The sequence below is a fragment of the Aethalodelphis obliquidens genome, unplaced genomic scaffold (genome assembly GCF_003676395.1).
Source record: "Aethalodelphis obliquidens isolate GAN/ISIS:26980383/991018 unplaced genomic scaffold, ASM367639v1 scaffold3, whole genome shotgun sequence".
Classification (NCBI taxonomy): domain Eukaryota; kingdom Metazoa; phylum Chordata; class Mammalia; order Artiodactyla; family Delphinidae; genus Aethalodelphis; species Aethalodelphis obliquidens.
The window spans coordinates 28506858-28651036 of NW_020837947.1; the positions used below are offsets into that span (position 1 = coordinate 28506858).

The following is a 144179-nucleotide window of genomic DNA, read 5'->3' on the forward strand; positions in this document are numbered from 1 at the left end:
AGTGGGAGAAACCTCAGAAATATCAATTCATTGACCAACATGATTGTACCACCGGCTCCTTCCATGTTTACACTCATAACTTCTCTGTAGTTATGAGGAACTTCCCATAGCAACAAACAAATAATTGCACAGAGCTGCTCGTGAGTCAGGAAATATTTCAAAATTCATGTATTAACTCATTTCAATCTTCATAAAAACTCTGTGAAATACGTGTATTTTTACCTCTATTTTTAGCTGAGGAAACTAAGGGACGGAAATTAAGTAACTTTCTCAAGGTCACATTGCCAGAACACAGTGCAGAGTGAAGAACTATACCCAAGTAGTCTGACGTCAGAGTCTTTGTTTTTAGCCACCATAATATGCTTCCATGCCCTACATCCACTCAGTTAAAAATTCTATTCTTGAGACTTCCCTGGTGGTGCAGTGGTTAAGAATCCGCCTGCCAATTCAGGGGACACGGGTTGGAGCCCTGGTCCGGGAAGATCCCACACGCTGCGGAGCAACTAAGCCTGTGTGCCACAACTACTGAGCCTGTGCTCTAGAGCCCATGAGACACAACTACTGAAGCCCGCGTGCTGTAACTACTGAAGCCCACACGCCTAGAGCCTGTGCTCCGCAACACTGCAACTAGAGAAAGCCCGTGCACAGCAACAAAGACCCAATGCAGCCAAAAATAATAAATAAATTAAATAAATAATTTTTTTAAAAAAAAGCACTCACAACCTAGTACCTGCTATTGTAAATACTACTGGAATATTTCACTTAACACCCTTTTTATAAAGTGGATAACCTGGTCCAACTTAAACTCCTGCCTCCAGCCCACATGTGACTTCTTTCTGCTCTGCCCCTTGTGCTTCTCCATCTGACATAAAGGACAGAGTGCCAGAAGCCACAGAAAAAGTAGGCCTCAGCCCCCAGGAACAGAAATTGTACTTGAGGACTTGCAGTGCAAGGCGAAGAAGGCATATTATTCTTATATTAACACTTAGGAGCATATATTATGGAATTATAATACAAAATTGGTGTGAATTTTTCAAAAGCTAAAACATAAGACTTAAAGAAAATCTTTACTTGCAGGTGATTGCTTTGGGTTAATATCCTCAGACCACCTCTAATAACTAGGTCCACTGTCCTATGAAAGTATTGTCCAGCACCCAAAAGAACACTCAAAACGCTTCCTGCCTGCTGTGCTCTGAATGCTCTTTTGTAGCTGCTGGTTTCAATGAGATCTGCCTCTGAATGTTTTCAGGTAGCAATAGCAACAGTAGCCAACCCTTACTGATCTCCTACAGTACACCGAGTACCCTGTTAAACAACTCACGTATATCTTTCAAGTATTCTAAGAACTCAAAGAGATAGGTACTACTATTATCTCATCTTTAAAGATCAGAAACGAGCTTGGAAGGCTTAAATCATGTGTCTCAAATCACATAGGAGGGAAATGATGAAGACATACATTCAAACCCAGGCATTCTTATGCTTAGCCATTAGACCCCACTGCCTCTAGTACAATAACCCATTGTTTCATTATTCCTCTGTTGTTAATTTAAATATGCATATTGAATCCTTGAGATAAAGAGGTGAAACTCATTGTCCTTTATTTAGACTGTATCTCCTTCCTCACCCAAACAGTGGTGATATGTATCTAGTAGACTAAATAAATACAGCTTAGCATATAGACCCTTAAAAATAGAGAGGTCTTATTTTCCTTAAGATTTCATGTTTGTGCACTATCTAGAATGCCTGGCAATAAAACATAAATTTATATTACATTTTTAAAGCTTTTCAGCGGTCTATTTTATTATAAAAATAGCACACACTGGGTAAAAATAAGAGTATTCCACTGAAAGTACACTTTCAGCCCTTCCAGAAAAGTTAAATATTGGAATTTGGCTCAGCCAAAGCTGACAAGGGAATCAAGGCAGAACTCTCTAGTAAAACCCTATATTAAAAATTAAAAATAGGGCTTCCCTGGTGGCGCAGTGGTTGCGAGTCCGCCTGCCGATGCAGGGGACACGGGTTCGTGCCCCGGTTCGGGAAGATCCCACATGCCGCGGAGCGGCTGGGTCCGTGAGCCATGGCCGCTGAGCCTGCGCGTCCAGAGCCTGTGCTCCGCAGCGGGAGAGGCCACAACAGTGAGAGGCTCGCGTACCGCAAAAAAAAAAAAAAAAAAAAATTAAAAATAGAAATATAAAACGATAGGCTATATAAGGAATAAGTATTTTAAAAATATAAATAAATAAACGTGAGAATTTTAGAAGAACATACTGGTCTTTCCCCACTTCGTTCAACAGCTTCTGTCCAAATGTCAAGTCTGTACTTCAGTGACAAGATAGTGTAGAAGGAAAGGCCAAATCAAATGAGAAACACGGTCGCTAAAATGTGTTTACCCATTTACAATAGATGACCTTTCACAGTCCAAGTGATTTCTGATTGCACATAACTTCCCAAAATAGCCAGTTTCTCTTCAGAATGTGTTATTATATTTTGAACTAAACATTATTTTTCCCATCCCATCTGAAAAAGTCTAAACCTCCTATTCAACTTCTTATAGATCTCTTGACTTTAGGAACTTGGGGAAAGTTTCATGAAAATGTTATGATGCAAATTCAATTAAATTCTCAATCATTTACCAGAATCCTGTTTGTCTGAGTTTATCTCTTTTGATTAAGAAGGTTACTTATAGGGAGCGGTTGTTTGACTGAGTTTGTAATCAGTAAAGAAAAAGAAAGAAAGAAAGAAAAAGCAAAGTCACTAAAAGGAGGAGCTACAAGTCCTCACGCAAATTTTATTAAAGAGGCCTTTATAAAATTAAGCATTGGTAGCCAAAGGCTGGGTCTAGAAAAAAATGAGTCAGAGCCTAAAGAAATGTGACACTTAGTCCTGAACCCTGTGCTTAAGGAATGATTGAATTGTCAACAAACACTTGCTGTCCTATTGCTTGATGGATACATTTTACTATATTTTCTATTCTCTTTTGTATAGGTTTCATATATTCTTGTGATTGGCTAGATTCAAAATGGAAAGTCATTAACTAGGATGTAACTTTGGGCAAGTCAGTCGCTCTCTGGGCCTCAATATCATCATCTATTGAATGAAGGGTTTGACTGAAAGATCACTAGGGTCCTTTGCAGCTCTATGTTACATTCTACAATTCTAGGTACTGGCTGTGATCAAATACTATTCTATGTAAATGTCGTAGCACACAGCATCGCACCTAAAATCTATGATGTATATAGTCAGGGATGAATGCCATTTTGGTATGCTCACAAATTCTACCTCTGCTCCACAAAGCCTGGGACCTCAGCTGAAAAATCTCAAACAGCTGAGATGACTCAAATACTTCAGGGCTGGAATTATCTGAAGAATTTCCACTCACATGTCTGGTTCCTGGGCTGGGATGACTTGAAGGGTGGGCTCAGTTGAGACCGTCAACCAGAGAGCCTACTGCTGTCCTATTCATGCAGTTTGGGCTTCTTCACACCACTATGGTCTTTGGGCCACAAACTTCTCACATGGTGGCTCAGGGCTCCAAGTGAGGTAGTTACAGTGAACAAAGTAAAGCAACTTGGCCTTTTATGATCTAACCTCAGAAGTCACAGAACAGCATTTCCACTGTATTATATTGGTTGAAGCAGACACAAGCCCACCCGGATTCCAAGTAAGGGGTCACCAACCCCTCACTTGTCAATGAGAGAGCAGAACTGAAGAATTAGCAAACCATGTTTTAAAATTGTCATATATATATAAAAAATATATATATAAATAGGTATATATATATGTACACGTGTGTATATTAAATCTTCTTTAATTTTCACAATCAATCACTTGGATAGGTAGTATTCTATTTTTAGCTTGCCTGGGGTCACATTAACTAGTAAGTTTCAGAGGGAGAATTCCAATCCATCTACACAAAGCCATGCTTATTCTACTAAACCATATTGACTGGAGGGGAGACCCCATTCGTTTCAATGCTTATTATTGCCACTCCAATAATTTTGAGTTGACACTGTATTCATGGTGGCCGATTTCCCTTGAAAACCAAATAAGCCAGATGAGATGAAATTGTGTTCAATTTAAATAAGCATAATTTACAAAACAAATAAACCCCAGGTAAACTCTGAGAGAGTTTCAAATTGAAGCCAATCACATTCAGGGATCAATTCACCCTAAGGCACAGGAATTTCTAGAATGCTAGGATATGAGGTTTCTGGTTCTCTGTCTCTGCTGGGGCCACTCCTGCTGCTGGACTTATATCCACCCAGCTCACTCTCCCTTCTGATTTGAATTATCAGAGAAATTGACTCAGCTTTTCATTTCATGGGGCTCGTAGAGATAAAGCCAAGGATCCTGCCTATAAAATAGAGAAAACAGGACTCTGGTACAGGCTACTAATTTCCCTCTAGAGTCTTCTCAATCAATACCAGTCCCAATAGCCTACTGCATCACGTACAGAGCATGATGGGATGGCTGACAGGAGTAACCCTCCACCCCATGGTTCATTTGTGCTCCACACAGAGAAGTAGCTAATGAACATCTTTTCGACAAATCAAATCAATAACATGACTTCTGACCTCATTTTTAAGAATTTTATTGAACCTGATCTCAAAGGTTGAATGTTGAAAGAAAAACAAAGAAGTCGCTAAAAATATCCCCCACGCCCAAAATTGCATCTTATAAAAAGCGTACGAAATCCATTACCATCTAGAGTTTCTATTTCATTTCTCAAAGTCATTCAGAAGGCAATCTAATTCATAGATGATAATGACCTTTGCAGGATGCTCTGCTGAACTGCTCTATTCGTTGCCACTGAGTATGCACATGTGTGTGCAAGCGGGAGTGTGTATTTGTATGTTTTCCAGGTCTCCATCAATGAGATTTACACAAAGTCTTGCTTGCTACGTGTTGAAACTATCCTGACTCAGGAGAAAAGAGATCACTGTAATAAAGATGGTCAAGTCTAAAGGGAGTTCAAAGGAATATATTTTCTTTAAAATAAACAATCTTTGCGGGTCCTAAATCTTTTGTATGATTTAAATGAGGGAATAGAAATAAACATGAAATCTGGCTGAGCTGTAAATTTCACTGTTTATGTTGAATGAATTATCACTAATATTCAAATGAGCAATTACTAACAAGTTGACTTGTCCCCTTGGGCTACATGTTGTCACCTCGTCTCAAGAAAGAGCCGATTTCTTTATGCCTTCGTGTCAGAAAAGGCTGTCACAAATATGTTTGATACTATTTTATTATATCGAAATAATGAGAGAAAACACAAAGAAAGAGAGGTCTATGTGTGTGTGTGCCTGCGTGGGTGAGCAGGCCCAGGTAAAAAGCAAGTAACAGAGAAATATAGGGAGGTGGCTTGAATTTTTAATCAGCTGTTACCGCTTCTCTTGAACTAAGGAACTAAATGTTGTAATTCTATGTAAAAATGTTTCAGGTAATAGAGATAAATAAAAAGTTTATTTGGTGATCTGGCTAAAACCATATCCCTGGAAAAACGTCAAATGCCTTAAATGTGAATTAAATATTATCTTCAGATAGGATTTACCAAGACAAATACAGTTCTTCTTTTTATTGGTTTGTTCTTTTTCTCATAAGTATAATGACTTGACATTCAATAAGTAGTGCCAAATCAATTAACATTGAAAATATTTTTTGACTTTTTTGCCTATTAGAAGAACATAGTTGATAAATACTGTCTCTATAAGGAAGCTGTATATCTATAAATTGCATGACTGTTTTTTGGATGTAGTGAGAATGGAAACCAACTGTAAGGATGCAGTACTTTATCCTTACTTAGTCTCTTATTTACAAAAGGGACAGCAATCCATAGCTACCGGCATCTTTTCTGCAAAATTCCATGAATCCATTCTGGTATTGATTCTTTGTGTGTACATAATCCTTTCTCTCAAAGAAAAATATCATGAACTGATATACAGGGTTTGGCTCTTCTTTTGTAATTTTTCCTTTGATATATGCACGAATTAAATAAAAATAAATCTAATTTGGTGAAACCAAAGAATTCTAATTAAAAGAAAAATTCTTTCATCTGTACAAAAACAACCCATAATTCTCAGTGGGCTTTCCTAATTCCTAATTTCATACATACATCACTACCATTGTGGCTGGAGTTTTAAGCAAATGATCAAGTCATCTGGGCCAAAGAGGAATGTAAAACATTTCTCATCATGTGGTCTATTTGTATCCTTTTCTCCTTAGGGACATTTGTCACTAGATAGATCTTCTGTTGTTTATCAACTTTTGGTTTTCCAGGTTGTTAAAGAAAAAAAAAAAAAGAATCTGTGTTCCATTTAACAACTAAGTGTATGATACAAAAACACTTTAATCTATGGAAAGATAAACTTTCTAAAAAGTATTACAGCAGTATATGTCTCTTGTTTTAGTAAGACCAAAACAGTAGAGTTATATACTCTTATACAAGGCGCTTTTATATATAATTTGATACTTTTGCAGCAATATGGATGGACCTAGAGATTATCATACTAAGTGAAATAAGAAGGAGAAAGACAAATATCATATGATATCACTTATATGTGAAATCTAAAAAAAATTGATACAAATGTATTTATTTACAAAACAGAAACAGACTCACAGACATAGAAAATGAACTTATGGTTACCAAAGGAGAAAAGGGGGGAGGGATAAATTGGGAGTTTGGGATTAACATATACACACTATTATATATGAAATGGATAACCAACAAGGACCTACTGTATAGCACAGGGAATTATACTCAGTATCTTGTAATAACCTATAATGGAAAAGAATCTGAAAAAGGATATGTATATATATATATGTATGTGTAGCTAAATCGCTTTGCTGTAACCTGAAACTAACACAACATTGTAGATCAACTATACGTCAATAAAATTTAAAAAAAAAATGATACTGACAATTGCCTTATGAGGTAGATGGGATGCATTTTGTTATTATTATTTTACAGATGAGGAAACTGAGGCTCAGTGAGTTGAAGGGACTTGTTCAAGGTCACACAGTTAGAGAAGGGAGGTTAGTAACCAGATCTTCCAAATCGGCATAACCTCTTTCCATATCATTTATATATTGGTAGTCGGTCCTACCTATTTACTTTATTTTATTATTTGCCTCACGGTTTAAACATTTTTCTTGGGAGGAAAAGTATATATACTACAAAAATGCAAATAGAGGATCAAAGGATTCTTTTTAACATGAGAGTTTTTTTAATAAAAAAGCTGTGTTGGGGACTTCCCTGGTGGGGCAGTGGTTAAGAATCCACCTGCCAATGCCGGGGACACGGGTTCGAGCCCTGATCTGGGAAGATCCCACATACCCCAGAGCAACTAAGCCCATGCACCACAGCTACTGAGGCCGTGTGCCACAGCTACTGAAGCCCGTGCATCTAGAGCCCATGCTCCACAACAAGAGAGGCCACTGCAATGAGAAGTCCGTGCACCACAACAAAGAGTAGCCCCTGCTTACTGCAACTAGAGAAAGCCTGCGCACAGCAGCAAAGATCCAAGGCAGCCAAGACCCAATGCAGCCAAAAAGAAAGAAAGAAAGAAAGAAAATTTTAAAAAGAAAATCCAATAATATTTTTAAAATAATTTCTCTTTGGGGGGGCTTCCCTGGTGGCACAGTGGTTAAGAGTCTGCCTGCCAATGCAAGGGACACGGATTCGAGCCCTGGTCCGGGAAGATCCCACATGCTGCGGAGCAACTAAGCCCGTACGCCACAACTACTGAGCCTGCGCTCTACAGCACGCAAGCCGCAACTACTGAGCCCACGTGCCACGACTACTGAAGGCTGCATGCCTAGAGCCCGTGCTCCGCAACAAGAGAAGCCATGACAATGAGAAGCCCGCACACCGCAACGAAGAGTAGCCCCCACTTACCACAACTAGAGAAAGCCTGCACACAGCAACGAAGACTCAATACAGCCAAAAAAAAAAAAAAAAAATTTCTCTTTGGGGAGTTCCCTGGTGGCCTAGTGGTTAGGATTCTGGGCTTTCACTGCTGTGGCCCTGGTTCAACCCCTGGTCGGGGAACTGAGATCCTGCAAGCCGCCCGGAACAACCAAAACAAAAGAAAAGAAATTCTCTTCGAACTACCAGAATTTTAATGAACTCTTCAGAAGAACCACAAAAAGCTATCGATGTTGGAGATTAAATAATATAACCCCTGGCATCTCGGACAGCTTAACGTATCTCTCTAAAATGAATAGTTTATTTTTCCTCAATCATCATGCCGTCATTTGGTTGTGCTGCATTTTCTTTTGGAAATCTCAAAGCATTTAGCTAACAAGAGTTCATGGTTATTCCCAAGAAAATCTGATCCAGCTATAAAGGTTTATATTCCAATTCAATGAAATCAGTGCATCTCTTCCCCAGTTAACCTGTATGTTTCTCCTCTTGCCATAGACTGTCATATAAATCTGTTAACAGTGTTAGGTACATTGTTTTCAATGACCTGGCCATTTGTTTTATCAAGTAGACTTTGTGCCTTTCCTTTATTTATTCATTGTATTCCTTTGTGGTGACATTGAAAAGGCCCTACCTCCTGGGGACACTTGCTGCTTTGGGATCTGATTTAATGGATACGTAGAATGACACGGCAAACCAGTGAATGACTAAATAAGTGAAGGAGTGAGTGAATGAATGAGTGATTGCCTCCCTTTCATGGATGAGACACGGTCTGAGGGGCATGTGAGGTCATGTGATGGGCAGAAAGCCACACACTGATGTCGTAGTAGTGCCCAGTTGACAGATGCCAAGATTATTTTCTTTGCTCTATTTCGCTATCAACTGTTTAAAATCCTCATAAAATATCAACATGAAAAAGTAAACATGGAAAAATAAGCCACACACAAATTACATGGCTTTTTAAAATGAATGTAATGTGCAAAGAATAACGAGTAAAAAGTATAGTGGGGGGGATAGTTTTTCCCTTGATGGGGTATAGGTTATTCACTGTGAGTCCTTCCTCTCCGTCAAATGGATTCAGTAATACTTTGGGGTAATGCTCTTTGTAGTTTTTGCATAAAACACTTTGGATATATGCCCATTGTGTTCTTTTTAAGCAGACGCCTTTAGTGGAAAACACACACACACACAATTACGTTCACGGTTGCCCACTGTATCATGACAAGTAGGAAGAGGACACTAGAAAGGTCCTACATAATGAGAGATCAGCAATTGTTATATGTACACTTGCACTTTATTTCATTTTTCTCCACATTTGGACAGATCAGGAATAAATTTGATTACGTTTCCACTGAGAGCCTTTTTTTCCCAGGAATACATATCAACAGAATTTCAATGAGCATAAAATAAAAACGTTCTGCATTTTGTATGAAAGTTTGATTTAAATGGTCTTAACAACAAAAAGAAAAGAAAAAAGCTGTTCAAGTAACCCTCCCAAGGGGAGTCAACTGCTTTTCAGCGCTTCCTGCGCTGGTGCCTTCTCTCCATCCGCTGCTCAGATATTCGTGAATTGCTTCCAGCACTGCTTTCTCTCTCCCTCTGCTTTTGTGGCGCGGCTCTCCCTCCCTCCCTCTGGCTTCTGGTCTTTCTTACTCCTTCTCTCAGCTACTTAACTACAGCTCCCACTGGAACTTGCACAATCAAAACGAGCTCTCCTCTCCAGCAGCCTCCAGAACTCATCACCTGGAGCAGAGCGACTCGCCCAGTGCACCCGCCGCAGAGCGGCCAGGTAGCTGGGGCCGCGCAGCGGGTGCCCTTCTCCGGCTCCGCGGCAGCAGGAGCCTCTCCCCGGAATCCGCTGCATCCCGGGGTCCTGTGGCGGTGATGCCTGCGTTTCGGAGCAATGATGGAAAGAGAAGAGCCACTGCCGGTGACAACTGAGAGTGCGGAGAGGTTGCTGCAGTAGCCAGTGCTGCAGAATGTGTGAGTGAAAACCTGAGCCCTGCTAGATTCTCCATCACGCTCGGTCTTCGTTAACTATCTCCAGGAGGCACACCGAGAACCAGATGCATTGACCAGGCAGGTGCCACCCTGGATCTATAACTGTGAACTCCCCACTGTGGAAGATGGTAAACAAAGACATGAATGGATTCCCAGTCAAGAAATGCTCAGCCTTCCAATTTTTTAAGAAGCGGGTAAGGACAGGTTTTGTCTGTTTCTTTTGTTTTCTGCTCTTGTCTGAAATGCCTTTGATTGCTTGCCTGAGGTAAGCCTAAGGTTCAGTTGCAGAGCCCTGAATGGAAGCCGCGTGTCTGGTAGCAGTGGTCCAGCTAGGAAATATACCTGCCTTGATACAAATTTGCGGGTGGGGGCCCCGAAGAGTTGATTTGGGAGAAGGGGGTTGGGCTGAGATGTCTTAAGGAAGGTTTAGAGCTGGGAATGGGAATTTCTCAATCAAAGCCACAAGATTACAAGCAGTTTCAAAGAGAATTGGCCTGGGTAGAGTTACGGCTAGCAATTTAGTCAGGGACTAATTCAGTAGCGCACTCTTGCTCTCTGTTATCTTTGAAGGCTTCAACTTTTCCCACACCTTTCATTCACTCAGTGTCAAGTGCTGCATTATCATCTTCCTGCCTCAGAAGCAGCAGCTTCTAGCTTTCCAAATCCGTCCAGCCAATAACTTGCTGAGTCTCTATCTATGGTAAAAATAGCAAAGGACTAGAATGACCTTTTACAGAAATGATAGAATCCAGCATTTTAAATCCTCTATTTCAAGAATGTCTCAATTTTACTTGGTACAACTGCCTTTCTTTTTTGTGGGCAGTCTGAATTCAAGTGATAATATGGGGTTACGCTGCTGTATACTTTTATTTCTTGAATTCCTTGTTCTATTCAGAGTTAACATTACATTGCTTGTAAGTGAGCAAAAAAAATAATAAAATAAAATAGAGGGGGGGTTCTTTTTTGTGTGTTTCACAATAAACTCAGTTCATTGTAATGGTCCCACTGGTGGTCTGCGTAAATCTGCAAATTTATACACAAGTGGGAGGTAAGAAATGAATGATTGCTAAGCAACTGATGACTGACACTCTTATGGAGAGTTTCTTTAGCAACAGAAGCTTCCTCCAGTCCCCAGCTGCCCAGCTTATTTAATACCCTGGGGCAATTCCATCAAAATGGCTCTCTTCATTCATTCTGTCCCTTCATTCAGGTCTTTTCTGTGCTGCTCCTGAAACATTAGCCCTTCACTTAAACCAGCAGCAGCACACAGTGAATTATACACTGGGCTGGACTACCTCCTACACCAAGTGGGCAAGCTGGGAAGGCAGGGCTGGGAACAGCGTGTCAGGCCAGGCCAGAGGGCTAACACAGGTTCCCACACGCCTGTGACTGAATTCTCATCAGTAAGGCAAAATCTTCCCTAAAGTCCACGGACCAAAATGTATGCATTAAAACCAAAGCAAAACCCACGCTGCCCTGGCCGCTGCTCCTGGAGCCCCAGCAGCAGGCAAGGTCTCCCACTAGAGGAGACTCAAGTTGATTTTTTTAGGTTTTCTCTTATTTTCTTTGCTATCGAAATGTACTAATAACAATATTAATTTACTGTCTAGTTTTTTTTGCTTAAGAGCATGATTTACCAATAGCCTTCAGTTGGTGCCTCTGTAGACCTTGGATTTGACAAAGAACTAACCAGGGTACTGATGTCTAATCTGAGTACTTGTAGAGAGAAAGAACTTTACACCAAGATATCCGGCTGGCAGCTTCATCTGCCTTTGAACCTGGGTCTATCACTTGCTGGAGATAGGATCAGAAATGCCCCCTCCTGCTGTCCGTACTCTTCAAGGATGGAACTAAGCAGAATATGACTTTGTGTCAAGTCATGGATGGCCCTAAGAATAAAGTCCTTGATTCTTGTCCATACGTTCTCTTTTCTGAAAGTTCTTTTCAGTTTGTACGATGACTTTGCTTTAGGTTTTGCTTTTCATTTGTTTGCTTGTTTGTTTGGGATCTTTATTTACACAGCTCATATGTAAATAAATGTGTAAAACACTAAGATAATATCCAGGTAAATCCCTCCTCCTCCCTTCTCCAGAGGTAACTGTTGTTACTGTGTTGGTGTCTATCCTTTCCAGATCTTTTCTATACATATACATTTATATACTAGAATGCCTTTGTTTTCAGCTAATAATCCATTTTTCTTATATTTTATTGTTGACGTTCCACACATTTCTGCACATTTTATTTTTACCCTACTTAGACAGTCTTACAAAGTGAACCTTTGTGCCCACGTTAAACTATGAATAGATCTTGGAAAAAAAGCCATAGGTTTTTTAGGGCTTACTAAACACATGGAGGTTTGGACCCAAATTCTGATGGCAGAAAGCTTCAACAGTGTTTTCTATGCCTCTGAGACATTTCAAAAGGAGCGTAAGAAGGTAGCAAAAAGGGAAGGCAGAACGATCCACCCTATCGTTCATTTAGGATAGTAAGTGTAGCACCATTTATTGAGTGCTTACTTTGTTCTCCAAGTTATGGGTCAAGTGCTTTATATGTGTTAGCTCTTTAAATCCTCATAGCCACCCTATGAAGTAAGAAAGCTTATTAAATGTGCAAAGGATGGCTTAAAAGAGATTAAACAACTAGCCCAAGATCACTTAGCTAAAAAGTAGCAGAGCCAAAATTCAAACTTTCTTTGACCCAAAGCACATAGTCTTAATCCAGACTTTCTAATTCAAATCATGCTCCTAGGGACTTCCCTCCCTGGTGCTCCAGTGGTTAAGACTCTGCCCTCTTATTGTAGGCGGCCCCGAGTTCAATCCCTGGTCAGGGAACTAGATCCCACATGCTGCAACTAAAAAAAAGAAAAGATCCCACATGCCTCAACAAAGATCTCGCAGGTGGCAATGAAGGTCCCTCGTGCCACACATAAGCTATGGCACAACCAAAGTAAATAAATAAATATTTAAAAACAAACAAACAAAATTATGCTCCCACCTTTTTTTTTTTTCCATAACAGAATCTTTTCTTTCCCCAAATGAAATCTTTATGCCATTACACAATTTATAAAACCTATGAAGGCAGCCAGTCCTCAGTTGATGTCTCTCGAAGCTCCTTTCCAACCCTCAGTCGTGACCGAGGCAGCTCTGGGGAACCCAGCTTCAAGGAACACAATCTGAAGAAAGACATTCCCGGTGCTAGTTTCCCCAAATCCTTTGGATTGATGCTTTCCACGCTCATGTCTTAAAAGCTCAACTAAATCAGCTTTAGTTGAGAATCGCTAAGCTAACCTCAGTGAGAGTTCTGCTTGCATTCTCTACGTGTTAATGATAAGTTAACATTAGATGCCAATGGATTATGTTGTATTCTTAGAATTTCTGAAAAATTTGTTTAAGATGAATGCAAAAATGTCCTTATCATCTTTATTGTTACAATCCAAGAGCTTTAAAAGTTAACATGTTTGCTAAAGATAAGCCATTTTCATGGATTTAAAGATTTGCTCATGGTTCAGTTTCTTGCATTATGACTCAGAAAACACCAACAAATGACGTTATCTTCAACTTGATAATCCATTTTGGAAATATGCTAGGTATGTAAAAAGACTTCTATACATCTTTTGTAACATTTCAAAGGATAACTAGCCCGTATGGAATTTTGGGTTTGGAATGCACCTTAGAAATTCTTTCACTGACCTCCCTATTTTAAAGATGTAGAAACTGAGTGCTTGGCAGGTGAATCACTTACTCAAATTAAAATGAGCCCAACCACCCCTCACAGGTAGGGTTTTCACTTCCAAATCAAGTGTGCTTTCCTCTTTATTATGCTCTCAAAGTAGTTCAGTGCTTTATGCCTTACTCATTCATATTTCTTATAGCAAACAGAGTAGGGACAAAATCCAGCTCTTGTCTTCCTAGAGCTAACTGCCTCATGACCACCAACTTTGACAGGACGCAATTCTTGTCAAACTTGTCTCGACTCACTAAGTGATACTTTTATGCTTTTGAGCAATCCCTTGCATTGTTCTTTACTAATGACACATTTTATAATAACTATCACTTATACAGCACTAATATCACTGACCACTGTTCTAAGAGGTTTTCATATACTACATATTTAATTTCTCAAACATGAAAAGTCTAAGGGAGATATTATTGTCATCCCAATATCACAGATGAAGAAGGTGAGGTGGGCCGAGGAGGAGGAAGTAGTCTTACATCATACAGGTAGCTCATGGCAGAGTTAGGGTTTGGGTCAAAACATCTGGCTGCAGAGTCTGTATCCTTCACTGCTGTACTTCCTGTCTGTGACATCAAACAATCCAGTGTGGTCAGAAGAGACATGAAGAGGTCTGATGGCCCTAGCTTCCTCCCTTCTCTAAAAATGATGGGGAGCAAAGCAAAGGGTTTCAGCCTGGTTATGACGTTTCCTCTAGCAGAGCTGAGAGATGAAATTAACATCCCTGACGTGGTTATTCTCCACCACTGTTTCATACACCGCATCCCTTTACATCTTATTTCCCTTTACTGTTCTATTATGTCTGCTTAAAGCAACTGAATTGGAATGATAACAAAGGTCCTTTTCTTATGTGAAACCCTTTATGTCTTCTCAGGAGGCTAGAGTTTACTGAGTGTTTACTAAGGGCCAGGCCTTACTAGTGCAGCACTTTACTCATGTAATCGGCACAGTCACTCCATTATGCCCATTTCACAGCCAAGGACACTGAGTCAGAGAAGTTAAGTAACTGGTCCAAGGTCATGGTGCTAGGAAGAGGTGTAGCCAGAATACAAACTCAGGCAGTCAGCTTTAGCACCACCAGTATTTCCATTTGACCCACTGGAGTGAATGGCTATGAGGCTAACACCGCTTCAGGGTTAGCTCTTCCCACTGGATCATCTGTGAAGATGATCCAGAGACGATTAATTGGTGGGGAGCGGGGGGTGGGGGGGCAGAGGTGGCGGTGGTGGTCGTAGCTGTGGAGAATTACATTTCCCACACGACTCCTCAGGGCTGTAGGAATCAGAAGTCTGCGTCAGATTTCTCCAAGATATATTTGATCATACTTCCTGGAACCATGGTGGAGATTCCAATGGCTTCTACTGTGCTGTCTTCAGAGATAGCTAAAATCTGAGCCCTTTGAGTCCCTCCTGTGTGCACTCGACAGCACAGCACACAGCCCCAGTCACAGTGTACTGTAATCTTAGGGCCCACCTGGATCTCCCACAGGGCAGAAAGGTCCTTAAGGACAGAGAACCCATAACCTTGTTCACTATATCCCCTACCAGTCAAACCATATTTGTTAAATGAATGTATGAATAAAATGAATAAATGAATCCTTACATTAACTGGTCCCTAATTCGTCGCCTTGTCCTCCTCCTCCACTTTCTTCTGTCTTGAGATAGTTGAACGGCTTAGGGATCTAATGTATTTTAGTTCTCTCTGTGTTTGAATATGAATTATATATAAATGAAGACTTTGAAAAATAACTTAAATCTGATTCAAAGACATGTTGTCACTACCCTTAGCAGCTGGCAGGGAAACTCGAACTCAGATCATTTAATGAGCAATGACCACACCTTTTCTGTAATGCTTTTCCTGTCAGGACAAACAAGACAGACATAGTCATGACTTACTAATCTCTTTTGATTTTATATTAATATAAATCACTGACTTCAACACTATACATTATGCATTATGTATTCTCCCACCTAGAATCCTTAAAATATTTTCCCAGTTATTGTTTTTCCTCATTTTTCAATGTGATCTTAGGAGCTACTGAGTGTGAAGAAAAGCTTGAACTCAAGAGGGCTTTTCTGCTTTGACCAGTGAGTCTTAGAGGGTTTGGACTGAAGCAGGGACTGGCTAGGCTTGGCTGTGCTGGGGGATTACTCTTCAGTACCATAGGACGCAGGTAAGGAGTATCAGGTATTTGTCACCCCAGCAGCTCTCAAGAAAGCCCACGAAGGACTTCCCTGGTGGCGCAGTGGTTAAGAACCCGCCTGCCAATGCAGGGGACACGGGTTCAAGCCCTGGTCTGGGAAGGTCGCACATGCCGCGGAGCAACTAAGCCCGTAAGCCACAACTACTGAACCTGAGCCCTCAAGCCACAACTACTGAGCCCGTGTGTTACAACTACTGAAGCTTGTGCACCACAACGAAAGGTAGACTCCACTTGCCGCAACTAGAGAAAGCCCGCGCGCAGCAACGAAGACCCAATGCAACTAAAAATCAAAATAATAAATAAATAAATTATTTTTTTAAAAAAAGAAAGAAGGTCAGTTGCAACCACCTCCCCAGGTCCTTGGTCTAAGGGCAGGCGGACCAAGCAATTGGCCAGGTTCCTCTGGCAGCCTGCACAGTGAGCTGGCAAATTTTAAAAGCTCTGTGTGGGAGGAAAAGGAGAAGGAGGCAGGAGGAGGACAATGGGGAGAGCAGACAGCCAAGCGAGCTGGGTGCTGCCTCAGCTTCCTTCTGCAGCGGCTCTGGCGTTTGCAGAAAGGATTACTATTAGAGTTTGTTTTCTCTCACACCTATTTCTTCGCAGCATTCTAAAATGATTTCATAAGTATTTACAACAAAGGGAAATGAAAATCAGGGCTGTAACTAGGACGGTAGGAGACTCTTCCCCTTGGTGGTTCAAGATGCCAAAATATTACTCTAATTGCCTTCCAGAGCCTGCTGTGACATTTTTCTGGGAAGAGTACGCTGAGCTATTTTTATAACTTTGGGGTCACCTTGGTCTCTTTTTTCCTCCTAGGTCAGGGCATTCACCCAAAATGCCATTTGTTTGGGGAATGACTGGTCCTAAGGTTCTTTTCTTTCACTCTTCTCTCTTCCTCTTCTTCCTCCTTTTCTTTTTCTTCTTCTTTTCTCTTTTTTTTTTTCTCCCTCCACCCCTCTCCCTCTCTTTCTCTCCTGTCTCTGGAGGATAAGCGCACATCAAGGCCAAAGAGAGAAAAACCTGACATGAAATACCCCTAGATTCATCTTCCATGGAGAACAGAGAACCCATGTTCTTCTTACCCAATGCTTCAGGAATATCTTGCCATCTCCGAGGCTGTTAGAGTGAAATCGGCTAGTGTGGAAGATCCTGACAGCTCCAAGATTTTAGTTTCTAAAAATAGCAAGGTGAAAAGGGCCCCAAGATAGTTAAAACACTTTAAGACTCAAATCTTTGTAGGATCAATATTAAAATATACCAAGAAGGAAAAAAAATCAAAGTTAATTGATAAGTAAAAATATGTATTTTCAATGTTTTTCGTTACAAACATCATCTTTTCTATAGAATGCTCTTTCTGAAAATTGACCGAATTTCCTTTGAACCCTGAATCTGTCTAGATCTGTGATAATTTGGGTTATATTGTAGAAAAAAAAAGTGTAAGAAAGAAAACTGTGAGTATATATCTTCTAGAGTAGTTAAAAAGATTCAAGGAAAGCTAAGGAGCAAAACAGTGGAGAGGTAGAGTAAAAGCAAAGACATTAAAAAGGAACAATATATAACAATAAAATATATGTAACAATAAAAATGTTATATATATAATATATCAACAATATATGTTATGTATATATAACATATATCGATAATATATGTTTAATGGATCGATAAAAACAATTAAAAGGGCTTGGGGAGAAGGTGTAATTGTAATAACAAAACTCAGTTAAACAGAGAGGGTATTGATAAAGAGAGAGATTAAGAATTTAAGGAAACCTTGGTGTGTTTTCCACTGCTTTCAATAGTGCCATAGCAACACATAAAAGTGAAGAACTAGAACCCAAGGCCTTAATGAATTAAAATACTTTAACGCAGGTAGTGAAATGCTGTTTTTGTTTGGTCAGGCTTGGTAGAAACTAGATTTGAGCACTGAACTCTAAACTGTGTTCTATTTTGATGACTAGTTTGACATTTTTATGATGCTAGATGTAAATAATTTTTTTAATAACCTTGTAACAAGTGGGAGGGCTTGATATATGAATACCCATATCTTGTACATCAATTTTACTGTGATTAACCAGAAAAGCTGAATGAATATATTGGTAGTTTACTGAAGAATATGTTTAATGGGATTACAAAGCTTAAGGAGTTAAGAGATATCAAAGACATCCACGGCACTTAATTCATGGAGGTAGATTATAAAATTTCTAATTCATCTCTTGGTGAGAAGTAAAAAAAGCTTCCAGAAACTATCTTTGATTTTCATGGGGAAATAGAGTTTGCATTAGTTTCTTAAGGCTGCTGTAACAAAGTTCCGTGTACTGAATGGCTTAAACAGTAGAAATGTATTGCCTCACTGTTCTGGAAGCTTGAAGCTTCAGAAGAAGGGGTCAGCAGAGTTGGTTCCTCTTGAGGGCTCTTATCCAGGCCTCTCTTCTGGGCTTGTAGATGGCCATCTTCTCTATATGTCTTCTCTCCACATGTACCTGTCCAAATTTTCCTTTCTTATAAGGACACTAGTAAGTTGAACTAGGGACCACCTTATTTTAACTTGGTTACTTCTGTTAAGATTTTATCTCCAAATAAGTTCACATTCTGAGGCTCTATGGTTAGGACTTCAATATAATAATTTGAGGGGGACACAGTTCAACCCATAACAGAAGTTTTTCCTTATCATTGAAACTTCAGTTATATCTGAAATGGAGGAACATCCCAATAGGATGGGCTCTAAGGTATAAATTTTTACTTTGTTAAAATTATTTGCAAATTCTAGGAAGCAAAATATTGCAGAAAATCTATAACACTGGAGAGTATCAGGTGAGACAGAGAGGTTTGGCACACAAGAATATGTTTTTAAAAAGATGGTGAGGGGCTTCCCTGGTGGTGCAGTGGTTGAGAGTCCGCCTGCCGATGCAGGGGACACGGGTTCGTGCCCCGGTCCGGGAAGACCCCACATGCCGCGGAGCGGCTAGGCCCGTGAGCCACGGCCGCTGAGCCTGTGAGTCCAGAGCCTGTGCTCCGCAACGGGAGAGGCCACAACAGTGAGAGGCCTGTGTACCGCAAAAAAAAAAAAAGATGGTGAGGACTTCCCTGGTGGTGCAGTGGTTGAGAATCCGCTTGCCAATGCAGGGGACACGGGTTCAATCCCTGGTCTGGGAAGATCCCACATGTCACGGAGCAACTAAGCCTATGTGCCACAACTACTGAGCCCACGTGCTGCAACTACTAAAGCCCGTGCACCTAGAGCCTGTGCTCTGCAGCAAGAGAAGCCTGCGCACTGCAAAGACCCAATGCAGCCAAAAACAAAACAAAACAAAAAAAACAGTGGTGATGTGTTAGAAGTGGGAATAGTAACTGGGAAAAAAGTGCTGCTAAATGTTATGTAATAAAGCTTGAGGAGCTATATGGCTGATAAGATGTCTAATACAGCATCAGAAACTTACAACTGATGATGTATCAATATTGGTTCATTAATTGTAATGAATGTACTATATCAATGTAAGATGCTAATAATGGGGAAATTGGGTATATGTATATGGGAACTCTCCATTGCCTCAGTTTTTCTGTAAATCTAAAACTATACTAAAAAATGAAGTTCATTAAAAAATTTAAAAGGCAAAAAAAAGCTTACAACTAAAATAAAAAAAGCTCTGTAAATGAATTTCTCCAAAGAACATCAATATAATTGCTTCCTCTTCCAACCACTTAACCTCAAAGATTAAATGTTACATAGTAAGAACCAGGATCTGGCACTTACTGTATACAGGGCCTTGCTTACCAGCTTTGGCAAAGCAGTCATATCTAATTTATTTGTCTATTAGTCAGCTTCTACGTAAAAGGGCCCACACCTTCTCACCTTGCCTAATACTATGGTGAGGCCATTGCTAATAATTAGTCTTCCAGGCCAAAATGAACACATTAAATCAGGCATTTGAGAGTAACCCTTCAGACCTAATCTCAATTAGATGGAATTCTTTTATCTGGTATCTTGACAGTTATCTCTTGTATTATGTATTTTATTCTTTTCCAAAAATCGGAAAATTTCTAACAATGCCTTTTTCCTAAAGTCATTATCTTTCAAACAATAGGTTCAGAATGTGTTGAAAAGCCTCCTTTTTTTTTTTTAATAGTATCATCATCAACAGCCAACATGAATTGAGCACCTATATGTGTTAGGCATTATGGTAGGAATGCAGATATAAGAAATTATATTTTCCTTTAACAAGGACCTACTATATAGCACAGAGAACAATACTCAATATCTTGTAATAATCTATAAAGCAAAAGAATCTGAAAAATAATATGTGTGTGTGTGTGTGTGTGTGTGTGTGTGTGTGTGTATAAACTGAATCACTTTACTGTACATCTAAAGCTAACACAATATTGTAAACCAACTATACTTCAATTAAAAAAAAGAAGGGCTTTCCTGGTGGCACAGTGGTTGAGAGTCCACCTGCCGATGCAGGGGACACGGGTTCGTGTCCCGGTCCGGGAGAAGCCTGCGTACCGCAAAACAAACAAACAAACAAAAAAAAAACAATTTAAAAAATTTATATTTTCCTTTAGTCTCCCCATCTTACCCCATCCCCAAGAACTTGGATCACATCTCCCTGTTATGTATATACCCTTTATAGCACCTTGTACTTTTTTTCATGATACCTATAAATCTGTTATCACATATTGGTGTAGCTATTTAATTAATGCCCTTTACATTAATTAATATCCTCCTGGACTATGACCTCTATGAGGGCAGGGACCTTCTCTCTCTTTTGCTTCCAGTTATACCCTCATGGCTTGGTACCTGGAGGGTTATCAATACATCCTATTGAAACAAATAAAAAGATAGGATATTATGAAATTCTGATTATGGGGGAGAGGAGAGAGGAGTTAATCTTAAAACTCACATTGAAATGAAAAGTCCCTTACATTTTATTCTGCTTTGTTTTAAACGGAGGCATATATGAAGACTCCATGTCTGAGAAACATTTGTATTCTAAATGACATCTCTTTGGAAGCTGTTTTCTTTTCTATCATTTACTGTTCCCTGTGAAGAGATCCACATTAATAAATTGTCCTTATAATTTAGCAGTAGGCTAAAGATTTTTCTTCTCTGAAAGAAATCACACTTAGCATGATATAATCCCACAGGTTTGCCTCAGTTGCCAGGAAACTCAAAGCTAAATTTAAAGGTAAATTTCAGTTGAACAAATTAGACAAATCTTTAGAAATGACTTCTCAGTTGCTGAATTTGGTTTTGAGCTTGTGTTTGTATTGTAACTCTCTTGTTATACGTATCTCATTGTAATCTGCCTCAGATGGTCTTAAAAGTAAGGTAGATGGTATATAATATAAATAAAAAAGCAAAAAGGACTTATCAGGGACGAGTTCCAAATATTAAAAGTGACTAGGGCTTCCCTGGTGGCGCAGTGGTTGAGAGTCTGCCTGCCGATTCAGGGGACACGGGTTCATGCCCCAATCCGGGAAGATCCCACGTGCCGCGGAGCGGCTGGGCCCGTGAGCCATGGCCGCTGAGCCTGCGCATCCGGAGCCTGTGCTCCGCAATGGGAGAGGCCACAACAGTGAGAGGCCCGCATACCGCAAAAAAAAAAAGTGGCTAAAGATTACACAAATACATCACTATGGTGATATACAGCACGCACAGAAGAAATGTATTTCTAAGCTATAAAGTGCTTCTCTGCTAGCTTTTCCTCTTGAAAATGCTGCTTGCCTCAGACCTACTGAAATTAACCACTGGACAACAGAGCTAACGTTTAAACTGTAGGTTTATTAGCTCGGCTATCCTATGTAAGCCACTGGGACGCAAAGTAAAGCTATAGGAATGTTTACTCTCTGTCCCCCCAAAGTAGAGTATAGTTTTCCAAATCATATCAAACCGTACTAAATTTATGTTGTTTATTGTTGCATAAAAAAATACCCCCCAAAAAGTACCCCAAAATTAGTGATCAAAACAACCCCCACTTTTTTTTTTTGCTTATGATTCTATGATTAGGAATTCACATTGACTTATTAGGATGGCTCTGCTCCATGATGCTGGCTGGATCATTCCTTGGCTGCATTCAGCTGGTGTCTAGGTTGGGCCGGAAAGCCCAAGAAAGCTTCACTCTCGTGTCTAGTGCCTCATTGCTCCTCTGTTGGCCTCTTTCTCTCTCCATGTAACTTAGCCTTCCTCACAGCATCAGGGGCTTAAGACAGTCAGACTTCTTAGAGGGCCGGTGGCTTCTAAGAGGATGGGCTCCAAGAAAGAAGTGGAATCTGCCAGTCTCCTAAGGCCCAGCCTTGGAAGTCCTACTGCATCATTTCCACTGCATTTGATTCATTAAAAAAGTCACTGGGCCAGCTCAGATTGGAGAGGTAGAGACATAAACTCCACCTCTCAATGGGAAGAGTGACAATTTACTTTTACTAACCGCTGAATGTTCCTATTTGTGCCACTGTGACATGCCATAATTTTCCAAATTGTGTCCAGTTTTACTGATTTTATCTCTAAACTTTTAAAATCAAAACATTTTCAGTTGCACTAAAAAGTAGAAGAAACACCCAAACCCTTATAGGAAAAAGCTATTAAGGACTCCTAATAGGGATCAGACAAAGCCAGTAGGATTCTTACCTGCATTCTTACCAGCTTTGTAACATTGGACAAGTTATGGAAATTTCTAAGCCTATTGACTTATCCGTAAAATGGGTTTAATGACAACACTTAGCTCTTAGAACTGTTGGGAGGATTAAATGACATAACATGTATAAAGCATTTAGCCCCAGTACCTGGTATATACTTAGACCTCAAAGCATGTTAGATATTATCAAGACAGACCTCAAAATTATGACCTACCTTTCTAGCCTACTTTTCTACATTTTTCGTTATGGTGTAAGTTGCGGTTTTACTCATGGGTATACTTGTAGACATGCTGCTCTCAAACCTCTTTGCTTTTGGATTTTATTGCTTAAAGGTCATTTCTCAAAAGACATCTGCATGATCAGTAAACTCACACTTTTATTGAGTTATTTAGATGCTTCCAGAGGCTTAGGAATTAGTGAACATAATTAATTTATCTTCTATAGATACTTCTCCCTAGAGCAACTGCAGAGGTCCAGCTTCATTACCAAAACGATATTTCATTTACCCAAGATCTCATTAAATCAAATGACACCAAATTACTCTGCTTCCTTAGCTATATGTGCACAAAGTACTGAGGAAAGAACAGATACCCAAACCCACAGGTCCAACGTGTAATCAGTTATTAATGACATTCGATCTGACTTTAATGCCAGGTTTTCCTTTCTAATCTGTCTTGCATTGCCAACCAAGAATTGATATGAGCTTGAAATTCTAAATCAGAGCGCCTTGTATCTCATGAACACTCAGATGACCTTTAAAATTCTTTTTTGGCCCCCTTTCATGAAAATATTTCTTGTTAAAGGCTCAAAAGCTTGTATTGCAATGGATTTTCATCCCTCTGTTTGAACCCTAAGATCAAGCTTTTTGGTATTTCTCTTGTCATGTGGACACTTACGCATCATCTCAACTTTCCCTTTCTCCGCATGCCTCCAGGTGGACCACTCTTCCACGAAAAGCCCTGTGGCACAGCACTGGCCAGGCTCTTCTCCTACCTCTGGGCTATTTCTTAGTCTCCTTTCAGGCTCCTCCTCCTCTCCATCCTAGGAGTAGGAGTGGCTCAGTCTGAGTGGTTGGCTAACTCGCCTGTCTCCCTGTCTCACCGTCTCTTTCTCTTTTCTCTCTCCCTCTGGTTCTCTATCTTTCTCGCTTTCCCATACACCCTCCCTCCTCTCCCCTTCCTCCTCTTGCAGCACACAGATTTATTCATTCCTGTACTTTAAATACAATCCATATGTCTTTCTTAAATTTATCAGTTCTCGGGACTTCCCTGGTGGCACAGTGGTTAAGAATCATCCTGCCAGTGCAGGGGACATGGGTTCAAGCCCTGGTCCGGGAAGGTACCACATGCTGTGGAGCAACTAAGCCTGTGCGCCACAACTACTGAAGCCTGCGTGTGTAGAGCCCGTGCTCCGCAGCAAGAGAAGCCACCGCAATGAGAAGCCCACGCACCACAAAAGAAGAGTAGCCCCCGCTCGTCACAACTAGAGAAATCTCACGCATAGCAACGAAGACCCAACACAGCCAAAAATAAATTAATTAATTAAAAAAAAAAGATCAGTTCTCTAAATGTCCGATTCCTATTCCCACTTGTCTACTTAATATTCCCATTCAAATGTCTCACGGACACCATGAATTAATCATGTCCAAAAATTAAACTCTTGATTTTCCTTCCTATCTAATTTTACCCCTTCCCCAATTTTCCCCAGCTCAGGAACTGAAATTACCATCGACTAATTCATTAGAGCCAGAAACCTAAACATTATTCCTCTTTCTTTTCTTCCAACATCAATGCAATAAACTCATCAGCACATCCTACTGAGTGTACCTCTAGAACAGATTTTGTTTTTAATCCCCCTCTTTATCTCCAGGGCCTTGGTGCAAGCCACGCCCACCACCCTATCTTATGAATTCTTTAATAAATCTTTACTCTCGTCTCTAAATCTACTCTTCCCCGCCTTTCACCTCCTTGACTGTCCCCTGAAGAAATCACAGCACTTTAGTCAGACTATAGTAATGCGGTTTTCTTGAGGAAAAAAGGCAGTGAAAGAGAACAGAACTTCCCCAGAGACTTACAGAGAAGTGGCCAACTTGACATTAAAAGCTGGGCTCCTTCTTTGTGGCAATAAACTCTTTTACCCTCTCAGATATCTCCTGTTGTGGTTTAGTTTTCTCCTTTTCTTGATTTACTTTAGTTTTTTGAATTAAAGAAGCATTTTATTTGGTGAAGAACTGAGGTATTTGGACCCTCGTGAGAACAGCGGACGCTGATCTGCTTTACTTAAATTCCATTATTCATCCCCACCTACTTCAGGGCAAAAGAAAGTCATAGGGATTAGAAAAGCTACCAGAGGCTCCGAAACCCTGTCGGAAGGAACTGGCCTGAGTCTTCCTCTGAAACTAGAATCAACAGACATATCCAAACACTGAGTATTTCCAAAGTGGAAATCTTTTCTCCATATTGGAAATCTTTCTTAAGTGGTTTATGAAACAGAAGCGTAAATAATGTTAGGGACCATATTTTTTATGAGTTTTACTGTAGTGTCAACGGACCGCTTTGGATAGTTTTCAAAGTCCTCCATATTCTGGACACGTTCAGCATCCTTTATACCTTATACCCTACACTCCCTGGCGTAACTCTTCACCTTTATTATCTCAGGAACTGGGCCCCCATCGTGTCATTCTTACCCTTCTTCCACCTGAAAAGTCCTTCTTTGGCTCGCCCCTCACCCTTAGCCTACTCTTCGCTAAATTCTACACATTCTTTCCAGCGTCAGCTGTAGTTCCATTTGATCCATGACGCTTAACCAGCTGCTAGAAATTGTACGGGTTGCTTTCTTCAAATGGCTCTTCAACGCTTAGTAAACACTGACTTATAATAATTACCCTTTTCTGATTGATTTTAATATAGGAACACAAGTAGCATTTTCACAGCACTTAATTTAGAAGATGTTCAATGATTTCTTTCTCCCTGTGTCTCACAACTCAGGAATGCAGGAGTCCTTAGCCTTTTTTTTACCAACAAGGATACTGGGCATCAGAGAGGTTATGTAACTTCCCCACGGTCACACAGAAAGAAAGGCCCACATCAGTTGGTTACATTTGAGAGTCTCTTTCCATCACATCACTTCTCTAGCAACTATTGTGGTATTTCACTGGACATCTTATACTCAACATCTATTACTGCAGGAACTTCAGAAAACGGAAATAGAGTTCTTTATTTTCATGCTAGCATTGTCAGATTCTTTGGTCTAGGAGTAGGAGGGAATCCACTTTTGTCAATACTATCTTCTAAATAGCTTTCTGCTCCCACTTCCCTTACTTACTGAGAGTCCATACTGCTGTTTCCCTAGCTCAGGCCACCTCCATCCTTCCCTGGAGAACTGCCACCACTGCCAAAGTGGCCTCCTGCTGTCAGTCTTGCCCCACGGAGCCCTCCAAACTTCAGTCTAGAAGAATTTTCTAGAAGACAAGTTAAAGCTTGTTATACCTGTGCTTAAAACATTTCAATGGTTCATCATAGCTCTCAAAATAAATTCCTAATTCCTTTTTGTTGCATATAAAACTTACTAAATTGGGCCCTTGCTCAATTCTCTCACCCCTCATGTCTTTCCCTTTCTCCTTCCCCTTCTTTATCCACTGAATTCCGGTCTCCAAGCAAGTTGAGTAACTTAATTTTTTCCACCTACACCATCCTGCCATCAATCCCGGGGCTCGTCAGCTGGGGTTTACAGACCCCTTGCAGGGAGAGAGATGTCTATGGATGGAATCCAGGAACTTGGATGGAAAGACTTACAAGTTTATTTTCACCAAATTCTAACTGAACTTTAGTATTTCCTCCAGTTACGAATGAAACCAACAAATGACAGTATTATTACCAGGATCTGTAATTTTTTTTTTTTTTTTTTTTTTGCGGTACCCGGGCCTCTCACTGTTGTGGCCTCTCCCGTTGCAGAGCAACAGGCTCCAGACGCTCAGGCTCAGCGGCCATGGCTCACGGGCGCAGCCAGTCCGCGGCATGTGGGATCTTCCTGGACCGGGGCACGAACCCGCGTCCCCTGCATCGGCAGGCGGACTCCCAACCACTGCGCCACCAGGATCTGTAATTTAATCAATAATAGAAATCACAGATATTTTCATATCACATGACAATTTTTGAAGATACTAAATACATCGTGTATGATTATCATTACTGAGAAGTTTACAGTAGTTACCAGTTCTCTTCTAAACCTTGTTACCTAATACATCAAGAATCACATATAGTACTGATTATTTATATAGTACTGAAATATTTTTTAAAATTTTGCTAACTATAGTTTAATACAATTGATTGCCTTTGTAATCCTACGTATTTTACTTCATTCATTAAAAACTTATTCTAGGGGGCTTCCCTGGTGGCACAGTGGTTGAGAGTCCGCCTGCCGATGCAGGGGACATGGGTTCGTGCCCCGGTCCGGGAAGATCCCACATGCCGCGGAGCGGCTGGGCCCGTGAGCCATGGCCGCTGAGCCTGCGCGTCCGGAGCCTATGCTCCGCAACGGGAGAGGCCACAACAGTGAGAGGCCCGCGTACCACAAAAAAAAAAAAAAAAAAAAAACACCTTATTCTAGGGACTTCCCTGGTGGCACAGGGTTAAAAATCCGCCTGCCAATGCAGGGGACAAGGGTTCGAGCCCTGGTCCGGGAAGATCCCACATGCCTTGGAGCAACTAAGCCCGTGCGCCACAACTACTGAGCCTGTGCTCTAGAGCCCATGAGCCACAACTACTGAGCCCACGTGTTGCAACTAGTGAAGCCCACGTGCCTAAAGCCCGTGCTCCGCAACAAGAGAAGCCACTGCAATAAGAAGCCTGCGCACCGCAACGAAGAGTGGCCCCCGCTCGCGGCAACTAGAGAAAGCCCGCACAGCAATGAAGACCCAACGCAGCCAAAAATAAATAAATATAATAAATAAATTTATAAAAAAAACAAACAAACTTATTCTAGGAAGGGACCTCTAGGTTTCACCAGACTGTCAGAAGGGTGAAAGCCTCAAAAAAGGCAAGATCCCCTGTTGTCATGATTCCCCTTCCTTACAATGTTCTTTTGACCTTGAACTCCACACTCTTGACCTGGCCAACACTCACTCATTCCTGAGGTCGGGATTTAAAGGTAGCCCTTGAAAGTCCTTTCCCTGATGCTCCAAGATTGGGAGAACTTCCTGTCTGCTTCGTTAGCAGTGAACTTTGCTCAGTTATGGGCTGATTTCACTATGGTACGATTATCTTTCAACCAATTGACTCTAATACACACATGAACTCTTTGAGGCCAGACCAGTGGCTTTATCCCTGTTATATCCACCATGCCCCAAACGTAGAAGTGCTCAGTGGTCCTCTGTTCGACTGATTCTTGCCCCATTTTAGCGGCATGCCATCCTGAGCCATCCATTCATACAAACATTTATCCTGAATCTCCTAAGTCCCAGGGAGTTTCTAGGCACTGGAAATGAAGCGGAGAATAAGACAGAAAGAAATTCCTGAACTAGATGCTTACATGCTCATGAAGTGAGCTAGTCAATAAGCAAAATTTAGGAAGTAAAACACTCCAGTCACAAAAGAACAATACTGTATGATTCCTCTGGTGTAAGGTACCTGGAGTAGTCAAATTCATAGAGACGGAGAGTAGAATGGTGGTTGCCAGGGGCAGAGGGGCAGAGGGGGATGAAGAGTTACTATTTAACGGGTACAGCATTTCAGTTTAGGAAGACTGGTCTGGAGGTGGATGGTGCCGATGCCACAACAATGTGAATGAACTGAACTGCACACTTAGAAACGGTTAAGATAGTAAATTTTATGTTATGTTATGTTACAATTTTTCAAAAGTAAAACACACTATACTAGATGGGAAATGTGCTGGAGAAAAGTAAAGATGGGAAGAGGGGAATAGGAAGGGCTGAGAGGTAAGAGGCTGGGATAGGCCTCAGGGCACAGGATTTCTTGCTTGTTTTGCTAGAGACCTGAGTTACAGGCACAAAGACCACCTGTTTGGAAGAAGATTCAGAAAGACCTAAATCCCATATGATCATCAGTGGGCATAAAAGCAGAGCTTTTGTAATGTGTGATGCTTAATTCCCAAGAACTGGATGCCTTTCATTCCCCTAGCACCTTCTGGGAAAAGCATACCGTCAGTGAGTGAAATCCTCAGGAAGAATACTGGCATCTCAAGCACAGCACAGGGAGATCAGCTCGGTGCTTTGTGACCGCCTGGAGGGGTGGGATAGGGAGGATGGGAGGGAGGGAGACCCAAGAGGGAGGAGATATGGGAACATATGTATATGTGTAACTGATTCACTTTGTTATAAAGCAGAAACTAACACACCATTGTAAAGCAATTACACTCCAATAAAGATGTAAAAAAAAAAATTGTTATTTGGACCTACCATTTATCTTTCCCCCTCCACTTTTCAGTTTGACATAAGCACTTCTCTGCTGTGCGCCATCAAAGAACTATGAGACCATTTGAGGAGGTGAATACGATTCGTTTTTGAAAATCAGATAATTATATCCGATTTACGTCTCTCATGTCCTCATAAATCACCGTAATATCCATGTTTCCGTGAGTTTGGTTTTATACTATATACTTTTCTTACTCACAAAGCTAATCAATGGGGAGTCCAAGTCTAACTGTAACCTTTCTGTAAGCGGTCTGACTTCTGTTCTTTTTTTATTAAAATACAGGCTTTTATTTAAGTAAATATTATCAAATTTTGAGGTTTAGAGGTTTGATATTAAAGTTTGATTTACAAAATACCAAAACAACCAGTTATAAAGTGAAACTTCTATCTAATCAAGACTCTTTGGGCTTTTCAATATCAATCATACAGCCTAGTTGATTTTTTTTTTTAAGGTAATTTGACAAATAAATAAACACAGACCTTCTAATACTCTTGTTTGCCTTTAACCTAAAGGTTCTGCCATTTAGGGACACCTCGACCAGCAAAGCCTTATGAAATGTTCAGTCTATTACTCCTTTGTAATATTTTCTTAGTTAGTTGTAACTGTTTAAGATTTTTTAAATTTACGAATCTTTCTCGATGAAATAGTGATACTTTTACAGCTTATTGGAAACCGGCAAATTATGAGTCATCTTATATTGTCTACATCCTAAAGTATCGATTGTCAAAGCTTATTTCGTTAAATATTAAAAGTATTCTTTCCCTCTTTTCACTGTCTTCTGAGACACTCAGACAAAAAAAAACATGGAGTTTAGCTGAGAACACGGCCTAGAAACAAGCAAGTTATCTAATTATGAGATGACATGTGACTTAGAGAACAAGCTTCCATGACCATGGTGCTGCCATCAATTTCCCTCTTTTTTAATTCTTTCAAATGGGAACCCTTTGACATTTTGATCATTGTGAAGGTATTAGTAACGCTTCTAACATCCTTAGAAAATGGAAATATTTAAGTAATTGCTAAATCAGAGCCCTTGACTGAATATGTTATCAGCTTCAGGGTTTTAAGGTCAGTAATCTCTAGTGTCCAAACCTTTTTTTTTAGTACTTTTTAAAAATAAATTTATTTATGTATTTATTTATTTTTGGCTGCATTGGGTTTTTGTTGCTGCATGTGGGCTTTCTCTAGCTGCAGCGAGCGGGGGCTACTCTTCGTTGTGGTGCGCAGACTTCTCATTGCGGTGGCTTCTGTTGTTGCAGAGCACGGGTTCTAGGCACGCGGCCTTCGATAGTTGTGGCACGTGGGCTCAGTAGTTGTGGCTCACAGGCTCTAGAGCGCAGACCCAGTAGTCGTGGCACATGGGCTTAGTTGCTCTGTGGCATGTGGGATCTTCCCAGACTAGGGCTCCAACCCGTGTCCTCTGCGTTGGCAGGCGGATCCTTAACCACTGTGCATTCAGGGAAGTCCCTAGTGTCCAAAACTTTTAAAAATGATTTCTTTCATAATTCAGATGCATTTTGAATCCTTTTCACGCTTTTCTCCTCTATCTATAATCTGTTTAATTTAATATTTGTAAAATGATCCCTTCTCCTATAACAGGTAATCTACTCCTGGACTTTATCTTCAGAATGAAGTTCATTCGTGCAGAGTAATGAACTCCAAGATTTCATTAAAGGAAAGTAATTTAACTTATCTGAGTCTTGCTTTCCTCATCTGTAAAATGACAGAAGCTCTTTTCACCTCTAAAAATGCGATTTGTGAGAAACGATTTGCTCTCTTGGTGTAATTTGTAACTAATACACACACCCACCATTCTCCTACAGCATAGGACCCGACGAATTCTCATCTGGACTCCTTCCAAAGGCTCCTAACAGGGCTCTCCATTGCCTAGGTCTCCTCATCCCAAACTGTCCTGCACATAGCTAAGCTGCAGATAAATATTTAACATGCAAGGGACAGGTGTGGACCTGGCTTCTCCAGAATTCATTACAAACCCTTAAGCTCAAGGTCCTTGGCAACATGTCACCATCAGACCTTTCCCACTTCCCCTTCTTCTTATCCTCCTTCCCTCCTCCTCCTGCCTCTCCCTTTTTCCCTCCTGCCTCTTCTTCTTTTTCTTCTCCTTCTTCCACTTCCTCTTTCTCTTCCTCCTCCCCCTCCCCTTCCCTTCTTCTTCTTTCTTTTCTTCCCCTTCTTCTTCTTCTTCCTCTTCTCTTCCTTCATGTTCCCTGCAATTGTTCATTTGTTCATCCAAATGTCTTAACTGATGACTATCTGAGCACTCTGCTAGGTGCTAGAAGCAATGAGGAGCCAGATAGGTTCCAGGCAGGGCACTGCTTATGTAAAGACCTAGGTGGGAAGAAGTAGGGAATTTATGAGAAGAGGCATATAGCCTGTGCAGCTGGAGCAGAGAGCCTGAAAGTAGGGGATAGGTTTGGAGTGTAAAGTAAAAAACTCAATAGAACCTCATAGACCTCCTTGAGGAGTTGTGTCATTATTCTGAGCACAAGGAGAAGCTCCATTGATTGAACTGAGCTGTAATTCCCTGCAATTTTCCTCCCCCAAGTTGATGCTTCTACAATTTCTAAAGTGTGAACTACACTCTTCATCTCTCCAACTCACAAGCATTATCTAGAACACCGATTTCAAAAGCCATCTCCTCCATGGAAAAGTTCCTCCTCTCCCTAAAACAAATGAGCTTGTATTGTACTCATTTACGTCCTTATCTCTTCCAAGTACTAGACCTATAAGGCCTGATATGGTAGCTGCCAGCTACATGTGGTTTTCGAACCCCTGAAACGTGCCTAGTCTGAACTGAGATGTGTTGTAAGTTAACCTACATACCAGAGGTTAAAGGCTTTTAAGGAAAAAAAAAAAAAAAAATATATATATATATATATATATACATTGATAGTTTATAACTATATAAACTCATTGATAGTTTCATGTTGACTACATTTTGAAATGATAATATTCGGATATATTGGGTTAAATAATTATATGATTAAAATGAATTTCCTCTTTTTGCTTTATTTAATGTAGCTAGAGGAACATTTTAATTTTTAAATTAATTAATTTATTTGGCTGCATCTGGTCTTAATTGCGGCACACGGGCTTCTCTCTAGTTGTGGTCTGCAGGCTCCAGAGCACATGGGCTCAGTAGTTGTGGCACAAGAGGCCTCTAGTTGTGGCACGTGGGCTCAGTAGCTACAGCATGCGGGATTAGTTGCCCCGTGGCATGTGGGATCTTAGTTCCCTGACCAGGGATCGAACCTGTGTCCCCTGCATTAGAAGAAGGATTCTCAACCACTGGACCACCAGGGAAGTCCCGGAACATGTTTGTTTGTTTGTTTGTTTTTTTGGCTGCCTTGGGTCTTCATTGCTGTGCGCAGGCTTTCTCTAGTTGCAGTGAGCGGGAGCTACTCTTTGTTGTGGTGCATGGGCTTCTCATTGCGGTGGCTTCTCTTGTTGCGGAGCATGGGCTCTAGGCGCGTGGACTTCAGTAGTTGCGGCCTGCGGACTCAGTAGTTGTGGCATACAGGCTTAGTTGCTCTGCGGCACGTGCGATCTTCCTGGACCAGGGATCGAACCCATGTCCACTGCATTGGCAGGCGGATTCTTAACCACTGCACCACCAGGGGAGTCCCTGGAACATTTTAAATTACTTTTGTGGTTCACATTATATTTCTAGTGAGCAACACTCTTCCGGACTATAGATTTCCTGAATAGTGAGTGTTTATTCAATTATGTATATGTTTATCTCCCTAACTAAGCAACACACTAGCTTGTCCACAGTAAATATTGTTTTAAATTCATTGCCATTCTCTAAAGTATTTTTTAAAAGTACTTTGCAATTTTAGTACACTACCTACTTTCCGTTTCAGATGTGTAGCCACAACTCCACAGTGAGAATAATGGGTGGGGAAGGGGACAGGTTTGCCCCTTGGCCCTGAGAAGGTTAATGTACAGAACACATGTGGTGTGACCATGGCAAACACAGTGGGCCATGACAGCTGATTCAGAAGGTTTCTCTGTTTCCAAAACAAGAACTTTTATTGCAGTGTGTGGAAGGAGCATTAAGACAAGAGGATCCTTGTGGTTTCTCACTGTATCTGTGGAAAAAACCTGTGGCTAAGGTTTAAATTAAACTGACATTAAAAGAGCCTTTGTAGTTACTATGCGTATTTTAACATCTGTTGCTATAGCTATACTGACACTGAGTATTGTGAATGATGGTTTAGGAGTGATGGAATAAAATGTTGTTTCCTGCCTATGATTTTCTAAGGTTAACTTGGTCTTTTTTAATGATGAGACAAAGACCAAGGAAAATTATTAAGAGCATAGAAAACATAACAGAAAGAAAAAATTATTAAGATACCAAGTATTTCTGGTATAAGAAAAAAAGTAGGACTTCCCAGTACCACATCTGTAATTTTATGGATTCTTTTGTTTTGGCCAGTTTCAGGTTTAGAACAATTTTCAGGTTTAAGTTCGTGGAGGCTACCCCATGGCAACACTGCACACACATTCTCCTCTTTGTTAAGGGAGATTTGAGGATGAACCAAACACAGTTTTCATCATAAAATATTTCGGAACACCTCTCAGCCAATTTGAAAAACCGTTTGCAAGGATATTATGTTTTATGCCTGGATAAAATGTTTCATTTTAGACTAGTTTTGGTTCAATCAATTGTGGCCAGTATGACAAAGTCCCATTACTGGGTTTTCCTCAGAAGGAGCAGAGGGTGTGGCTGACACCCAGAGCTAATAAATGCTCTCTAATATACCATGTGTTATATGTATTTATGTGAATATTGTTTCTGCTTATTTCTCAATAAATCTGGGTAAGCTCAAAGAACTTTTGCTGGAAATAGTTTAATTATGCCAAGCATACTGTATATGACGAGTGCTAGGATAAAAATGTGTTTGTGTATTTGTTGTTGTGGCCCAGCACATTCTGTGGAGAAGCAGCAGGAAGTAGTAGATAAGACTCTGAAAAAAGTCAGACCTGGATTCTGCATCTTACTTGCTGTGTGACTTTAGGCAAGTCAAGTGACTTCTCTGAGCCTCAGTATTTTTTATCTATAAATTAGTGATGATGTTGGCCTTGTGGGATATTATGCATAAGAGGTGACAATTACACAGTGCCTGGGACACAATAGTCCTTCAATAAGAGAAAGCTGTTTTTAGTGGCTTGGGACATTATTGATGGAATCCTTGGTAGAAATTTGACATCACTTTTACTGTAATAGAGTTCTTATTTTACTGAATGCTGAACATTTACAAATCTAGAATGGGGAAGAAACATCAAACTCAGGTTCTGTAACCTCAGATATCACTCATAAATCATTATATTTTAAATAGTCGTTGATAAGACATGGCAGCAAAAATTCAATGAAAACAAACAAAAACAACCTCTCAGTCAATCATTTGGATTTTAGTGTATTTGATAGCTAGTGTGACAGTCTTATGGCCTTCAAAAATGTTCAAACATATAAAGGAATGAAGTTGCATTGATAATATAGCACAATGTCTCAGATGAACCCTAAACTGGAAATCAGGATTGATCTATAGAATTGGGTGCCCAATATCTCTTTATACTAAATGACATGCATGTGTGCTTTTAGTTTTTGGAAGAAGGCACCTTACAGGGACAGGAGAGTAGCTGTGGTGTACAGGCCCTTGAGAACGGAGAAGGCGAAGTTTGAAAAACTTGTATAGTATCTGTTTCCCTGCCCACATCAAGGGATGGGTTTGAGTAGTGGTGGGGAAGGGATGTCAAGACTAGATGCTGAAGGGCCGTGTTCTCCGGTGGCTTTGAAACTCTGAGCACAAATTATGCCACTTGGGCCTCTGGTGATGGTCGAATGAGACAGAACGGGGCAGAGGGGCATTTTCCACCCCGTAAACACCTGCCCCTGTCCTTGAACGCTCATGCCAGCATCACATCGACACACAGGGGCATCACAGGAATGCGAGGCGGTCACCAACAAAGGTGTCTGTGCAGAGCCAAGATAACACAAGCACAACTGGAGGCCCAGAAGAGGTTAAAGAACACACACACACACCTGGATTCACTTCTGAGGACACTCTGAGGGGAGACTAAGACACATAATCTGGCCATTGCCTTTAAACTGACCTCAGTTGCACCCAAAGACTCCTGGGGGCTAGGACACATTCAAATGAGCTAATCAGATTAGTAAACATTTAGAAAATGCTGACAACTTGGCCTTGTGGCAAAGAGATAAGATGTATTTTCATGGTGAGGAAAGAAACCTGGGCTGCAAAAACTCCTCCTTGGTTTGAAGGAGGAGGGCAAAAGCAGGGACCTTGGAAATCCTGGAGCTGTGGTTTTCAAAGTGGGATCCCGGGAACAGTAGCATCAGCTTCTCCTGGGAACTTGATAGAAATGCAAATCCTCATCCTCAATCTACTGAATCAGAAACTCTGGAGATGGGGTCCAGAGAACTGTGTTTTAATTAGCCCTCCATATGATTCTGATGCAGGCTTAAATTTGAGAACCTCTGGCCTTGTGGAAGTTGAGAAAACTGGGGCGTAGCCTATGAGGTGAGAGGAAGCCCTGGCATCTGCCCTGCCCCTAGGTGGGTCCCATTTACCTAATACCTCTGCCACAGGCCTTGTGTCATTGTCCTTCCTCCCACCCCCCAACAAAGTGTATGGAGTCCAGTCCCACACCCCCCAGAGCACCGCCCCAGGTAAGCCACACCCCTCTAGGCCACTCCCCAGAGCCCATCTGGGGCTTCCTTTACAAAAGGCCACAAGCCCTCTTTCAGTGCCCGCTCTCCTAAGGGGGACCCCATGCATGCGCTGTATAGGGGAAGGGGGGCAGTGTTGGGGGTGAAGCTTGAGCCCCAGGCAGTGGGGTGGAGTCAGAGGGCTTGGCTGGAGCCTCGGGCAGCCCCAGGCCCTGTCACCAACATCTACGTGAGTGCCTAGGACAGTCACTTGCTCACCGTTTTATCTAGGGGCAACCTAAGTGACCCCAGTTCAAATTACTGACCTGAGGAGAAGAAATAAGACCAACAATTCTTTTTCTCTCAGAAATCTAGTCTCTAAGAGGAAAACAAGAAACTCTAAAAATTAACTCTGATGTACTTTAGAAAAAAGTTGGCAGTCCAACTTTTTTCCCTGGCAGTCCAGTGGTTAGGACGCCGTGCTTCCATTGCAGGGGGCACAGGTTCCATCCCTGGTCGGGTAACTAAGATCCCGCAAGCTGCGTGGCATTACCAAAAGAAAGAAAGAAAGAGAGAGAGAGAGAGAGAGAGAGGAAGGAAGGAAGGAAGGAAGGGAGGGAGGGAGGGAGGGAGGGAGGGAGGGAGGGAGGGAGAAAAGAGCAGTTATTATTTTTCTGCTTGCTTATTTATATGCGGTAACCTAAATTAGTCATTTAATCACTATTCTGAGATGATGCTTTCTTTACCAGGCTACTACTGTATGTAGAATTCTGAAATAAGGTCTGAACACCTAGGTTAACTAGAAAATTAATATCAATTGAACATGAATTTTAGAATAACTTCAAACTCCAAATGAATGAACTTTTCTTCTAGTCAAGGTCAAATATAAAGTCAAAATATAAAAATATTTTTTTCATCACCTGCCAGATCTGGAAATTTTTAAATATGTCTGTTAAAAATGTCTTCATTTCCAGCAAAATGAGAGAGAACAAATAATTAAGAGCACCATGGAGATTTTAGGAACTGAAAAATAGTAGTGAAAAATATATTCAATTCTAAGATTTATTATTTATCTGCAGATAAATATAAAATAATACTTTTCCCTTTTTAGAAATTCATGTTAAAAATATTTCCAAGTCTACATTCTATTGAATTAATATAATTGTATATAATTTAATGAAATAAAAGAGAACAGAAACAAGATTATGTTACCCACTACCAGAACACGTACAATATCCTTCAAGATAACTGGACACAGAGACTTAAAACAGGCATCATTTCCATCTAAGAACTAATGATTATAGTTAAAAGGGGTCTCGTTTTAAATGAGGAAATCCACTATATTCATCTCCAGTGGTAAGGGATGATTATTATATTGTAATTATATTTTATATTGGCTCCATACTTCAGCTAAAGTTGCTGAAAAGTAGAAAAAATAATTATAGCAAGCAGTTCTATGAAGTGTACTTCAGGGAATGTAAAGCTCAAGGGAAAAGTCCTCCATGAGCATGGCTTGCATGATGGTGCCAGGGGTGGGTGCACAGGGCACACTTTAAATATGTGTTTTGCAGGCAGTGTTGGCTGATTTCTAAGTCACCTCCTAGCTTTGATCTTGTTCTAAGTGTTAGAACATTATAATGTCATTTGTGCATTTCAAAAATAAGCTTTATAAAAATTCAATTCTTGATTCTATGCTTATTTAGCATAGAATTTGTTTTGCTGGCTACAGTCTCACAGAAAAATTGGGGAAAATTGTATATTGCTAAAGCCATTTGGCTGAGAGATGCCAACTAGTTTGGTAAGAAAAACCCTGCTGTTAATTTTATAAGCTTGCTAACCTTCTCCAAGTCCTGATTTGTTACAGAATGGTTGGACGACTTTAGAAAAGCATCAGTTTTATATTCTGCAAAATTAGAACCATGTGAGAAGCTGTACTTAGTGGATGAATATGCAGCTAGGAGCTTTGAGCTTAATACAATGGTCCACAAATTAGAAATATTGTTTAATGAACCACAGAAAAGTCCGTCCAGGAAGAATAGTTATAAGAGCAAATAAAATTTCAAAGACTAATAAAAGAGCTGTAAGAAAGGGACTCATTTAATTCTTAGAACCAAAAAAAAGCATTATTTGGGCATTTCATTTCACAGAATAAAAGATTGGTCAGATTTCTTCTTCGATGTGCCCTCTGACGGGCAGCTGCCTTCTTTAAGAGAAAACCCCATTTAACTTCTGTTATATGGAAAGCCCACATATGCCTTGTTGTTACCTCCATCCATTTGTTCATCTTTCACACAATAGCTATTCAAATACTGGGAAACTGTAGTCATGACCTTCCTAAGTTTTTCATCTCCATCTTTCTTATTTGGTCTCTGAATCAGGGCTCTCCAGTGAAACAGACCATTAGGAGATATAGATGAAGAAAGTTATTTCAATGAATTGGCTCATGCGATTGTGGAAATAGCAAGTTTGAAATGCATAGTGAAGGCTGGAAGGTTGATGCAATCTTGAGGCAGAATTTCTTCTTTCTGAGGGAAATCTGTTTTGCTCTTAAGGCCTTTCAGCTGATTGGATGAGGCCCACCCAGATTATCAAAGATAAACTCTTTTAGTTAAAGTCAATTGATTGTACATATTGATAACATCCACAAAATCCCTTTACAGCAAACCATAGATTAGTGTTTAATTTAATAACCAGATACTATAGCCTAGCCAAGTTGATATGTATAACTAACCATCACCATCTCCTTCCCCATTTTACCTGTTCTTATTTGGATGTTCCCTAGTTTGTCAATACCCTTATTAAAATCAGAAAACCAAGTCTAGAACCGGTACTCCTGATCTGATTTAGCAGGATAGAGGTCAGTGTATCATCTCCCTTGCTCTAATCTCAATGTTTCTACTGATATAGCTTCATTCCAATAGTCCAGAAGATGGATTTGGTGATTCTTATAGGGTTTAGTGTGAACTAAAATCCCTAGGACTTTTTCTACTTGAACTGCTTTTAAGCCAGTCTCTCTTATTCCACAATTAGAAGGAAAATAGTGAATTTACCTGTCATAGCTCAAGTGTAAGAAAACTCAAGTACACAGTTAAACCTCTGCCCCTACTTGCCAAGTGCCTGCAACTTTCTCTGAAGTAACTCTAGTGACTTCCTGTCTTTTCCGAGAGCAGTTTCATCTTTGGAAAGCTAACTGTGAATATTTACAAAATTAATTATCCTTATACATGTATATTCATTTAACATACTCACAGAGGGCTCAGATGCCTTCCTGCTACTACCACCTGCTTGTCTTCTAATTCGCACCAATTTTAGATAAGTATGATCATTACCTCTTAATGGATGAGAAAATACTCAGAGTTTCAGTTACTCAAAATCACACCTCTAATAAGTTCAAGAAACAACACTTGAAATCAGACCTTCTAACAATACTAAGATAGTGAGATAGACATCAAAACAGACAAAAGCTAAAACTATGAATGGATAGGTGGATGAAAAATTTGGATCAGGACCTTAAAATTATGGTTATGGTCTAGATTCAAGGAAGCTGGAACAGAGAATAAGACCGTGAAATTTCCAAAGATTGGGTCTGCTACTCCATTCAGACCCCATGGGGTGACAGGTAGTTACTTAGCAACTAATAAAGCAAATATTTGCTGAACTTGATCCATGCAAGACACTGCCTGGGGTGACAAGTGACACAAAGATGTCTAAGGTGAAAACTTTATCCTTAAAAAATTTACCATCTTGGGGCTTCCCTGGTGGTGCAGTGGTTGAGAGTCCACCTGCCGATGCAGGGGACATGGGTTTGTGCCCCAGTCCAGGAAGATCCCACATGCCGCGGAGCGGCTGGGCCCATGAGCCATGGCTGCTGAGCCTGCGCGTCCAGAGCCTGTGCTCCACTATGGGAGAGGCCACAACAGTGAGAGGCCCGCGTACCGCAAAAGAAAAAAAATTACCATCTAGTAAGGACACAAATTAAGAAGTTAAATTGCCACTATAAGGCAACCATTTATTCCTTTACCCATCTGTTCATCTATAAATACTTAGGAATTTCTGTGTGCCCTCAAGACAGTCATGAACAAGATATAAGTAATAAAATGATAATAGGAAGTATCCTCTACAGGGTAGACGTACCCTTCTACAGAGAAAGGCCACTGGAAGATTAAATGAGACTGGGAGAAATTCTTCACCCAGGAGAGGAAAATGATGAAGAACAGAGTTGAGGATTCCTTGTAAAATGAGTCAGGCACTCCTACCCCAAACCTTCTCATGTTGGCCCTTGTATGTTTCCAAGGGAAAATGACTAGGTGGGGAATGGCTATAGCGAGACCAGTGTTTTTTCAAGAAAGTGATAAGTAAAAATATAAAGCTTGATAGAATCAGAGAAGCAAAATTAATACCCATGCATAGAAAGGTGAAAAGCACTTGGTGATGAAATTTTAAGTAAATCATTGACCACTATCCAAGTCAAATAAATGTCAAAATCAGTGGAAATCATTGGTCTAAGGACATGTTAGAAATTTTATAGTAGCCCTCAAGGTCTCATACAGCCCCTTAGGAAAAGGAATAGCAAAAGTATTGGCAAAGAAATTAGTCTTACAGACTGAACCCTCAGGGGAATTCTCAGAGTATAAATGAAGTCCTCCAATTTCATATACACATGATGAATTATTTTCTCCTAACCCTTCTAGCATGACATTATGGCAAAAAATTCTACATTTCTCATAATCCCAGGAGGGGAATATACCTCATGGTAATTATCCATGAAAATAAATACTAGTTGGAATCTTTAAAGAGTGCATCAATCACGGTGCTATACAATATGATGGATTCACATGAGAAGTCTGGAGTAAAAATGGGGGGTTCAAGGAGGAAGATACTTCATGAAGTTGTAATAAGCCTTCATGAAGATGCTTTTAGAGCCAGGTTTTCAAGTTTGATTAAGATTTGACCCAGCAAAACTGAGATGAGATGAAGAATAAAAGTCACTCCTATTGACAAGAACACATAAGAATACAGAAGCTCAATGATCAAAAAATGGAAGGATTTGTTAGGAAAAAAACAAATAATCTGTTTTGGCTGGTGTATGGCACAAAAGCAGGTGAATCATGGGGAATTGGATGGTAAATAGTGTCAGGGCCAGAGCATGGAGAGATTCCAGGTAAATGCTAAACAAACTGGCTTGGCCCTTATTCAGCAGAAAATAAAAAGTCATTGAAGGTACTAAGCAAGGAAGTAATATAATCAAAACTATGTTTTGGGAAGATGGCTCTAGTAGGGAAGTGCAGGGTGGGTTGGAAGGGGGCAAAGGAGAAAGGGAAATGAGTAGGCTGCTGTGATGGTGTTTAATCACCGCTTAACCTGTGACTCTTGGGTTCCTAAAGAATATTCCGTATGGGACTGAGGAAAGAAGATGTGCTGTTGAGCTCGTTGTCTGCTGACCACAGTTCTTTTTGCAATCAATAGTGTTTCCTTAATACTCAGTTCACTAGAGACAGGCCTGGAATTCAAATGCCTTGTTTTCATATACTCTACATTTTTGTTTTGTTTTGCTTTAGTGGATTTATTAGCCAAAGTACCCACCAAAATCCATTTTTTTCACATTTTATTTCATGTTTTTGGGAAATTCTTTCCTATTTTTTTGATTAGTTAGGATTAGTTTCCCTTATGCTCAGAATATTTGCCCTATATTTCTTTATGAAATGTAAGTACTCGTCTTATTTAACCTTGGGCATGAACAAAAGACATTTTTAATGCTTTTTACTATCTTCTGGCACTTGGTGGAGGGCTCAGGGACAGCTGGATTGTGGAAAGAAATGAAATTTTGGCCATTATCAATTTGGGATATAAAAGAAGACCATAAAACCCAAACTATAAGAACAATTTGAGTTCAAGCAATTGGACAGCTTTTATGCTACGTACAACCTTCATCACACAGTCTACTCTGTCATTTCCACAGAGAATAACCACAATTCCATTTCCTCTTTCCCCAAACAAGGGCGGATGTTCAGTTGACATGCATGGTAAGCCATACTGACTTTGAAATGTTGAAATATTTCTATAAGGGTTAGTAAATAGTCACTGTCCAGAACTTTCTGAGTGTCCCCTCCCTCCAACCAACCTAGCTGTTCCTGCTTGTCCCAAAGGACTCTTCAAGAACTCTCCACAATCTAATAAGCAGAGGCATGAAATTGGGACAGTAGGAGCCCTAAGCGATCCTGCCTGGGTCCTACAGACAATGTCTGTGCTCCGTGCCCCTGCTGTTCAACGGGTGAAATATTTTGAATTATGTCTACCTAAAAGCAACTTTCATTTCCTGAGAATTGTATTCCTTGCATCTAATTACACCAATATGGTCCACATTAAAAAATGCTTACTTTTTTTGGAATCTGGGTATGATATGCCTCTGCCTTTCAGTTCTGCCTCTCACTAGGTAGATTATTATCTCAGCCTTTTCCACATGACAAGAGAGAGGCTGCTGGTATTTCCTCGGGACACATCCCTAGGGTCTGCAATCCAGAAAGAAGAAAACTCTACCTCCCAGCTTCAGTATGAAAAGATTGCAGAGAAGGATTCTGATTAGTTCTGATTTTGGTCGCAGGCCAACTCTTGGACCGATCACCATGGCCAGAGACATAGGTCTTACAATTGCCTTTGCCTGAATGTTATGTATGAAACCCTCCCCATAAAGCTGAAAGGTTCGCTATATCCTTTTGGGGTTTAATGAGGACCATATTAAAGTATTGCATTAAATATGTATTTCTGGATTATATACTCCGTTTTCATTTACTCATATTTCCTTTAACGAGTCAGTTCATACTGCTCAGTATTGCTATCCATTGGCAGATTGCACCATTTCTGGAGGGTGTAGGGTCACCAGGGATAATGTTGCTTGCTAAGCTCTTTCTCTGATTCTAATTCTTTAGGGTTTTTTGTTTGTTTTTTGCGGTATGTGGGCCTCTCACTGTTGTGGCCTCTCCCGCTGTGGAGCACAGGCTCCGGATGTGCAGGCTCAGCGGCCATGGCTCACGGGCCCAGCCGCTCCGCGGCATGTGGGATCCTCCCGGACCGGGTCATGAACCCGTGTCCCCTGCATTGGCAGGCGGACTCTCAACCACTGTGACACCAGGGAAGCCCTAATTCTTTAGTTTTAATATTATTATTAGTGTTTTTTTTTTTCACATCCCCAAATTGCATCTGTCCTGAAAAATATCTTTTTCTCCTTCTCCACTTACACAGATTCATAGTAATGGTAATTTTCCTCTGGCTCAATTGTTCTGAGGTCATAGTGAGTTTTCCGATTTCAGCAGTTTCCATAGGATTTTCAAACATCTGCAATTCATTCTGAATTCCTTCTGCCATCTCCCACATTTTTAGGACCTCAAAATTCTTGGACATAGTAGAGACTTAATAAATATCTATTTATTAGCTTTGACTTCCTTCTTGTTTTCAGGCAACAATTGAATCTTACCATTTTCTTTATAAAACATGAAGTGAGGGGAAAAAAATAGAATACTGAAATAGCAACCATTACCAATACAGAACAAGCATCATCTGTTTTTGCATAAAATTGAAACTGACTGTACTGTGCAGCTTCTGTTATAAGAAGCCTCGAGGAAGGAGCAAAAACATCAGGAAGGGGCTTCCCTGGTGGCGCAGTGGTTGAGAGTCCGCCTGCCGATGCAGGGGACGCGGGTTCATGCCCCGGTCCGGGAAGATCCCACATGCCGTGGAGCGGCTGGGCCCGTGAGCCATGGCCGCTGAGCCTGCGCGTCCGGAGCCTGTGCTCCGCAACGGGAGAGGCCACGACAGTGAGAGGCCCGCGTACCGAAAAAAAACAAAAAACCAAAAAAAAATCAGGGAGTAGTAATAAGCCCCCATTTTGGATGCAAATCATCTTCCCTTTCATTTAGAGCTTTCAATTTAATTAAGGAATGTACACTGTTCAGATAATGAGACTTTCATCAGTCTGCGTCATTGCAATTTAAATGGATTTTCTAACAACTGCCCTTAATACCATATGATTATTTAAAGAGGCTTGTGGGTTTCTTTCCATTTATCTAATGGAGGTAATACATAGTTATGGAAGAATGTAACTGGCTTGGCAAGCAAGGAGAAGATGTAGTGGGTAAAGCAAATGTTATTTGATCATTTGTTCATTCAGCAGACCTGTGCTGAGCACAGCACACCGTAGAAGTAGGGGTTCCAAATGATCTCAGTAGAACCCAGTGAAGAAATAGCCTCGAATCTGTGACGTGGCTGCAAGGGACTGTGGGGTTTACCAGCACCGAGCCCTTCATTCCACAGATAAGGGCAGTGAAGTTCAAACAGGTTAAGTGAGTTGCTCAAGGTGGTTGCACAGCGGGAAGAAGAATCCAGTTCTCATCAGCCAGTTCATTCATGTCTGTAGAAAATCATTTTTACATTTTACATGTTTTTTAAATTGTGAGAAAACCCAAATCACTTGTAAACTGACTGTTTCACCCCAGAATAACATAAAAGCAATATTATACTTGCTGTTTAGTAACCTTTCATGTGTCACACCTGACCCTACCCTTAACCATAAGAATCTATTAAATTCATAATATACCTTGATTATTAAGGAATTTAGCAGTTGTGTGAAATAATAAACCTCTGACATTATATTAGATTCGGTCGGGGGGGAGGAGGGAGGAAGAAGGGAAGGAGATGGTCTTTGAAGGATGATAAGGTAGCGCTCCAACAGGGGCTGCAAAGTGGTGCTTAGGCTTCCACTTGCATTATACTCAGGGTAACCCCTCCCAGTGCCCGCTCCTGGGTCTGCCCATCCTACCTGACCCCCTAACCTCCAAGGCCCCACTCTTTTCATGCTTCATTCAGTCTGCCCTGACCTTCATCCAGTCACACAGAGCTTGAAAGGAAATTTTAAAAATTTTTTAAAGAATCTGGTTTACCTTCATTTTTTAAAAAGCTCCCCTAGGGGTTTCCCTGGTGGCGCAGTGGTTGGGAGTCCGCCTGCTGACTCTGGGGACACGGGTTCGTGCCCCGGTCCGGGAAGATCCCACATGCCGCAGAGCAGCTGGGCCCGTGAGCCATGGCCGCTGAGCCTGCGCGTCCAGAGCCTGTGCTCCGCAATGGGAGAGGCCACAGCCGTGAGAGGCCCGCGTACCGCAAAAAAAAAAAACAAAAAACCTCCCCTAGGTTTAGAAACACATGTAGGAGATGTGCTTTCTTGGGTTTCCCTGGTGGTGCAGTGGTTGAGAATCCGCCTGCCAATGCAGCGGACACGGGTTTGAGCCCTGGTCTGGGAAGACCCCACATGCCCTGGAGCAACTAAGCCTGTGAGCCACAACTACTGAGCCTGTGTTCCACAACTACTGAAGCCTGCGCACCTAGAGCCGGTGCTCCGCAACAAGAGAAGCCACCACAATGAGAAGCCCGTGAACTGCAGCAAAGAGTAGGTCTCGCTCCCGGCAGCTAGAGAAAGCCCTTGCACAGCAAGAAAGACCCAATGCAGCCAAAAATAAGTAAATTAAATAAATAAATTAAAAACAAGAAAAAGATGTGCTTTCTCGAGACCCCCCTCTCTACCCAGTGCTTGTTCCTCTAGTCTAGGCTGCCTTTCCCCTGGACGTGTTCTAATTCATCCAGAGTACGGCAAGTCTAATCACTGGAAATTTTAAAACCCTTAAGTTTTTCCCTCCCTGGGAGTGAAGGATAGCATTCCATCATTCAGGAGGTCAAGTCCCTTTGATAGCCGACACCCTTCCCTCTTTGGCTTTCTGTCTTGCCCTATACATGTTCACGCCCAAGGGCGGCTCCAGCCAAGCCCATCACGCTATCCTCTCTATCCAAAACCCACCCCCGTCACGGCCCTGTCCTAGCTGTTCCCAAAGATGAACTCAAACTAGCTTTAACACTGTTTTACAACTGTTGATTTCCTTGTTGATTCTTAAGGACAATTGCCTCTTATTTTTTATTCCCTGTGCCTTGAATAATATCTGGCTTTAAGCCAATCAACAAATATTTCTTTATCGCTTACTATATGCTGGGAGCTGCGCTCAGGAGGTATAATAGTGAGCCTCTTTCCTTGGAAGCTTCAGCTCAAAGTCAGGGCAGACAGGAAGTGGGGAGAGGATGGGCTAGGAAGAGGGAACACACAAAAGAAACTTTGTAAATGTCCCTTTAAGGAATAAATGAGAGAAAATAATGTCTTCCTCCTTGCGAAACTCAAATTATAATAGGGAAAATAGACAAGTAAATCAGAGTGAATGTGAGGTCCCATTTGAAGAAATAAATACCTTAATGGGTCAAGGAGTAGTGAGAAGACAGACAATGGTAGTCTGTCCCTAGTGTGTGACACTTAGTAAGAGTTCCCAGATGGACAGGTGGGTCAGAGGGAAGAGTTTGTACACAATCAAAGACTTAGGAGACCAGTCTTTAAGACAACTGAAAATTAAATGATATAGTGGAGGCTCTGGATCCACTGGGGGCACAATGGGAAAGGAGAATGCAGATCCTTGGGGAATTGGTATCCCAGGCCAAGGAGTTTAGACTTTACCATTTTACCTTTTTTTTTTTTTTTTTCCGGTCATGCCACGGAGCGTGCGGGATCTTAGTTCCCTGACCAGGGATCAAACCCAGGCCCCCTGCAGTGGAAGCACAGAGTCCTAACCACTGGACTTCCAGGGAATTCCCCTAGACTTTACCATTTAGATGAGTGTTCTTCAATTTGTGTGTCAGCTATTAGTGGGTCATGAATTCAAATTAGTGGGTTGTAATACGCATTTTAAAGGAATAGATTAGAATAGAAAATGTCAGTGCAATTTCATGAAAAAAGAGTAAAGTTGGAGGTAGACAATTTTTCCTGTTATCTCTCTCTGTATTATTACAAATGTGTATAAATGTGTATATGTGCAGGACTTTTTTTTTTCCTGGCCGCACCATGTGGCTTGCAGGACCTCAGTTCCCCAGCCAGGGATTGAACCCTGACCACGGCCATGAAAGCCTGGAATCCTAACCACTAGACCACCAGGGAACTCCCTGCACAGGACTTTCTTACAGCGCATCCATCCTTACCAAACAGATTTGAAAGCCACTGCCGCCATTGATGGGAAACCACTGAAGAGTTTAAAGCTGGGACAAGATCAGCTTTTCCATTTGGAAAGATACTGTGGTTTCAGCGAGAATGGATGAAAGGGTCAAGGCCATGTAGGGCTTGGCTTTAAGAATCCAGATAAAAGACAATAAAACAGTGATTCTCAAATGAATATAGACTTGAGAGCTGCAGGATAGATAGATTTGCTGATTCATCCCTCCTTTCCACCTCCACTGCTGCTATTCTTTTTTGGTCCTTATCATTTCTTTTATAATCAAAGACTCCTGACTCATCTAGCTACTTGTGTTCTTGATCAACTTAAATCCATCCATCATACTGCATTGAAAGACACATCTGACCATCCCACTCTCCTGCTTTAAACACTTCAGTGACCATTCATCACCCCACAACCCAACTTTTCTATCCAGCTTCAGTTCTTGCCTCTCCTCTATGGGCTTATTTTCTATACATCACATGCAGATTTTTGCCTCTGTAATTTATTTCCTGTCGTCCTCTCTGCTGGAAGTGTCTTTCCCATTTCAATTCACCTGGCTTCCTTTAACTCAACCTTTAAGCCTCAATTTAACCATCACTTCCTCCAGGAAGCCTTCCCTGATTTCTCCCAACTGGGCCAAATACCTCCCACTTTTTCTGCCATGGCACTTTGTATAAAACTCTCTCCTGCTTGGAACCATAACTATAATAGCAAATATTAACCAAGTGTTCACCCAGTGCCAAGTGCTGAGTTTACTTGCATTGTCTCATTCAGGCCTCATAAAACCCTGATGAGGTTGGTATTATCATTATCTCTATTTTACAAGTGTAGAAACTGAGATCTGGGAAGGCTCAGTCGGTTGCTGAAGCAGTGATGCTAGGTTTTGCAGCCAAGCAGTGTGGTTCTAGAGCTTATGCTTTTAACTATTTGCTACATTAACACTTACTATGATGTGATAACCCATTCTCCTCTGAAATGCAAGCAACCTCACTCAAAGGTCACTCGAGCAATTTTATTTCTTTGTGTCTTCACCACCCAGCATAATGCCAGGCAGAGACTTTTTGAACTTTCGTTGAAACCTTTAAATGCTGCAGAGTATGCAAGCCAGGTTAAGTACTGAGAGGGGTCCATTGGATTTGGAAATGAGGTTTATTGACATCTCAGTAAAAACTTGTTTCAATGGAGTGAGACTCTTTTTGTCATGTTCTTCCCTTTAGTCCCAGAAAATATTAGGTGAGCCATAATATTTGTTTAATGGATAATTGCAATGGGCTGAGGAGTAAATGTGAGGTGAAGAAATGGAGATCATGTTTTCATGAAGCTTAGCTAAGAAGGAAAAGGGCCAGGGTGGTGGTGAAAGAGGGTTTCTGCAACCAGGAAATTTGTGGGTGAAAAGGGGGTGTTATGTGTTCAGTTAGTTTGCTGGCTTTTTAGAGATAGTTCAAATATTTCAATGTGTTGAATACGCCAGGGGACAGTAGCCAAAAGAGAAGAAGTTAAAGCTCCTGGAACAGGGCATTATTGGAGGAGCCAGAAGAGGAAGCTTCCAAAGCGTGTGTGGGTGGATTAGCTGTGGACGGGCCAGACAGGCTCTTTCCCGGGGATCAGCTCAGCCTTGCAATTTTCCCTGAGCCTTATTTTTCAATTCCAAAAGCAAATAGTACATACTGCCCCCTAAGAGATATTACCTGAAAGAATTCTCTCCTACTTCCTCTTTTTTCCTTTTTTTTTTTTTTTTGACTCTCACCATTATTTTATTCATCCATTCACTCAACAAATATTTACTGATACCTACTTTGTGCCCAGCACAAAAGAAGCCTTTCATTTTTTTTTTAAAAGGGCCATTTAAACACTAAAAAAGCCAAATGTACATGATTCCAGAATGCCAGGCAATCCATTAAATCGAACATGTTTGGTTTTAAGCATAACTTTTTCTGTTGTCCTCACCGTTCCCATCCTGCCAAGGGCTGTTCCTCTTTTTTCTTTTTTTCTTTTCTTTTTTTAAATTTTCTAGATCCAGGAAAGACGAATTCAAGCTAAAAGCCTCAGTCCCAGAACTTAAAGGACTGAGAAAAACTCTACTTCCATTTCCACAGAAAGACTTATGTCAGTAAATTCTGAGCTTTTTCTGTTTAAAGCTTTGTGGGGGGAGACGGGGTAAGGTGGGCACGTAAACGAGGAGGAAGAAGAAGGGGATTTACAGGACTGACTACGAGAACCGGGTCTGGTGTTGAATCCTCACTGCCTCATGCTGGTAGAACACGGAGGGCTGGCAGCTGTAACAGGGGATGTAGCTGAGGGTGTAGGTAGCAGCGTAGAAAAGGATGAAGAGATGTGGACCCTCTCATTCCTGCCTCTTCCCCCTAGCCCTCCTCACCACCCCATCCCCCAGACGAGCCCTGGGGAAACACAGGGTTAGACCCTGAGAATCTTGAACAGGATGTAATTACCTTGGCCAATGCTGACAAGAAAGGACGGGGAAATCCCAAGGGCAGTGGCATGAAAGGTTGGGGAATTCCAAAAGTCACTCTGTCTTCTCAGGGTGTCTGCTCTGAGGAGCTATTGCTATGTGAAAGAAATTGTTATGCAGAACATATTTATTACCTTGATAGAGGATGACAGCCAAGTGTGTTAAGAACTGTAAATGAGGGCTTCCCTGGTGGCGCAGTGGGTAAGAATCCGCCTGCCAATGCAGGAGACACGGGTTTGAGCCCTGGTCTGGGAAGATCCCACATGCCGCAGAGCAACTAAGCCCGTGCGCCACAACTACTGAGCCGGTGTGCCACAACTACTGAAGCCTGCACGCCTAGAGCCCGTGCTCCACAACAAGAGAAGCCACTGCAGTGAGAAGCCCTCACACCGCAAGGAAGAGTAGCCCCCTCTCGCCGCAACTAGAGAAAGCTTGCATGCAGCAACAAAGACCAAACGCAGCCAAAAAAAAAAAGATCTATAAATGAATAAATATAGTTATTGTCAAAAATAATCAAGCAGGGCTTCCCTGGTGGCGCAGTGGTTGCGAGTCCGCCTGCTGATGCAGGGGACGCGGGTTCGTGCCCCGGTCCGGGAAGATCCCACATGCCGCAGAGCGGCTGGGCCCGTGAGCCATGGCCGCTGGGCCTGCGCGTCTGGAGCCTATGCTCCGCGAAGGGAGAGGCCACAGCAGTGAGAGGCCCGCATACCACACAAAAAAATAATAACAATAATAATAATCAAGCAATTCCTATTTTTATTGCCTACTATTTGTAAGGGCTAATGCTAGCCTCTGGGGAAATAAAAAAAAAAGCCTAAGATGCTATCCTCACCCTTATGTTCCAGTTAGAGAGATGACATAGCATAACAGCCGGTGAGCATCAAAGTCCCACGGTTTTACTTAAGCAATACACACTGCAGATGTTCAGAGAAAAGAAAGTTAGATGATGACCACGAATAGCTAAAGTGAAGAAATCAGATTAATATCACTGACCTTGTATCATAGCACTGTTATATTTTAGGAACCGTGCTATGAAGCAGCCCCGGGCACCAAGGTAAGAGGAACTTGCTTCCAGGAGCCTTCTCCTGAATTCCATTAATGTCAAAACCAGCCTGCTGGCAGGCACCCCTCTGGAAAAAGGAATAGGTGTGGAGGTCTCTCTTTATGATCAATTGAATTATTCAGATCCTCTTACTAGAAAACTTGCTTGACTATATCTGAATTGAAAGTTATGGTGGCATCATATAAACAAAGTCAGTTTTGTATAATAAAAAACGCCTCTCTGGAAATTGCCAAAGTTGTGTCCAACATCAAGTTCACTTGGATTTTAAGGAAGAGACAGCTCTTCATTCCCAGAAAACAAAAGGAGTGATGAGACCAGCAGGTGCTGCCTTGTGAATTCACAGATAAGTACTTGAACCCTCTATAATTTTTCTGTATCAGTGGACATCATTATCAGCTTAAACGTATTAAATTAGGAGTAATATATGTTTCCTATTATTTAATAGGAAAAGAAAACCACTAGTGGAAAATCCCTCGAAGCTGGCCAATCTTTTTAATCGCATCTGGTGATTTTCTAGTCTGCAGGATTATTGCTTTTGGAGATTTTTTTCAAATCTATTCAAATAGAGAAATTAAAAAAACCAGGGCAGACTGATTTAGCAAAGAGATTGGCTTAATATTTTGCATACACACTGTTCAGTAAGAGTAGCTGTGAGGTTAAAAGAAAGGCTTTACTCTTTGACCTGTGGCTGGAGAGGTAATTCCTCCTTTAAAAGTCTGATGCGGTTTGGAGAACAGGCTTCTAGAAAGCCCAAGTGAGGGAGTTTTTGATTTATTCGCGGTGAAGAGGATGTCTCACCCCAGTCCGTGTTTGTTTACAATGCTCTCCACAAACGAGAGTGTGTGGCTCTGAATAAAACCAGGCCCAGGTGGCCCAGGAGCCAGGGCAACAGCCTGTATCCGGGCATTCATTTTTCTCACACAGGCAGCTGCTACGGTTTTCCGAGAGCCATTGTGACAGGTCTCTGAGGGGCTCCCAAAGCCACTCGCTGTCAGCAACTCCCACAATAGGCCGGTTGTAGCTTGAATTCCCTCAGGGCCAAGGGAGTGGTCCTGCACTCAGCAGTTTTGGAGGGCACCTTGCCGGAGTCCAAGGCCAGAGGGAGAGCCCTTGTACTCACTCCCCGTCCAGCCACTCTCTCAAGATTAAGTACACATCGTCAACGCTGTCATGAATCAGGCCAATAAAAACCACTTGGAAGGCTCCAAAGCAGTGAAATGTGCAAAGCAGTAGGAGGGGAAGGGACAGACTGAAGCCAGTAAGAGGACTTAGCCAGAGGAGATACAGCAGTTCAAGACAACGCAGGTGATGAATGCCAGCCACAGTCCTTTCACAAAACGTATCACTATATCTATTTTTATAACACCTTTCTCCTTTCTCCCTGATGCTTCTGGAGAAATGGAATATTTCTAAATTTCCCTCACGATCTTTTCTGTGGAAAGAGAGGGAGAATCCTAGTCCCATGTCTGTAAGGATCAGAATGGGTTAATTCGTTGAAGGTTATTTGGAATCAGGGACCTTTCTAATGAAATGTCACGCCACCCACTCCCTGCCCTCCAGTGGGAGGTATGAAGACACAAAACACAAAACACTCACTCTTAGGAGACTTGAGTAAGTCATGTTATTCAGTAAGTTTACGTGAAATATAATAGATTCGAATAACCAAATCCCCAGAAATATGACACATACTTCGCAAGTAGATCTTGGCAAGTCACTGGGTTTTTTCCCCTGGAAGACTTCAGTAGAACATGGCTATTTGTTTCAAGTCTTCAACGCATATCTTCAGCTTGAATCTTTCTCCCGAAATCTCATAAAATTAAAACTGAACCCTCCACTGAGACTGATCACTCACTTCTGCTTTACCTCCCCCTTTAGTCTTTATTTAAATAAATAAATAATTTACTCCTTGAGTCATAAGTCGAGCTCCATGAGGGCAGGTTTTGGGGGATCTGACTTATGAACTGAATTCTCAATGCCTAGATTATGCCTGACACGTAGCTGGTCTTCAATAATAAGTGATGAATACGTGAATGAAAGTTAAAATGTTGAAAGCATTGGATTTTTTTTAAGTTAGAAGATAGCAAATCATTTTATTTCTACTTCATAGAATTCTACGTCATACTTATTCTACTTGCTAGAATAACTTCAAGGGTCAAGCAGTGACTCTTGAAGGTGTAGGGTATGTTTGACTAGGGTTTTATTTGGCCAGCATTGTTCGCTTGGGGGTTTTATGTTTTTGTTTGTTCATTTTTTCATTTAAATGTGAAAACACTTGGCAAGCATGCACTCCTAGTTTGCCGCAGTCTCTACCACTCCCTATTTTTATACCCTGGTCATAGGGCTTTACACATTTCCTGTTCTTGCCAGCCTCTGAAGACACTGAGTTTGCCAGCTTATACCCTAGTAGAAACTAGTTGACTGATTTGCTTAAACTAAGAGGTGTAGTTTTCCCCACATAATAATTTTCATTGTGACTTTGGGCAAATTACTAACATCTTTGGGTCTCTTTCAACTCTCAAATTCTGTGAAAGCATCTATGCATTGTTTGACAACGTATGCTCAAAGTCATCTGAACTATTTTGGGAATTCTTAGCTGATATCAAATAAAATGACAATTCCTTATGTGATTCTTTTATTTAAATTTATTTATTTATTTTCGGTTCAGTTGGGTCTTTGTTGCTGCGCGCGGGCTTTCTCTAGCTGTGGCGAGCGGGGGCTTCTCTTCATTGCGGTGCACAGGCTTCTCTTGCTGCGGAGCGCCGGCTCCAGGCACATGGGCTTCAGTAGTCGTGGCGCGCAGGCTCAGTAGTTGTGACTGGAGGGCTCTAGAGCACAGGCTCAGTAGTTGTGGCGCACGGGTTTAGTTGTTCCACGGCATGTGGGATGAGGGATTCTCCCGGACCATGGCTCGAACCCGTGTCCCCTGCATTGGCAGGCGGATTCTCAACCACTGCGCCACCAGGAAGCCCCAAACAAACACTTTGAATGCAGCTACTAACATGCTTATGGGGCCCCAACGTACAAGAAATACTGATGGAACCCTCGCAAATGTTAACATCAGAATAGTAAACGTAAAAAGATTATTTTAAATGACATTGAGAAGAGTACCTATACACAAAGCAAGTAAAAGACACGTATGTAACCAAAGAAAGAAATATGATGATTTTAATTGCTTAAGATTCTTATAAACTTTAAAAGAAATTATTCTTTAAAAAATTAAAGCACAGGACACTGTAAAAAGAGGGAGAACTAAGACATCCATGATCCTAACAAGAAATGCAAGTTTCTATTTTGCCTGTTACTTTCTTGCTTTGTCTATAGATAGTACATATATTTTTACATTTGCAATTATAGTGATTGAGCAATTCTGTATTTGGCTTTTTTTCGTATAATTACATTCTAAACATTTTCCATGTTGCCACAGAGTCTTCACAATATTTATTTTTAGTGATGGCATAATATTCCATCAAATTGCTTAAACATTCTTATGCTATTGCAATTTTAGTTTATTCTCAGTATATTTTTAAAAAATCTAATTGTCAGCATTACTAACTAAAATTCAGTACTGTGATTTTATTTTTTCATCCTTTCAATATACACTAATTTCACCAATTGGTTAACTATAAAAAGAATCCTCAGGAGTTTCAAAGAGCATGGAAAAGACATATTAAATTAGGATGAATTTCAAGCATTTGATGACAAGTCATAAATCACTCCAACACTTGCTAAAACTGCATGCTTGTAAAGGAGTAGACAGTGGATTCAAAGTGCCTGCATCCTGCCTTTGCTTGACACCAGTATTGCGCCTTGGGGAAACTTGATTCATTTCTCTCTGCCTCTGTCTTCTCATCTGCAAAATGGGATTAGTAATAGTGCCTATCATGTAAGACTGTTCTGAGGATTAAACAAAAAAAAAAACGTTGCATGTTAAACACTTAGAACAGTGCCTTTCACACTGAAAGTGCTATATAAATGTTATCCTTTTAATGTTAGAATATCTTTACATTTTTTCTCTACCTTACAAGAATTCTACATGCAAGCAAGACAAGTGGTGAGTTTTAAAACTTTAAGGAAAAAAAAAAACAAAGTGAGATAATTTCTTAGCCAGGAGCAACTTCTTTTACTCCTTTTTCTAAGGTGAATTGGTTACAATTCACCTTAGACATTTGTGAACTATCATTCTGTGAGCATAATCATAATAGTAAGAGTAAAGTAAAATAAACACCACTCAGTGGCATGAAAGGATGAGGAATTCCAAAAGCCACTCTGTCTTCTCAGGGTGTCTGCTCTGAGGAGCTATTGCTATGTGAAAGAAATCGTTATGCAGAACATATTTATTACCTTGATAGAGGATGACAGCCAAGTGTGTTAAGATCTATAAATGAGGGTATCCCTGGTGGCGCAGTGGGTAAGAATCCACCTGCCAATGCAGGGGACACGGGTTCTAGCCCTGGTCCGGGAAGATCCCACATGCCACGGAGCAACTAAGCCCGTGCGCCACAACTACTGAAGCCCTCACGCCTAGAGCCCGTGCTCCACAACAAGAGCAGCCACTGCAGTGAGAAGCCCTCACACCGCAAGGAAGAGTAGCCCCCACTCGCCGCAACTAGAGAAAGCTTGCATGCAGCAACAAAGATAAGAGTGAAGTAAAATAAGCACCATCGGGCTTGCCTGGTGGCGCAGTGGTTGAGAGTCCGCCTGCCGATGCCGGGGACGCGGGTTCGTGCCCCGGTCCGGGAAGATCCCACATGCCGCAGAGTGGCTGGGCCTGTGAGCCATGGCCGCTGAGCCTGCGCGTCCGGAGCCTGTGCTCCGCAATGGGAGAGGCCACAACAGTGAGAGGCCCGCGTACCACAGGAAAAAAAAAAAAAAAAAGCACCATCTACTCAATATTATGTGCCAGGCAAAACACTTGGACTTTCAAAAATACTTTAAAATCTGCATAACAACCTGGGCAGAAATATTCCTACCCCAGTCTTACAGATGGGGAGACAGACTCAGTGAAATGAAATGACCAGCCAAAAAACACCAGGTGCTGGAAAATGAGTGGCCAGCACTGACCAATTCAGGTTATGTTAAGATTTGATAGGTAGGGAAGTTGTGAGACTCCTTTCCTGACTGTCCATCCCACCAACTTTCCCATCAAGGCCTCATTAGACATCAAAGGAGGTAAAACGCATTTTTCCTTTTCTTTTGCACACTGCAGGTACGAAGATGGATCAAGAGTCCGGTGGTCAGTGTGGACAAGCATCAGAGTCCCAGTCTGAAGTACACGGGCCCTTCAGTGGTGTACATGCCACCAGGGGAGCCAGACTTCGAGCCTTCGTTGTGTCAGACGTGCCTGGGAGACCAAGCTTTCCAAAGAGGGGTTCTCCCTCAGGAGAAGGAGTCAAGCTCATGGGAAACTCAATCCGCGTGCGAAGTAAGTTTGCTCTGGATCCATTCTTCTGAAAGGATTCTAGGCCTTTGTTTTTCTTGTATCCATGTCATGGTACGCCCCCAAAATTTATTTTTTTAATGCACGTTTATAAAGCTTCTGAGGAGGACATAGAATTGTGGCCTTTGTTAGTCCATTGTACTAAGTATTTTTTAAATAGACTTTACTTTTTAGAGCAATTTTCAGATTACAGCAAAATTGAGAAGAAAATATAGAAATTCCTATACATTCCCTACCCCTAGATATGCATAGTCTCTCCCACTATCAATGTCCCCACCAGAGTGGAACATTCCTTACAACTGATGAGCCTACTTTGACACATCCGCGCCCAAAGTTCATAGTTTACATAAGGGTTCACTCTTGGTGTTGTATATTCTATGGGTTTGGACAAATGTATAATGACACGTATCCATTTTTATAATATCATACAGAATAGTTTCACTGTCCTAAAAACCCTCGGTGTTTCACCTATTCATCCCCCCAAACCCTGGCAACCACATATATTTTACTGTCTCCATAGTTTTGCCTTTTCCAGATGCCATGCAGTTAGAATCATACACTCTATTGTCCTAATTTTTTATGCTGTTCCAAGGCAGCAATGTTTTGGTCAACTAGAAATTCCTCCTAAGTTGTTTGATCACACAGAAATCAATTCTTGTATGATGTAAGAAAGATATCATAACAGTCATCTAAAGTTTGTAAACACCACTGAAATATTTATCTCAACTTGATTTGACCCATAAGAGAGAACTATGTCAATCTTTCACTATTTTCCCATATATACTTATATTTTTCCTGACATTTTTCTCTGTTACTCCAAGAGTTTTGGGGATTTGTGTGTTTGTTTGTTTTTTAATTTTGCTAATTCAAGGAAGCCAGATAACTGACTTATCTTGTAGGTTCTAACATTTCAAAAATTTAAGGTTGTATTTTTAACTTATAACTCAATTAGGCTTATTTAGTTTGACTTTTTAAACCGTCAGATTACATGTTTATATTATTTTTATTACCAATTTATTGACATAAAAATACAACAGTAAGAAGACAGGACATGTTATTACAAAGTACAATTAATTGCAAGTGATCTTCCAATATATAATTTCAAATCAGTGCATCATAAGATGATAAATGTTAATAACTTCTCCTTCTTTTTTTTTTAAATCAGCATTTTCCAGAGATAAAGTAATCATTTTAGCTGCTAAAAGATAAAAACACTTGAATCTGAATTCCTTTTAACCCTGAGATATGCAATGTCTCAGAAACTGTTACCTCATGAAAAAGTAATACCTGCTGCCTACTTTCTAGGGTTATTGGAAATATCAAGTGAGATATACATGAAATATTTCATAATCTATAAAGTGCCACACAAATATAAATCATCATTACTTATGTTTGCTGACGTACATATTAGCTAAGCCTGTAACTGAACTAGACTTCCATGACTAGGTCAGCAGTTTGCTGATCTAGGAACATTTGTCATAGGGCATTTGTTGTTTAGCTAGACACTGGCTCAACCCCATGTTAGTCATAAAAGGTAATAAATAGATTTTAAATGCAAGGATTGGAAAACTTTTTCTGTAAAAGGCCAAATAGCAAATATTTTAGGCTTTGCAGGCCATACGGTCTCTGTCACTCTGATTGAGCTCTGCCCTTGCAGGGAAAGCAGCCACAGATAACATACAAATGAACGGGCCTGACTGTGTTTAAATAAAACCTATATTTATAAAATCACGTGGCTGGTCCACCAGCCATAGTTTGCATACTCTTGGACTCTTAAGAGTCTAAAAGAATTTGCCAACTCCTTAGAGTCTAAAGAACTATTCATGACTCAGAGGCAGAGAGAGGGCTCTGCAAATCCTATACAGAGCACAAATGCCTAGTCCTAAATATTTACTGGAGGGCCTACTATATGCCAAGCTGTTGGGAACAGAGCTAGATTAATGAATAAATGGAATTCCACTCAAGAGGAAACAATAAACAAAGAGCTGGAAGGAATTTAAAGCAACATTGTGATTCATCCTTTTACTTTATCCAGGATTATAGGTGAATCAGTCTCCAATTTACAATGGATTACCTGGTTCTGACTTAGTTGGGTTTTTTAAGATCACCACAAACCAAAAAGACACTTATATTTTAACAATTTAAAAATGAATCTAGAAACTTCTCTGGTGGTCTAGTAGTTAAGATTCCACGCTTCCACTGCAAGGAGCATGGCTTCAATCCCTGGTTGGGGAAGTAAGATCCTGCATGCTGCACGGCACGGCCAAAAAATAAAAATGAATCTATACTTTGTATCCTTTAGAGATTAAACCATGAAATAGTTCCTTGAGAAGGCACCTCTGTCCTTTTAGGAAGTGCAGTTGTGTGCTAAGTAGATGGAGAGGCTGTTAGATGGAGACCAGGCCTCGTGGCGAAGACCTCAGGTTGGCCCCCTGACAACTCCTGATGTGGATTATTTTAAGCAAGTCATTAATTCATCCTTCCTGCTCAATGTTCCCTCCTATGAAAACTGAGATTATTCATGCCATCGAGTTTCCTCCTAGGAGTTTTTTGGTACTTTGCAGATGAGATGGGACTTTTAAAATCTTTTGTAAATGTAAATTTATGTGTAGTGTTCTGGAGTCAGGCAACCCACATTCTAGTGCCAGCTCTGTCCCAAGATCAATATACGAACTTGAGCATGTCACAAAAGCTCTTCAACATCATGTGATGGGCCTAACCTAGTTAACTCTAAAGCCCTTTTTAGTCTGAAATCCTGTGGTTGGGATTTGATGACCTATAAATGAGAAAAAACTCTCTATTTGATGTATAAAGATAAAGCATAGAAAATGAGGTGAGAATGTTTCAAATAAAATAAGAAAGGAAACAAAGCACAAGTCCTTTATGAATAATTGTGAGAGTTTTTTTTTTTTTTTTTTCCTGACTTTAAAAATAGTACAGTCTAAATGCTACTTTTGGGCTTCCCTGGTGGCGCAGTGGTTGAGAGTCTGCCTGCCGATGCAGGGGACGTGGGTTCGTGCCCCGGTCCGGGAAGATCCCACATGCCGCGGAGCGGCTGGACCCGTGAGGCATGGCCACTGAGCCTGCGCGTCCGGGGCCTGTGCTCCGCAACGGGAGAGGCCACAACAGTGAGAGGCCCGCGTACCGCAAAAAATAAATAAATAAAAATAAATAAATGCTACTTTTAATGGCCAAAAATTTGCTAAGAGTTATAGTGCAGTTAGTTTGTGCCATGCCTCGCCAATTGTCTAGTTAGTAGCTTTTAAACATGTTTCTCCTATGCAAGAAACTGGCATATACGTATTGCTAATAAATCATCCAGAAGAATAGCAATATTGTGATGTTATTAGTAGTGCTGTCTAAAAATGGACTGTTTATTAAACAGACCTTTCTGGGAATGAGATGGGAAGAGGATAACATAGAGCTGTGTAAGCTGTTACTGAATAATGCATGCCAGTGGAACTCAAGTTGAAGTCAACTTTTAGTTCCTAAAGAGGTGGAAAACCATGTTAGTTTTTCGATGGGTGCATGTTGATTAAACATATTCAAACTCTGTTTTGAAGCATATCTCTCACAGCACCTCCAATATCCAGATAGACCTCGCTGGAAGGACAGGAAAGGAATGTTTTGGAATGGCAGTGGGGAAGGAAATCTGGTGTGAGGGAAAGCATAGGATTGGATCAAGATGGCAGCCAGAACATTTAACGTCATCTCTTCTTCTTGCTTTAAATAATAGAAAACACACACGCATTTTAATTTATAGTAGTGCTAGAAAACAAGGTATGTCATTGTATGCATAAGGAATAATTAAGACTCTCTGAAAAACAGAAGGTAGGTAGGATTATGAAGTTGATGAGAAAACTACAGTCCAAAATGATCACATCAAAGACAGATCTAACAGATGGGGACACTGCAAGCTTATCTATTCAAAAGAATCCAGTAAGTTGGAAAATAAAGATGTTCCAGGCAAGGCTTAATAAAAGGAAAGCAGTGTTAAGAATATAAATGTCAGAAAAAATACAATGTAACACAAAAAATTTGAAAGGAACAAAGAGGAATATTTCACATTGATGAAAGATAGCTGCTAAGAAGGTAAAACATTCACCAACCTTTACGAGCTTAGCAACATAACACGGAAATAGTTAAAGCAACAAATAATAGAAATACAAAGAAAAATGGAAAATTCATGTCACAGAAGAACATTTTTGTCATACTTCTCCCAGGAATTGCCAGTTCAAGAAGACCGACAATGTGTGAGGATAGAGGATTTTATTTTATTTATTTTTAAAAATTAATCTATTTATTTATTTATTTACTTTTGGCTATGTTGGGTCTTTGTTGCTGCGCGTGGGCTTTCTCTAGTTGTGGTGAGCGGGCACTACTCTTCGTTGTGGCGCGCAGGCTTCTCATTGTCATGGCTCCTCTTGTTGTGGAGCACAGGCTCTAGGTGTACAGGCTTCAGTAGTTGTGGCACATGGGCTCAGTAGTTGTGGCTTGCGGGCTCTAGAGCTCAGGCTCAGTAGTTGTGCTGTACGGGCTTAGTTGCTCCACGGAATGTGGGATCTTCCCGGGCCAGGGCTCAAACCTGTGTCCCTTGAATTGGCAGGCAGATTCTTAACCACTGCACCACCAGGGAAGTCCCATTAGAAGATTTTAATAAAACAATTAACCAAATCTGATTTATGCTGAGATTTGTATATAAAGAAGAATATACTTTATTTTAAGCACACATGGAACGGTTACAAAAACTGACCAAGAATTAGATCACGAAGCATATCTCATCAAATTCCAAAAAACAGGAATCACACAGGTCGTACTAGCTAATTACAATTTGATAAAATTAGAAATTAAAAACAATATGAGAGCCAACCACCATCCTCAGCCAATCCATCCACCTGGAATTCCCATACATTCTTCCTATAACTCTGGGCTTACAGAGGAAATAAGAAAAGAAAACTAAATACTATTTTAAGTGTCTACCACACCACCAGGGAAATGCAAACTGAAACAATGAAATCTATGTGTTTTTAATCCATCAGATTGTCAATGGTTGAAAAGATTGATAATGTCATGGTAAAAGTATAGGCCAAAACACTACTGGTGGAAGGATTTTTTTGGCAATTTTCCTTTATTAAAAATTCTCATCCACCTCTACTTTAGATATGTACTTGCTTATGCTGACAATGGGGACAGGTACAGTGATATTCAGTTAGAAAAGCAAATCGAAGATGAATATAGCATCATCACATTTATTTTTTTTTTAATTCGGTATTTCTCTTTTCATGTCTGTGTGTGTATGTGCGTGTGTATCTATGAGTATATGTGTGTGTCTGTGTAAATGCAAACAAAAAGATCTGGAAGTATATACATCAAACTGAAATAGTGATTACAACTTTCGTGTGATTCAAATGGAGAGATGATGAGGTGTGAGAGAGTAATCAAGAAGGACTTTAGCTTTGTCTATATCGGTTGAACCTCTCAAGACTATATTAGTGTATTACCCGTGAGTTTGGGGAAAATATTATGCCCACCAGGAAACTCACTTGTAGAAAGGAAGTTATAACTCAACCTCATTGGTTAAAAGTCAGGCACCATCACAAAGATGGTTTTGTACCATGAGACTTTCCCAGCACTACACTACAAAGAAAGGCACCTGGAGGAAAATGGAAACACACAATGTTTGTGCTCCCAACGTGCCTTGCTAATCCTTCTGTCTGTCAATCATTTTACCCTGCCCTGTGTGGTGTTTGTTGGTATGCACATCCATTCATTCTCGCAGTTCCCCCAGTTTTTAAATCTAACATGTTCATTCTCCTATATCCTTCCTGGACCTTGCCTACATCTTAAAAATTAATGTGTTCTTTGTTTTTCTCTTTGCCTTTATTAGTTGAAATGGAAATTTTGTTGATGCAATTTTTTTTTTTTTTTAACATGAAAAGGGGAGACTAAGAAAACTCTGCAGCCCATGCTGGTTATAAATCACTTAACATTTCAGAGGCGTTGCGTGCCGAAGGCTCATGACTGATTCTCATTAACTTTGCCCTCTCATACGGGTTAGATTTGGCTGAGTGAGGATTTCCTCAGACTCCTCTGTCTGTGTTACAATTGAAGACAGCTCGAAAGGTGCTTAGTCGGCTGCCAACAAATGAAGCCAGGGCACTGCACGCGGATTTTAAGGCCTGGTGAAGTCAGTCCCCTGGATAGAGCTGCCAACTTGAAGAAATTATTAACCACATTACTAACCCAAGAATTACTGTTGAGCCTTTGACATGATTAAATATAAGGTCACTGCCTCTTCTTCTTCCTCAGCAAATCACCACAGACAATAATAGAAGGCACTTTTAATTAAGCTTACTTGACACAGTTCTGGGAGAGCATCTGCCCCATGTGGCTTGTTCAGCATCTGGGATGCCATCCCTCCATCTGTTAGGCTATCATGGCTCAAGGAGGTGCACCGTTACCTTTATATTTCTTCTCAAAACTGTTGAGCTGTTCCTTTGAAGGCCAGGAAGCTTGGTAGTAAAATGGTGAGCTGAGGGACAGTCTCCATCCTGATTTACCTTCACATCATCTTGAGGTTTTCTGATTTTTCTTAAGAAAAGGCTATAAAAGACTTGAATCAACCAGATGGCTTTATAGACTTCTGGTTTCTTTCAATTTACATAGTAAAAATGGATTTTTATGAAGGCTTATAGGGAATAAAATAATAGTCTTTCCAATTGCCTTCTCCCCCAGTTTTCTGCTCTTAGTATGACATATCATGGTCTCTGGGGGATGTCGGGTGATTTCTAAGCTTATCATCCACAATAGTCCTTGTTCTGCACCAAATTTTAAGCTATTTCATCTTTGAGAAGGCATTTATCACATGAAACAAAACATTAGACCACTAAGGCAGGGAAAAGAAAATACCCTATACTTAGGATGTGACAGAGTGGATGAAATTCTGTCCAGAGCCAGAAAACCTGGGTTCGAAGTCCAGCTCTACCACTGGTGGGTCACGTGAACATCCACATGCTACGTGATCTCCAGAGGCTGACCTGCAAACCCTGAAGAATAAAACAGTGCTGCCTACCTTACCCAGCTGATGAGATGATGGGGATCAAATGACAGAGCATGTGTGGAAACTCCTAAAGAAAAAAACCCATAAACAGCACTTGAAATATTATTAGTTGGCAAATACACTTAAGGGTAATACAAACTGAAAAGACTTTAAAGCAAGTAAATCAATCTTAAGCAAAACATTCATCACATTTCCAAACTTTCCTAATAATAACAGCAACAATAAAGAATACTACCTGGAAAGTAATATGTCTTGGGAAACATTAAAAATGACTTAATTGGGGACTTCCCTGGTGGCACAGTGGGTAAGAACCCACCTGCCAATGCAGGGGACACATGTTCCCGGGAAGATCCCACATGCCTCAGAGCAACTAAGCCCGTGCACCACAACTACTGAAGCCCACGTGCCTAGAGCCCGTGCTCTGCATCAAGAGAAGCCACCCAGTGAGAAGCGCGCGCACCAAAAGGAAGAGTAGCCCCCCCTCGCCACAACTAGAGAAAGCCCACACACAGCAAGAAGGACCCAAACACAGCCAAAAATAAATAAAATTTTAAAAAATGACTTAGTTGCCCTCTTAGGAGAATGAAAACCCCGATACTCACTATTGCCAATATTTATCTGAATATTATTATTCTAAGACTAAGGCAGAATTGGAAAAAAATTAGTTTCTTTCCCCAAAAAACTTGGAATATTTTTTCCTAGAAAGGCAACATTAAAAAAAAAAAAAAGGTAGGGGTAAGAAAATAGAGGAAACTCTATTGGTTCCTCTTGGAGGTTTTCAATGTTTTTTCCTTTGTTCTACAATAATTTGAAGTGTCCTAAGTGACTTACAACTCAAGCATTTCTCTTTGGCTAAGAACCAGAGGAAAGATTACCTTGTTATCCTGTAGCTCTTGCTAAGAGCTACCAGTTAGCTGAAATTTCCATTTTTAGATTTCATATGTCTTTTACTATAAATCTATCTCCTTTCTGACTTTTCCCCATGATTTTCAAAATTTATGTAAGAATGATCATAACAGCATTATCAAGATGTTTAAAAATAATTCCATTTTCTTTATATGCCAACTGTTTTTATTTTTTTGTGTTCTCTCTCAGTTTCCCCCCTGTGTACCTAGTTTGTCCATGATTGTTGTCATAGTGTATATATGATACTGAAGCTGCCTTTTTTCCACTTAACATTTATTGGAAACATTCATATGTTGTAACAAATTTCATATTTATTATGGTTAACATTGCATCAAATTGATGTTGTTTAATGTAACCATAGACCTACCGTTAGTCCTTTCATTTTCTTAATTTTTTTCTCTTTTTCATAAGGCTGAAAATGATTTTTTCCCTCTCAATTTGAATAACCTTAGAATAAATTGAACCTTAGTATGAATCCCCAGTAATGGAGTAGAGTTTAAAAATAATTATTTTTGTCAAAATACTTTCAAGACCAATTTAGAAAGAATCAAATAAATAAAAATGGTACCAGCACTATGTGAATAAACTTACTCCACTAGCCCTTTATCCCTTGAAGGTAGTGGTATGTTTTAATTTTTGTTCATTTAATGAAATGACACTTCAGTGATGTGATATGCATTTCTTTGATTACCAGAAAATTTAAGAAATTTTCTATTTTTCAAGTCGTTACTTGTAAGTCTTCATGAGAATTGTTTTGTTCTATCCTTGCCTCTTTATTTGTCAGAATTTTGCATTTAATTTTGTCAATTTAAATGAATTATTTCTAGGTAGTTGACATTCTCCTTCAACTTCTTTCAAGTCTGTCTGGGGCAGATTTTTTTCCCACTCTACGTCTTGGTTATTATAGCCACAGAAATGAACCAGGTCTGCTTTTTGCACTACTAGAGAGAGGATATCTACATTTAAAGCTAAAATAAGCACACACTCCTCCACCCAAGAAGGTACAGAGCAAAGCCCTAGTGCCAACAGAAGGGTTGCACGTGAAAGAATGCTAGGTCCTGGGTGATTATGGCTTTCTGTCTGTGCCACATGCACATTTTGTGTCTGGCCAGACAGCCTGATACCCCGGACGCCGGTTCCTCCTCTTCCAGGAGTACATCTGTGTTTCCAGTCCATGTTTCCAGGGCTTGTAGAGCCAGGAAGCCATCTCCACCCACTTGGTGCTGCCCTTCTCTTCCAGAGACGAGGGCCAGGAATCTGGAGGGGCATTCTTCCAGGGTCAGGGCACAGGAGGAGGTAGCACAGTGTCCCGCTCAGCCCCTCACCACCAGGCACTGACCAAAGGCTCGCTTGTTCCACAACCTGGCACACACTTCTGCTGTATTTAAAGACATGACTTAAGTCACAGGACTTACATGTGAGAGTCAGACTTTGGAATAAAACAAGTTTCTGCTTGCATCCAGAGCTCACTTCATTTTGATTACCTAAGCTCTCCTATGAGGTCCATCCCACCAGTATGCCTCCTTCCCAGGAGATAAGTCTGGAAAGGGATAAGGGAATCCATCCAGGTTATTTAAGACATAAAATATTCCAGGAAAGTTACTCTCTGTCCTCTCTAGAAATCTCTAGCCAGTGGTTACACTTACGCTTGGGTTGGAGCATATTTCGTTGGCTCTTGTTGTATGTAACCAAATCTATCCTGCTTCTAATTAAACTTATTCCTTTTAGTATAGTCCTTCCCAGAAACCATACGGCTATTTTCCACTATAACAATACCCCTTCTTAGTAGTTTTGAGACTTTTAAAAATTTTATAAGAAGGCTTTTTACAAACTACTAAAAATCTACAAGCAAGAACTGAATTTAAGTGATACAGCAAGTTTAATTGTATCCATTTGATATTTTTGGTCATTATTTCTCTTTTTTTCCTCAAAGTTTACAATTATATTTTTTTCTTGGATTGTTTTTTGAAATAATAGAATTGAATCTATCAAGAAGCATCCCTATAGTGTAAACTATAAAGAACAAGTTAAACAAAAATGTGAAGAATTTTGAGAAAGACAATGATAATTTCTTAAAACTTAACTCTAAACTTAACTTTTGCGGACTTGAAAAGACTCTTCTTATAAACATTCTAAAGACAAAGGAAATAAAAATGATTAATATCACCTTGATATTCCCTATTCACACAAAGTAAATTGCTTCTGGTTCATTCTGCTTACACAGAGAGACTTTGATAAACACCTAAATGTGCCAAGACACACATTTGTCTGTGGTGTTCATGATAAATAAGCCATTCTATTTTCACTTGTCTTTGTGAACCCATAAATAAATCAATCTATTTCTAGGCAAGATTCTAGCAAAGCTCAATTTGGTGACATCATCTCTTTAGAGAATCATCACAACCAGTAGAAGTACACGGATATTATGTGACTCAGCTCTGTTCCATAAGAAGATTAAACTTTTCTTATCGACCTTGAGTAGCAGACATTGGCATAAGGGCATATTAAAAATCCCTTTGAAGTCAAGCCAAACTTTACAGCTTGCTATCCATAATTTTAGTGTACTTTTCCAATGTCCATCAGCCTTGATAACTATAAATACACAATTCTATCCTCAATTCACTTTTCTCTCTTGTGCTGATAGGTGGTTTTCCTTTTGAGTTGATTTTAAAATGACCTTTCAAGAGATTCATCTAGATTTCTACTTGAGGGAAAAATTTGAGAATTCAACACCTCTGGCTGGGTTAGATAAGTAGCAGACAGGTGGCTCCCTAGTTAAGAAAGGGAGCAGGGGTTATAGATCTTTGTAGATTAGAAAATGCTAAATGCATTAACTTGGTCCGTACCAAAAGAAGAAGAAAAGAGAGAAATGACCATTACAATTCTCTTCTTGGCTTAGTATTGTGGAATCAGCAGCACTGGCTTATTTTTAAAACAAGTAATCTGATATTAGCACAAAGGCAGACCTTTCCTGTAGTGACCACACATGCAAAATGCTAAGAGGGACATCAGAATGTGGAATGCCCTCCGAGCCACCATTGGTTTGTTCTCTCAACTAGTGTTTATTGAGAATTTCTATTACAGGCCAGGCAGGAAGAAGTATCTCATGCAGTGCTTCCAGGAGAAGGGAAAATACTGATAATTAACCGGGCAGTTATAAGACAGTGATACGTGCTACCAAAGGGGAAAGTACTTAAGAGGGTCCCATAGCCCACTACTGAGGGTCAATGAAGGCTTCAGCAGAATAGAAATCTAAACTAAATAGTGAAGGATGATGTACCCCAGTGTTCATAGCAGCATTATTTACAATAGCCAACACATGGAAGTGACATAAATGTCCATTGACAGAGGAATGGATAAAGATGTGGTATACCTGTATATATATATATATATATATATATATATATATATAAACACACATCATACACACACACACACATATATATATATACCAGTCATATATATTACTCAGCCATAAAAAAGAATGAAATAGTGCCATCTGCAGCAACATGGATGGACCTAGAGATAATCATACTAAGTTAAGTAAGTCAGACAGAGAAAGACAAATATCATATGATATCACTTATATGTGGAATCTAAAAAAATAATACAAATAAACTTATTTACAAAACAGAAATAGACTCACAGACATAGAAAACAAACTTATGGTTACCAAAGGGGAAAGGTGGAGGAGAACGAATTAGGAATTTGGGATTAACAGATACCACACTACTATATATAAACGAGATTAAAAAAAGACCTACTATATAGCACAGGGAACTATATTCAATATCTTGTAATAATCTATAATGGAAAAGACTCTGAAAAAGAATGCATATATATATATATATATATATATATACACACACACATATATATGTGTATATATATGTGTGTTGTATATGTGTGTGTGTATATATATATATATATATATATATATGTATATATATAACTGAATCACTTTGCAGTACACCTGAAAGTAACACAACATTATAAATCATCTACACTTCAATTTAAAAAAAAAGAGTGAAGGATGCGTAAATTAGTGAGGTAAGGAAAGGTGAGGAAGGAGAAACCCAGGCAGATGGGACAAATAACCAAAAGCCTGGAGAACTCAAATGAGAGAGTAAATTTGGAGCAAGGGAAATGAAGCTGAACTGGGACACAAAGAGTTTAGATCATTAAGGCTTTTCACAAGGCATTTTAAATAATTTATAACTATCCTCAGGAAACAAAGATCCATTGAAATGTTTCCATCACAACAGTGTTATCATTAGGCATAAAGAATGGATAGGAGAGAGTCAAATTCCAGAAATTCTTCCATTGGAGATTTATGGTTTTGGATTAAGGTTTATGGCTCTGACCCTGTTGAGGATAAATATGCTTGAGATTTAATACAATAAGCTTGATTCTCATTTCACAAAGAAAAACAAAGATTCCAGATTTGGAAAAGGATAACATTAACCAATTTACTAAAAATTCCCTCATTATTAAAATGGGGAGGGAGGATGAGAGTCTGAAACCATGAACAAACTGTCATTTGCCAACTTTGTTGTTATTTAGTGACTGAAAAAAAAGGTAAAATTAAGATGTGGGAGAATTGAAAAGTTTCAAAGAGGATTGTAGTAGGAGGGAGAAGGGGACAGAAAGAGAGGATACGTGTGATCACATGGTCACATGCTCTAAGCCATTTTGTGTTTGACTTGAGGAATCCAACTGTGTCTTGCAGAGGCAGAGCCTACGTGGATCAGAGTCAAGGAGTTCTCTCTGTTGGGGCTGATTGTACATGTGTAAGCAAAAAGCTGTAAAAAGCCAAGGAGAGTGGATGTTTGTAAAATGCATCTGCACCAGTGTCATCAGTCTTTGTATGGGAAGATGATACCACTGACTTTGTATCAACGCTGAGTGTGGTTCCTAGCGCTAAAAGCTGGATTTGTACTGATCTGCTCATACTGTCTTGCCTAATCTCACAGAAGACTAATAGAACAAATTTTCAGTAGACTTGGAGGGTTAATCTGACTGACCTTCCCTGGGCTTAAACAAGGGGCCTTGGTCTTTTAGCACAATGCTCTAATCAGCTACTCTAATCAGATCCATGGTTTGCAATACACACAAGGAGAAGAAAGTAACAACATTTGAAGAAGTGGGGAGGTTTTTAGTGATTTTTAGCCACTGAAGAATGCGAAAGTTCCAATTTTCTTCATAACTGAAATCATAACAGCTATGAGCACTCGGCTGTTCATCAAAGATACGAGGAGGAGTCATGAGGCTTTATTTCATGGATTAAGTCTAAAAGCTGTATGTACTTTCATGAAGTCTCATAATGGATTGGTAATGGTTATTATGGATGATAATATTTATTTCAACAAGTCAGAAATACAAAGTACAAAAGATGTTTAAAGTGCAAATGGCATAGATGGTTTCACAAATGCATAGGTTGAAATTACCTATAATTTCAGTGACTGTCATAAATTGTATGACATAAAGTTGGCTCTGGTTTTCATTTTCATGGTAAGGACAGCTTGTAAATCAATGACATGACTCATGGGTCTCAGGGATGGGGCATCAACCCAGCACCTGCTTTCCCAATCAGTCAAGTTACATTCACATCCAAACACAAATAACCGTAGTCTTATTAATCTCAGCCACGAAACTTGATATTTCAGTTTTGAGAGGACAGGCAAGTTTAAGCTCAGAGGGTTCATTTCCTCCTGGTGGCATACACCATACACTTAATGCATAAAAAACTGCTATTTCTTTCTGAGGAACTTCTCAGGGTTGAATGCCATTTTGGGTTCCGTGTTTGTGGCTTTGCATGGGCCATATATAGGTAAATTTTACAAAAGTCCACAGCAGATGTCACTTTGAGCTGAGGCCATGTGACAAGCAGCAGCGTGCCACCCTAACCTCACTCTGGGGAAATCCAAGCTTCGCAGTTGCCACACAGGATGTCTCATCAAAAGAGGGATTTTCCCCTCTGCTCTGGAACACGTTACTTCCTTCCCCTTCTTCAGTTCTACCGTACAGAAGTACTCTCAAAACAGTAAATGAAAAAAAAAACAGTTAATGATTTTCCCTGTCATGAGTGACTGTACTTGGGGGGACTGTAAGGGGGTAGGGGTAGGGAATGAGGGGTGGGTATTCGAGGGCCGGGGTGTAGAAGAGGCCATAAGAACAAGATGCCCTGAGCACTCTGGTCAGCCCACCATGTCTATGGGCATGCTATTGATAGTGACCAATAATAAAAAAAATAATAATAATTGTCTCTGACCCATGTATGTATCAAGCATGGTTTTGGTGTCAGATTTCAATTCAAAGCCCAGCACTGACACTTACCAGCTGTATCCTTGAGTTTCCCCACCTACAAAATGGATAATAATACAAACTAAACAGGGTTGCTGTATGGTTTCAACGAGAAAATGTACAGACATTGACTACATTTCTCTCTGCTTCCATCTTCCCTCAAACCTCTTCCTAGCTCCCCAAGCCTAAAAGAAGTCAAACAGATCTAACAGTGAGAGTCATACGGTGATTCTGAACTATGTGTCTTGAGCCCAATGTACTTCTATTTACTTTGTAATTTGTTTCCGTAGGATACTACATTTATTAATCACAAGCTTGTGTCCCATGTCTTTTCGTTCAGCAAAAAGAGAATTAAAATAGGAAGTGAAAGTTGCAAAACAAGTACATTATTAAACAAGCTTGTGTCAGCGTAGCTTTTTTAAAACAAGTGAGCTTTTGACCAGTCAAGGTATTCTGTCAACTTATTTTTAGTCTCATTTCCAAATCTCTTGAATGAAACTAGTGGGAAAACTGGAGGAAAAATATTCGAGTTTGCTTTTCTCTAGGGCAAAATTTTTAGTATTCCTACCCCCAATTCTGAAGGCTAGCTCTCCCCTGAATACCTATTATGGACAAAACCACACAGATTGTTTGCTCAACCTACACTGCAACCTGAAATATTCTCACAGAAAAATAATTCCACTGACACTTTTTTCCCCATTGAACTGCAGCTCCTTCTGGAAAGTCAGATTCTCTGTATAATCTCAAGATCATCCCAAGCAGGTGTGTCTTTATCTTTAATTCTAGGAAATAATTGCTGCCTGGAAGATTAAACTATCAGGGCCTAAAACATAAATAAAACCAGAACTCCTAGAGTTTTTTTATTGTTGTTTAGAGTTTTCTCAATTTTAACCTCAAGACAATTTTTCTTCACCTATAAAGGAAAAAATGCAATAGAATTTTTAAAACATAAATAATAATTATCTATAAATTAATGAGCAGCATCTTAAGCTTTCTGAGAACAAGCCAGACAGTAGAATTCCTTCGTGCAAGGTTAATGAATAATACAGATTAGAAAACCACTAGCAATTTAGTTCCATCACTGATGGGACTTTAAAACTATAAATTAGAATGAAAATAACAAGGCCATAACTTGGCATATAACGAATTGCCCCAATTATACTTTTGTAATTTACTTTTAATTTGCCTCCATTCAGGCAATTTAGAACTAAAATTTAATCATTAGTATATTAAAGATGGCATATATTCTTTATTATTATCATATTCATCCATTCTTATTGATTCTACATTTCCTATAACAGAAGACAAAAGCTAAATAGGGACATGTATTGATAACAATGCTTTTAAGTATTTTTTTACTTGGAAGATTTGAGAATCTTTTTAAGGATTTTTTTTTTTTTTTTTTTTTTTTTTTTGCGGTACGCGGGCCTCTCGCTGTTGTGACCTTTCCCGTTGCGGAGCACAGGCTCCGGACACGCAGGCTCAGTGGCCATGACTCACGGGCCCAGCCGCTCTGTGGCATGTGGGATCCTCCTGGACCGGGGCACGAACCCGTGTCCGCTGCATCGGCAGGCGGACTCTCAACCACTGCGCCACCAGGGAAGCCCTTTTTTAAGGATTTTTTATCACTAGCTGAAATACCTATTCAGCCTGTCACTGTGTAATCTAGTTCATACTCAAGGACAGATTACTGTTTCGAAGAGAAAAAAACATTCTAAATGTTGGAAGGGTTACAAAGCAACATTGGGTAAATTTCACATGCTCAAAATAGCTCCACCACTGGCCCAGACCACCTATCTCCTTCACTCTTATCCCTTATTTCAAAGTTCCATTTCAACACTGAGTCGGAGAGACATCTGGATCAGCAATCCATCCTCCTGTGACCACTGTCCTTTAACTGCTCTCCTCCTTCAATTCAGTGAGGCCTGAGTCCCAGCATCACAGCAAGCGCCCCAGCACATTCAGTCCCCATCACAGTTTTCATCCCACTCATCTCTGGTCTGCTGTTTTTCTTACTCAACAACACCACTAACCCCCTCACTTTCCCTTTCTACAGCATCCTCTGGGACTGTTGTCAGTAAACACCATTAAATCATTCAACTTTTCCTCAAAACCCTCCCTCTGCCCTCTCACCTTGTTACGCAAGATGGCAATATGGGCCACACATTAAACAGGGTTTGTCACCAATAAACAGGGTTTGTCACCAACCCTGTCAACAAACAGGGTTTGTTTTGAAAAAGCCAGGTTAGATTTCTCAGTGCCTCCGTTAGGGTAATGTGCCCTGTGAACCTCCAAGAGGGAAGAGCCTGCGCATTACCCAGATGCATTGGACCCAAAAATTTCCTATAAAGAAACATCTTTAGGAGACCACTGTCTTAGCTGAGACTTGGTGTTCTATGGAAGATGATACTGCTTCTCCTGCACCCTCGAGTAGAAATGGCCTCTTTTCCAGCCTCCTTTACCTGGAGGTAAAGAGCTTGGCTCTAACATAGGCTCTGAGAATTTCACTACCTTTACTCAACCACAGTCTTCACTGGCATCTTCTACTAACCTCCAAGACACTTCTTCCTATTCTTTAATCACTTTGGTGGTTGATGTCATAATTTTCTCTACTCTTTCACAAGCAGTCATTCTGGACAAATCCAATATTCACACTCACGATTCGGCTAATAATAACAATAGTAGTAGTAATACTGACAAGTAATAGATTATTTTTGAATGTCTTCTGTGCGCCAATAAGTATCTTTAACACTTGACATGTATTATCTCATTTAATGTCCACAAGCACTATAAGTAAGAGATATCATTACTTTCAATTCACTGATGAGGATCATGACATTATTTAACAAGTCCAAGTTTACACAGAACATTAAGTGGCAGAACCAGGATTCAGAGCCATATTTAGCTGATCTACCATATGGGACTGTTGTCAGTCTAGTTTCCCGCTTTATAGCTACTCAAACTCTTTCATCAGACCTCTGTACCCCCATTCCACGTCATCCTACCGGCATGGCCATTTGTTGGATCTTATGATTACCCTAAGCTATTCCTTCTCCAAGTTTTTATACTCTGCAGTTCCCTCTTGACTAAGGCTTTCTGCCCCCATCTCCTCCCTCACTTTCACTGCTTGCCCTTCTCCTCCATGCCCTCCAATCATTTCCCTTGTACCCCTGCTCTTCATCACGGAGACCTCATCTTTATCTGCTGAAGTGGCAAGTCCTCTCTCCATCTACCAGAGATTCCTACAGTGTGTTAAATGTGGGGACGACCCAACAAGCTGGGCATAGTTTGTAGGCAGTTTAGAGCAAAGAAGACACTGACAGGATTATAAAACACATCTATCGGGACTTCCCTGGTGGTGCAGTTGTTAAGAATCCGCCTGTCAATGCAGGGGACACAGGTTCAAGCCCTGGTCCGGGAAGATTCCACATGCCACAGAGCAACTAAGCCTGTGCGCCACATCTACGGAGCCTGTGCTCTAGAGCCCGTGAGCTATAACTACTGAGCCTGTGTGCCACAACTACTGAAGCCCATGCACCTAGAGCCCGTGCTCCGCAACAAGAGAAGCCACCACAATGAGAAGACCGCTCACCACAACAAAGAGTCGTCCCCGCTCACCGCAACTAGAGAAAGCCTGCGTGCAGTAACGAAGACCCAACGCAGCCAAAAAATAAATAAATAAATTTATTTTTTAAAAAGTTAAAAAAACAAAAACCAAACACATCTATCATCATTTGAGAGATCATCTTTGAGTATCACCTTCCTCCCCAACGATCTGGTACCATCAGGAGCTATGGTGTCCCAGAGCAAGTTTCACATGTTTGCTGTCATTCCTTATTCCTCCATAGTCCTTTCTCTCTGTGCCCGGAGTATATTCTGTGAAATCACAAACTGATGAGATATTGAGATTAGAAGGGGCCATAAAGTTCACACAGCCCAACACCTTCATTTTACAGATAAAGAACGGAGGCCTGAAGAAGCCCATAAACAGACATTATCAAAAGAAACGGCTGAAAGATTAGATAAAGGTAACAGAATCTGCTGACGTCCTTTCAAAAAGAGATTTATTTCACCATTATATCCCTGACTACTTCTTATCTGTCACGCCATCATAGTTTTAGATCTAAGCCTCTCAGTGAACCCCCTGTTCATAAATATTTCTCTTACTCACTCGCTGCTTGAGAAGCTCGTGTGTTATCCGAGGACAGGAGGGCCCACTGCTCTTCACAGCAGCACAGTGAGGCTCTTTCTGTTGGGTGGGACACTTGGTCTAGATTTCCTCTGCACCAGATGGCTGTCCCCCAAAGGCCCCAGAGCTCCTGGGATCATTAGGATTCCAGATGTTCTTGCTACCGTTGATCTGCGGTAATGCGACCCCAGCTCTTTTCTTGCCAAGTATGTATTCAGCTGTTAGACTGTGTTCAGATATGTTGTTTGGCATGCTCCTAATATATGTGATCATTTTAATTTTCCATTTTGATCCTCAAAATAGGCATTATTCAGTATTTAAAGATATTTAGAGTTTAACTAGTTAAAAAAAAAACCAAAAACCTGCTGTATGAATCGTGTGTTGTAGAAATGTATCAGTGAACATCTGAGACAATCTAATTCCCAGGTCCCAGAGTTCCAAGGCGTCTCCGTTCTTAATACATTGATGTTCTGAATTCAGTTATGCTCTTTCCAATTTGCAAAATAACTCATTTTGTATGTTCATCAGTAGGCTGTACTCTGCTATTAGAAAAAGCTTTTACTTTAGTGTGCTCCAGATTGAAGACCCTTTTTAAGGCTGGTCTGCCTTATTTCCCAGTAGTACTAATTAAAAGTACTAATTATTTCCAGGCTAGTATCTCAGGATCATGCATGAAAGTTTTGAGGGAATTAATTTAAAAAAAAAAAAACTGACTGATTTTGGGAATCATATGAGGGAATTGATATTCTTTAGTCCCAATTAAAAAAAAAATGCTTTTACGTCAGTCCATTTGACTTTCGTTCTTACTTCTTCGGTTTCAGGTCTATTCTGGATTTCTGCCATGTGGGACGTAGTTGCCAGAATCCTCTTTCTTTATATAGCAGTTAGTGTCATTAATGCTGAAAGGGAACTTACCTCACTCCTGAAGCTAATAGGCTTCTCAAAAGCAGTTTTCATGCCTAATTCTTATCATTTATGAAGGATTTAAACCAGATTCCCAAGATCCTTCTTACATTTAAAGTCAATGATTCTCTTAGACCTTAGGGTCATTTTCCTAATTCTTAAATCAACCCGTTTGTTCCTCTCATGAGAAATAATCCAGGTGTGCTTAGGCAGGAGGTCGGTTATTTACTTTTCTATGCAAAAGTTGGGAGAATGGAAGAAATATTATCTTTCCAGCTGGAAGGCAATCCTTTCCCAGAGATACATAAAATCCCTTTAAAATGTTTTTAGATTCAGAACAATTATACTCTGAATAATTATTAAGTCACATAAACTGAGGGAACCTTTCTATTGGGGAGTAAGATTTCTGTTCACACATTTACAGGTACAAAATTTTGAGTTATGTGAATTACCTACAGTATACTATTCTCAATGGCAAATTTATTCTATTTTAGATGCTCTGGTATTGCAAACATGCAACTTATTTACTCTTTCAGTATACCTTTGCTTGAGAAAAGAGAATATTTTGGGGGCAAGCCATTTCTATAGATTTAGACCATGCAATCGGACATAAAAAAAAAAAAAAGAACTTTCCTAAAAAGTAAGTGTATATATAACTGGAATTGAGTTTATTTTACAAAAATAAAGTCAGTGAAAGTGAATCCCACAAGTGGAGTGCACTCACTCAACAATGATTTTATTTATAAATAATACAGCAGCATTGGAGATGCTTACTGTGGGTGCTTTTCTGTCCAACTCTAATGCTGTGGGTTGGTTAGGGAAACAAAATAGCAGCAGTGGCATCTACCTGAATCCCATTAGCATTTGGGAGTTAATAGCCTGATTTTTGAGGAGTGAATTGGAGCTCAAAAGGTAGCAAACCATTCCATTCTGCAATTATTATAATTATCTCAAAAAACTTTAATATTCATGGGACTTCCCTGGTGGCACAGTGGTTGGGAATCTGCCTGCCAATGTAGGGGACACAGGTTCAAGCCCTGGTCCAGGAAGATCCCACATGCTGTGGAGCAACGAAGCCCGTGTGCCACAACTACTGAGCCTGTGTGCCACAACTACTGAGGCCCGTGTGCCTAGAGTCCGTGAAGAAAAAAAAAAACTTTAATATTTAATACTTAGAAAATGGCTATTTCAGATATTTGAGTTGCTGGCAAGCTACCTCAAAATAGTTATTTCTTAATGATTTTTTAAAAATCACTTATCTAGGGCTATTGATAGAAACAACAAACTCTGGGGATGAAGCAAGAAGCTATTATAGGAGGAGAAAGTACCCAATAGTATGTAAAATATGTTGGAACTGAGTCATATGTAAATTTTCTTTTTTAACTTCTTCACTCTTAAATTCTAGTTCCTGGAATCCCTCCTTCATAACTGACTCACAACCTATTTTGGGACAAACCTGCCAGTACTACAACCCTTTCACTGTATATTACAATCCATATAGAAAAGTCAGAGACTAATGGAATGATCAAGTAAGACTGACTGGGCTTCCCTGGTGGCGCAGTGGTTGAGAGTCCGCCTGCCGATGCAGGGAACACGGGTTCGTGCCCCGCTCCAGGAAGATCCCACATGCCGCGGAGTAGCTGGGCCCGTGAGCCATGGCCGCTGAGCCTGCGCGTCCGGAGCCTGTGCTCCGCAACGGGAGAGGCCACAACAGGAGAGACCTGCGTACTGCATAAAAATAAAATAAAATAAAATAAAAATAAGACTGACTAAGGAGCCTCTCATACCTGTAGCCCTATGTTAACACTGAGCACTGGCCTCCAATTCAAGGCTGACCTAAACTCAGTGTTTTGAAGTTATGTCTCCTGATGCTGTGTTTGGAAAAATGAGTTGATTAGAAATACTAAGTTTCTAATTTAGGTGAAACACTTGACCTTGTTCTTATTTAAAATAGTTATTTTTTCCTACTTCCTTCCTGTCAAAACCTCTCTAAACCTTTTAATAATGAATTTCATTATTTTTAAGTAATCCCTTTTCTTTTTTCTAAAAATAAGCTACATTTTCATCTTCATCTTAGTTGCTTTCTCCCCTTTTGTTTACCATGTTCAGCTAATTTGTTTTCAGAGTGTATATTAACTCCCTGGCTTTAAGAAGATTCTCTCCAGGGAACTGAATCTTAGGCCTAGAAGGGACATGAGCACATCCCTCTCCTTCAGGAAGGGCCACCCAAAGAAGATACCATACAATAATTATTTTTTATGGCTCTAGAGAAGATTGCACAACCTCAACCTGCATCTCATTTCGACATAGAAATACTCTTATTCTGCTTAAACAAAGCCTTTATACTTCAACACCAGCCTGTTTTCTTTTGTTTTATATATAATGCAGATAGCCCACCACCTCCTTATAAAATGCTCTTCATACACTCAAAGAATGTATTCATTTGCCATCTGGACTTCTCTTCAAGAGAATGAATAACTGTCCTGTTTACCCTTCTTCCTGGTCTTATTTTCCAACACTTGAATCATTTTGCCATTTTCCTGGTTATTTTTTAAACAATTTCCAACTTCTCCAATCAAGTCTCCAAACATGGACTCCAGGAATTCACCTTTCAGAACAATAATAAGTTGAGATCACCTAACACCTCCTTCATGTCATACTCTCATTCTACATTTATTTATTTTTATATTGGTCTTTTTAAATGTTTTATTATAAAAACCAAATTTTTGAATCTAGATTTAGATTTTTTTTAATGCAACTGATTGGTTTAAATGAGTGTGTCTATATAGAGTAGGTGTTTTAATGCAACACTGGTGACATACATAAAGTTTCTCCAAGAAACATCCATAGAAATTATAACTACAGTTAAAATAGCTTTACAGTTTCTCTATTTAATTTTTATTTCTAATATTTTTCCTCTATTTAATCTTGGATGAATTTTCCAGTTCTATGTTTTTCCAGCAAGTTTCTGCCCCACCCCCCCCCCAAAATAAAATTCAGAAACTAGCTGCATAATACTAGTACTAGGCCAATTTAGTTTGGCGTCAGTGTGATTATGAACAAATTTAGAGCCTTTAAGAATGTTTTGAGCTATTTCTGCATGAATTATATTTAAATATCAGGTTTATTGTTTTCCTTTTTTGGAAATCAGGCTGAAAATGATTACAGTAGATGCAAGTATGCAGATTGTAGTTCATTAACTTCATTAATCCCTCTGAAGTTTCAGACCTTCAGAAATGGTAACCTTGACTGGCACTGGCATATTCAGTATGGGTCTTTGGGAAGTTCAGTAAAGTGCTGACCTGGCATGTGGATTTTCATTCACCTTGGGTGAGAACCAGGTCCATGGGGAAAGTAGGCAATGGAAATAATGATTGAGGCCCTAGAACTTAAAGGAAAATCTTCACAGGGGAACTTTGATACTCCCTGTCTCCCTTTTCCCAATGACACAAAATGAACCTGTCATGGATTGGTGCTAGAGGGCCTTATCTTTGCACAAGTCCAGAGAAACTCGAGAACACCAAACTATAAGAGAAGACTGGAGGTAGGGTACACATGCATTCATGTTCATCAATAATTCTGTGCCGAAGGAAGCATGAGATTACAGCTCAAAATGAATATAATTTCGTTTGTTGTTTTTATAGTAACACTTTATATCAGGGCTTTTTCCAATCATTAGGACATTCATTCCTATACTCCATTTCCTAGATATGGACAAAGCAGTTCTGTTTGCATTAAGATAGATAGACAGATGATAGATAGATAGATAGATAGATAGATAGAATTATAGACATAGATGTTACATAATTTTTAAATTATGAAGATAATATAAAATATTACTAAAAAGCAAAGAACTAAGAAACAAAAGAAAAACATCCATAATCCCACTACAGTAAAACAACAAACATTGCTTCATGCATTGACTTGTTTGTCCTTCTATACACAATTGAAATACAATTTTATGTTGTGATTTCTTTTATTTAACATAATATGGGTAGCATTTCTCTATACCAACAAAAACATTTCAGAGGCACCATGTGAATAGTGGCTATCTTTCTTTACTCAATCATTTCCCCATTAAATGTTAGGTTGTTTCCAGTGTTTTGTAATTATGAACAATGCTAATTCAGCTTTGTGCATATAGATTTATGAATTATTTATTTAGGATAAATTACCTAAAATAAAATAAATAAAAGTATTGAGAATCTTCTTTTTTTTTAACTTTTATTTATTTATTTTTGGCTGTGTTGGGTCTCCATTGCTGTGCGCGGGCTTTCTCTAGTTGCAGCGAGCGGAGGCTACTCTTCGTTGCAGTGCACGGGCTTCTCACTGCAGTGGCTTCTCTTGCTGCGGAGCGCGGGCTCTAGGCACGAGGGCTTCAGTAGTTGTGGTGCATGGGCTTAGTTGTTCTGCAGCCTGTGGGATCTTCCCAGACTAGGGAACCCATGTCCCCCACACTGGCAGGCGGATTCTTAACCACTGCACCACCAGGTAAGCCCCTAGAAGTATTGAGAATCTTAAAGGTCTTAAAATACATTACAGTAGCTTTCAGAAAATGTTTTGAAAATTAAAATACAATGAACAACCTATGAGAATACCAGGTTTCCTAAACCCTTGCCATCATTGAATATTGCCAAATAAAAAATTAGTTCTGTATATTATTATGAATATAATTTTATTTTCAAACATGAATATTCTAACCAAATACCATCATTGCTAACCTTGTCTTTTTATATGAGGAAGAGTCAAATACATATTATTTTATTTTATTTTTTTTGGTACGCGGGTCTCTCACTGTTGTGGCCTCTCCCATTGCGGGGCACAGGCTCCGGACGCGCAGGCTCACTGGCCATGACTCACGGGCCCAGCCGCTCCGCGGCATGTGGAATCCTCCCAGACCGGGGCACGAACCCGTGTCCCCTGCATCGGCAGGCGGACTCTCAACCACTGCGCCACCAGGGAAGCCCCATGAAGTATACTTCTTGTGCCTTTTTTTTTTGCTTCCTCTCTTTTCCTTTTTTGAACTTCTATTTCCTGGAAATGGAGAATTGTCCTTAATTAATTTTTTAGCGTTACTTTGTGAAAAGGTATCCTATTTAATCATCTTTATTTCCCCACAACAAACTAATAATTTAAATAGTAATATATTTTACACCATCGTTGTAGAAAGTGTACCCTGATGTTATTGAGAATGAATTCCATTTATTCTTCTCTTTCAAACAGGTTTAAAAGGCAGATATATGCCCTAACATTCAAAAGAATAAATTTCAAATAAAATTTTCAAATAAGATTTGATTAATATACTCATGTACAATAGTTATAATCTAAGTCATTTGACTTCAAGTATGTATGTATTTGGAGGCAGTGTGGTATAGAGATTAAAAGCCTGCACTTGCTAGCTGCATTTACTTTTTCCAAGGTACCTCAGTTTCCTCGTCTGTAAAATGGGGATAATGATCATAGTACCTTTCTCATAGGGATGCTATGAGCATAAAGTGAGTTAGTTAATGTGAAGCACATAGAACCTAATGTGTTTCTTCTTTGGGTTTAATTGTAGTCTTTTGCCCTACAGGGCTGCAGCTTATTTATCTCCTTACAAGGTTTTCCAGCAGTGTCCGCTCCTTTTCTGGCCTGGGTGAGAGATCATCTCCTTACTGCAGTCCTTAGGTAGCTCACAGATAGATTCAAAGGGACATACACTCAGGGACATACCCTCTGGGACCAGGGACTAAGAAGGCAGGTTGTGGGGATGGGCAGAGGGCTGGCTCTTCAAGATTGTCACTAAGCTGGGGAGGGGGGAGGGTACAGACAACTAAGAACTTTGCAAAGCTTTCCTACAATTTTTAGATTTCCCCTTCCCGTCTTTTATTCTGTCTTCACTTGGTTACTGTAAACCTTTGACTGTTTTCCAGAGTTTTAACAAATTTAGTTGACAATTTTTGCTTGCTTTTTGATGTTTCTGTCAGGGTACAGGAGCTTGGAGGGGCATACTCTGTCATTTGGCTGATGTCACCTCCCTGGATAAGATTTTAAAGGTTAACTTGTTCATACTTCCTTTCTCCCCCAAAAGGAGACAACCCAGAGGTTGTTCTGAGGATAAACTGAGTAATGAGATAATTAATGTGCCTGGCCCATTGTAACATCCATTAAAAATTTTTAGTAATTATTATGCTAAAATATAGTGTGACTTGAAATGCATGATATTCTAAGTCTAGGAAAACTTCAATACCAGATTGCAGTGACCTTTACTTCCTTTTTAAGACAGCTAAGGGTAGCACCATTTCTTCCTCAATAGTAGTCTCTTGCCTTTAACTATCTGGGATGTCTATTTGATCCTTCGCCAAACTCTGGATCCACAATTGTATCTCATATATATTACAGGATCTCTATAAGGAATAATAAAATACAAAATTCATGTAAGGATTTCCTAGAACACACTGAAAAATAAATAGGAAAGAAAATATATACAGAAAGAAAAGACAAGGGGCTTCCCTGGTGGTCCATTGGTTAAGACTCCATGCTTCCAATGCAGGGGGTGCGGGTTTGATCCCTGGTCAGGGAATTAAGATCCCACGTGCCATACGGCGGCCAAAAAATAAAATAAAAAGAAAGAAAAGGCAAAAGTAAAGCTGCATATGGAAAATACCTGCAAAGGGAAGCAACTCATGCAGGATCTTCTTGGAACACGCACAGACTCACGTTGTTATTCTGCTTACTTCCCAGAAGTTAAGAGCTCAAGTGATCTGGCTGGGGTCAGAACCTGCACCCCTTAAAGTTGAAATTTAGTACTTAGTAAAACTATCCACTTCTCCACAAGTTATATAGATGTTTTTCATTCCCTGGACATTCTCCCACTTATTTCTCCATGGGCCTAATGACCTACCCACTGAATACCAAAAAGATGTTGGATAAAGAATTACTGTCAAGATGTATGATTAACTTGGCTAAATGCTAACACAGTTTCGCAATGAAAACCTTAATCTCTGCCATTCAAAACTTTGCAAAAGATGTATGCACGGTGGTTTTGCTTATGCAAAAAATGCATTTCATAATTGTCATGTATTGTTTTTAACATATGTTTCATATCAGATACAAGAAAGGTCAAATGAGAGCTAAAAAACTGTTGGCCGGATTTGCTATGAGTGAGTCTTCCAGCACATCTGGGAACCTCTGTAAAAAATTAACTCAACATTCTGGACTCTTGGGATGGGCAGATTATTAACTGTTTTTGCAGAAGCACTCTGTGCAAGCCAAGGCATATAAGAAATAGTTTTAGACCTGTAGACCATTAAATACTGTACAGTTAGCTTACTGCATGAGAAAAACAGCAGATACTTAAATGGAGATGTCTAGTTCCATTCACAAAGGGAAAAATAAACCACGCATTTGTTGGCAATGGCATTGGACAATTTAGACTCTATGGTTAAAGTGTTACTGGAAAATTGAATATCAGCCTTTTGTATTAAAATAAAATTAAACATTTAGAATTATAGCACAGAACAAATTATAATCGTATTGGCCTTGAATCTGACATAGCTTCTGTATAGGTAAGCAATGGAAATATTTCTCCTAGAACCTCACACAAAATCTAGATCCAGATTTCTACTTTTTTTCCTCCTCCTGTCAAATACCTTTTTGGAGGTAAGCTCAAGGAGAAAAATACTAAGAAATATGCTGTCATTTGCAACGAGAGATTCAAAACACTTCTCTTTTGCCCAGAAAGCCTAGGAGTGGACGTTTGGTCATCATTTAACTCAGGCCTGGGAATCATTCTTTATATTACCTTTAGACGGTACAGTGACGCTGAAATAGCCATATTTAGTCTCTTCCCTGTACACAGTAGATAAATACCACTTAATCCCTGTTACTTCTATGTGGCAGAAGTTTGTTTAAGCATGTTAGAGATTCCTGGGGAGCTTAAAAATATACTGACTCGCCAGTCTCTTCTCTTCTTGCGTTGGGCCCTGACACTGGTATGTATTTTTTAAGTTCCTCACTGTGGTGTGTAGTCATGATGGAAAACCACTGGAAAGCAATGTGTCTTAGATGGAGGAAAGAAAAATCTAATCATGGACTAGACATGGATCAGTCATGGACAAATCCAAATGATTCATTGAATGAAGTCTGAACCTATGCAAAGAGTTTTGAAGATTATCTTTTCCCAGCTACATGGTGTGTTAGTCAGACAATAACCTGAAAAATGAAAAGCCAATCATTAATCATTTTTCCAATAAATATACTTAGTAGCAGAGTATAGCCGAAACAATTTTCTACATCTTTATGGAAAGAAAAAAAATGGTTTGAATGGTAATGTCAGGAGCTAAATATCAGATCAGGTCCCAGCCTGACTGCTGGGCTGGGGAGAAGTTTCTTTCACTCCAAATTATTCACAGGAGCATCAGCTACTCTGAGCTGACCCCACTCTAAATCACTTCAGGCCCCCAACACCAGGAATTTAGAAGGGTTAAAACACTAGAGGAAATAAAGACGCATGTTTTAAACCACTGCATTTTGCCATAACGACTATCCTTTTCACTCAAATAGCTTAAGTTGAGTGGGATTTATAGTCTTCATTTTTAATTGTTTAGAGATTAATAATTCAATCATTCAGCAAGTGTTTGTTGAATGCCTACCATGTACCAAGCACCCCTTTAGGACTCATGAAATTTACAAGAGACCATTCAGAAAAATGAAGAACACAATTATATATGAGATGGTGTTAAGTGCCATAGAGAAATATAAAGCAGGAAGGGGAAAGAAGTTTCCATTTTAAACAGGGTGTTGGGAAAGGCTTCCCTGAGGAGCTGACGTGTGAGCAGATAAATATCTGAAGGAGATGAAAGTTATGCAGATGTCCAAGCAAAGAAAGTTCCAGTCTGAGTGCTCAGCAAGCACAATGCCTAGAGAGAAGTCTTTTTACTTTTGCCGATATTGTTTGCACATAGATAATTCAGTTAACACAGTAAACTTTTTCTACCAAAAGATTCTCCCTTCCAGCCTCCATTCTAAGTCATGATACTCCTGTTAACATGTTTGACTATATAATCATGGATAATAATACCTCCTACCAATGACTGAACCCTAGAAGAAGCTAAATCTAACCTTAAATCTAACTGTAACTTTGCCAATTTTTCCAGGAAGGAGACTGAGCCTGAGAGAGATTATGTAACTTGCCCAGGGTCACATGCATAGTCAAGTGTGGGGCTGCCACATTTTATTCCAGGTCTGTCTGACTCCAAAGTCCATGCTCTAAACAGCTATACCTTATTATTTCTATCAACTTTGATCTAAAATAAACAATAAATGCAAGGAAGTTTCTCTTAACCATGGTGGATGTATTATAAACAATATAAATAACTTCTGTATCTCCTTCTGTAGATCACTTTACCTCCTCCTTCAGAATCCGTTTTCCCATCCATTAAGTAAGGAGCTGAACTAAATCATTTGTTAAATCTGTTCTAGCCTCAAAATACTATGATTCTATGATATATTCACTTTGACCACTTTCACATCTTTTGAGTCCTACCAAATCAATGCCATAGTCAGTAAACATACATTGATCGCCAAACTCCATGACCCTAAATAATTTTTACTTAAGAATTTAATTATATGCTTTGGTATAGAATTTATAAAGGTTTGACCTGGATTCCAGTCAAACCAACTCCATGTGCTTGCTTTGCTTTGTGTTTTAACTTACAAATACAGATGTGTATTGTTGATTCTGGCAATATTATTAAAATATGTAAGAAGGTGGACTACTTTAAAGCATCTAAAATGACCATATATTGCCCCACTCCCTACTCATGTCACCCTATTTTTTGCCTCCATCATGCTCATCTCAATCACCAGCGTTAGAAAATAAGCTCCATGAGGTCAGGGACACATCCATCTGCTTCCCATCTAAGCATTTGGGTCCTAGTACTGTACCTCCTATACCATAGGTTATCCACTAATATTTACTAAATGAAATGTATAATTAAATTACTTTCAAAATTGAGGATAAACCCAAGTTTTAAGAAACCAATATCAGCTCTCAACTGACATCCTGAAATGTAACAGTGGAGACTTGGACTCTATAATCACTAACTTAAGCTACATTACTCTCTAGTCCTCAGTTTCCTCGTCCATAAAGTAAGCAGCAAGGAGAGAAACAGCGTCTTCCAGCCCCGCAAGTCGCTGATCCTCTGAACTCTACCACTTGTGTAGAATACAGAAAACATCTAATTTAATAGAGGTTTAACCTGGATATCTTGACTTTATGAAACTGAAACACTTGCTGGGCCAGGCAGGAGACATAAATAAGCAAAATGGGTGGGGTGGTAAATTGCCTTTAGCAATTCACAGTCACAAGGGCTAAACTGAAAAATATAAAATCCCAGTAAGGACACAAGTGAATTAAAGCCACAAAAGGAAGAACAGTTATCTAGTTGCTTAGCATCACAGTATCTTCAGGGGCCAAGAATAATCCCTATTCTCCATGTTATATGGACGTAATTATCCTTAAGCAACTGAATGAGGATGAGTCACTAGCTTGTGGAGACCTGCATGATAAGACTTGTGATCTCTGATGGGATTCCTCCACTAAGCTCTTGATCAGACTTCTGCTGTCCTTGTCCAAACTGTCATCTTCATGAGGGTGGAGGTTAGTGATACTAGATCTGCAGACTGTGGGATGTCTGCTCTAGTGAAATAGTGGGGGTGGATTCTCATCCTGCCCTGTGTGTGGTGGAAGATTGTAGCCCGAAGGTTGAAGCCACTTACACATGACTATGTAAGTGAAACCTCACCACTAGGCACCCAAAGGGCATCTGGTCTGAGGAGGTTAGAGATGAGCAAGTGCTCCTAGGAGGACTGAAGACCTAGCACATGAACAGGGGACCACATGTGCTTGGAAAGCCCGCCCTGCTAGCTTAAACACAATACAGAATCGTCCCTTTAGCTGCCAGCGACTGTGGACTGCTGGGACCACACACCAAGTTCCAAAGTTCTGAAATATTTTGGACTCCTCTGTCTTCCCTCATGTTCAGTCATTTATCAAGTCTTCCCAAATCATTCCAGCTGCCCTTCATGCCCATCCCTTCCTGCCCATATCCACAGTCCCCATGTTCACCCTGCTCTCATCCAGTACCTTCTGATGGTACAGCTGCCTCCTAATCTCCTCACTTTGGGTCTTTTCTGACTCTGGCATCTCACACAAACTTCCAGGGCTCTTGAATTTCCTCAGAGTGAAGCACTCATTGACTTTCAAAGCTATCCACTATCTGGCTTCCACCTAGTTTCCAGTCATTTCTCCCAGGAGCCTTCTACTCCCATGAAATTGTCAACCAACAGTTGCTTAAATACACCTTGTTAGGTTTTGCTCCCACACCTTTATTTGTATTGTTCCGCCCACTTTGGATACTTTTCTACTGGCTGCTCACCAATCCAAGTGTTGCCAGTATTTTTTTTCTTTGGCCGCGCACCACGCAGCACAAGGGATCTTGGTTCCCCGACCAGGGATGGAAACCATGCCCCCTGCAGTGGAAGTGCAGAGTCTTAACCACTGGACCACCAGGGAAGTCCCACCAGTATTTTGAAAACCTGTCAAATCCTCCCTCTTCCGTGAAGCCTTGCTTAACAGCTTTGCCTACACTATTGCTTCTTCCTTTAAACCCTGATCAAAATTAATAACCATACCACTTTCTTCATGGAGGTACTTCTTCTTGGAGGTACTTTTATTTATTTATTTATTTTAATTAATTAATTTATTTATTCTTTGGGTCTTTGTTGCTGTGCGCGGGCTTTCTCTAGTTGTGGCGAGCAGGGGCTACTCTTTTTTGCGGCGCACTTCTCATTGCAGTGGCTTCTCTTGTTGTGGAGCACGGGCTCTAGGCGTGCAGGGTTCATTAGTTGTGGCACACAGGCTCAGTAGTTGTGGCACACGGGCTTAGTTGCTCCACAGCACGTGGGATCTTCCCAGACCAGGGCTTGAACCCGTGTCCCCTGCATTGGCAGGTGGATTCTTAACCACTGCGCCACCAGGGAAGTCCCTGGAGGTATTTAGTATCAGGCTGCATTATGGCTTTGTGGATGTCTATGTGCTGTTCCCAAATCAGAATATAAAGTCCAAATGATCAAGTTTCCTTTGTGTCCTTATAAAAACCGGGGTAGCATCTTAAACAAATGCTTAATAAATACATTTTGGATGTAATAAACACATCCAAGAGAAAAAATCAAGGAATGCTTTTCTTCCTCCCAGATACACAGAACTGAATTCAAAATTAATATTTGCAGGACTGTTTTACATCCTGTGATAGTGTCCAAGGGACATTTCTAAAGTCTTATTAGAGCAATTTGAGAAGCAAAATTTCATTTCTCTAAAGTGTTCTTACTTACTTCTGAACATCATGGAACCTGATATGGGAAAGAAGGAAAAAACCAAAGAGCCCACTGTGGATTTCGTGAAGGGTCTTGTGAAGGGTCTTGTGAAGTCTCTTGTGAAGGATCTTGTGACGACCCAGCAGGACTGACATCTGATATAGACTTTTCTTACTTCTGTGAAGTACCTAAAACTATGGGAGTGAGTTTTAGGGCATTGCTTACAAACAGTTGCAATATATATATTTATGAATTAATTTGCATAAACTTGTGCTAAAAATATGCGCCACGAGCTCTATAGATAACTTGCCGTGGGTACTTTGGTGCTTGGGAATCATGAAGAAAACAGCATGATAATAATACTTCCATGATAATAACACAATGAGCAGGAAGTCATTCTTGATAACTCTGAATTTAACAGGAACAACTTCAACAATGTAGAAGATTTTTCCAACAAATAGTGATGAAGAATTATTCATAAGTAAATGATATTTGGAGGAATGATGTTTATTTGACACAAACGCCACAGAAACACAAGATAATTAGAGCTGAATGCAGGAAGAATGCTCATACATGGCAAATTTCCCAAATGGGTCCATAGTTATACAATCAACTAGGACTTTCCAAATAAAAAAGTGTGAATAAATAGCAATGAATTTTTTACTTTCACTCTGTTAGATTTATAGGTTCTTAGAAACATTTCAATTACTCACATCTGGAAATAATGTTTGTAATCCTTCCAGAATTGTTCCTCAAAACCGATTCCTTATTTCAGGGGCTATTATCTGTCCCTGACCTGGAAGCTCCTAGGTGATTAGCTCACAGGCCAGAGAGGATGTCTTCTGGGGTACAGTGATCTCAATAAAGAGACTTAAAACCATTTCACGAGGAACAGTGGAAGGAAAGAGGGCCAGCTAACCTGGGAATGGAAGACTGAGGTGAGACATAACAGCTACTTTCTAATATTCTAGGTATTATTTTATCAAAGAGAAAGTAGATCTCTTCTATGTAACTCAGGAGTGAGCTAGAACCAGTGAGGAAAGTTTCAAGGATCCAAACTTCTGTTCAACTTGCAAAGAATTTTCTAACAAAGGGAGTAATACTTAGTGGAAGAGGTAATTCCTTTGAAGGAATTTAGACTGGGGCTGCTTAGTGAAATTGGAGGGATGTTTTTGCTTTGCCACTCAAACTGGTATCCACGGAATGGGGCTGGTCTATACTTTCTTTTTCTTTCTGCTGGAGATTTATATTTTAATGATTTTTTTTATCACAGTTTGACTCCTAAAATGATGGTTCCTATCAATTAAAACAAACGACATTACCAGGAAATCCATTAATAAAATGTAGACCACTTACATATTTATGTATGAAATATTTTATGTGTGTATCTGATATACTAAGAGACATAGGATGATGATCTATTCCTAGATGTTCTTGTTGGGGGAGGGGAGGTAAGAACACAATATGAAATCTACCCTCTTAACAAATGTTTGTGTGCAATACAGTAATGTCAACTATAGGCACATGTTGCTAGGCAGATCTCTAGAACTTAATCTTCTTACATAACTGCAACTTTATACTCAATGTATGGCAACTCCCCATTTCCCCTTCCCCCGGCTCCTGCCAACCACCACTCTACTTTCTGCTTTTACATGTTTCACTAATTTAGATGCCTCTTATAAGTAGTATCAGGCAGTATTTGTGCTTCCGTGTCTGGCTTATTTCACTTAGCATAATGTCTTCAAGCTTCATTCGTGTGGTTGCATATGACAGGATTTCCTTCTAAGTCAGAATAATAGTTCATTGTATGTGTCTACTACATTTTCTTTATCCATTCATCTGTCCATAAGCATTGAGGTTGTTTCTACCTCTTGGCTATTGTGAATCATAGGGGTGCAAAGAGCCCTTTGAGATTTTGATTTCTACACGTTCCTTGGTATTAGTTCAGGACAAGAGGAAGAGCTTGTGCCAGATTGAAAATGGACACACTGACTCCTTCATCAGTAGAGATTTGCTATGGAAAGAAAATGTCAACAGAACTAAACAATGTACTTAGTGACATTCTTGCTGCAATGGAAGGAATACTTCGAGTATTTTGAGTACTTTGACTGTTGCTGCAATGGTAGGAATTTATCCATTAAATAGTAAAATACTAGAGAATTTTCACAGTAATCAAATTATCATACTACAAAATATATATAAATGGAACATCCATTTGAACACTAGGATTTATATTTCCCCAATTGAATATATGTTTGAAAGTCACACATCACAATTATAGAAAATTGCAAAAAAAAAAAAAAAAAGGATCATTACTGTTCCCTGGTATTTATTGAAAGATTCTATTAGTTGGATGTGCTGTGCACCAGGCAGAGTCTTTAGGTTGAATAAGTAATACATATTGCATATATGCATGTGCTACTATTTAAAAAGAAAGATTCTGCTATAATTATAAAAGAAGAATTCATATTAAAGTGCAACTGAATTAAAAGTAGCTCTTTCTTATTATGTGTTTTCCCAAGCATATATACTAAAAGTACCATCTTGGCTATGTAGAAGTCCAAAATGCTTTTTATTTTATTATTTTTATTTTTTTGCCCACACCACACAGCACGCGAGATCTTAGTTCCCTGACCAGGGATGGAACCCCTGCCCTCACAGAGGAAATGCGGATTCCTAACCACTGGACCACCAGGGGATTCCCCAAAATGCTTTTTATGTGATGGATATTCTTACATGAAAATGCTTGCTAATCATGCAGGGCCTCTGCGTCCAGCTGTGCAGTTTGTGTTATGCAAAAGGCACAAGAATGAGGGAGCAAAGTAGGAGGCTGAACTCCAGCCCCCATGAGCCCTGGCAGTGAAACCACATCAGGCATAGGGTCACCATCCATCCCAGTTTGCCCAGGACTGAAGGGTTTCCCAGGATATGGGGCTTTCAGTGACACAACCAGCATAGTCCTGGACAAAACAGGCATGGTTGGTCACCCTAATCAGGTCACAGATGCACTTTATGTTCTAGTTTCAGCCTTGGAATCTTTTCTGTAGAACTGTAGGCCTGAAACAACTGAAACAGTGAAGCAATTTTTTCACATCATTTCTTTTCTCCTTCTGTTTTCAAGGTGAAAGAGCCATGTAATCATGCCAACATCCTGTCCAAGCCTGACCCAAGAACCTTCTGGACTAATGATGACTCAGGTATTATTGGAAAAATACATTCTGGCCCTGTGATATATAGAAAGCATGCGGCGGTAAAGCCCCACACAAAGGCAAGGTTTAGGGGAAATTTTTGGTTTTGCTTGTTTGTTTCTTTATACATAGTCCAACACTTGAATGTACTTCACAATCACTTTTTTATAAGTCTCTTTATTTTATCTTCTTTTTCAATTTCTAAAGCATGTATACCATTAAGTACAGCTTGATGAATTGTGAAGTATAATCAAGTGTTGGGGGAACAAAGCATGAGTCTATTTCCTGGAGTGGAGGACAGAGAAATAAGATAAGGTGGGCAAATATACTGATTCAAGTGTCTCTTCCAAGGAAGGAAGGGATTAAAAACCCTAAGGTGAGTCATATTCCAAATACTCAGTGGAGGGCAAGTATGACTTGCACTATCAATCCCGAAGTATAAATCTAATCACAGTCAGAGGAATGCTACTTTCTGAGATTGGAGAATATGCTTCGCATGTGTAATTAAAAATTACACTCGGACCAAGGGTAGGTATGTTTTTATAGGAAACTGAAGACATAACATCTTTTCATTCTTTTCCACAAACACATTGAACCATGAGGCCTAATGACACCAAGTAAAGACACTAGAACTGAGAAGAGAAGGGTCAGTAAAAGAAACAAAATAATTCAGAGGGTGATCCTAGAGCTTTCACCTTCTCTAATTAAATAGGGTCTAATTAAGTGGAGAATTGTGGTGATACCTAATATTTGTATTAGGCCTCACGGTTTGTATATTTGTATAGATCTCAGTGTGTTCACAAAAACCTAATTTAGTGTTTGGGCCAACCCTATGAAATAGAGGGGCACACATGATAGATGAGATCAGATGCTGAAAGAGGGTAGCTGACATCCAAAGCTCATGAGCAGAGAACCTCAGGGCTGGGAGGGGGATGGAGAACCTGCGTGCTCAGTTCTGTATCACTCTTCCTAGGAAGAAGCAGCTCTCCTCTGAGAAGCAGCATGAGCTAAATTGGTGCTTTAATCTTTTCTTTATAAAAGAGAGTCAGAGACTATGCCTATTAGCAGAAGCAGGAGGGGTTGGAGAGGGAAAAACACTCTGCTGCCTTTTTTTCAAAGACCAGGCTTACAGTAAACTTATTATCAATTTCATCTGTCAAAAAAACTGTTCTGTCTGTTTTATGTCCTTTGAAGAAAGATGAAGAAACATGAAAGTGAATTGGCCTATTTATGCCATCATTGTGGTCCATTAGTAGTACAGCCACAAAATAAACAAGCTGTCCACCGACTAATACTACTATTAAGATCTACAGCACGTATGCTGTGAAGGAGCCATGTAGAACAAAACATAACAATTAAATGATTTTTTTTTAGTTTTTTAAGGAATTTCCATTCTGTTCTCCATAGTGGCGGTATCAATTTACATTCCCACCAACAGTGCAAGAGAGTTTCCTTCTCTCCCTATCTTTTCCAGCATTTATTGCTTGTAAATTTTTTGTTGATGGCCATTCTGACCAGTGTGAGGTGATACCTCAATGTAGCTTTGATTTGCATTTCTAGGGAGATGCAAGAGGGAGGAGATACGGGGATATATGTATATGTATAGCTGATTCACTTTGTTATACAGCAGAAACTAACACACCATTCTAAAGCAATTATACTCCAATAAAGATGTTAATAAATAAATAAGTGATTCTTAAAGTTATGCAAAGAGAATGGAATTAGAAGGGAATCTGTATGGGCCAGACCCAGAAAATGCTGCTTAGGTACTTTTTGGAGCTGGAGAAATTATGTTACAAGAAAAACTACTGCAGAACGTGTACAGAAATAGTAATAGGAATGCTCTGGATCTACTCATCTTAAAAACTTTAAAAAAATTTTTATTGCATCTTCAATGGGGTTACAAAGATAGTATCACTTCTGTAGTAGCAGCTCGCTTAATAAAGATCCTCTCCAATAATCACTTCTTAGACTAAGGTCTATGTTTAGTGCTTTGGTGGGAGAGGTAGCTGTTCAGTCAATGACTGAGACATGGGTATTAAAATCTCCACCTATGGTGGTAGAATTATCTTTTGCTTTTTAAAGTTCAGTCCATTTTCACTTTATATATTTTGAAGCTCTGATATTAAGCACATACACTCTTATAATTGTTGTAAGTTCCTGATGAATTGTATTCCTCTTTATCTCTGGTAAAAGTCTTCATTTGAAGTCTTTTTTTTTTTTTTTCTGACATTAATATAGCCTAGCCAACCTTCTGACACCTACTCTTCATGTGATATCTTTTCTATCCATTTACTTTCAACCTATCTGTGTCTTATCGTTAAAGTGCTTGTCATATAGACCTCATATAGTTAAGTTTTCCTTTTAAAGACTATCTGACAATCTCTGCTTTTGCTTGGAATTAAATTACACTTAATGTAATTGTTAGATATAACTATACCATCTTGATATTTGTCTTCCTCATGACCCTTCTCTTCGTTTGCTATCCTTCCTTTTATGACTTCTCTAGTTATTTGAGTATGTTTTAGAATTCAATATTAATTTATCCATTGGCTTAGTGGTGGCTCTAAGGATTACAATTAATAACTAAGTTTTCACAGACCATTATAGAAAACTTCAAACAGTATAGGTCTATTTATCCCACTACTCCTCCCATGCTTTACATTATGGTTGTAATATATATCACTTCTACATATGAAATTAAACCAATGGTATAACGTATCTAAAGGAAAACCATCCTTTGTATTTTCTGAGATGTTTACCATTTCTGATGTTCTTCATTTCTTCTTGAAGATCCAATTTTCCTCAGAAATCATTTCCTTTTAGCCTGGAAAAACTTCTTTTAGTGTTTCTTATAATGCAGTGATTCTCCGGCAATGACATCTCTCAGTTTTCTTTTATCTTTATGATATGCCTTTATACATGAAAATATTTTTATTTAATTCTTGAAGGATATGTTTTTCTAGATATAAAATTCTAAGTTGATGACTTTTTTTTTTTCTTTTATCGCTTTAAAGATGCTGGTCCAAGGTCTTCTTCTCTCTATAGTTTCTGATGAGAAGTCAGTGATGATTTAAATTATTGTTACCCTGAATGTAATACGTTGTCTTTCATTGGCTGCTTTAATTTTTTTTTTTTAATCTTTGGCTTTTATCAGTTTGACTATGATGTGTCTAGAATAGAATCAATGTTCTTTAAGATGTAGAACTCTGAGGTTTAGGAAGTTAAACACTCTTCTAGTCTATTAGTAGTTTTCTTAGAATTTGAATCTGAGGGATGCAGTTGTTTCTGCGGTAGTTTCTACACTGCAGCACGCCCTTTCTTCATCAGGACATCAGCACCCCAACTAAAACTTCTAGATGCCTTCAATTCTGTTAGGTGTAAACACAAGCTAAAGCAACTCCACAGCCTTCTGCAACATGCAAATTTACAAGCCTGCAAATGGATTGTTTACCAAGACAATATTCTGGTCATAGTATGAATTTTATTAGGGTAACTTTTCCCAGTTCCTGAAATAATTGTGATAAAATGGTTCCATCATTTCCTCCAGCAAATATATTTCAGTGAATGGATTATTTCCATTCAAAGCCAGCCATCATCACAGAGTATTTTACTTACTTAATCTAATGTATAGTCTCAATACACAGTTTAAGTAGAGTTCAATATTGGAGGTAACTAGTCAAGATTGCTTGATAGAAATAGAAGTTAAATTAAAAAATCTTTTGTTTTGAAGTAGGGAATTACTGAGGGTTAGCTCACCCTGAAATCTGGTGAGATTGCCTAGATTTTCATACCCATTATCTTTTTGCCTGACTACCAGAGGATGGGGCTGGCGTGCTCAGTTGCCATATGCAGATATGGTAGTTGGAGAAACAAAAGTAATTTTTTAAAAGCTTTTTTTAAAAATATAATATGAAAGTAGCATATGTTCATCATAGGAAAGAAATGGAAAATTAACCACCCATAATCCTCCCACCCACACTTTTTTTCATTGGACTTGACTGTCTTGTGCATTCCCAGCATTTGTTCTGACAAAAGCAAACAGGCTGCAAAAGTTTGGGCTCTTTCCTATTATCTTTGTTTTTAGGCCTTAAAACCTGATTTGTTTGTTTTGGCCCACCTTTGTTTTTCAATTGCTAGTCCTTCCGTAGCCTGTAACATCCTCTTAAATGAGAATTTCAAGGTAGGATGAGTTTCCTCACACTTTCAGAATGTGTGTTTTTCCAGGTACTATTATTGGCAACACAGATAATGGTATTTACTTAGAGGAAGTCAGATAATGAAGCAGTTAAACAATAAGGTTTCTTTTGCAAGGGCCATGGTTTTAACTGGGCACCTGTTTTGCCTGGTAGGAAAATGTACCTCCTTGATGTTCTCCCTGGGCTCTTACTTGAAGTCACCTTTGAACAAAATGCAATTCTACCCTTGGGATGTTCAAAATGTCTAGATTTCTTTCAAGCAAAAATTAAAGAGGAAGATTCATTATTGTGCAAATTTTTTCCAGAAAGAAAACTAAATTTTCCCTTATATTTTCAGGATTATCATTATTTCTTTATATTTATTTATTTATTTATTTATTTATTTATTTATTTTGCAGTACGCGGGCCTCTCACTGCTGTGGCCTCTCCCGTTGCGGAGCACAGGCTCCGGACACACAGGCTCAGCGGCCATGGCTCACGGTCGCAGCTGCTCCGCGGCATGTGGGATCTTCCCGGACCGGGGCACGAACCCGTATCCCCTGCATCGGCAGGCAGACTCTCAACCACTGCGCCACCAGGGAAGCCCTATATTTTTTAATGATTCATCACATTTTAAAATTCAGCCCAAATTTCTGGGGATGTAGAAATCAATATCAAGAGGTATATTCATATTTATATGAGAGCAGTAATTTTTGTACCAAATGTAGAAATGAAAAGATGCATAGTTTGAAAACATATGAACTACAGAAATATTTCAGTGTTTCAGAGAATACATAAAATTCGATCATTGCATTAATATAAGGAGAGGGAGGACTTCATTCCATAGATCTTTCAAAGTGGAGAAAATATAACTTCTAGATTTTTATTCTTAAAAAGCAAAACACTCTCATATTTAATATCCAGAAAACTGTTGCTTCATGCCTCAAGATATGGAATTATCTAACCCCCTCACCCTGCCAACAAAAAGAAATGTGAGAAAAGTTAAACATAATCTGCTTCCACAGAAACTTTCCATCTGATACTTGTTGGCCAGTGTAGACTTTGCCTCTTGCTATTAGAGATAAACCATTTGGTAAAAATCTGTGGATACAAGAAGATCTCTTAAGTAGACTGACCTCATTACTCAGGTCTTAACTAAAAAAGGTAGCTATCTCAGTAATGAAAGCCACCTTACCCACAGTGAGAAATTCCAAATATCACATAATGCCACCCATGGGATCAGAGATGGAGGTAGGCTTTGGAGAAAACGGGGGCATGCTCCTGGCTGCTTCTGATATCCCCTACTTCTGCCGCTCAAAGCTTTCCAAATCAAACTTGGTATTTATTCCCTTCATCTTAGATCAGGAAGCCACAATCATCCTCAGTTTTCTGAACCGCATCTCTTTCAGCCAACTGGACTCACATCAGTGCTGACCAGCAGACCATCTGGCCATGCTTCCCAGTGAGCCACGCATGGAGCAGCAGGAAACTGCTCAACACTTTACTTTCTGCTGTGATGAGTGCTGTGAGCTCTTGAGTAAGGCCGCCTGAGTTTGCCACCAAGTTCAATGCTTATTACCTGTGTGACTTTGCAGGAATGATTTCACCTTTCTGTGCTTCCATTTCTTTCACGTGCAAAAATGGAATATTATAATAGATTACAGTTTTGTGGGGGCTAAAGGAGATAATTCAGGTAAAGGTACTTAGAACTCTGTCTAGCATATAGTTAGTGGTCAATTTATGACAGCTCTTTTTACTTGGAGAAAGAATTATGTCATTTATACAAACCTGAACACTCATCCCCCCGCCATATATAAGGTCTACAATCTATGGGTTGAAAGAAGAATACATTTTATTTTGTCATTACTCTTACTATTTCATACTTTTCTGAACCCATAACTTGTTTTTTTGTTTCGTTTTGTTTTTTTCTTCTCTCTGAACCAAGAAGCTCATCATTCACTGTCTTCTGTTATCTGGGTCCCCATACACAGCACTGATAAGCTTCCTGAAAGTAAACATATGGCTGGACATAAAACCCTCACACTGGAAAGAACCTTAGACATCGCCTATTCATTTAGATAAAATATTGCATTCTTAAGCTATGGTCCATAAAGCAGAAACGCACTTAGTTTTGCATGACTTTAACCATTTACAATGGCTTAGAGGGTTCCCAGTTCAAGGACGGGTTGTTTATTCCAGCGAGTAGCAAAATGTCATTTCAAAACTTTCCTGTTTAAAGTTAGAGTCACGCGCATCTAGCATTTAAGTTTGATAGCAAAACATTATCAATTCCAATCCTCATGATGGTCCTGCTGCCTAGTGTGTGAATGTGTAAACGTGTGACTATAGACTCCTCCAGCTCAGCGCAGAGAAGCCCCCTCTCTCTCCCTCGCATTGTGTCAGGTAAGTTTTACAGTTGGAGCAAAGTCTGTTTCTCCCTTTGTTAAACTCACAACTTTCTCTTCCTCTTGATTATGACCAAAATTACTCGTTATTTCTGCTGTTTGACTCAAAGCTAAACTAGCAGTTTTTTCACAATTTTATTTTTCTGATTCCCCAGTATTCTTTTTTTTTTTTTTTTTTTTTTGGCCTCGCTGATTGGCATTCGGGATCTTATTTCCCTGACCAGGGCTCAAACCCATGTCCCCTGCATTAGCAGGCGAATTCTTAACCACTGCACCACCAGGGAAACCCCATAAGTTTGTTTTTTATGTCTGTGGGTCTATTTCTAGAAGTTCATTTGTATCATTTGAAAAAAGGGTTTTAGATCGTTGCCTTAATATCAGAAATATTTTATCTGGTCAAATATAAACGCAGTCTACAAAATTTGAAGAAAAATTATTTACAACTTTAAAATTGTATGTAATAAGGAGAATGGGCCAATGACATGAAAACGGGCTTCCCCTGGGATGAAATGGCCCACAGAGAGGGGTGGATGCAGGATAGAGAGTGACGGATTAGGAAGGGAGGGGTGGGATGGATGGGTTGGAGCCTAGCGACAGGGAGGTTTGTGTGAATCCAGGATGCCCAGAGTTGAGAATAGAATTAAAATTTAGGCAGCAGTGAATCACCAGGAGATGAATAGAGGAGGTGCGTTTTAGAAACCTTTCCCAATCACACGGTGTACCATCCTCTGGGTTTCCCATGCATGTTTTAGCTCTTGGAAGATTCCCCTGAACCTGGAGATTTGGGACCCATGGAATGGGTTTGCATTTGCTCACCCAACCTCACCAATCCTCTCAGCCCCAAGAGTGTCCAGCCTTAGGTCTCATCCAGCTGTGGGTCTAGATGTGGTCAATCCAGGTTGCATCACAGCCCCTGAACAAATTTTGTAAGAATTTCTTTCTCTTTCACTGCCTTTGTTTTTTTTGTAATTTATTTTTATAATGGGGTTTAGCTGATTTTCAATGCTGTGTTTATGCCACTTTACACCCACTTGATTCACTACACCCACTTGATTCACTACAGAGAGATCTCAATAAATACTTTTTAAGATTAAAAAAAAAAAAAAATTTAGGGCAGGGAGCCCCGAGCAAACTCATTGGTAAAGTGAGAGTTGATTGAAGTCAATTGATTCTAGGATTCTTTCTTACTCTGAAACTCCTTTATTCTATGAAGGTGTAAATTGACAACAAAAAGAAAATGCAAAAGGATTTAGAAAAAAAAATGGTTTAGGGTGGGCTGGGGCCTTTGGAATAGACTTCAATGAACAGTGTATCTCTGACCTTTTTTCCTCAGAAGCACGTGGCAATCAGCTCTTTCCACTGATTAAAATTTTGGCACTTAGAGGAAAATTTTACATTTAATAATTCAGCTGCACTGTTCTTATAGGTATTAAATTACATAACACACTTGAGTTTTCAAATTGTTCACCCATACCTAATCTCATCTGATCTTTCCTATCAAGCCCTGAGGGATTAACTAAATGGGTGTTAACCCTGAGGACACTTAAAGGAAGTTAAGTGCTTTGCCCAGAGCTAAATATTTAGTCATAAATTCTAAGACACAGAGCTGAAAAGTCACATCTCCTGGAAACTCTTCTGGTTCTCTTTCTACAGCTTCAAAAAGGTAACAGGGGAGCTTTGTAATGAAAGTAGCTTGAATGTGGACACAAGTATTTGGGGAAATAGCAGTAAGTGAAGGAGGAGATTCCAACTGACTTGTGATCTTGCCATTGGGTGAGGCAGTTGGGAAGAGGAGGAAATTAAGGTAGATACAAGGTTTGTTTTACAGAAATTAGATATAGTGTATCTCTTTCTGCCCTGCACTCTGCTAGGTTCTATGGACAAGGAAGCAACAGTTTTCTCCCTGGAAAGCTTAGGTAAACAAACTGGACAGACACAGGTGAACTTTGAATAAAGTAGTCTAAATACAAGTTAAAATCATGATTGCTGCCTACATATATGTGAACGATTGGTTTTTAAAACAGATAGAGAGGAAGATTATTTTAATCGTTAAAAGCAAAGCTTTTGGTATCAGAAAAACCTACACTTTCATTCTGTTGGGTTTTTAAATTTTTTTTTATTGAAGTATAGTTGATTTACAATATGTAACTTACAATATGTAAGTTTCAGTTATATAGCACAGCCATTCAGTTTTATATATATACATTCTTTTTCAGATTCTTTTCCCTTATAGATTATTACATAATATTGAGTATAGTTCCTTCTGCTATACAGTAGGTCATTGTGCATTCTGTTTTTGCCATTACTAGCTATGTGGCATCACACAACCAACGTTTACCTCTTTAAGCCTCAGATCTTAAGAATGTATAAGGGTATTGTAACAGCTTTTCATAGAGTCATTATGAGGGTTAATTGAGAAATTGCATAAAAAGCACTAAAACACAGTGTCTGCCACTTAGTATAATCATTCAGTGTTGGCTATTATAATAGATGCCCTAAACTGTGGAAGTTACAAAGAGGAACATGTTCATTTCTGCTTAGCGGTATGTCCTTAGCATCACTGAAGTGCCTGGCTTTAGAACATGCAGGAGAACCATTCCTTATAAAACGTTCATGAGGATATTTGAACACAGTCTAAGAAAGAACTTTACTGATTGATGCTGGTTGACAATGGTAGAGATAGCCCTGGAAGTAGAGGTGAGTCCAGTGAGAAATTAAAGTGATAGCTCAACAAATGTTTATCAGGAATACTGTAGGGATGTTCACAGTCCCTAAGATCCTTTTAACATCAATAGAATCTGTTCACAATAATATGAACAGCATGAAATGAGGCTGTCAGTGCTGTTCAAATAAAAACTCTAACTTTCATATATATACAATAGTTTCAAACTTTAAAACAAAGAGAGAAGGAGCTTTTAGTGTGCTGGCTGTGAACTCTCCTGTCCTTTGCACACATGACACAAAAATACAGTAGAACTAAAGTGAGTGGTGGTTGGGTTATTTTTGGAAATGGCAATGGGTCTACAATGGTCCAAACACATGCCCTCACCCAGTCTCGTTGTGAGATAAATGATCAGAAAGCAGGCTGTGAAAATCAGAAAGAATTGCTCTGTGAGGAAAAATAATTGGCTCTTATAGGAAAGACAATGTTAGATCCAGCAGCACCATGTTCTGACAAGACTACTTGTGTTAGAAACTTTTACTATTATTCCTGGAAGTACTTTAGCTATGGCTGGTGTATTTGTTCCTCTCTGACATCTTTATGTAAATGTACTTTCTAGTATTTTTTAAATATTAATATTTTAATAATATTAAAATGGTATACAATGTGTATTATATATAATGTATATATATACACAATGTGTGTAATATTAGGTCTAACCCTCTATACTGTTTTAAGAAAAGAGATGGAAAAGGAATAGCAGTCTTGTCTTGGGGGAATTTTACAAAGTCCCTGTCAACCTTACAGAAACTGATGATCTTAAATAATGACAGTCCTAAGAAAAGAATATGGCAAGTGGAAAGAGACAGAAAGAAGGATGCAGAGAAGAGTGGCAAGTGGGGCTTAGACAGAAACTATGTACTCCTTTCTACTCTTTGGTTATTTGTTCCTATTATTAAAGGAAAAGTCAGAAGGCAATGGGCCATCAGTGATGCTTATGAGAGCAGGTTGTAGATATAAAAGTACAGTATTTACAAGGTGGTAAAGAGAAAAAAGAAAATGCTTTTTCTTTTAAAAGGTAAACTCAAGACTTGTTCAATAGAACTTGCTAAACTGGATTTACGTTTGTACATTAAAAGAGATATAAACAACATGATTTGAAGAATGAATTTCAGATAGGTCTCTCATGATGATCTATGTTTGTATTCTAAGGTTTTAGATTTTTAAGCAATAGTTTGTGAATTGTGAAATAGAATCATTGTAGATACTAACGATAGTAATAGTCTTATTTCTTTGGAATATTCATTTGCTCTAAATGAGGATAGGATACAAGGCAATTTTAAACAGAGTTTTATAAACAAATAACATTATAGTAACTTCTCTAAGTGACCATATTTATTTAGTGTAGAAAGGGAGGTATTATTCATGATTCCTGTCTTTTGCTCACATCTGTTTAGTTTCTTCTCTGTAATTTTCTTGTGGTCTTAAAAAAAGCTTATTTCTATTCTTTTAGCTGTCACTTATATTTTTTGTGAAATGGTGATTATGAAACAAAATAGAAAAATAAATAACAGAAGTAGTTAATATATCTGAAACTTCTGACCAAACCATCAGTTTGTGTGTGTGTGTGTGTGTGTGTGTGTGTGTGTGTGTGTATGTGTGTGACAACTAATCTTGTTAAAAGGATTCTATAATCCCATCTCAGAAACAAATAGTACTATCAAAAATGACTGATGGAATGACCATATGCTTTTAGAAAATTAGGCTCTAATGGCTAATTATAGAAGTTCTGATCAAGGAAATAATGATAAAAACAAAAATAAATTTACTCCTATTAACTAGTCTAGAATAAACATCTCTCACTGAAATGTGTCATCTGAGCAAAAGATCGAAGCTTTTAATTTTCATCTTAGGGTTTTAAGCTGAGATATAAAAATAAGTAGGAGAGGGCTTCCCTGGTGGCGCAGTGGTTGAGAGTCCACCTGCCAATGCAGGGGACACGGGTTCGTGCCCCCGTCCGCGAAGATCCCACATGCCGCGGAGTGGCTGGGCCCGTGAGCCATGGCCGCTGAGCCTGCGCGTCCGGAGCCTGTGCTCCGCAACGGGAGAGGCCACAACAGTGAGAGGCCCGCGTATCGCAAAAAAAAAAAAATAAAAAAAAAAATACAAGTCAGGGCTTTTTTAGGCATCAGAAGTCCTAAGGTGTCATATCCTGATATCTGGGGTATTTGGCTACTTCCTATTGTTGCCAAGTTATGGTGCCACTGTGTGAAATATGAAATGTGCTTTAGGTGACCCTCTGAATTTCACACAAAAATTGTCTAGTGTCAAGACAATGCCTTCCGTACTTTTACACAATATTTTCAAATATATTAAGTGGATATCAGATAGTGTAGTTAGCGCTTCACAGTAATCTTTCTTCGAAGTTTTGCTTGGTAAACTGATGGCAGTGCCTAACTTTCATTGGGTTACTAAGAATAGGTTGCAAATTATCAGCTAAAAAGAGAGTGGGAGGACTAGAAAACGACAGAACCCAAATATTAAAGCCAGCCAGGAATGTCCTAAAAATAAAGAAACATACCCAAATCTGCCAAGCACTAAGAAAAAAGCAAATGAAGATGTAGAATCCTCAGGATATAAAAATGCAAGTGCTTAGTATCAAGTCTGCGGGTTCTTGCATTTTCCTATCTCTGTGTGAGAGGAAGCTGTGTGTCATACCCTCATGTGATGGATGACACCACAGAGTTACTGATATAATCACTGAGTTCTCTGATATGATCACAGAAGTGGACAGCTGCAATACGATACCCCCTTTCTGGGACATAGCTGGAGGCCAGTAGTGAAGGAAAATCCTCTCTGTGTGCAGAACTTAAGAGGAGTGCACCTGGTTGCTCATTTTGCTTGGAAGGAGGCATGGGATTATAATAATAATATATATAATAATAAAATTAATATATAATTAAATAATATTATTTATTTATTTATATAATAATATATAAAATAAAATAAATATATATAATAATAATTCATGGGCAAGAAGAACAGTAGGCCTCCTGCAAGGACTTTGCACCCTCTTCTAGGGAGAGTATTAGTAGGTTTTTGGTTGTAAGCAGGATAGTTGTATCATTTTAGGTGGAAGTATGACCTTGTCATTGTCATTTTATGGAGATTAAGTGAGATTTAAGGAGATGCATATGGGTCCAAATTGACAAGGGCTGGTCTTGTGATAGTTAATTTTATGTGTCAATTTGACTGGGCCATGGTTTCCAGATATGTGGTCAAACACTTCTAGATGTTTCTGTGAGAGTATTTCTTGTGTGAGATTAACATTTAAATCAGTGGGCTTTGAGTAAATCAGATTGTCATCCAGAATGCTGGTGGGTCTCACCCAATCAGCTGAAAGCCTTAATAAAACAAAAACTGACACACACACACACCACCCCACCATCCCCCCCGAGCAAGGAGGAATTCTGCAGCCAGCAGAGAGCCTTCGGGCTTGAACTGCTATTCCCTGAGTCTTCAGCCTGCTGACCCACCCTGCAGAGCTGCAGATTTTGGATTTGACAGCCTCCACAATCTTGTGAGGCAATTACTGAAAATCAGTCTCCCTCTCTCCCTCTCTCCCTCTCTGCCCATATACTATTGGTTCTCTTTCTCTGGAGAACTAATACATTTGTGCTTGCATATAATCACAGAGGTATGACAATGCAATTTACCCACCGACTTGGTACTAAGCATCTGCACCACTTGCGCATGGCCAGTGGCTCTTGACGCTTCTGACAACCTGGTGGTCATTCTGCTATGGCTTTAAAACTCCTTTGTCCAGGGTGGCACTGCACACTAGGGGCCCTTTTATCAAGACCTCATCATTGCGTAGAGAAGGATATTTTACAAAGATATAGTGTAGAAGGGTTTCGGACTAAATGTTCATTCAGGTTTTCTGGCAATATGAAAGTTATGGAAAACTTTATATATATGATTACAAGATAGAAAGAAAGGATTCTGTGAGGTGGCTGTGTTATCTTCCACGTTCTCAGGCTGGAAGTGAGGTTCTGGAGCTGCTGGAGAAAGTTGATTGAGTGACAAAAGTCAAACAGGTTATGACGGCATTCTTTTCCATACACCAAATTCATGCGGTATCATTAATGAAGAGGATTTTCCCTCCCTTTATTCCTACATATCTGCAGAGACAGTGTGACATTTTGCTACCATCATCTACTTTTAGAGATTATGCAGGGCAATCATAGAAGGCCAAGAAGAGACCCTGAGAGCACCAGGCTGCCTCTCTGACCGGCCTATGCTTGTTAACACTTTCTTTAAAGAACAGTTCTTAGTCAACTGTCAAGGCTCACGAACATGATCAGTACAGCCCCTAAAAATACTGGGGAGGCTCATAACAGGAACAGAGCAGAAGGCTTTTAGATGAAAACAGAAGTAAAGTATCATGAAACTTAATGGGACTCTCATTTGTAAATTCTATCTTTATAGACAGCAAAGAATTTTGGGGCAAAGGAGAATTTGAGGGGCAATGTAAGGAAAGTAAAAGGAGGATACATTTTTCTGACTCGTTGGAAGATTCCTCTGTGGTCCTTGGAACAAGAGGCTAAATGGACATTTTCCCAGCCTGGGCAGATGAAAACCTAGATGGCTACCCTCCCGACGGTTTGATTCTCTGGACTTGACGAACTATCCATTGAATGTTGTCTGTAGAAAAGGGCATCTACTTTAGTTCTCTCAAAAAATGGTTATTCAATATGCTTGTTTAATGATCCCATTGGACCCAAAGCCTCGATTTCAAAATCTTCATGTACCTCATGTATAAAATCTAGTCCCTCAATTTTCTGAAGCAACTGAGTAGCATAATATAATATGTAATATGATAGTTAAGCCTGAGTGGGGTGTTGTTTGGTTTGATTTTGTCTTGCGTTTTACAGTGAGGTGTCAAGTGACTGCTAGGGAAACATATACCCTTGATTATTTGGTGAAGGGAAAAAAAAACTAAATTTGGTTGAGAACAAATCTTATGCCCAACAATATATAAGGGGCGTATTATTAAACCATTTCATGTATTAAGCATTTTCTATGGATCAGGTACTCTTTGGGGCACCAGGGATACTCTGGAGAATAAGATAGGTACTACTATCGGGCTTCCCCGGTGGCGCAGTGGTTGAGAGTCCGCCTGCCGATGCAGGGGACACGGGTTCGTGCCCCGGTCCGGGAAGATCCCACATGCCGCGGAGCGGCTGGACCCGTGAGCCATGGCCGCTGAGCCTGCGCGTCCGGAGCCTGTGCTCCGCAACGGGAGAGGCCACAACAGTGAGAGTCCCCCGTACCGAAAAAAAAAAAAAAAAAAAAGGAAAAATAGGTACTATCCCTGGCTCACAGAGACTACTTATTAGTTGGGGGAGACAAACACTCAAAAAGTCAGCTAATAAAACTAATATGCAAGTGACGGAAACAGAATAAGTGACACTGTGTAAGTGATGTTTGATTGGAGACTGTTAGGCAGGAGAGAAACCTGAATTGTTTGTGTTATCTGGTCTTCAGGGAACTCAAGGTCCAGGGAGTCACCGGAGATTTAAAATAGTAGCACAAAGTCCCTGACAATGGAGGGAGGGGAGAGGCATGCAAAGGCTTAGCTGAATTAGGAAGTCACATGAGGGGCTTCTGGGCATTCAGAAGTTCCTTTTTAGATTTATCTTTTCCCAGATATCACAGAACTGTAGAATCAATATTAGAGCTGCAAGAGAACTTCTAGCACATTCACTTGAGAAATGAATAATCTAAAGGGTTCAACATGCCCGAGTCTGTATTTTAATGGCATTAAGGCATAGCAGGGCCTTAGGAAAAGTAGAAATATCTGTAAGCTTACCTTTGCTTTTGGGAAAGCGCTGTTCAATTTAACAAAATAAGTTCAGACTTTGCCCTCCCTGAGTTTAGCAACGCTGTCCGTCTTGGGCATCCTTGTTAGACCCAGGACTTAGCACGGTGTCCGGCACAAAAAAGGTGCTCTGTGGAGGCCTGAAGGATTAAAAACAACAGGCCACCATCAGTTGGTGCTTGTACCTCTTTCTGTAACTCAAGGATAAGCTAAACGAGCTAGAACAAGCATCTTCTGTGCTGCTGGCTTTCTCTGACCTGCTTTCAATGATTCTGCCCTCTCAACAGGCCCATATTTACATTCTATTATTTTCCATCCACCTTGAACAATTAAAAACTCCTCTGGTTTAGCTTTTGCCTTACTTTCTGCTTTTTCACCTTAAATTTAACTTTTACTTCAAACACTTGGTAAACAAGCACTTATTCTGTTATCATGGCATTTAGGTCTTTACTGCCTGTTCTGGAACATTGTCTGTGTGGAGACCAAGAGAGGAGGGGGGAATTTGAAAAAACGAAGAGGATCATCTTTTCAGGCCTTTAAAGGAATTCCCATCCAACTAGTCTGACCTTGACCCAGCAGATTAAGTGGCCCACACTGTTTCTGCTCTTTAAACACAGCACATAACCGGTATTATTTTGATTTGTCGGAGCCCTTTGCATTACATGATGTGTTCTGTTTGTGGCTGTGGTATGTGGAGTGGGGTAAGGAACATAGACACGTTATATTTTCTTTTTCTTTTTTTTTTTTAAGATATGTCAGATTTTCTATGTGAGATTCCAACTTGAGTCAGCACTTTAAATTCTTAATTTCAATTACTTTTCTTCGCAATTTACATTAAGTATTAGTATCCCCATGATACGGATTAAGAGATAAAGATTTAGAGAATACCTTGTCTAAGTTCTCACAGGTAATGAGCCTCGGTTGTAGCTGACTTAAGTGTACTGCAAAGATCTCTATCCTCAGCACATTACTGTCACTGCTGAGCTCGTTGTGGGAGGTGACATAAACATTTTTTTAAAAGTTGCTTTACATAAAAATGATGCCATTCAACCTTTTGCCAACCACCCATCCCTCCTGGTTTTCCCACTACGAGTTACTATGACATTTATCTTATTTCGTTGCTGCAATTTGTAGGCAGGCTTTACAGGAAACAGCCCATAAGGGTGGCCTGAGCTTCTGTTGCTTCTTGCTAAATTAATTATAGGGTTAGAAATGGAGTCGACTGGAGAGAGATTTATTTACCCTGAGCAAATGAAAGCTTTCGGGTTTCACTTTTGTTTGGCAAAAGATGTCCATCGGAAATCCAGGCTCCTTATTTACTATCGGCACTTTGTAAATACAGTTGGGGTGAAAGAGAGCCCTTTATATTGTTTTCATGTCTGTTACAACTTTAATATGTGTGTCCCAAGAAGAACTCGGCCTGCAAAGAAATTCCAAGCCCTGTGCTGCCTGAACTCTGAGCTGGGCTGTGAGGCACATAGGGAAAGTAGATGTGTATGAGGGTTCATCCTGGACAGAGAAAAGGGAGTAAAGCCCAAAGCCCTCTGACTTGATCCTTGTGACAACACCTGACATTTTATCATTACAAATTCATTTTTTTAATCAACTAAGGCCTTTTAAAATGCAAATGCCTAGCAATAAATGCCCAATAATAAAGCTATGTCAACAATATATAAGGCTTTCAGTAAGGACTGATAAAGTTAACCCCTGTGACACCGCCCTGTTCCCTCATCATCAGCCAATCAGAGAATTGGGCACCATCTCCTACCCTGCGACCCACGCCCCCCACCTGGCTTTTAAAAATGCTTTGCTGAAACCCTTCCAGGAGTTCAAGGCTTTTCAGGGCATGAGCCACCTCGTCTCCTTGCATGACCTTGCAATAAACCTTTCTCTGCTCAAAAAAAAAAAAAAACCAAAGTAATAATAATAATAAAATATAAAGCTTTCAGTAAAGCCATAGTCCTCTTGAATTTAGAAAGTCACAGATAATACTGAATTTTGATTTCAAAAATTGTCCAATTTATTCCTGAATTGTTTTTCATAATCATACAGAAAATACCTTGGAGGTCATTTTCCAGGTCAATCCTGAGAGCCAAATACAAAGCTATTGAATATGTGCTATTCCTTACCCTTCATACTGTATTCTAATTGACAGTCATTTTTTATTTCTTGTTCATTGGATTATGCTACATCAGACATTGACAGCGTTATAAAGATGGGGATACAGTGAGTTTTCAACCCAACATAGACCCGTTGGTTTGTTCTAGATTCCCATTCCTCCCATGTCAAGAGCTGCCACTGGCCTCCCTTCTTTAATTTATTCCCTGATTAAAATTAAAAATTTACTACAAAGCCATGTCCACATCCTATCACCAACTTCCCTGTGGCCTGACTTTCCAGAAGGGATGGGCATAGAACATGGTGTTATCACTTCTGACAGATTGCTAATCCCTATGCTGGGTTATAACTATGCTTGTCTAAACTTTTATCCATCTTCCAACTACATAAATTTCCCCATTCCAACTTCCAACATTTCTTTATGTGTTTGTAAATTTGTTCATTTTCAATGAGGTAGGGGTAGTGTAAAAAAAAAATGCAAATATCCTTTGAAAGAATGATAGCTGAGTGATCGATCACATTTGGTTTGAATTAACTTTTCAAAACACATTGGAATGTTTTCCTTCTTAAAAGGGATTTTCCTTGGTGGTTTTTAAGATCTCTTCACAATAGGGCTCAGTCTACCTTTGTAGGTAATTCCCCACCTGCCTCTCACCAGGTGAGATCATGTTTACCACTGTATCTCCTGCATCTAGCACAATGTCTGATGCATAGTTCTAGAAGAATCTGTGGATGAATGAATGAATGAGTTCCACCGGGCCTAGAGCTGTATCAGACACAGAGGTGCCTATGCAGGCTAATAATCAGCAGTCCTTCAAACGGGTATGTTTTCTAAGACATTATTAATTCCGTATTTATTGGGGTGGGGGGCAGTGAGAGAAAGAGAGGAGAGGCAGATTTGTGTCAGCTAAGATTTTTTTTTTAATATTTATTTATTTATTTATTTATATGTCTGTGTCGGGTCTTAGTTGTGGCATGCGGGATCTTTAGTTGCGGCATGCTAACTTCTTAGTTGAGGCATGTGGGATCTAGTTCCCTGACCAGGGATCAAACCTAGGCCTCCTGCATTGGGAGCGCAGAGTCTTAGCCACCGGACCACCAGGGAAGTCCCTAAGATCTTTTTTATTTCACTTGAAAGTGCTGTTATCCACTTCAGCAGTAGCAGCAAGAGAGCCATGTACATTTGCTTGTGTGTAAGGTCTGAGTACGGACCATATTTCCAAATTATGCCAGAGATACTACATAGCACCTTAAAATTTGGTGCCCATATTATTCCCTCTGCCCAGAATGACTTTCCCTTTTGTGTACCTAGCTGGCCTTTCCAGGATCAGGCCAAATATCTTTTGTTTGTGGAGACTTTCCTCAACAATTCCAAGTCTGGGGACTTTCCTGGTGGTGCAGTGGATAAGACTCCATGCTCCCAATACAGGGGGCCCAGGTTTGATCCTTGGTCATGGAACCAGATCCCACACGCATGCCACAACTAAGGAGCCCGCCGGTCGCAACTAAGACCCAGGGCAACCAAATAAAAAAATAACTATTAAAACAAAAAAAAATTCCAAGTCTGCTGCCTCTCCCCAGTAGAAAATTCCCCTCTCTGTTGTTCTATGGCAGGTTGCTCAGACCTTTGTTTTAACACTCATCGTGTTGTATCATAATTTACGTGTGTGTCTCCCTACTTAGAATGAGTGCTTCTGTCAAGTCAGATAACGGGATTACTCATATCTGTGTCCTTTGATCTTAATATCTGTACTTACTTGATAAATGCTTGTTAAATACTTGCACGAATGAATAAATGGAAGGGAGGGGAGGGAGTGGGGCAGGAAGGAAGGAGGGAAGGAATGAAGGATGTATCAGTTCAATACCTCCTGTGATGATTAGCTGACAGCAGGGCTTTGAGGCAGTTAGCATTAGTGGGAAGGAGGATGGGAGGCAATATTTCAGAGTTTGGGGGACCAGAGAGTATGTCACTGCCATGGGTGGGAAGTGGGAGAGGCATAGGAGTCAACTTCAGTGACAAAGAAAGGTTAACTGAAGGAGATAAATCTGGTCCTATAAGTAAGTTTTGTTACCTCACAATTTTGCCTATCATCTGTCCAACTCAGAAGAAAAATAACAATAATTGCTTAATCCTTAATAATGAAAAAATGCTGTTAGAGAAGACAACATAAGGTCTGCCGAGTAGACGGCTACACGTAGATTATTTAACAAAACCCTATTCCAAGACTCTTATAGTGTATAGTTTTGCTTATTCAACATCACTGCCTTGGGAAAAAAATAAGCCCTGTGTAAATAAAGCATGTAGTTTTGTGGGTTTTAATAACTCAACACTATTATTCTAGATAATGCGTTCTCTTAGTTATCTGCTGTATCACATTCCTAACTCCTTTATGCATGTCGATTTTGACAATTATGAATAGGGAAGGTAATAGTCACTATAGAACCTGTGTTCTATAGATAGACATTTAACCACCATTGCTAGTTACTGATCTATAACAGTTATCCTGAATGAGCTCATTTATCATCATCATTTTGTATTTGATGAATACTGTAAAAAAAAAAATGCACTTGGTGACAACCTTCAACAAAAACTGATCCATTTTGTTGCTCTCTAGAGTAATAATTATGTTTTCTGGCATTTCTATGTACTATCTTTGGAGATGCTCCAGGAAAAAGATTTCCGTACGCATGCACCAATAAAACAATAAGTATGGCAACCTAAATGGTGCAGCACAGGATTGTTATAGAATTTATGACAGTTTGAGCAATACAAAATAATCATATTGCCCTGTTATCAATGGAAGACATTTTATCTAAGGAATGAAGACTAACACAGCTGACACATTAAAGAAATAGCCCAAGAGGGGAACTTATTATTTTGCATGTTTGTCAATTGCAGATGTATTAAAATGGGGGGAAAAAAACGATATTTTTTTTATATCCCTAAGATTTATATGCATTCATATTTAGGCTTCTGAAAAGATAAATCATTTTAGAAATCGATGTTCATATTCTGAAACTTGCTTGTCAAACCCTGATCTCATTTTATATTGACATGAAAATATTTTAACAGTAAAAAAAAAAGTTAAGTCCTTATATTTTTCAAAATATTTCCTCTAATATGTTGAGAAGTACCAGGAATTTGTTTTCTGTGCCTTTAAATTAAATGGAAAGAATCATATCTTAGTAAAGCTTTCAGGTTGTAGTATTTATAGTTCATCATTAAGGAAAAATTTTACTTAATCACTAAGTAGGAAAGCTAAAATAGTTTTCGTATTAAAATACACAGTGGAAACTGTTTTGTTTCAGTGCAAACATTACATCTTGGTGAATAATTCCCATTTGAAAAGCTAAAATAATTTTCGTATTAAAATACACATACATTGGAAACTGTTTTGTTTCAGTGCAAACATTACATCTTGATGAATAATTCCCATTTGAGAGTTTGATTGCGTTTTCCCAGTATGAGGAATAAATGAGACGATTGGCTTGGGGGAGTGGGGAACTAATTAGCGTATCTCATATCAAGCCGTCTATCTATTTTCTTTGCCCTCACAAGGTATTGCGGAGGCATTATCTGGAACTGATTAAACCCCAGGAGAGAAGTGGGGGAAATCATACATTCGGGAGTAGTTCTCCCGGAGAACGCGAGCGCCCTCTAGCTCGTATTTACAAGCAGATACTGGTGACGTAGCTCGGGCCACTTCGCCACCAGGGTGTAGGAGGGAAGGGGCCGAATTTCTCCCGGTAGGAGCACTCTCTGAACCAAAGAAAGAGGCTGGCGACAGGAAGGAAGAACAGATCAAGCGTTTGAATAGCAGCCACAGGACAACCTAAAGCCTGTGAAGAGTTAGGCGCGCGTCGCACACAGTTCCCCCGCGTACCTCCCCCGACCCCATACACCCGCCGCCGTGTGTCACCTTCCTGTTCGGAAGTCTTAGTAGGTTGCTGGGACAGAACAGGGGGCCCCTGCTCCACCCATCAGGTATCCGGTTGGAAGAAAAGCCAGTCTCAACAACTTGATTCTCTCCGTTAAATGATAAGTTTAGCAGACCATCCGTCTCCAACGGCTGCACATTAGTGTAGGGGGAGGAGGGAGCACAGCAGACGATACTTTTCTGTTCCAACCACAAATCATACGGTTGTGCCTCTTCTCTGTTCCACTTAGAGCCCTCTAACTTAAATTCCACGTTCCTCCTGGAATGCGAGCAGAGCCTCTTTGAGAAAATGAACTCTGTGCATGTGTTTTGAATTTTTTCTGGACTGATTTGTGATGATAATCAGTCAAGTTACATTTCTTGTGTGTCTTGCTGGGGGTGTAATAAACCCAGGGCACTGATGACTGTAATTTTCTGGACGATGTTGCAACGAAGGGAATAAATGGCCCAGTGTTGAACTTTGCAGCTTGCTCCCTTCCTGTATGTAAATTGCCTTTTATATAAAGTGGGGTTCATAACAGAGCTGGGACAGCCGCCTCTGACTCGTGCTCCCTTATCATCTCAACTTCCAGTCCTATCAGGCACATAGCAGGGAGGCTACTCCAGCCATAACTAAGCTCTACCTCCAGCCTCCAGAAAGGAATCCCCAACCTTCATATCCTAGACAACCTGAAGAATGAAAGAGGAAGCTATAAAATCCCCTTTGAAAGGTTTGTCTGCTTTTATTAAGATAATTTGGATGAAATGGGTAAAACAAAGATGCTTCAGAGGATTTGGGGTTACTTGGCATGGGGGGGCACAGGAGGTGAGTCGCTGGAGGTTTCTTAATCTCATGTTTAAAAAACAAACAGGCAGAAATCCTGGTGCAGTTTGGTGTTTCTGGTCATTCTTCAAAAATTTTGCTTTCTCAAAAGGGGAAGGAACCGGGTGGGAGCCGGGCTGGCCTAGACTAGTTGAAGTGGAGCGTGGGATATGGGGGTACTGGCAATAACAAAGTCATGTTATATGAAGAATCCGTGAAAGAGGAAGCAGAAGTGGGCCAGTTGCTGTGACTTGGAGTTTCCTAAACCTTGCTTTGGGTTGGAGTGTCAGTTTCGGGGAATAGTAAGTGCTTTTTAATGAGTGGGTGCTGAGCAGAATTTCCCAGCCAGCCTCCAGCAGAGAGGATGTGTGTTCTCTTCTGCCAGTTTGAGGCTGCTGCAAAGCAGTGGAGGCTACAGATCACGTTAAGACAAATAAGGTGGTTGGTTTGCAAAACAAATTCCTGCCCAGCACCAAAGAAAAACCGCTTCACATGTATTCTTGGTTTGACAGTTAGTAGTTCGGAGTGTGTCCGATCCAGTAGGCAACCTTAAATGGCAGGGCCGTTGGCAGCAAGGGGTCATGGCAGGGCAGGCACCGCAGACATCCCTGACAAGCGCCAGGTACCCGGCCCTGCAAACTTAGTAACTTGCAGCCCTCTCCCCGCTCCTGGCCCAGTCGTTGTGCTCGTGGCTTCCCCGCCGGCGCTGGCGCGAGTCCTCCCACCGGCGGTCAGACTGCAGCTCCCAGGCATCTCCCAGCGGCGGGGTTACTGGAAGGCACCGCACCGCTGCTCTGCAGAGCTTCCCTCCTTCCCTCCCTTACTTTCTGGAGCGGAGGAGGCTCCCGGCTAATCTTTCAGGAGTTAACGAGTCACAAGTTATCTGGGACTTGAGGGAAAGATCGAGGTGGTAAACCTGTAAGAAGACTGCGGGGTCAGCCCTGAATTAAACCGGAGGAGGGGTAGGGAAGACGAGCACAAACTAAGAGATTTGAAGACAATGGGATGCGACCTTGCGGAGTTTTCAGGTCGGGGAGCGGGCGAGGGAACCTCGGGAGTCGACGATGGCCTGGGATGCCGACTCCGCACCGTCCCAGGGTCACGCCAGGTCTGTCCCCTAACTTGCCACCTCCTCATGTGTTTTTGGCAAGGCGGGGATTAAAAAGGCAAGGGGGAAAATTACATGCGGAAAGGACAGAATGTTCCCAAAGATTACTTTAGGGGGAAAAAAAAAAGTGAAATGCAGATTTTTTTTTCCTTTAGTGCAGAGACGAATTTTATTTCCGCCCCCTCCCCTCCACATTCCTGACCTCTCTCCCTCCCCCTTCCCTCTTTCTTTCCTTCCTTCCTCCTCTTCCAAGTTCAGGGATTTTTCAGCCTTGCTTGGCTTGGGCCAAAAGCACAAAAAAGGCGTTTTCGGAAGCGGCTCGGCCGTGCACAAGGGCCATTTGTTTGTTTTGGGACTCGGGGCAGGAAATCTTGCCCGGCCTGAGTCACGGCGGCTCCTTCAAGGAAACGTCAGTGTTCTCTGGTCGCCCTCGCCCGCTGCGCGCCCGGCCGCCGCTGCCCATGGGGGAGATGCAGGGCGCGCTGGCCAGGGCCCGGCTCGAGTCCCTGCTCCGGCCCCGGCACAAAAAGAGGGCCGAGGCGCAGAAACGGAGCGAGTCCTTCTTGCTGACCGGACTGGGTAAGCGCCGCCGCCGGCACGCGGGGGCTTGTCTCAACCAACTCCTCCACTAGTTGCTCGGATTGGGCGAGAGGGGCTGGGTATTTGGGGTAGTACCAAGGATGGAGAGATGGGGAAGGGGTAGGAGGGCGGCGGGAACCCGGGGACGCGCCGGGCGCTCTGGCCCCAAGCTGGGGCCGGAGATAAGGGCGTGCGGGGCCGCCCTCCCCCGGCGCTGCAGCCCTGCGCCCGACAGATAACCTCAGCTGGCGGTGCGCGGCCGGCCGGCGAGGGCTGCGGAGGCTGCCTTGCGGCTTAGGGGAGAGTGTCAGGGTCGGCGCCGGGGCCGGGAGTGAATCCGAGCGGAGAGTTTGAGAAGCCAGAGCGGGCACAGAGCCACCCCGATCGCCTCGCACCGGGCAGAAAGCGCTCTGATTTCCTGATGTGCCGCGACTCTGATTTCCTCGCAGGGCGGAATAAATGAGAAAGGTGGAAAATTACCCCGGCCGCTCCCTCCCTCCCCACCCCCTCCGCCGGCGGTTTCCCCCTCTCCGGCCCGGGAGCCGAGCGAGGCCGACAACTGCCCTGCGCCGGGCCCTGCCCGGGCGGTCCCCGCGCCCCCCGCGCCCCCCGCCCCCGCTCCGGGCTGGCCCCTCTCGCCGGGGGCGGAACCGCCTGCCGCCGGCCGCTTTGCCGCCGGGCAAGTCGCGCGGCAGCCGGGGGCGGGGTCGCGACGGGGCCGGGCAGCGCCGCCTCCTCCATGTCTTGTGGGTCCCGCCCTCGCGGCGGCACAAGGCATATAAAGCCGGCGGCGCGGCCGGAGCGCAGTGTTGGCTGAGCCGGTTTCTCGGGCCTGACAAGTCCTCGTGCTCTTTGTCTCTGTGGTGATGACGGTGAAAACCGAGGCTGCTAGGGACACCCTCACTTACTCCAGGATGAGGGGCATGGTAGCAATTCTCATCGGTGAGTGTAGGAATACGACTGGACTTCCAGGTTACGCCAAGTGGAAAGTTTTGAAGGTCGCGGATCAGACTGGTGTGTGTGGCGTCGGATGTTACAAAGCCGTCTAAACGTTTCTCCTCTAATTCGCAGCTTTCATGAAACAGAGAAGGATGGGCCTGAACGACTTTATTCAGAAGATTGCCAATAACTCCTATGCATGCAAACAGTAAGTTTGGGGCGACGTGGGGAAATAAAATTAAGTAGGGAAGTTTCCATTTACCAGCGGTAAAGACATCCTCATCAATATATTGATCAGGAAGGCGACGACTTACCGAGGGTGGGGATCCCTTTTCTCTTTAAGTTCTAATTATTTCAAACATTTAAAGCATTACAATTAATTTGCTGATTTGGCTTGTTCTGGAAATGCAAGGTAAAATTTTCTTTTTTATAAACGTATTTATTTTTGGCTGCGTTGGGTCTTCGTTGCTGTGCCCAGGCCTAGTTGTGGTGCGCGGGGGCTACTCTTTGTTGCGGTGCGTGAGCTTCTCATTGTGGCGGCTTCTCTTGTTGCGGAGCACAAGGGCTCTAGGCGCGCTGGCTCAGTAGCTCCCGCGGCATAGTGGGATCTTCCCGGACCAGGGCTCGAACCCGTGTCCCTTGCGTTAGCAGGGGGACTCTTAACCACTGCGCCACCAGGGAAGTCCCGATAAAATTTTCATATTTGCCTAATTCACCCCCTCTCTCCTTGAAGAACAACCCTCTATGTTTAACTGGGTTTATCATTTTGGCTGTTATTTTCTCTCACTGAGTAATTGACTTGGGTGTTTTTAAATACTGAATCCCCCGGAAAGGTTGAGCCAGAAATTCACTGTTGGTGTTGGTCTGCCCTCACGTGGCGAGTTAGGATGTTCAACGTTGCTCCTTTCTTCTCTGCAGCCCTGAAGTTCAGTCCATTTTGAAAATCTCCCAACCTCAGGAGCCTGAGCTCATGAATGCCAACCCTTCTCCTCCAGTAAGTGTTCTCTATTCGTGATGCATCAGTGGAGGAATCTTGTAAATGAGTCAGTTAGTTTTCCTATGTTGATGAATTATAAAATAGCATTCGAGTTAGTATCAAGGCAGGAATGCCTCGTTGGTTCATGGCAAACAAGTGATATAAGCACTTAAGTATGAGTCACTGGAGTATTTTAAAAGACATTTCATAAAAGTTATCTGCTTAAGAACAACACGATTATATACAGTTTCCATACTCTCATTTGAAATATTTGCATGTATGGATGAAAAGGAGTTTGGAATGTGTTTATAGATGTCTGGGGACCTGCCCCTGTCATTTGCAGATGTACCACCTTTTTGCATTGCCTATACTTTATTAATCTCTATCTTCCTTTGAAGCAAGAATATTAAAAGAAAACCTTTTATTTTCCAGCCGAGTCCTTCTCAGCAAATTAACCTGGGCCCATCATCCAACCCTCACGCTAAACCATCTGACTTTCACTTCTTGAAAGTGATCGGGAAGGGCAGTTTTGGAAAGGTAATTTCACATCTGAAGCTCTCGTTATTTATAGTCTTTCATATGCTCATTTTACATCTCCCTGGATGTGAACAGGAAAATGATCTTTAATTTCAATTTCAGGTTCTCCTGGCAAGACACAAAGCCGAAGAAGCATTCTATGCAGTCAAAGTTTTACAAAAGAAAGCGATCCTGAAAAAGAAGGAGGTATGAGATGGGCTTGGAGATAGACATTCAGTAGACATTACCTTGCCATCTTGGCGCCACGTTGAAATTTGCCACTAAATCTTAATTGTCCTTTTTCTAGGAAAAGCATATTATGTCGGAGCGGAATGTTCTCCTGAAGAACGTGAAACACCCTTTCCTGGTGGGCCTTCACTTCTCTTTCCAGACGGCTGACAAACTGTACTTTGTCCTAGACTACATTAACGGTGGAGAGGTGAGCAGAGAGGATGGGAGCTGACCCCTGGCTGTCCCGTGCATAGCCTGCTTTGTTTTAATTTGAGAGGAAAGTTTTTAAAAGATAATTAGTGGGGGAAGAGTTACCAGATTTAGTATTTCCTTTAACCTGCCAGCGTTCAGATGGCTTATAAACTATTTAGGGCCACTTCCTGCAATTGTCCTCTTTAGCTATATATGTCAAGACAGAGCCAATGCATTGTCCGGGGTTTTTGGCAACCCAGGCTAACTCTGTTCTATCTCCTACAGTTGTTCTACCATCTCCAGAGGGAGCGATGCTTCCTGGAACCACGGGCTCGCTTCTATGCTGCTGAAATAGCCAGTGCCTTGGGTTACCTGCACTCTCTGAACATCGTTTATAGGTGAGCTGAAGGGCTCTTAAGGCTCCCTTCCTTGTGTAAAGGAGACATAGCCCGGCCTTTGACAGGGCCTTAAAATAATCTGTTTAGGCACAACTTGGTCACCTAAAACCAGGTCCCCAGCATGCGACCCATCTGTTGACTCCCTGCCACGAGGGAACTAGCCAATGAGGATCGTGCCTCATCCAGAATAGATGAACAGAACAAGGACCCCCTTTTAGATTCACTAACACAACTACAGTGAATGTAAAGTGCTTCCGATAGCCCTAGTGGTGATCTTTACGGAGGATTGCTAATGCGGTGAAATTAACTTAATACGACTACTTTCTTTTTTTTTTTTTTACAGAGACTTAAAGCCAGAGAATATTTTGCTGGATTCACAGGGACACATTGTCCTTACTGACTTTGGACTCTGCAAGGAGAACATTGAACACAATGGCACGACATCCACCTTCTGCGGCACACCCGAGGTAGGCGAACTTCTGGTCCACACCCCTCCAGGAAGGGATCACTGCAGTGACTCTTAACTACTGAAAGAACAAGCTGTTTTCGGAGATGATTTAGTCCAGTTCAGTGCAAGTAAAATACACTGGCTGTTGGAGGCATGAGAAATTCCAAGGCCTCACGTTGCTTTAATTAAAGTGAGCTGTTTGTAAGGTCCACACTATAAAAGGTTCTAAACCCCTAAGTAAGATATCTGAGGAGGGCCCAATAGCTTTCAAAACATCAGGACATGTAAGTGGCCAGTCAGCCTCAAAGCCAGCAGTTTTATCAGGAAGTAGTTTAAAGAAATATATCCTCCAAGTGGACCCAGGGTCTCTCAGCCCTTTCAAAGTGCATGCCTGGTCTTGGGATTGCCTCGTTTCAGGGGCTCTGAACTCTCTTTTCCTGGTCTGTCTTTCAGTATCTTGCACCTGAGGTACTTCATAAGCAGCCTTATGATAGGACCGTGGACTGGTGGTGTCTGGGGGCCGTCTTATATGAGATGCTCTATGGCCTGGTGAGTAGCCCATTGAAAATCGTGAAATATTGCCCTGGGTGGATACATTTCTCCCTAGAATGTAGTCTTAAAAATCTAGACCTAGTCTTAAAAATCCAGACTTATCTGGGCACACAAGCCCCATTGCAGACCTGATCATCACGTCTTGCCCTCTATCAGTATGCTTATCAAATGCTGATGAGAGAGGCATATTGGTTAAGCTATAGGTATTTTAGGGTAAACCGTTACCTAGTGGATTTTTTCTTTTGTAAGTTCACATTTTACTAGGTGTGACCACACTTAACCTATGTGAGAGTGAAAAACATGGCTTATTAACATCTACCCCCCGATAAGGGTGGCAAAAAGTAGACACTTAAAAATCTAAGGTCAAGAAAACCTATCAGATGATAAACTTTGTCAAAACCAGCTTCATATGTTACGTTTAAGTCTTTCTTGGTAATGGATGCTCTCCAAAACTTCCAGTTAAGTCGTAAGTAATCTTCCTGCTTCTTTCAGCCTCCATTTTATAGCCGAAACACAGCTGAGATGTACGACAACATTCTGAACAAACCCCTCCATTTGAAGCCAAATATTACAAATTCTGCAAGACACGTCCTGGAGGGCCTCCTGCAGAAGGACAGGACAAAGAGGCTTGGTGCCAAGGATGACTTCGTGAGTCATTTTTTCCTCTCCTCCCAGGCTGCATGGGTAGAGCCCTAGACCTCGCCGCCCTTCTCGAATTTCACTCTTCTAAATTCGTGCTTCTTTCTCAACAGATGGAGATTAAGAATCACGTCTTCTTCTCCCTAATTAACTGGGATGATCTCATTAATAAGAAGATTACTCCCCCTTTTAACCCAAATGTGGTGAGTATCTCTCTCGTGAGTGTGCACAGGCCCAGAGGGCCTTTCTTTAAGTCAGAGTTGCTGTTGGTAGTGGTGGAAGGGGAAGGGCCCTCAGGGAATAAATTGGCATTCGTAAGCCATTATTTAACCACAGAAGAAAGTAGAACTTTTGTCCCAACAAAACTCACGTTATTTTTCCACACCTTTTATAAATTACGGTAGCAAAAGACGGAAAGTAAGCATGGTCCTCATAGTTGAAACTTTGTGTGGCCTTTGGGTTTTGTGCTTGAAATGGTTGCTGATGGTGGAAGTTGCCATATGGTGCCTGCATGAGAATTTCCCTTTCTTGTCTCCATTGTGAATTCTTGACATCGAGTACTGTTTTCTTCCCTTCCTGCATCAGAGTGGACCCAGCGACCTGCGGCACTTTGATCCCGAGTTTACCGAAGAGCCAGTCCCCAACTCCATCGGTCGGTCGCCCGACAGTATCCTCCTCACAGCCAGCGTCAAGGAAGCGGCCGAGGCCTTCCTGGGCTTTTCCTACGCACCTCCCGTGGACTCTTTCCTCTGAATGGTCTTAGGGTTGGTTGTGAAGGATTTTACAGGCGTTTTTGAAATGTTTTAGTTAGCCTTTTGGCAGAGCTGCCAGCTGACAGGACATCTTAAAAGAGAATTTGCACATCCCTGGAAGCTTGCACATCTTGGCAATCTTATTGCACACTGTTTGCTGGAAGCTTTTCGAAGAGCACATCCTCCTCAGTGAGCTTGTGAGGTTTTCCTTTATCCTTCCTTCCAATGTGGTGCTATCTCTGAAATGAGCAGTAGAGGGCCGCCCCAGGCAGATGCAGTGGTCTCATTCGTAGGAGGGCGCTGTTCGGAGAAGGAGCTTCTGAAGGTCTGTCCGGGCCGTGATAACGCATCTTATGAAACGTGCCTTTTCTGATGAGATCGTGTTAGCTCCAAAGTTCTTCCTGTTGCCGAGTGTTTCCGTTCTGTTTTTCCTTGTGGACTTTCCTGTGTGATCAGCCGTATGAGTGTGGTATGCTTGCTCACAGAAGGACTCAGTTATAAGCATCAATGTGACACTTGCAGGACACTACAACGTGGGACATTGTTTGTTTCTTCCATATTTGGAAGATAAATTTATGTGTAGGCTGTTTTTTTTTGTAAGATATAGTTAATAACTAAAATTTATTGAAAATGGTCTTGCAATGACTTGTATCCAGATGCTTAAAGAAGCATTGCTGCTACAAATATTTCTATTTTTAGAAAAGGTTTTTATGGACCAATGCCCCAGTTGTCAGTCAGAGCCTAGTGTTTTCATTGTTTAAAATATCACCTGTAAAATGGGCATTATTTATGTTTTTGGGTTTTTTTGTTTCTTTTTTGCATTCCTGATAATTATATGTATTGTATAAAGAAAGTCTGTACATTGGGTTATAACACTAGTATATTTAAACTTACAGGCTTATTTGTAATGTAAACCACCATTTTAATGTACTGTAATTAACATGGTTATAATAATGTACAATTCTTTCCCCCCCTCCCTACCACACACCTTTTTTTGTGTGTGATAAACCAACTTTGGTTTGCAATAAAACCTTGAAAAATATTTGCAGAAATTGTGTCATGTGTGTTATTTTGTAAATTTCAGTTAAGGGGGCAATAGCAGATCTCTTTAAAATTTAAAACCGGGGAAATGGCTGCTGTAGTTTACAGCTCAGTGGCTTGATTTCCTCCAATAGCATCAGCTTCTGACTCTAAGAGAGAATAGGGTGGTCTTAAAGCCAATTATTTTTTTTTTCTTTGGTGGGAGGCTGCATTGCATGACTTGCAGGATCTTAGTTCCCAGACCAGGGAGAACCCATGCCCCCTGCAGTGGAAGGACACAGAGTCCTAACCACTGGGCCGCCAGGGGATTCTCTAAAGCCAATTTATGTCAGTCATTATCCATAAATCCATCCAAACAAGTCCTTGTCAATTTAACTCTCTCAAGGACAGCCATGAAGTAATGATCCCTATACTCTTGCCTGCCCCGTGAAGTTGTCTGTCTGTCTGACATTTGGCATTTGAAGTAACGGGTAATTCTTTCAACAAATACTTGGTGCCTTCCCTGGTGCCAGGCTCTATTCTGAGTGCTGGGGATAAAGCAATGAGCAAAGCTGACAGATCTGCCCTTACACATCCTGGTGGGAAAGACAGACTTTCAATAACGCAGTTTGTCGAAATGGAAATCGGGATAACAGTCTGTAAGTGTATGAGAATGCCACTGAAGAGGGTGAGGGTGTTTGTCATACATGGCTATGTTCCCAAAATGCTGAGCCGGCAGGACTCCTGGTTCGTGAGAGTAACCAGAGCCGCAACAAGTCCAGTGTCAGCTCAGGGAAGGACCCTGGCAGGGGCATGTCCCTGGTTTGGACCAGAAGCCACTGAAGCTGGTGTGCACCCAGCACTGCATGGGCCCACCCGACTGATGTTCAGAGGCCTTCCCTAGAGCTCATCCCATTGGAATGTTTCCTGTGGGAGAAAGGAAAGGGGCTTGATATTAGGAGATAATCATCTTGCGTCCAAGTTGTTTGGACTTTTTCACTTTTCTAGGCCTTCCACAAATTTCCTAGCATACGCGGGATTCTCCAATAGTTGGCCTTGCTGCTGCTCTAAGCCTACTGCACACCCTCTACCCTGACCCGTTAGTTTGCACAGGGATTTCCCCAGGGAAAGTAGTGGTCATTTTCCCTTTTACCATGGCTCTTATATCTCACCTCTCCCAGAAGGCTTGTAAGGGTTGAACAGGTGTTGGAGATCACTTAGTCTGTCTCTCTTGAGTCAATGACTTCTTGCTGAAGGGGAACCCCAGATCAAGCTCTGCATTTGAGTTACGGCTCTGCCCTACAGACATTAGCTGCATATTATAAACCCCTTACCAAACCCAAATGCCAAAATCGACAATGGTGACAAAGAAAGTCTAAAGTCCTAGTAATGACTGATGCTAGCCCTGACAAAAAGGCTTTCTGCATATCTCCCCCTCATTCTCATGATCAATAACAGTTAAGAGTTCCTCTTTGAACAATAAGTACTTAAATCACTTTTTTTATCTGAACATAAGTCTTGCAGCCCGGACTCTCCCATCTAATTATAGATAACTGAGAGGGGTTAATCATGGATTACAAAGCTTTTTAATTTTTTAAGGGTAGAAATTTGGTTTATGGCTTCAGTCAGTCACTGTGTAAGATCTGATTTGCATTGCTGGAGAGTTGATAAGAGCCAGAGGAGTCCCAAGTGTCACATAAACAGGAGGAGATTAAATCAAACACAAGTGGGTGGGAAAGGAACAGGGCAAGAACAGGGAAGTCCAGAAAGAAAAAGGGATCAACTAAAAAAAAGGCAAATATTTATTAAACACTATGATGTCAAATAGCATATGTGCGGAGGTATCTTTTATCTAGGGCTGTGGGGCACATCCCTGTCAGCATTTGAAACTACATTTGAGCATTATGGTTGGTAAAAGGGACAATTCCAATTCCAAGGAAGCCCTGGTGGTAATTTCTTGATCTTGGTGGTTTCAGGCGTGATTTTGCTTTTTGATATTTTATCAAGCTAAATACTTATGATACGTGAATTTTCTATATGTTTGTTATATATCAATAAAAAAGTTTACTTAAAAATACATGGTATGGGGCTTCCCTGGTGGCGCAGTGGTTGAGAATCTGCCTGTCAAGGCAGGGGACGCGGGTTCGAGCCCTGGTCTGGGAAGATCCCACATGCCGCGGAGCAACTAGGCCCGTGAGCCACAAGTACTGAGCCTGCGCGTCTGGAGCCTGTGCTCCGCAACAAGAGAGGCCACGATAGTGAGAGGCCCGCGCACCGCGATGAAGAGTGGCCCCCACTCGCCGCAACTGGAGAAAGCCCTCGCACAGAAACAAAGACCCAACGCAGCCAAAAATAAAATATAAATTAATTAATTAATTAAAAAAAATACATGGTATGACAGAAACAGGATGTTATGGGAACACAGAGGAGGGACTTCTTATCCAATCTGGGGGTCAGGGAAAGGGGCTAAGTTTTCGGGGAGTTTAGGACAGAGAGGCTTAGGGAGGTCTGAAGGGCTCAGGTAGATTGTCTTGGGAACTGGATCTTGAAAGTGAGGCAGAAAGTAGGGCCTTCCAGGTCTGGCTGGTAGAGGTGGGGAGCCAGGGGGCAGCCTGCCTAAGCACAGTGAATGGGGTATTGGAAAAAGGGAGGGTCTCAGGCAGACCTAGGTCAGAATCCCAGCTCCACCCATCTGCTTTCTAGCATTGGGCAAATAGTAACTTGGGCAAACCTCTCCTAACTTCAGTTTCTTTAGGGGGAGAAATGCATCCACTGCCTATCTTTTCTCAGTTATATGTGAGACAAGGTCAGAAGGAACTGGAATTAAAAAATGCTAATTAATTTCTTCTTTCCCCACTCATTACCTTTCTTACCTTTCTCAATTCCCCCTACTCTTTAGCAGATTATAGGGGGAAAAAAGATGTTAAAGAGCAGTGAGGGACTTCCCTGGTGGTCCAGTGGTTAGGAATACGCCTTCCAATGCAGGGGAAGCGGGTTCGGTCCCTGGTCAGAGAACTAAGATCCCACGTGCCGCGGAGCAACTAAGCCCGCTCGCCTCAACAGAGCCCACGCGCTCTGGAGCCCGTGTGCCACAACTAGAGAGAGAAGCCTGCGCGTCGCAAGGAAAGACCTCACATGCCACAACTAAGACCCGACGCAGCCAAAAATAAACAAATAAATAAATATCTAAAAAAAAAAGAGCAGTGAGAAGTCATTTTGGATAAGGAGATGGACCTTGTGATTGATGTTCTTCGAAGTTTTGTGGAGATGTTTAGATTTCATTAGGTAGTAAAATGAAGCATCTGGAGGTTTTCCATGAGGAAAAGGCGTGATCAAAAGGCATGTTCTGGTGACTCTTGGCAAGAGTTGTGAGTGTGGGGAGAGCTTTGGAATTAAAAAAATAACAGTAATAAGGAAGCCACTTAGGAGACTTCTGACAATCATCCCATTGGTGGTGGCAATAAAAGGTTAGAGAGAGATGTAACTTCATGAATCAGTGGAGCTTCATGAGTTGCTGGGAATGGAGAGAGAAGAAGGATGAATCAGTGTAGTTTATTTCTTTAATGTAGTTGACTCCACCTACTGAAGTGCTTGTCACAGCTGCAACAATAGCATTTAGGACAAAAACCACCCACCAGTTTCTTCAATATCCCCAAAGCATAACAAATCAGCTGATAGATAACCAATCAGTGTACTTGGCAAGGCGAGATGTTACACATTGTACTCAATCTCTACCGCATCCTGTTAAGACATTTCTCACCTCATCCATCAAAAAGCTCCCAAAATCCTACTCCATATGCCTCAAGCCCTGTATTAGGAGCATAAATGATGTTAAACTTAACCTGTTGTGAATCATAACAACATTTCTATTAAGAAAAACACACTCATCCAAATTAATTAAGCTCAATTTGAGAAATTGGTTAAATGCTTTTTCACATTGCATGAAAATTGTTAGCCAGTCACAAAAACTAACAAATTATTATTGTTCAGACTCCACTTGTGGCTTACGTGTGATCTTTCCTAGGCTGCCTTGCCCACTGCATACTTGCTCTATAAGAACGTGTTTAATATATATATATATATAAATATATATATATATATGTTTTCTCTGCTTTCCACACCTCTTCTATGAAGGACTTTAGCAGCAAGATTCAGAGCAATCCCGGAGGCTTATTTAGTGTTTACCTATAACATTATGTTCAGACAGATATGTTTATGTATTTGGATAGCTTGGAAACCATGGACTCTGATGGGCAGGGTTCTTAGTTTCCTCTTTTCTGTGTGGTCTGTTCTGTTCTCCACTTACTGTACCACAGCAGGCATGATGATGATGCTGTAACAACAATATAGAAGCTACAGACTGTTCAAAAGAAAATATATACGCATAATCACTCTGGTCAACAGCAGAAAAAGGATCATAATCATAAAGACATAGTGTCACTTTACAGACACAAATAGAAAACACATGAGCGGCTGTCAACTTGTTCATGGCATCTGGATGATTTTAACACAGTTCTGCTCAACCTTATTTTACTGCCTCTTTGGCTTAGTCATAGACTCCAGACCTCGTATTCCAGAGGCCAAAGTCATCACCTTCCCTAGCCAGACCTAAACCATTTGATTCCAAGTGAGTTGCAGTGTTGCTAGCAAAGGTCAGCACAGATCTATTTGTTTTGGCAATAATTAATTAAAGTTCATTTAATTAGGTTATTTAGGGTTAAGCTGGAAACAATTTGGGGTCTGAATTGCAAACAATGATTATATTTTCCTCTGAAAGATCATGAAAAAGAGACACACAGGATGATCTGATGCTTGAATTAAATTATATGCTACCTAATAATAATGGACAATTTGAGATAAGTTTAGAGAAAATATAATTTTTCAAACATATGTGACAACTCTTAAAATTATAGCAAATAAAAGAATAAATAATCAGGGAGGAGGAAAGGATGTGCGTGCTTCCTTAGAGTTTTCTTTTATTTATAAATGGATAACACGCTCTTGGTTAAATAAATCAATAAAAACATGGTGGGTCAAAATGAGTAATAATTTCACGATTGCCTCGCTGCTCAGTTATTCCCATCCCAATTTTCCCTTGCAGGAGATAACCAATAGTAAGCTTTTTTGGTGTATCCTTTTAGAAATTTGATATGCACATACAAGCATAAAGGATTCTAATAACACAGAATTAGAATTTTAAAGGAGGGAGCAGAGGAGGTGTCTTGATCGCTGGTTGATTTTTTTTAAGTTGTCTTAATTGTTTATATTTTTTAAAAGTTCAAAATCTCATTTGTGTGAGTCTCGTGCTTAAAAATTTTTGGTGTAACACAACCCTTATACTGCATGCCAACTTTTTCATCTGGGAAATGAAGACAAACAAATCTGGTTTCATGTTGCAGAATAAACAAAGCTGTAGGCTCACAGAGACAGGAGACTTGACTTTCAAGGTTGCCCTTTGCAACTATGTATGATTTTTGCCTTGTCCACAGGCTTTAGAAGCTAACAGCTCAGCAACTTCATTCTGGCTGCACTCTAACATAGCTAGGAACCACCTTGATTTTCCAGTCACTAAACAGCTGTTTCATGCCTAGGGCATACCTGAATATTCTCACAAAAGTGACCTGATTAGGGGATAATACTTTCCCTTCCAACCATCCCTATATTCCTTTAAGTCATTCTCCCTATTAACTACCCTGTCCTTTCCAGTATCGTAAAATTGTAAAAATGTCAGGGGCGGGAGGAATCACTACTAGCTCCAGGGGTCATAAACTCAATGCCTTCAGGAGCCAGGGCTGGAAATCATATTAGATGAAGACAGTAGGAGCCATGGACCATGCGTTTTCTCTTAAAAGCATTGAAATTAAAATAAAATTAAATAAATAAATAAATAAATAAATAATAATAATAAATAATAATAATTAATAATAAATAAATAAATAAATAAAATAAAATAATTAAAATAAAAATCAGAAACCACTGTGTTGGCCAAGTGAAATGAGTCTATGGTCAGAAACATCTGCAAGTGTTATAGACTAATCTCATATGCAATTATGTAAAATTCAATGGCTTGCCCTCGCTTTTGCATTCTTGTCCATTCATTATCTAGGAACAACACAACAAAAAGCAAAACGCCAAACGCTGGGGATTGAAAGCTCTGCTTCTCCCAACTAAACAACAGTGAGGAAGGAATGGGTTTACAGGGACACTGGTTTGGCATTATATGACACAAAATCCATCAGAGACTCTTCCCAGCTTCTAATCATATGCACACACCTGGTGGCCCCAATGTCCATCAGAATTCCATCACCAGTTTTGGAAAGGAAGTGGGCAGACTCCCTGGTGTATCATCCAGGAACATTGAAGGGGCCCCCTTTAGAGCAGACCACTCATTTGCTCACGCATTGTTTATAATAATCTGAAGAATTTTCTGTCTTCCATAAAAGAACAAGGAAAAAGCTTGGCCAAGCCACCCAGAGTTCCAAAGAACATGCAGCCAAAAAAAGATATGTTAAGGAAGGCAGCCTAATAAATTAGGAAAACCTCTGATTCTTTTGTGTGTATGTGTCATTTTTTTTTTTTTTAATTTATTTTTGGCTTCATCGGGTCTTTGTTGCTGTGAGTGGGCTTTCTCTAGTTGCGGCGAGCGGGGGTTACTCTTCGTCGCAGTGCGCAGGCTTCTCATTGCGGTGGCTTCTCTTGTTGTGGAGCATGGCTCTAGGCACGCGGGCTCAGCAGTTGTGGCTCACGGGCTCTAGAGTACAGGCTCAGTAGTTGTGGCTCACGGACTTAGTTGCTCTGTGACATGTGGGATCTTCCCGGACCAGGGCTCGAACCTGTGGCCCCTGCATTGGCAGGCGGATTCTTAACCACTGCGCCATGAAGGAAGTCCCGAAAACCTCTGATTCTTGAAACCCGGTCTTTCTGAGCCTTGGTTTCTTTTTTCCCCAAATTGGGACTAAAAGCACTTCTTTTGTACTGTAGAAGATCTGAGGTAATGTGTCAGGATGAAGAAAAATGTATTTTAATTTAACAAGACAGTAAATAATGGTGCTGTTGGTACTTGCCTGGGGAGCGAGGAGCCAGGACCACGCAAACCTTCTGTCCATAAGTTTCATAACTTAAAACATAGCTTCCCATCGGTTCCTCCGGCTGCGCATCTTTGGAAGGGTGGAGAACAGTCACGTGCCCTCAGATTCGCAGGCACACCCACCCTTCCAGCGGCAGGCAAATTGTGAAAAGTAGGCTGAATAAATTTTCCCACATTCTGGTTTCATGGAGTTTAAGGTGTTTCTAATTATCCCAAAGGATTATTAAACTCTTCAAATTAAATTTTTTTAGGCTTCTCTAATACACATGCATCATAAAATAAGGGAGAATTATACTACATTACTCACCAATGAAACCAGAGTGGCATAGTGCTGCAATAGCCTATCACCCCATGTTAACCTTTTCTTTAAAGAGAGAAAGGGTGAGAGACACAAAAGTTTTGTTCTTTATTTTTTCATCATTGCTAATAGCAGTACAGTCAAATCCATGGAAGAAACCTAGGGTTGTTGGGAGTGTATCTGGATATAAACCAGAAGATTTGGGTTCAGACTCAACCTCTGCCATGTTGGTAAGTCTCCTTTTCCATAAAACGGGGAAGTATCCCTACTGGTGACTGTTCTGATTTCCTCACAGACCAATGCAAAGTTCCAACAAGAGAGACAATGTAGAAGAATAGGCTTTGCTGACCAGGAAGTGATAAACTAGTGTCTGATGCTTCCTAGAAAACATGATGCTTTGAACTATACCAATTTACACAGTCGTTAATGTTAAGACTTGAGGCCTCTAGGAGTCTGTCAAGATTTTTCTAACAGATTATCCTACTGAGAATACTGCTACCTAGTAGAAGTCAGTTTTTTAACACATGGCAATGCGCATGTTTATTTCATTGCCTTTGAAAATTCTTCCCATTTAAAAGCAGGAAGCTTTTTGCAGGAATTAAATCCCCAAATGCAGAGAGTAAGAATTGTTCTCCATCTTGCTAATCCTTAACATGATGACATCATATACGTGAACAAGCAATCTAAAGTATAAGGTATAAAAGATATTACTAAATAAAGTATATGCAAATCTTTACTTCAGTATTCTTTAAGCTTTGTTTAAATGAAAATCACACAGTGGAGAGAGAGATAGAAAGATAGAGATAGAGAAATAGAGGGAGAAAGAGAGAGGTGAGAGAGAGAGGGAAAGAGAGATTCTGATAACATGAGTCCTTGTCACTATTCAACATATTCCACAGAGCTTTAGCGGTCCCAGCCATGCAAGACAAACAAACAAACAAAACCAAAAATAGAAAAAGAAATAAGAAATATAAGCATCAAAAATGAAAAGACAAAATTGTCATTGATGCAGATGCTATAATTATATACACAGAAATACCAAAGAGATAAACAAACTATAAAACCTAATTGGGAGTTCATCAAGATGGCCTCATCCAGTATCTACTACCCAGCAAAAAAAAGTTAGACAATAGAACGGAAAAAAAAAAAAAAAAGATTCTGTTTACAGATACAGCCAAATTTATAAAGTACCTAGGAATTAATGAACCTAACACAGAATGCACAAGGATTTTGTAGAGAAAAAAATTAGCTCAATTAAGGGTTGTTTATGTTAGTGGACTGGATGTCCAATTTTGCAAAGATATTGATTCTCCAAAAATTTATCTATAGGTTTCAGTAAATTTTCAATGTAAATCTAAAAGGATTTTTTGGGCTGAATTGAAAAATTAATTGTGAAATGTATATGAAAGAGTAAGGTTCACTAATATTTCATATAAAATTTACACCAAATAATTGATCCACTATAATAGCAAATGGTGAGCAGAGATGGAAAACCAGATCTACCAGATCTTAAAACATAATACAAAGACCTGAAACAGTATTAAAACAACATGCTATTAGCACATGGACAGACAAAAGGACAAATGGGACAGAGAGATGGTATATAGAATATGAGATTAGTGACACCACAAATCAATGGAGAAACCAGAATATTTACCAAATGATATTAGGAAATTTAGCTCATTATTTGAAGAAAAATAAGTTGGATCTCTACTTCACACGACATTTAAAAATAAACATCAAATGGATTGAAAAAGACCTAAATATGAAAGATAAAACTGTAAAAGTAATAGAAGAAAATATCAAAAAATATAGCAAGTCATTGATGAGCTAATTAATGGTCAGGCACATCAAATTGTCACCTTCTGGTTCGAGAGGCTAAGAGAGCCTTCTGTATGAGAATCATGGTTTGAGCAGGATTAAAGGATGGGAAGAAGTTTAATGAATGTGGAGTAAGCTTCCAGAGAAAGTAATGGTAACTTACATTCACAGAACACTTCCCACTATCACATAGTAACTCATTTACCTTATTACACTAATAAGGTAAATGGTAAAATATTTCTATTCCCTTCTTACAAATGTTAAAATTGAGGCTCTGAAAAGTTTAAATGAATAGACGCCCACGACTCAGACACCAGAGACTTCAGGGTGTCTTGTGAGCATCCTGGTATCTCTACTGAGCGGTGAGCCAAACTCTCACCTCCAGGAATGTGTAGCCCAGCTATTTCAGTCTTCCTTCCCTAGAGATTGTCTTTTTATGAGATGAACACTTGAAACTGGAGAAAGGAACCAAAGGTCACCAATAAATAACTTTGGAATATGCAGCTCAGAGGTGAATGGGCCATTTTAAAGTGAAAATCTCCATTAAAATGTGCTACAAATCTCCTGAAAGGCGGTTTCTTATGTTTAATGGTGTCTAAAGTCTATGTTTAAGGGATAGTAATCCATATGCTACATTCCTCATAGAGCTGTTGTGAGAATCAAATGAAAGAAGGAGCTTTTACATATGAGGAATTACTGTCCTAACTTTTAAAAAGTTTCCTGACACCCTTTAACAGTGTGTGAAATAACATCAACATCGGTCTGCAGCGCCACCCAGTGGACACAATAATGCTTTGCTTGATAGTTTCACGTGTCTTCCCTGTTTCAGGGGGTAAATATTACCTTTATTATATGTCTATTACTGAGGCATTTTGCTCACAGTATATTTCTCTCAGATTTTTTATTTATAAAAATTGTTTACATGACATTTTGCCAGTGAATTTTATTTTGATAAGTCAATATTTTTAAAAAGCCAAATTTCAGGTCATAAACTCATTTTACTCAGAATGCTTCGCCCTGTATAGCTGTCCTCGCCAGAATTGCTACCCAAGTGTCTGTCTGATAAACAGTCTGGGTTTTAACACAGGAGTACAAGTTGGGGGTATTGGAGCCATCTGTTTCCTGCTTGATTTGCCCATAAGTTGTACTTAAAATTGCTGAGTTCACACCTGAAACTTTTCTTGTTAATAGTTTGCCCATTCATACACATAGCATTGCTTTAATAAAAAAAATAATCTCTTGAGTTCTTTTTTCAATGTTAGGCACTGTGCTTAGCGCTATGGATACAATGACAAACAAAAAGGAATGCAGTCCCTGCCTTCGGGGAGTCTGCAATCTAGTCAGAGACCTACACAATAATTAAGTAACCACACTATCAACTGAAAAAAACCCCACAACCTAAAAGTTGAGAATTATGTTTTCTTTGGTGGACAAAACTGAGGACTTAAGCCCGGTACGCAGCCTCTCAGATAGCTCTGAGGGACTGCTCCGAAGAGGTCAGGGAGAAGCCAGGATATATAGGAGTTTTTACAACAAAGACCAGGTAGTCAGAACTTCCAATGATTACTGTTAATTAAAGAAAACCAAATACCTCAAGTTAATGAACTTAGCACTTTTCTATGTTTGGGAAGATGCAAGTGTCCAGGCTCATTGAAATCACTCCTTTGAGAGACACCTTAGCTACCTAGGGCCAGTATCCTGTTCTCTCCCATTCTGAGTCCCCTGAGGGTGCACCTTTGCGGGTGACTGCAGTGGCTGAGAGCTTGGCAGTGGGCAGCGCATTTGTTTCCAGTTTGTCTCCATCCTGAGTTCCCCCAGGGCTCACCGCGGAGAGGGGGACCAAGACAGGGGTGGAGGGACGGCTGTAGTGGCTTAATGACTACAACATCCTTTGTTTACTGATACGGCAGGCAACATTTTTCATTCACAATACAAATGTTATTGCCTTACTTAGCTCAGGGAATGAGAACATTTGTTTCATTGTGCTTTTTAATTTTTTTTACTAAACATCAAGAATCTAACTTGTCCTCATGTATATCTGGGTGTTTGGGGGGGTGTTGGGTTTATAGTGGAAGACCTTGAAGCTCTTTTGTTTAAATTAACCCTGACGATCAGCAGGATGAAGTGTGTCCTCTGTGTTACAGGATAATAATGTGAAACAGTGAAATCTGGAGTCAGAAACACCAAATAAATCTTGTGGTCTCTTACTATTCTATTATTCACTTTTTCTTTTCTGTAAAATAACAACAGTAATAATACCTACCTTGACAGGGGAAAACCATGACTACTACAGTACATGGTACATAATAGTGATTCATACTTTGCCTAAAGTACCATGTAATTAAAGGCCACATGTTTTTAATGCATCACTCATATTTCACTGGCCCCAAAACCAGTACATAAAGTTTAAAACAATAAGAAAAAAAGTAAATGTGGCTCAAAAACAGACAGAAATTAGTAGTTTAAAGAGCACAGTATATAACATTGTTATCTTTGAATGAAGATACAAGCTACTCACAATTCAAAGACATCTAGTGACTATCTCGAAATTCTTATTTAATAGCCCCAAGAGTTGGGCTAAGACAGATGTTCAAATTCAGTTGGTCAAATGAAGGAGGAAGCAAAACTTAATTGGTTAGCTTAGGTGTCCTAACTAGCTAAAAGGAGAAATGGAACTAGAACCCATGACTCTTAATTCTCTGGGTTGTGTCTCTCTAGACACCATAAAAAAAAAAAAATGGACTTCTGGATATCTAAACAATATGAACAGAAAAGTCTTCTCAACACTGTTGGAAGCCTTGCCTTGCAGACAGGTTTTCAGGTCCTTCTCACAATTGAGCAGAGGAAATGTATCAAATGTCGTTCCAGTTAGAAGAGAGTTTTCTGTCCTATTGAGTGCGTGCACATTCCTGGATACAACTCAAAGTATCTCTGAAGGGAAGGAAAGATTAAAGAGTTAACATCTCGGAGCTTCCCTGGCTTCCCTGGTGGCGCAGTGGTTGAGGGTCCGCCTGCCGATGCAGGGGACACGGGTTCGTGCCCCGGTCCGGGAAGATCCCACATGCCGCGGAGCGGCTGGGCCCGTGAGCCATGGCCACTGAGTCTGCGCGTCCAGAGCCTGTGCTCCGCAACGGGAGAGGCCACAACAGTGAGAGGCCCGCGTACCGCCAAAAAAAAAAAAAGAGTTAGCATCTGTTGAAACCTACTTATATATTAAGCACTGTAAATACATTATCTTATTTCATCAGGTAAGTACTTATTCCTGAGTTATGGAAGGGAACTAGGGCTAGCAAGGACAAATAATGTTTCCATAGAGTTAGAGAACAGCAAAGACAGGATTCAAGTCAGGTCTTGCTGACCCCAGAGGGTCTGATATTTCCATTGCTCCCCAGTCAGAAGAGTGACCGATGAAAACAGAATGTGCTTCACTCTGACCTCAATATATTTTCTCCAGTCAACCAGCCATCATGGACCTTTATGTGGCATCTGGAAATTGAAAGCTGCTAATGTCAGTCTCTTCATTTTTACAGAGGAAAATGGTTAAGGGAGGTTAGGGAGGTTAAGATCCTTCTCAGAACATTACTAGAATCAAAATAGTGCCGTTAAAATAAGTGCATACTATTTTCTACTGTCTGCTTGGAAAAAAACCCATGTTTAGTGAGCTTTTATTAATGTTTCTTTTTTCTGAAGCTCTGAGCACATTTTTGTAATTTTTTCCTCTGCATCATGGACTTTTGAGAAGGGCCCACAGGGTGGTTCTTCCTGGGCTTATGTTCTCATCATTGAATATGATACGGGAAGAAGGAAACTTGGAGGCCAAAGCTAATCTGGGCAAGAGCCTGGTGTCACGAGACCGTGATATTAATTTTCCAGATGACTTTGCAGCTGAGTTGGCTTAACTCTGTGACATTAGAAGATTGAAAGCAGGTAAGAAGTTTAGTGGAAGGACTATGCCTGCTAGGTCCCACGCATCCCGTACAGTCGGAGCAGTGCACAAGCATTGGCATTGACAGGCACACGCACGCTGAGCTCCAACAGCCCCTGAGACTTTCCAAAAGGGACACCTTTGCATTGTTTCTGCGCCTGCTCAGCGTGTGACCTCAGATTCCATGCACTCTTTCCAATGAAAATGTCCCATGAAATGGTCCACTATAGAGGCATCCCACGTTTCCCAGGTGAGGGTTTCTGAGCAGCTGGGGTTCTCCACTCAGTGCTGTGCTCCGGGGAAACAACTTCTCACTGTGCTCTGATATGTAAAGCCACGAGCAAACCCACCAAGTCCTGTGCTGGGGGTGAAGGTCAGAGTCAGAACCAGATAGACAGAGACCAAACCAGATCATGCATCTCACCCCTGGACATACTGTCAAGGTTTTACCTGTCTCAGGACTTTCCACTTGCACTTCCCTTTTCCTGAAAGGCTGCCTCACCTGCTCTACATTTTGGTGAAGATGTGTTCCCTCTATTCTGTATAACGCAGCTCGCCTAGAAATTATTCTGTCTCCCTATCACGTTTACTTCCTTTATCATACCACACTCTGGGACTACCCCGACAGTCCAGTGGTTAAGACTCTGCCTTCCAATTCCGGGGGTGCGGGTTTGATCCCTGGTCAGGGAACGGAGATCCCACATGCCGCGCGGTGTGGCCAAAAAAAAAAAAGTGTGCAAATCATACCATGCTATGCAATTATTTATTTATGTCTCTTTGTAGAATGCAAGCTCCCAAGGGCAGAGACTTTATCCATCTGACCTCTATTAAATCCCTAGCATCATGCCTGGCACATAGTAAGTGCTCAGTAAATGTTTGTCGAATGAGTGATTCACTTGTGTAATACTTTCCAGACATTTAAAAAACATCTCTGTGTTAGAAAAGCAAGGACGATAATACTTGAATCAATGCCAACTGGTCAATTTGTCAAAACAAACAAACAAAAAAGCAAATAATGAACAAAAAAAGTCACTACCCTGAAATTCAAACTTGAGACTAGAAAAAGGAGCTATAACATTATACATAACAGCGTTAGAATTCAAAAAGATTATTGAAAGAATCACACAAGATGAAAGATGGTACAAAATACATATAAAAGTCCAAAGAATCAACTTCACAGCTATAAAGTCAAAAAGTTGGACTTAACAGTACATGTGAGTATTTGACTATTTAATTTACTGCATTCTCGATATGTTACTTGCAAATGAAGCTTCCAAAAATCAAATGTGCTCTTACGCTGATTAACAGAAATATTGTGTCCAAAAGAAAAACGGTTCATTTTTTTTACAAATAAAACAACACCAGGAGGAGAAAGTTTTCTTTCTGGCAAGATATTTCAAAAAAAACCATTCAGATGGAAATGAGCACGGTGGAAAAAGTACTGAAACCAGATTCCAGAAGCAAATACAGAGACTGTCTAGCTGGGAAAGGAGGGGTTTGGGGCGGTATTTGCCTTGAAAGGGGAGTGAAGAGGGGTATGCAGATAGACAGCATGATAGCTATCCACAAATATTCTGTGCAGAGGAGGAATTAGCCTTATCTTGCTGTGCTGTGTGGCAGGACAGAACTAGAACTGGGTAGAAATCAAAGGGAGGCTGACTGACGCAATCTGAGGAGGCAGTGAGACCCTGATACTGACTATGGAATGGCTCCGTGTATTAGGGTTCCCCAGAGAAACAGAATCAACAGGGTATATATATAGATATACATCCTATTGATGTATACACACACACACACACACACACACACACACACACACACACACAAGAGTAGATTTATTGTGGGAATTGGCTCACGTGATTATGGAGGCTGAGAGATCCCACCGTCTGCCATTTGCAATCTGGACAACCAGGAAAACGGTTGACATAATTCAGTCCGAGTCCAAAGTCCACGAGCACCAAAGTCAGAACGCGGAAGATGGATGTCCCAACTTCAGCAAATAGAGCACATTCACTCTTCCTCCTTCTTTTTGTTCTCTTCAGGCCCTTAACAGATTAGCTGATGCCCACTCACAATGGTGAAGACAATCTTCTTTATCCAGTCTACCAATTCAAATGCTGATCTCTTCCAAAAACACCTTTAGAAATCGTGTTTTGCCAGCTATCTGGGCATCCTTGAATCCAGACAAGCTGACACTTAAAATTAACCATCAAATTCTATAACTATTTGGGGGAGGGGCAGTGGGCAAGCTGTACTGGAAATTCCTTCATCAGGTAGAGACTTGGACAGGTAACTCCCACATTTCCTTCTGTTTCTAAATATTTCACACTTCAGATAGTCTCTCAGGAATGTTAAGAGTAAAATAAAACCATTTGGAAGTGTATCAGAGTGCTTTACAGATATAACCTATTATTTTATCTTCCATTAAAAATTTCTGCCTAAACTTTATTACTTAAACACAAGTTTTCTTGCAGTTCTTTGAAATAACTAAGAAAGAGTCCTAGAATCAGATTATAACAAGAAAATGAAAAAGCCATTCAGTTGACTATTTTAAGTAATAGTGATATAGAGATGCCATGTCTATAGTTTACTTGCTACTTCCTGCCAGAACAAGGAGACCAAATCCCATTCTCTTAGAGCCTTGACAAGAGTTATGCTCATTTCAGCCACTGATGTTTCACAAAAGAATCCTCAGGGAAATTAGAGTTAAGGAATCCTCTGGGAAAAGCCTCATAACATCTATTTTAAACCAGTATCACAGCTACTGCCAGATCAGCCTGGGACACAGCCTGGAAGTAGACATTCCCCCAGCCTTCCCCACTCCTTTCCCCACCCCACCCAAACTCACACGTGAGAGGGCACGTGTCTCATCACACAGAAGATTTCCCCAGCAGTGTGGGTTGTGGGTTAGTGTGGGGGACGGCTGAGCACAAGATCCTTCCTTAAAAGTGATAGTTAAAATATTCAATAAATAAATTAGATCCTCACTTGTCAGGGGAAATTTAAAGCAGTCATTGAGGGTAAAATCACTTCTGTGCCATCCAGATCGCCCAGAACCCACCTACTACTAGCATCTACATCAGGGTCGCTAGCGTAAAAGTTACCCAAACTGAGGATCACCCAGTTAGGAGAAAATAAGTCATTCCAGATGCAAATCTGTGCTGACGCGGATGCAGCGCAGTTACTAGACTCAGAGGGACATCAAGTCCACCCCCTTTACCAGTATGTGAGTACGTGGCAACTTCATAACATTCTTTCCGGAGGTGGTTCATGCCAGCCCTTGTGCTTGCCTAAAATTACAGACCAATTTCACTGAATTGCATCCAAATTCTAGATAGAAAAATTAAAATGAATTGTGAGTAACCCTTAGCTGATGAGAACCAACTTCCAGATCCAAACCTGGAGCTAATTTTCCAGGAAGAAACTCCCAGGAATCTAGCACCATTCCTTAGGGTCAGGGAGGGGCAGAGCTAGCAGACCCACTGAAGAGACTGGCTATTGTCCCTCAAGCTCGGCTTTTCTGAGACCTACTGTGGATGGATTATGTCTGTTTCACACGGAAGCCTTTGGCTTTTGACTTCTTCCATCCCATTTCTCCTTGGAGCCCGTCAGAAAAATCTGGCATCCTTGTTGTCTCCAATTTTTGCCAACTCCTGAACTTCATGCCCTTTATTTATTTATTTATTTTTTATTTTTTTGCGGTACGCGGGCCTCTCACTGCTGTGGCCTCTCCCGTCGCGGAGCACAGGTTCCAGACGCGCAGGCTCAGCGGCCATGGCTCACGGGCCCAGCCGCTCCATGGCACGTGGGATCTTCCTGGACCGGAGCACGAACCCGTGTCCCCTGCATTGGCAGGCGGACTCCCAACCACTGCGCCACAAGGGAAGTCCAGGAAGTTAATATTGATACATTACTGTCATCTAACATATCCTTGGACATCAGTTAAGTTTTGCCACTTTCCCGGTGTCCTTTCTAGCAAAAGGATCCGGTTCAGAATCATGTCTTGCATTTAGTTGTCGCATGTCTTTAGTATCCTTCAATCTGGAACAGTTCCTCATCTTTTCCTCGATTTTCATGACCTTGACATATTAGATTTCAGCCCAGTTGTTTAGGAGAATGACCCTCAATGTCAGTTTGTTGATGTTTCCTAATGATCTCATTCAAACTACATATCTTTGGCAGGAATATCACGAAAATGATGGGTTCTCGTTGCATTCTATTAGATGACACACAATTTCAAATTGTACTAGTCCTCCTAATACTACTTTGACTACTTGTTAAGATGGGTGTGATAGACTTCTCCACTATAAAATTACTCTTTATTCCCTATACTTGATAAGTATTTGGTATGAGTGTCTGTGTGTGGCAGGAGGGAGTTGAGACAGTATAAATAAACCATTCTTCATCAAACTTGCAGTTGATTCATTCCTTCATTTAGTTCAGTATACATTCATTTCTTATTTTATTTAATAGGTTCTAAGGTTATTATTATTTATTCCGGTGCTCAAATTGTCTCAAATTTGGTATGTGGGGTCCTCTCTGATCTGGTTTCAAGGTACTTTAGTCATATCCCCATATTATTTGAACATTTCTTTACTTTTTGGCAGAAGGGATGTGATTCTAGCCCTGAAATCAGCCATTTATCAAAAAAAAAAAAAAAAAAAAGCTCTGGTTCCTTTTAGTGGAAAATGGTATTTAGAGACCAATCTTGGGTGCTAAGTGTGCTCATTGCTTTGCTTGGTCCTGGGGTATCACTGCTCCCAGGACCTCTCAGTGGACAGAGCCAGGTGCCCTCTCTCTCTCTCTCTCTCTCTCTCTCTCTCTCTCTCTCTTTGCCCCCACTCTCTGCTTGTCTCTCTCCCTGTCTCCCTCTTTGTCTCTGTCTCTAGCTCTGTATCTCTCTTATCTGTCTAGATTAAAGAATAAATTTACACCAATATTTCTATTTCTAATTCAATTCATTCTGGTTTTCTCCCTATCATGATTATAACTCCTTGCTCTAATAATGAGAAACCTGCTTTCTTTATCCTTAAAGTACTTATTCATGTGATCAATTCCCCTGTATGTAACTTACATCCTGCTGCCCCCTCCCCTGCATGGATGCCCTACTCACCTTTCTCAAGCTCTGACGCCCTGAGCTGGGCTACCCTCCTACAGTGACACCTGTCTACCCTGGTTCCAACTGGCTCTACACTGGCTCCAGCACTTACACCGAGACGCTATTTCTTCACGTGGACACGCTTCACACACGGTCATCCTAACCTGTGTGGACACTTGCCTTGCTCGACCTCATCTGATGGATTTGGACCAAATTGCTCAAATAGAGAAAAGGAAGAATAAGAGTTGTGTGCCATTGTGGGTTTGCCTATTTTAATTTTGGTTTACTTATTTATGTATGTATATATTCATTTTTGGTTGTGTGAGAAAAGCTGCATTTGAGTTTAATTACAGCTCCAAATGATCTCTGGCATTTTGAATTATATTAATTAATTCTTGCATCTTTTTTGCACACATGGAACTTCTAAAATAGTAATAAGAATATCCCCATGTGGTCCAGGCAATCCAGAGTTCATTCTATTTGTATCTCTATGGGTTTTTCAGAATTTGCTTCTTGTTATCTTTATCATAAATATTTTTGTTTTCCCATGGAGGTAACTTTATCTCCTTCCACACTGCTCTGTTCCCAGCATTTCTCAAGCTCCATTCCTGTCCAAGCATTTTGAAGTACCATCCCTAGCCTGTGTTCCAGAATTCGGCTTTTGTGTCCCACTACATAAATGTTCTGTGGAGCCACCTATTTCAGAAAGCACAGTTGCGATGGTTTATGGAGTGTCTGAGAAATGTAAGACATTGTTTTCCATGATTCACTGGGGAAGGTCAGTAACTCACTGCTTATAAGAGAGAGAGACAGTCTGTTACATTTTGGTTGCCCTTTTCCTCCTCACAGAGAGGCCATTTTATGGCCAACTGGGATATACCCAAGCTCCCCCGGTGCTAGGACATCTGGCTTCTCCAGTGTGGTACATGCATCTCAGAGGACAGCTGTGGCCTGGCAGCTCTCCACCCCCAACATAATGTCCTCATAGTCTTCAATGGCCAAAAAAAAAAAAAAATCCAATCAAGAATATGAAATGATTTGAGTCTATGCCATAAGTATGAAAAGAAATTAGAATGGAAACATCACCGCCAGCCTCCAGTAACTGAATGTTCCATTTGGAAGGATTTGGCATGAATTTGAGTTTTGCCAATGATCAATTGTTAGCTCTTGGGTTGATAACTCTGCTGGCTGGTTTCTTCTTTTTTTATTTTTTTCGGTACGCAGGCCTCTCACTGTTGTGGCCTCTCCCGTTGCGGAGCACAGGCTCCGGACGCGCAGGCTCAGCGGCCATGGCTCACGAGCCCAGCCGCTCCGTGGCATGTGCGATCCTCCCGGACCGGGGCACGAATCCGTGTCCCCTGCATTGGCAGGCGGACTCTCAACCACTGCGCCACCAGGGAAGCCCCTGAGCGCTTTTCTTCGTTCTCTTTGGACAAGTTTTCGGTGTTACTACAATAGCAAAGTAGGAAACAATTTTCCCATGACGTGATAACTGTGTTAAGGAGCTTTAGCTGCTTGTATTTTGAGGTGTCCACATAATTCGTGTAAATCTTCTTAGGTTTCCCTTTTAGGACATTACTGCTGTTCTACCAGCCACGAAAGGATATGGCCTCTGTCTGCAGGAGACGAACAGCAAGAGACCGAAGTTGAATGTTCTGCTACCAAGATGGCTCCTAAAATGCTGTTGGCCTCCTTTTGTGAAATATTGCTGGGTACTTTATACATATTTCATTCTCAGTAGAGGTTTTTAATTTATTTATTGAGGGATTCTATCTTTAAAATGGACCTAAGGTGAAACTGAAGAACCCTTGACTCCGTAATTAAATATATGGTGAGTGAAATCATTATAACCAGTCTTTTAATTTCATACAAAACTGTTCCCCCCAAACCTAGACATTTTATAGAAATCTTACTCATACCTTTACCTTTAGACACAATGATGCAGCTTCAGCACATAAATGTCGTTTAATTTTCTTTTCATTTATAAATGAATTACAATAGGTCAATGAATATCTCATCAAAACTAGAGATGCACAGCTTTTGGTATGACTAAGGATTTACAACTTTGTTCCAAATATATTGTTTATACGACCTACCCTTCTTTGTTTATAAAATGATCTCTCGACTTTCATATTTTCATTTTCCAATTAATTTGTAAAATAATAAGGTCTGGTACAATAAAATATTTTAGAAATATATCCACCCTGCTGCACATACACATTACGAGGAGACCAAACTGACCTACTGGCTTGCAGGCAGGGACCTCATGCAGAGCTAAACCTGTTTGTTTCTCAGCTGAGTGTACAGCAGTCTTCAAGCAGCACTACCGTGTGAAGGCTGGGCAGAGTAGAATGTTGCCTTTATAGAAAGAGGTGTCAGGAGCGTCTTCCCCTGGAACAAGGGAAAGAAAACATAGCTGTGTGTTGCCTTCTACATATTAGACACATCTACAGTGGTAAGATATTTCCAATTCACAAAAACGTTGACGGACATTGTTTTCTCCATTTTTTAGATGAAACAAAAAATTTAGGGTCAGGGAAATTAAATAACTTTCCCAAGGGCATATCACTAATAAATGCACAATGGGAGCTCAGACATATTTAGGTTGAGAAATTGTCCTCCCAAACAGAAACAAGGTACCATCACCCCTTAGTAGCTGTGAGGGATTGGTTCCAGGACCTCCCCCAACCTCCGAATACTAAAGTCCATGGATGCCCAAGTCCCTTATATAAAATGACATAGTATTTGCATATAACCTGTGTGCATCCTACCATATACTTTAAATCATCTCCAGATTACTTATAAATACCTAATACAATATAAATGCTATGTAAATAGTTACCAGCATGTGGTAAACTCAAATTTTGCTTTTGGGAACTTTCCGAGATTTTTAAAAAATACTTCTGATGCACAGATGCAGAACCCACTGATACAGAGGGGCAACTGTATGCCAAAGCAACTCTTTCCTCCTCAAATGATAACTATTACAGAATTTGCTACTAATGCTGCTGCTGCTGCTGTTATTATTATTATCATCATTATTACTATTTGGATGGCTACACTGAGGGACTTGGGGTAGACCAGTTGCTCTGTCTCTCTACACATTAAAAAGAAAAAAATCCCTGGAAGCTCTAAACACAAATGTAAGTTATTGGAAGATGTGGAAGCCTTATATCAGAGATTAGCCTTCTAGGCCTTTGTAGTATCTTACTGACTGGTTCCTTGGCTTTAAATTTGATCTTTAATGAACTGTCAGACACACAGTAACATGAAGTACATATGAAAGAGAAAAGTCAAGGAGAGAAATGAGGTATTTGACAGAAAGGGCAATTTTTAGAAACCTGTAAATTGAAGAAGCACAAACCAACCAAGCTGTTTCTCTTAATCGGTTTTTCATTCTTGTGAAAGCATTTGGCTGATGAAACATTTTAGTAATGCTTTTTTAAAAATCAGAAATGTGCTGAGCTAGATTTATAGCTGAGCTAGTTATGGTCAAACATGGTTCTAATTTTAGCTGACTCAGAGAGATTCTGTTTAGCCAGTTGTTACAAATGAGATCACTTTACATTAACACTTAGAGCAAATCTTGATACTCTAAGCCCTCATCTGCTTAATTAGTTAGAAATCTAGCTTTTTCTTGGGGTTTACCTCTCCAAATAGTTTGAAAGGTCCAGGGGTGTTATGTGTGTCTGTGATTCAGTTTCCTTTGCCACCTATTTGGGAAATGGACCATCACAATTTACTCTTTAAGGCCAGACTCCTTAAGACCAGTTGCTAGTTGGGAATTCCCCATTGTCCTTACATGCAGTGAATTGCACAATTCGTAGGTGTACAAATTAGTGAATGCACACACACACACACACACACACACACACACGAAACCATAACCAAGAGCAAGATATACAAAGTTTTCAGTGCCCCTGAAGCCTCCTTGAGCTTCTCCCATTCAATTCACCATAACTAATCATTATAATGGTGTTTATCACCAGAGACTTAGAGTACAGTTTGGAGCTGAGAGAGAAGCTTGGGTTTTAAAGTTTTAAAGTGCAATCATCCTTTTTTTTCTAGTTAAAAAATGTAGCAGAGTTAGTCAGTTTTCCTGGGTATCTCCCGTGTACACAGGAATTATACATGTTATTTAAAAAATGTAGCAATCTAATAAGCATAAGTGATGCTTATCAGAATCTTGAAGGGCATGAGCCCACCCTGCTTTAAAATATATTATTTGTGGTAAACAAACATATAGGCACTCAGGTTAAAAATTTAGTAAAATTATGTTTACAAAAACTATACAATGACAGAAGAAAAGCTTAAATTGTCTAAATGCCTGGGTTTGAATTCTGGTTCTGTCACTTTGCAGCTATGAGACTTTTTACTAAATTGCTTAATCTCCTGCAGTTTTCTCTTTAGTAAAATGAGGGTAATAAGAGTTCCTACTTCATAGACATGTCATGAGTCTTTAATGAGGTAATACATGTGAAGTGCTCAGTCCTGCACCTGACACATAGTAAGCACTCTATAAATTTCAGGCATTGTTACGACCATTATCATGGTCTGTGAGCCCAGCAAGAAAAACTTTGCATGGAAAAAGATTAGAAGGAAACGCACAATTTGGGACTGGTCAAAGCACTACTGCTAAAAACAATGAAAAAGAAATTCTAGAAATTTATAATAACATAAGGTAAACCTTTACTGTTTGAAAATAGTTTAAGCCGTTTAATAGCTAAACTAAGGCTTAAACACCTTAAGTGTAGCGGCATCTGCTGGCAAAAAGGTGAATTGTTCAGCTTGTGTACTAAGTACCTACCCTAACGCGTTCAATTCAGTAATTTACTGAACAGAAATTGGCATCAGATGTTTTGCTAGATTCTGTGGACAAGGTGATTAATTCCCGTGCTCAAGAAGCTTAGAGTCTAGCAGATCAGTTGTAAATTGCCTGTGCCTGAGAAGGAAAAAAACCAGGACGTCGTCACCACAGACCTCTCAATTCTGTTCAGAAAATGAGATCTAGCACCGCCCCCCCCCCAAATTAAATGGTAATATAAGGCTGGTGTAT

At 40.5% G+C, this 144179-nt stretch overlaps 1 protein-coding gene across 5 annotated transcripts; it reads left to right on the plus strand.

Annotated features, from left to right (window-relative positions):
• The first annotated feature begins 9486 nt into the window (after positions 1 to 9486).
• Positions 9487 to 120926, plus strand: SGK1 (serum/glucocorticoid regulated kinase 1). Of its 5 annotated transcripts, XM_027085986.1 has the most exons (14): positions 9487 to 10119; positions 55424 to 55639; positions 90494 to 90569; positions 115303 to 115378; positions 116089 to 116164; positions 116579 to 116683; positions 116786 to 116869; positions 116970 to 117101; positions 117371 to 117483; positions 117827 to 117950; positions 118385 to 118480; positions 118976 to 119131; positions 119236 to 119325; positions 119708 to 120926. In XM_027085986.1, the coding sequence occupies exons 1-14, from the start codon at positions 10051 to 10053 to the stop codon at positions 119873 to 119875; spliced, it is 1581 nt and encodes a 526-aa protein (XP_026941787.1). In that variant the 5' UTR covers positions 9487 to 10050; the 3' UTR covers positions 119876 to 120926. The 5 variants fall into 5 exon arrangements, with proteins under 5 accessions (XP_026941787.1, XP_026941818.1, XP_026941804.1 ...); XM_027086017.1 differs by lacking the exons at positions 9487 to 10119; positions 55424 to 55639; positions 90494 to 90569 and adding an exon at positions 112262 to 112452; XM_027086003.1 differs by lacking the exons at positions 9487 to 10119; positions 55424 to 55639; positions 90494 to 90569 and adding an exon at positions 112728 to 113652.
• The last annotated feature ends 23253 nt before the right edge of the window (positions 120927 to 144179 follow it).

Coding starts and splice junctions, on each gene's coding strand:
- SGK1 (XM_027085986.1), top strand. CDS start 10,051: ATGGTAAACAAAGACATGAATGGATTCCCAGTCAAGAAATGCTCAGCC. Junction 55,640..90,493: donor AAACTCAATCCGCGTGCGAA/GTAAGTTTGCTC, acceptor TCTGTTTTCAAG/GTGAAAGAGCCATGTAATCA. Junction 119,132..119,235: donor TTGGTGCCAAGGATGACTTC/GTGAGTCATTTT, acceptor CTTTCTCAACAG/ATGGAGATTAAGAATCACGT.